The sequence below is a fragment of the Epinephelus fuscoguttatus genome, linkage group LG19 (genome assembly GCF_011397635.1).
Source record: "Epinephelus fuscoguttatus linkage group LG19, E.fuscoguttatus.final_Chr_v1".
In the NCBI taxonomy this organism is placed as follows: Eukaryota; Metazoa; Chordata; class Actinopteri; order Perciformes; family Serranidae; genus Epinephelus; species Epinephelus fuscoguttatus.
Window position 1 is genome coordinate 16,537,355 of NC_064770.1, and position 144,179 is coordinate 16,681,533.

Consider the following 144,179-nt stretch of genomic DNA (forward strand, 5'->3'; position numbering starts at 1 on the left):
TAAAGATGATACATGACAATAGTAATCTGGAGATAATTAAAGAAAGTTATTTATTTTATTGAATTGGTGGCATCACACATCAGGGTTTTAGGGCAGCATACACTGATTAAGAGGTGGTGAACATATGTAGGGAAATATGGCAAAATACGAGAGCTTGTAGAATATGATGTGAGAACTTATACATTTCAGTTTTCACTTGTGTAAATTACCAATTTCATTGACCAGTTGAAGAGCTTGGAATCCCCAGGTTTTGGTACTGGAAAATGGACTCAGGCAAAAAAATAATAATTAAGAAATGAAAATGAGTAAATGTTAGATTACAAGTTAGCAGCTTTCATTGTATTTATGTAAATAATGATCTGCACATTTGTAAATACTTCCCGTTCTGAACATGGATGTGTGAATGTTTTCTAAGGATGAAAATCAAATTCAGTTTCCATGTGTGTGAATATTTTGTGCAGGTGAAGCTTTAAACATTCAAGTTCTCACATCAAGTCTACAAGCTTGCAATGTTTTGCATATTTACCTGCATAGGTATGCTCAGCACCGGTCTATCACAGGAATAACACATAAAGACTGCTAATGGAAGCATCTGGAGAATACCCACACAGAGATGACATGCACACTGCACACAGAAAAGTCTCACTGCCATCCATTGAGCAACTGTGCTGCTTGCATTACAAACTAAAAACGTTTAAGACGCATTCGTTAAGCATCCAGATGGTGTAGATAGCGGTGGGAAAGCGTCTCACAGTTATGTGCTCAGTTTTAACTGGAGCTGCAATGAGCAAAATGGAGTGCAAATCAACTGTCATGTTCATTCATCTATTTTGACATGTTTGCCTGGTTGTTGTTGCTGTGACCTCCCTGCAATCTGGTTATTGACCTTTCTTTTCATATCGCATAAATACACTCACTACTGTAAATGTTATGAATCCCCAAAACATGGAGCTTTAGATAGCATTTCAACAGCTTCAAGAGTCACTACATGGGCTCAAATTAAGTCAAGTTTGGTTGGATGACCAGCTTTCTTTCAAAGTATATGTCGAAAATCTTAAGAAGCTGAAACTAAGGATTGGTTTCTATTACGGAAATAAGGCTCTTTTTTAACAGGATAGGGTTAGGGGTTAGGGTTCTTGCATTTATTGTTCACTTAATGATTTGGTAGACTGACCACTTCATATGTATATTTTGGTTTACGAGACCACACTGGATAAACTTCCCCCATATATATATCTATATATATAGATATATACATACAGTACAGGCCAAAAGTTTGGACACACCTTCTCATTCAATGCGTTTTCTTTATTTTCATGACTATTTACATTGTAGATTCTCACTGAAGGCATCAAAACTATGAATGAACACATGTGGAGTTATGTACTTAACTGAAAACATGTTTTATATTCTAGTTTCTTCAAAATAGCCACCCTTTGCTCTGATTACTGCTTTGCACACTCTTGGCATTCTCTCCATGAGCTTCAAGAGGTAGTCACCTGAAATGGTTTTCCAACAGTCTTGAAGGAGTTCCCAGAGGTGTTTAGCACTTGTTGGCCCCTTTGCCTTCACTCTGTGGTCCAGCTCACCCCAAACCATCTCAATTGGGTTCAGGTCTGGTGACTGTAGAGGCCAGGTCATCCGCCGCAGCACTCCATCACTCTCCTTCTTGGTCAAATAGCCCTTACACAGCCTGGAGGTGTGTTTGGGGTCATTGTCCTGTTGAAAAATAAATGACTGTCCAACTAAACGCAAACCGGATGGGATGGCATGTCGCTGCAGGATGCTGTGGTAGCCATGCTGGTTCAGTGTGCCTTCAATTTTGAATAAATCCCCAACAGTGTCACCAGCAAAACACCCCCACACCATCACACCTCCTCCTCCATGCTTCACAGTGGGAACCAGGCATGTGGAATCCATCTGTTCACCTTTTCTGCGTCTCACAAAGACACGGCGGTTGGAACCAAAGATCTCAAATTTGGACTCATCAGACCAAAGCACAGATTTCCACTGGTCTAATGTCCATTCCTTGTGTTTCTTGGCCCAAACAAATCTCTTCTGCTTGTTGCCTCTCCTTAGCAGTGGTTTCCTAGCAGCTATTTGACCATGAAGGCCTGATTTGCGCAGTCTCCTCTTAACAGTTGTTCTAGAGATGGGTCTGCTGCTAGAACTCTGTGTGGCATTCATCTGGTCTCTGATCTGAGCTGCTGTTAACTTGCAATTTCTGAGGCTGGTGACTCGGATGAACTTATCCTCAGAAGCAGAGGTGACTCTTGGTCTTCCTTTCCTGGCTCGGTCCTCATGTGTGCCAGTTTCGTTGTAGCGCTTGATGGTTTTTTGCGACTCCACTTGGGGACACATTTAAAGTTTTTGCAATTTTCCGGACTGACTGACCTTCATTTCTTAAAGTAATGATGGCCACTCGTTTTTCTTTAGTTAGCTGATTGGTTCTTGCCATAATATGAATTTTAACAGTTGTCCAATAGGGCTGTCGGCTGTGTATTAACCTGACTTTTGCTCAACACAACTGATGGTCCCAACCCCATTGATAAAGCAAGAAATTCCACTAATTAGCCCTGATAAGGCACACCTGTGAAGTGGAAACCATTTCAGGTGACTACCTCTTGAAGCTCATGGAGAGAATGCCAAGAGTGTGCAAAGCAGTAATCAGAGCAAAGGGTGGCTATTTTGAAGAAACTAGAATATAAAACATGTTTTCAGTTATTTCACCTTTTTTTTGTTAAGTACATAACTCCACATGTGTTCATTCATAGTTTTGATGCCTTCAGTGAGAATCTACAATGTAAATAGTCATGAAAATAAAGAAAACGCATTGAATGAGAAGGTGTGTCCAAACTTTTGGCCTGTACTGTATATATATATATATATTTCCTGACGCAGACCTCCCCTAGCTTTCAGATTCGTTCCACCAGGTGGCTTTCTTACCAGGTTGCAAGGGTTTGCATGGATCTGTGGGGGGGGGGGGAGTCTTGTCCTACTTGCTCTCTGGATTTGGGATAATCTGCAGAGCAAATTACATCTTGATAATATAATCCCTTAGAAAAATCAAAAGCCATGTTAAAAGTCCAGGTACCTGAGAATTGCAACTGTTCTATTTGAACTGATTTTATTCTCTTACTTGGGTGTTTGATGATTGTATTTTCCCATCTGCTGTGTTTTTTTATTTCTATTTAAGATGAAACTGGTGTGCTGTCATGGCCAGACTTCTAAGTCAAGGGACATCCTAGTTAAATAAAAGTTAAATCATCATAAATATCACATTATGACAGTCATAGTTCAAAAACAGATTGTGTTTGAACCTAAAACACAACTCCAATCAATTCCCAAACTAAGTTTTAGCTTTTCAAAACTTGCATCTTAGTGCTTTCAAATTATAACAGTGACAGCGCTTTGAACTTAGCATTATATTTGTAACTGTTGGCAGCCACAAGGTTTTAACCAAATATAGTAATTTATCACATTTCCATAATAATAAGTCAACTGTTAGCCTCATATCCGCCTCCAGGAGCTCAGTCAGCAGCTGCTTCACACAGTCAGAGGGCACTACAAGAACACTGGCTGGCAATTGTGACTTCAGAGTGCAATTTATCTTTTGGAAAAAGAACAATTATGAAGGTTTTGCATTAACACTTCAGTAAATGTCATCATAACCATTGTTATTTCTAACAGATTCTTTTTATTTAATACTCAAAGAAAGGGGAAAAAAACAGGTAGTCTGTCCTGCAGTTCAAATTTTACATGATCACTTGGAGCTGATATGTTTATGCACTGTGTATATTTGGCTGCAATTGCACATTTCATTTTTGATTTTTTTGGCAACAAGCTATTTGAAAACAATGTTTATTTAAAGAAAAAAGACTTGGATGGTGAAGATTGGATGGAATTGGAGTGCCTACCTTCTTGTTTTGCAGAGAAATTAAAATCTATGTTGGCAGAAATTTCAGTGGCCTATATGGAGAAATACATGTTGGACAATTTATCCATCTTTATGTCATTTAATTCATATTCAGTTCTCAACTGATTGACATCTGTGGGCGGTGAGCCTGTGATATGGTCATAAACTCCACAACAACCTAGTAAGTGGACCCTTAGTGGAGATTTTTTGAATACTTATCAATTATCTGGGCTCTTTACCTAACCTTCCACTAATTTCCACTAAAACCTGTTTAATTCTTGAGATATCCTGCAAACTAGACACCCCCTTACATTGTACAGTACTAAAATTTAATACAGTAGCACTGAGTCTACACACAACTAGAATAGCTGTGACAAACAAAACTCAACCTCTTATTCTCCAGGGTATTGCACTGCATTATACGACGCATCATCATACAATTGTTACCACTGCTACTACTTAACATAAACAAGAGTGTGCTGATGCTATCAAGCTCACCTTTACATCTCTAAAATCCGACATGGGTCCTTTATTAATAGTTGATTCTCCAAATATTGTTAAACACAACTCTGACTTTTGATTTCACACAGGACATAAACCCCAGTCCTCTGAGTAAAAGTCCTGTGTTAGTGTGACCAACTACCACCCCAGCCACCTCAGTAAGCAAACTTTGTTGCCCCCTAAACTACATCACTGACTTCTTCCTTTGCCCCTGACAGCCTTCAGCGCTTAAGTCACGTGATCACTGCCTCCTGATTCTAGGTGTAGGTACAAACAGTGAAAGAAACCAGACTGCAGCATATCATACAGGTGTTTCTATATTTCTGGTCACTCAGTATATTAAGTATAAAATATCATTGGACATAGCTGCACTAAGTTTCAACTTTGCTACAGTTTCAATAACGCAACTGTGTTTGACCTTGGTCGGACTAACCAAGCTGCATTAAAAGGTTTTACATGTAACTGCGGCCTTGGGGTGGGCTTACTGGTGACTGATCAACAGGAAGGACCACTGAGACCGGGAATGTTCCCTTAAATAGCTTTCACCTCCTTCCATCTGCCCACTTCCCTCAGGTTACTTTCTAAACAACTCTCGAATCCTCACCAACACCCTGGTTCTGCAATATGTTTCACACTGTTTGCTTAGTTCGGTGTCTTTGACTCATATTTTCTGAATGATCACTGTCAATGGCAGACTCTGATTAAAATATGTTGGGGAGCTATTTTCTTTGTTTTTTTATAATCAATACAGAGAAGTGCAGATTTTTCAGCATCTTTTTATAGCACATGCCTGTATATAGTTCTACTAGAAACCACAGGCTCAATTAGCTGTAGCAAATAATCTGGCCTTTGGCTGGAGCACTCTAGTCCTTGCCAAACTTTGCTGGCTGTCATGGCAACGGGTGACACTCTGACATTTTCAGTCGGGTGCGTTTATCACCTCACACCCTCCCTGCTATGTACGCCTCTGACATTTTGGAAGGGACGTAGCTGGCACTGGATACAGAAGCAGCTCTGCTGCTTGCTGCAGAGCCTCTGTTGGTGTCTTTATGTTTGTTATTGAATAGAATCTTCTGTATGTCTGTATGTTCGTGTATGTAGATCAGTGTTGACATGTGTTTGTTACCCTCAGGAGCTGATTTCTCACTTAAGCTGTTGCATCTCATAGCTGTGCATCTTCATGCCAGGTGTAGAATTTAAAAAAAATCCAAACAAGTAGTTGAACCATGTAAGTTATCCATTATGGAAACATTATGAATAAGTCAGCCGTGTTTGAATGATTCATCTTATCTCATTCTGGATGCATGTGTGAAAAAATATCTATTATATTCGTGTGTGTATGTGTTCAAAAGTGTGTGTACAGACCTTGTGCTTAAGCCTCTAGCCCAGTAATTGAAAATTGAATAGAACAGTGAAGTTGTGGGCTCATGGCCTAATTTGGCAGATGGCTCACTGAATCTCTCCGTGGAACCATTCCCTTAAGTGTGTGTGTGTGTGTGTGTGTGTGTGTGTGTGTGTGTGTGTGTGTGTGTGTGTGAGTGCGTGCGTGCGTGCGTGTGTGTGTTTCTGCTTGTGTAACTCCTGGGAGACAAAGACTCCTCAAAGCGTCCTCTTAACGATTCAAGTTTACATCAGGATCAGCACAGGAAGTTGGAAGCCAGAGACAGGTTAGGGGTATTATTGTTGGTTTAGTTTATCCCTCCTCCGTCCTCCCCTGCGGTCTCCTTCACCTTGCAGGGGCTCATTACCTCGTCTGTTTATTTGAAACGTTGTCTTATTCCCAGCCAATCACCGGGTTAATGTATTCAGTGAAGGAGATGTCATCTTGAACATTTATTGTTGCCTCTGCAATTGTACATGTGAATCCAGCCCAGTGGGACAGCAGCAGTCTTCTCGACAGATTAGCCCCAGTTAGCAAACAGTTAAACCTTGCCTACTTTTTACAGGTGGCTCTTGTCTTTCTTGTATTGTGAATTTGAGCTTTACATCACTGTGATGTCATGCTAACAGCGCTCACCTCCAGGTAGTCAACTGCCAATTGATTGTAGTTGCAGAGATATGTAAAATCGGCAAACTTGGCTATTTCTGTTGACATTTTCTGCTGTAGCTGTAACTGTAACGTTTAAAGATACATAGTTGATGATGATGGTCAAACCTATGTTCTTCTGTGTTTATTTTATGTACTGTGTTGTTTTCCTACCATCTTCGATAAACCAACTCTGCTGGCACAGGAGCTAAACAATGTACTGCCGTGTATGGGGGCTGCGATAAAGCTGTAGACTATAAAAGTAATGGGCATAGCTAGTGTGATGTCACCCATTGGTTTGTAGACTTCTGTTTTGAAGACTCAAGTCTGGCATTTTAGTCATTGCCGTCTTGGTTTTTTGAAGCCAGAAGTGACCATATTTAGGTGAGAAGCTGGAGCTGTGGGGTGGATCTGAGGAAGAAGGCGAAGACACTATCAGCAGACAGCCTGTCACTCAAAGCAGCCTGCCCTTAAAAATGTGTAACTTCAAGTCTTAATAAAAATGGAAATGGGTGAGTCATATTAAAATGCGCCCCCCCCCCCCCCGTGCAGTTGGCAAACTTGCATTTCTTAGGATAGTGAAAACATTATCTGCCTGACTTACTGACAGAGTAAGGCAAAGCTTCGCTATTGCTTTCCATACAGTTGCAATACTGTAAATGTTGAAATTAGCTATAAAGACCAAAACTGTTTTATGAACCAGGCTGTAAATATTTTATTTGGAGGTGAAACAGAGAGTAAATGAAATGTTGGTGAAAAATGGGTGTTTATCACAAACATTTTGGGTAATCATTTTAGCAAAATGAGGTTTGTCTAAAACCATATATGCTCATTGGACTGCTTGTTTTTTTTCTCTTCTTGTCGCTCAACACTCAGCAATTAACTTATTGAGAGAGGAAGAGAGAACTGTGTGTAATCAGAACATATGGTATAAGAAAAGAATAATGGAATTGTCGTTCCAAACCCCCAAACCATCTTAAATTGGCACATCTCCAGAGGTCCTTTCATGTCTGTAAATAACACTACAAACAATTCATTGTTACTGCTCATGCCAAAGGGAGGTGTGAGATGCATGCATGTGGCTCAGTGTGTGCGTATGTGAGTGAAGGTTTGTGCACATGCACCTGTGCAGACAGCTGCATGCCTTTGACTTCAGCCTGAAATGTACTTTTCAGTCACAGTATTAATTAATTTCCACTCATGTTGTGAAAACGCTCACGTTTCTATGTGAACATGTTGCTGGGCTCATCGCGGCCACCCCGCATTTTCTTCTTATTTTATCTGTGTCTTTATTTAGGCAAACTTCTGCTGTCAGGAGCAGGTTTTGTGTGAGCGTCTCCCAGCGCGCCTCCCAGCGAATGCTCCACACTGACACGTGTCTCTATGTGTTAATCACAGATGTCTATTTCTCCCCCTCTCTGGCGTCCTCCAGACCTCCCATGGCTCTCTCCCTGTCTCCCTGCCCGGAGCGAGCGCAGCACAGGTGACACAAGGCGGCATGACTAGCATGCCACACATCCATCAGACTGCAAGAAGCAGCAGGAGAGAGCAAACTGAGCTAAATTTGGGGAGCTATTACTCAGTACAAGCAGACTGCTCAAAGTTATGCAAGAATCTGGTGGCTTTTATATTTCATCAGAAGTTTGGCATGCATTCTTATTTCCTGGTTGCACTTCTTTTCCCTCAGACGTCTTAGAGTGGTTTTGTTTATTATTCACAATATCTTAATTTGCCAGCCAAGGTGACTACTTCTCTTGCTTGTCGATATCTATTTTATCTGCATGCTAATGTCTGAAATACACCGTGTAATAGCCTATCCTGGTTGAGTGGGAGTAATGTGGAGGGTAATATCTCCTCTTTGACATCTGCCCTCTGCAATTCTGACCTTATCCACCTCGCCGCAGTGCCGTAGGCCCTGTAGCTCTGTCTGATGTCCGCTCACGCAAACACCACTCTGCTCCGCACACACACTCACACACACAGATACAGATTCACTGCAATTAGAGTCATATGGTGTGAGTTTACTGCCTCCCACGATTCTAACCAATAAGGTCATTTTGTAGATAAAGAAAACAAATTTCTGCAAGTTGCCTGTTTCAAATGTACTCCACAACCCTGTGTTTTCCTTGAACCAAACAGTAAATTTAATCTATTTTATATTCTATTTTCTATCCACATTGCTAGTGTTTCTTTAGAATCCCAGCCTTTTATTTCCCATTTGTATGAGAAATGAAATGTGAAGCAGGTGAATGAAAAGTCATGGAATGTTGTTTTAGATGATGAAATAGACGTATGGTGTCAGAATTATAGAACAGTGAGTGACTGCAGCACATACTGCTGTACATAAAAAGCAAAACAGCATTTTTACATATATGCGGGCATCATTCTACACAAATTTTTACACATTCGGCGGCTGTTTGCCTACAAAGATGTTTGTTTGTCTTGGCTACATAATTGAATACCATTAATGTAGTACGCGCTGCCTCACAGCCAAGAAATGGTTTGATCTTTGTTTAAAGTGTGTCAGCTTTTTAGCCCTATTAGTAGTTTGTTCTTCTTTGGGGTGTGTGCAAAGCACTAGGGAGGCAGCACTTTAAAAGGTCACTAATGCACTCAGCCTGCTGAAGGGAAAAAAAGGCACGTTGGATGTTTGTTTGTGCTGTTTTATCTCTCTTTACAGTGAGTTCTCTGGAGATGCGGCACTACAACATGTGAAGATACCATGGTGTTTTCACTGTGAGAGAGGAGGAGATTGAGAATGTGAGAAACAGTAACTGCATTGCATCCTGTCTGTTTCTGCCCGCAGCGTGTAAGGGCCAACACAGGCCGTGATCAGACATTTACAAAGAACACAAGTACAAGGGGTGTAGAATGCAAGACAGCAGTTATGGCGAGTTTAAGTCAGAAAAAAGAATGAGGGTCAGAGGTGTCTGAAGTTCTTTGAGTTAACTTTAGTTCTGTTGTGGCCAGGAATATGTTGTTGCAGTGTTAAACAAGTGTATACAAGGCAGTGGAGCGGCAAGGTGGGGTCATGGTGTCACACAGTCTGAGGGTGAGCCTGCAGATAAGAGCCTGGGCGGCTCAGCTCGGCCGGCTCCCCCGGCGCAGGGAGTGACTGCAGAGTACACCTGGCCTGGCAGCTTCAGACCATCCATGGACAACTGGGAAAGGCTTCCTCTTCGGCGGCAACCCAAACTGACAAAGGGAATCATGTGCGATCGTAGGAGCAAACAGAGCAAGGCTGACAGTGTTAATGTGTGACTGCGCTATCATGCAGAGGTTCCTGTGTGTACGTTTATGTTTGTGAGTGTGCGTATGGGAGAGGCTCCAGGGCGGCTGGAGGAGGCCAGTCTACTAACAGCTGTCTGCTTTTTCTAACCTTTGTGTGTGTCATGCCAGGTTAAAGGCAGGGCACGGTAAGGAGAAAAGAAAATATGGGGGAAAAAATAAAGTGAAAGAAAAAGGTCAGGCTTGAACATAGAAAGAAGATGATGGTGCTAGAGTGTATGCCAGTTGGATTATAAAGTTATCGCTGGAGATGGAGGTCTTTTGTAAATCGCAACTGGCTGCCAAAGTGCTCTTGAACAAAGCCCCACCAACGTGATCTGCACACAGGGTGCTGCTGTGAAACGTTGCTGTTAAAAAGGCTTATAAAAATTAAATGATCGCATTAATGAACAACTTCATTTTATTTGCATAACAAATGAGAGACCACGATTAAGAGCACACAGAATGCACAGAATGCAGTATGTTCAGAAGATTCTAAATAAGTACTCTGTGTTGAGAAGTAGATTGGGATTTTGGACATATGAATCATCATCGTTTGCGTCATCAGAGGTGACACACCTGGGCTCAGTTTTCTCTCTTGAGGAAATGCAGGCGGCATAAAAGTCACCACAGTTGCTCCTTTCTTGAGTGACAAATATGCAAACGTTCAACATCTGCCAGGTGCATCCACAGATTAAACATTGAAAACACTGCCAAAATGTTAAGGAGCTTGTTGTGTCATCAACTGCAGATTCAGAGAGAAGTAAAGCATTGAGATTTGATAGACTGTGGAAGTTAAAGATGCGAGAGGCAAATGGATCACCTCATCTTAGTTAGACAATTCTGTCTTTTCATTACAGGAACTTGACAGGTTTGAGTGAAATATTCTTTTGGGAATACTTCAGCCTTTGTCTTGAGTGCCCTTCACCTCTTCTGTGGCTTTGTTGGGAAAGTTGTTTCTGGACACATTTGAACATCCTTACACCTCTGGCTGTCTGGTATGTCATATGGATCATTATCAGTTCAGGTGGCTTGGTTTTTGTTTTCTTCATTGCTTCCATTGTGAGTTTGTTTACCACACAGTGGAGGCAAGGGGGGTTGTGCTGCATGAAAAAGCTCATACACTTTGTGTATGACCAGTCTGGTGTCACTCCCAGGTTGTCAAATACTGACACTTTGCCACGCCCCTTTGGCTTCTGATGCTGACGCAGAAGGCACCCTAGTGTCTGTATGAGATGCACAGGGCTTTCAGCTATCTCCGATGCAAACCCAAATGTGGCGATAGAAGATGCACGGAGCACCTGCTGTAAAGAGCGACAATGACTGTGAGAGGAGGGATGGGTTGACACAGGATTTTGACCCAGGAGAGCGCTGTTTGTGTTCCATGTGAAACCAAATTACATTCATCGCATACTGACTTTCCATCCTGTCCGATAACCCTGTAACAAATGTGCTTATTTTACCACAGCCATGATTTTTTTTTCTAAACCTAACCAAGTAGTTTTGTGGCCTTAACCTAACCGTGACTGTTTCACAACATTAACCATATGTAACACGTTTCACCCAGGAGAATGTGGTGTGTCTCAGGCTGTTCTCATGCACTGTTCATATGTATGCCTAAGAAAAGTAATGCACCATAATTTATATTTATCTTAAATAATCATGAGCCACTAAATTGCGTATAAACCACAAAATCAGGAATGCTGCAATCCATGACCAATGCACTGATGGGAGTAAAGAACAAAGTAGTCCGCAGTGAGGAGGCAGGTGTTCCTAAGTCTATCATATATAACTTTATTTTAAGTATGTAACTTGAAGTTAAGTACGTAATGTCATTCGTTGGGGGCTGATTCATTAGATATCATACAAACCACTGTATGAGGATACAATGTATGTCTCATACAGACTCTAATGGGGGTCTTGTGTCGCGGGAGGAGCTGAGGAGGTGTGCCAAAGCATTGGTATTTGACAACCTGAAAATGAGAACAGGTTGGTAAGACTGGGTCAGTATTCAGTCCAGTAGAGATATCCCTATACTTTCTCTACACACACTCCAGTGTCATGGTTTCTGGTTTTTGGCACTGCTAAGACAACAGCATATTTTTCATATAGGCTACACACACACACACACACACACACACACACACACACACACACTATTATTTTTTATTCTAGGAGCCGAGCTGTGACAATGCAAGACCCACTTTTTCCATGAGCCATGTTGCTCCCTTTTGCAAAACGGATGCTTCTCTTCTTTTTTTGTCAAAAGCCAAAGATGTACAGGAAATCAATTTTCGTTTTGCCCCGTTACTTCTTTCACCATCTGTGTTTGCGAGAAGCTCTGACAGCTTCAAGTCCATTTGTGTTGAAGAGCAACCACTATCCCACTTTGTGCCGGATTGTGTAAAGCAGAACATTTCAAACAAAATATGACCTGGTGTCAAACACTAAAACGCAGCTGGTAGATGCTTCTTTTCAGCAATGGTCCTGTTTTTGGAGAATAATGTCTTTAAAATTACTTTGGAAATGATTTACAGATGTTAGTGCCATTAAACGAGATGGTCTCATTTCCACCAGCGTGCATTAGTTTGTTAGATGCTAGAGGGAAATGGATAAAATGATACAGAGAGGGGTGACTGGCTCTCTTAAGAGCAAAGTAGTGCGGACCAACGTAGCAGCCAGTGTCACATCCCATTCCTGCCAGCTCTGAGGAATGTCCAGTCCTTGACACTTGTCCAATCCAAGCTATCTCAAGCTTTCTCCTCCAGCTTCACGCCGGCTAATCTCTCCTGACACCTCACACAGCCCCGACAGGGAATCACTCTACCCTGAAAACAATCCAGCCCTCCTCCCCCTCCACCCTAAATCGGCACCAGCCCCCCTCTCCTTCTGTCTGTCTTCCTTATATTTCTCTTTACCCTCTCTCTCCCTATCTATCCCTTCCCCATTACTTCTCTCTGTGGCCTACTCTTTCTCTCGTGTCTCCATCTGTCTTTGTCAAACCATATTCCGCTCCTCTTCTATCTCGCTCAATCTTTCCTCCCCCTGTCTTTTCTCCTTGGTCCACACTTCCTCGCTGGGTATATCATGCCTCTGTTGATGAGAATCTGTGAAAAGACGCCGTGATTGCCGATTGAGGAATAGCCTGCATTTCCTTAAGGACTCATCAGCATTCAGGAACGGCATTTTACTCTACTGGTGGATGTTGCTAAAGTTGGAGGGTCTTTATCTCTGAGCGCACCTTTACAGATGGAGAGATTCAGACATTTCTCCCTCGACACCCATCTCCCTAAATATACTTTACTTTTTGGAGAGAAAAGAGAGATGAGGGGCTTGCTGATAAGATCTTTTTTTAATGTTTGCACCGACAGGCCATTGTTAAAATTCGCAGTTTAAACAGAACAAGAGGCACACATTTCCAGTCATGTTGTTTGCACTGTAGTTAGTTAGTCTCACAGAGTAAATGAGATCCTTTACAAATCATTTTCCCTAATTAGCGTATTTGGGATACAAGAATTCTCTTGAGACAAGTCACTCAAAAAATCCCATTTATTATTTAAATGTATTCAACAATTCCAAAAGATAAGATAGACAAACATGTCATAGATTTCATTTACAAGCTGTTTGTTCTTCTCATCATATCTATAGAGGCTGCCCACCCTACAGAGCACAATCTCATTGGCTGCTGAGGAAAATATCTGTCATTGGCTGTAGCACAGAATAACTCTGGAAAAAGAACAATGTAGCTATATGGCACGGCACATGCTAAAATGCAGACTCACCGGTATGCACAGACACATACATACTCACACGTGCAAACACACGCTCGCATACACACATACGTACAAACGTGCAGTCATGATTGACCACTCACCCAATCAATTTCATTCTCAAGCAAGCTGTCAGGCCGCCATGTTGAGTAAATATTACCATAATGCCTGTGTGTCAGTGAGTATGCAGCTAATGAATGGATGACATCCAGTGAAGCTCAGAGACACTGAAACAGAAAAATTGCCCACTCACTGTTGCTGTGCCTGAACGCCCCCTCCACCCCCCCACCATCTCACTCACTTCTGGCTCTTTCTGTCTCCATCTTTGTGACTTTCTTCCCCCTTGCCCTCCACTTCAGAAGCAACCTTTTTTTTTTACAGCGCGAGAAGGCTCAGAGGTCAGCGCAGCAAAGAAGAAGAAAGAACTCCTCAACTAGGTCACCTCTGAATCTGAAGATTTTGCTTCATCACATGGCTGGTGGTGCCGAGTAGAGCATCTACACAAAACTAGAACATCGAGGAGACGATTTGAACTCTACTTTTAATCCGTACAGCAGCAGGACATTGTGTGTGTGCGCGAAAATAGTGTGAGGTGGTTTCGTGGAAAGGATTTTTCTATATGAGATGTTTCCTTTTTCAGATACATTAGAAGGTACAGTGCAGAATGTATTGTTATTCTCCACATGAACAATATATAGTTACCTTGCTGTACCCAGCGATGACGAAAAACACCCACTGCCATGAAATACTGACAGTCTTAAAGATTTCTTTTCCAGCTGTTAGATGTCTGGGCTGCATCACAAATAACATCTCACAAAATCCGTTCTCTCAGTCAAACAGGATATCTTCACAAGGGACAAATATATTCTTCTTTTTTTTTTTTTTAAATCTCATCTGTGTAGAATAGTATGCATGTCTACAAAATAAAAACACACTCTAAGGAAAATTGCACGGAACAACACTACGAGTTTCAGTCAATCGAGTCCACTGACAGCACAGCCGACTGTTGCTGCTGTGGAGAGAAGAGGTGAGATCATCCACTTTTGCAGGGTTTTCATTTTTGTTGTTGATATTTCTGTGCAATGGAGCAGGGCTGAAGAGGAGAGACACTGAAAGCGAGGAGCTTCTGACACGTCGGCTTTGTGGTAAGGAGTGTGGAAATACCAGCCCACCTCCGCCCTACGTCCCACTCCTCCCACGCCTACCGCCCAGCCCCTCTCAGTGCATCCTCAGGAGCTTTGCATCCAGACTCGGCTACAGAGCCTGGATGTCTTGGCTGATGGATACGAAGCAGAGGTGTCCGTGATGATGGAGAGAATTAGGAAAACTAGAAAGCATTCCGGCTTTTAACACACACACACACACCCCCAACCCCCCAACTCTTTCTCTCAATCTCTTCCTGTCTGACTGTCTCTGTGTCTGTCTGTTCTCAGTCTGCGTAGAGGATGAAGCCAGAGAAGGTGCTGTACTTGTTGTTGTTTCCTCCATGGGCTTTGCCTCCGTCTAGTTTGATGTAAACCTCGTCACCTGCGTCCAGATGGAGGATGACGCTGTTGGAGGCGTAGTCATAGTTCTGGTCAGCATCTTGGGCAATGGCACTGGCACGAACCTGGAAGAACAGGGACAGATGTAGGAGAATGGGGAGGCTTGTTAGTTGCAGTACATATGAAGATATTGGCTTCATTCATGAAGTAAATCTCACAATTAGGTTTTTTTTATTTTAATGACATAAAATGAGCTCAGTTTTTCTCAGATGATGGTCTGCAGAAAATACACACAATGATCAAAATGTTTTACACATACAGTAAGTGGCTGATTTTTTTTTCTCCACTGATGTTGTTTTTCTCTTCAAGAAACATTAAAAAAATCAACCCATTCCCCAGAATAAATGTTGGCATTGTACATTTTTGAAAACCACAGATATGTAATATTTGTCTGTTATAATGTACAGTAGTGGACATACTGACTTAAATATTTCATAATGTTTTAACTATAGTGTGGCTGCAGTTAAAGCTACCATCACTATATCCAATAGTACGTAAGAGGGAAATCATGTTCATTTGCCTCCTCCTCTTAATACTTCTAATGGCATATGCTATTATCCACCACGCCTGAACAAACACAACCACTCAGAGCTGAGGAGTCTCTAACGCAGCTATCAATCATGTCAATCAGTGCTCGTGAACGTTGGTAAAACTAAGCAGTGTTGCTCAAAGGTGAATCAAGATTCTGTTACTGCATTGTCTATTTCTTGCCTCATATGTTTTCATACACATATCTTAGTGTAATGTTAAGCTGTAAAATGAGAAGGTTTACTCCAGCTGGTGGGCGATGCTTCATTTTGGCTCAACTGTTTGCCTGTAACATGGCAGCCAGGTCACAAAATGCTGCTGAGTGCACTACAAGGAGGCTGAGGAACAGGATTTGTTTCACAGATTATCTGTCTCATGCACTAATGCGTGGCTATAGTGAGTTTGAGCAAATATGACAAAAACTTATTGTTATAGAACTAATTTTTGAATATGTGGTTATGTTTAGGCACAAAAACCACTTGCTTAAGGTTAAAAAAAAAAATCATGTTTTGGCTTAAAACACCCATTTTAGTGGCACAATTGCAGCTGGAATTGCCAGCAGTGTCTCACTAAAACACAACAGGTTTTGTTGTTTATTGATCTTAAAAAGGGGCCTGCAGTGACCTGCAATGTCACAACCTACTCACCTATAGGTGTCACGCCGTACACCAGCCCCTCCACCTCCCGCTGACTAAGTCAGATCATATACATGTAATCACAACCACATCACTCTCAAAATGTTGATATGAAAATAATGAAACATACCCATGGTTTGCAGAAACATACAATTTCTTCTAGCAACTGTGCTTTCAAAATGCCTCATAAATCTCACAATGATTAAAAACTACACCCCTCCTTCTTCCATGATCTAAACATCATTACATTGTATTGGTATCTGTTGATAAGGTTATAAGATATTCTGCTAATTAACTAGCTAACAAACAACTGAGACAAAAAGTGTGAAAAAATAAACATGTCATAACTTCTGGCAGAAGTAACGAATGGGCAAACAAAAAAAAAACACTAAAACAACTGTCACTAGTCTGAAAAATCACTGTGCTGCCACACCACCACAGAGTAACATTTGTTGCATGGAGGGAAAATGTACCATGTACCAAAATGATTAAAAGAAAAGCTTAGTTTTTCAGTATATTTTCTGAAATAATGTCACAGAGTTTTTCATTTTGAAGTTAAATGAATTACTGGAGACAACAATGGCACAAATGGTTCTTCATATTGATATTAAACCTACAGGACCAACCAGAGGGTCAGTCAAACCTCAGGCCTTTCTGTCAAGCAGATTTATGGGTTCAATCAAGCCAGCAGTCTTCCACACAAGACCTAACATTCAACCTTGGAACAAAAGGTCCGCAGAAAGAGAAAGTCTCAAAAACTCAACAACAAGGCTGGCTCTGTGGGCTTCTTATTGTGGTGGAAGCTACTGAGAAATATAATAAACGGAGCATGGCAGACGCCTACTGAATATAAGCAGAATAACACAGAGTGAGGAGTGACAAGAATCTCTGGAATGAGTTTGCATATCATACACAAATTTTTATCACTATGTTTGCCTTTGTCTGAGTGTATTTCTGTGTGTGTGTGTGTGAGTGTATGTGTGTGTGTGTGTGTGTGTGTGTGTGTGTGTGTGTGTGTGTGTGTCTGAGTGTGTATCCTGCCAGTCTGGCCATAGGACATTTGGAGCGGATTCTAAATAACCTGTCCTGGCTAATTAAGACCTCCACCACAAACATGCTCTCTCTCTCTGGGGAGGAAAGTGTAGCTGCGGTGCCAAGTGGGCGCTGAAACAATAGCTGTGTTTTCAAGCGTGAGTGTGTGTGACTGTGTGTGTGACTCTGTGTGTGTGTGTGTGTGTGTGTGTGTGACAGAGACTAATTGTACATGTTATCAGCAGCAATGACTTACTCTAAAATGCTGCATCCCAAGTTGAATTTCTAAAGACATGTAACGGTTTGTAGCCTTCTCTTTGCCAAATAAAATTTAAGGAGGGTGAGCCGAAATAAGAAAAGGCAGTGGCATACAGTGAAGGTCACAGACAGGATGTTGCTTTTGCCTGCTGCAGCCTAATTAAATATGATCCTCCGCAAAAGTCAGACACGTATAACTTATTCAGTAAAGTGCAGTATTTGGACAGTGACATACAGTATTTTCTGTCACTTTGGCTCTGAAATCAAGCACATTAGATTTGGAACTAAGTGCATACTGAAGACAAAACTAGAGATATTGTTTTTTGTGTTTTATTTTTTATCTCATGCATTTTTCTTCCTCCCAAAACCTTGTGCCTAAATTACCTGCAATGCCACTCCACCATCCACAGTTCAGTCGGAGATTTGGGTGTGTAATGCTAGTGAAGGCCATTGTAGCCTTGAGCAGAAATGAGGAGCGGGCGGTAGAGGTCTGGTAACCTCGCTTCTTTCCCTCAACTGACCTCACTTTAGGCAGTTTGTCAGAAATTGTGCCGCTCCCTCTGGAGCATCAAAAGGCTTTTACAACTTTTTTTTTAACATATGTGGAAGTGCTCCCCAAGACATGTATAATCAGACTTTGATGTGGAAAATTGGTGCAGTCCCCCATTAAACAATTACTGTAAGCTGAAAGCTCTAAGAAGGTGTTCAGATTCACATCATCAACAATATAGGAGCCTTCCCAAATTGAAGACCATACTGCAGGATGGAAACTAAGGGCTCATTTATGCTTATTGTTAGATGTGTATATGAATAGAGACAGAGCCTTCTGCCCATACTCTACATTCATGTCTTCTGTTCATTGCTTTTGTCTGTATTTGTGCATATTTTCTGAAGGCTTACAGATACGGACAAAACAGAGTAGTACCAAAAAGGCAGTGTAGAGTAGGTTAAGCGAGAAAAAGATATTTTAAAAATGGCGGAACAGAACAAATCGGTAACATAGTCAAAGAATGGTCAGTCCACATGGTCAGGCCTCACAAATCATTGCAGTCCACAACGCTGTCTTTGTTAAAAGGTACATTATTACAGTGTCCTCCACCATCTCTATGTTTGTTATCTTTAGAAACATTTGACTCCACCCTCTCGTTTGGTCAGATGGATTTATGTGGCATAGATACATCCATTAGAGTGTGCAGTAACATCTAAATGTTTGAAATGAATGTCTATTTTTGTACATAAAGGGTGTATAAATGAGCCTTAAATGATTTTATTTGCAGTGTCCAAATTAGCATGTGTGTTATTTATTTGCCAAGGACCAAACTGAAGGCAAAAAGCCCCTGAAACAGGCAAGATGGAAATATGGCCACTGTACAGGCCCAGCAGAGCATCTCCATGACTGTGGCTCTGTGGGTCATAAACTGCAGCTAATAATGGACCACAAACGATGTAGAACTAAACACTGACTTAATTTACATTAGTGTCAGGTAACTTTGGTCACCTAAAACTGACTATAAAAATGATTACAATTCCTAAACTGTCGCACCTAGCATTAAAGTGTGTTTTGGGTGATGTGATTGCAGTTGGATAGTGCTGACCACATGACAGTACAGGTGGAAATGCACCCAAAACTGTGGATGGATTGTGATGCAATCAGCCAAACCACCCAAGTGGTGGTTTTTAATCCACATTGAACAACTATGTGGGCAGAAATACGTAATCATGCACGGCTGTTCCAAGCCAACGAGAGAGCAGCCATTAGCCAGTTAGCAAGTTAAGCTGCCAACAAGAAGGAAGTAAAAATGCTTATGGATATTCAAGACACTCATAGATTGAGTCAAGACAAGACCAAGTGCCTGCTTTCAATACAATCCAACAAAAGTGTTCAAGCAAAACTTTGCAATGTATTTTGCAACCAAGTCATTTACGAAGCAATGGCAAAGCAGCTGGTGAAGAACAGCTACAACTGATCAGTTGTTTGAGCTGGACAGAGTGCTTAGATCTCAATGTGGACACTGGAGACACATATTAATACCAGGTGTAAATGTAAAATGATATTTCCATACAATCTAGATGCAAGATGCAATTTAATACAAGGTGGTGTGAAGAGGCTCTGCGTTGGTACATCAACCTAATAGGCATTTTTTCAGAGCAGAACAAAACTTGTGCCACTCTCCAAATGCTTACAGTCTGCACAGTATTTCCGTGCTATTAAACAGTTAGTAACAAGGAGAACTGCATCGGTCGTAACTTAAATAGAATCGAACTAAAAGATCATTATTTTCTCTTGAGATAAAAAAGAAAGCGCTGTACATCCTTTAAAGTATCCATTGGTTAAATAAGCCAATTAGTCACTTAGTCTGGTCGTAAGGTTGGATCAAAATCAATAGTTTACGTGCATTTGAAGTATTTTCTTGTGGCTCATTATCAGGTCTCCAAAGTCCATTCTGGCCCTTACCTTGGCTCAGTGTTTGTCCACACAGCTTTAAATGGTGGCTTTTCGAGCGGGTGTTGTCAAGCTGGCCCAACAGGCGGCATAGAGGATGCCCAATAATTAGTTGGCCTATTTAAGGAGAGCACACAACAGGCATATTGACAAATGTTCGGAGAGGCCAGCTACTGACAGAGCTCTCCTGCACAAAGAGAATAACTGTTGCCAAACCTAACAGGGAGCCTGGAACAGGTTCTCCTGACATTTAGATATATTAAAGTAATAAATAATCCACAGTTAGCTTCTATTTTTGGTTTGTTTGTTAGTTTTTTATTAATGTCGTCTACAATTCCCAGATGTGACTCCTCGAACACTGTGTTCAACGGATTCTGTTCATGAAGCTAAGTTTGATAAAGACTTTCCATTATGCTCATGTCTATAATGCATTATAAACATATTTATAATGCCTTATAATCTACTTATAGCACCATATGATTATAGTTACAACTCAATAATATTCATAACACTTCATGGAAAAAGTCATAGCACATTATAAAGTGTTCGATAATGCCATATGACCAGATAATTTAGTGTTTAGAGTTTGTGAAGGAAACATTACACAAGTGAAATGTAAATGTTCATCGTAAATTCAAATTAGGGTATTGGTAGATGAAGATCCTGAAAGCCATACTTGAGTAAAAGTACAGATTTCTCACCAGAAAATGTCTTTGGCAGAAGTGAAAGTTATTTATTAGAATATTACTTGTGTAAAAGTATCTGATATTTACTGTACTTATGTATCAAAGTCATTTTATGATATTAAAGGTATTGAAGTATTGAAAGTAAAAGTACGTAAAAGTAAGTAAAAATAAATGCTGTTAATAGAACAAAGCAAGCGATCAGAATTTTACAATGATGGAGTTTATTTCTAAATGGAGCGTACAATGCACTTGAATTAAAAACAAGTTGTTCCTTCCCTTCCTCCTTTCCTTCCCTATTTTGTAGTTAGTAACTAAGATGCTCAGGGGAAATATATGGGGTAAAAGTATGTATATTGTTTAGGAAATGTAGTGGTATACAAATGAAAGCTGACAGAAATATAAAAACTCAAGTAAAGTACAGATACTCCCAGAGAACACAAAGTATTCATTACATTACAACACTGACTCTGAGTACCTTCCCAGTACTAGTTTAGCAGTTCATAGTCATACTCTTGATATACAGTTGCAGGTAAAGTAAAATGGTTGCAGGTATGGTCTATAATTTGAGTCAAGTGTGTCTTAAGAGTGAGTTTTTGGAGGAACCATTACATTAGTTAAAGGTAAATGTCCGTCATTTAGTTGTTCATCATTGAGAGGTTGTCCCAAAGGGCTCGATTTCTGTTATGATGAGTGAAGCAAACAAATTAATTTCATAATGTTTTGTGTGTTGTTCTTACATAGCATTGATATATTTTTGTTTACCTTACTAAAAGCAAACAGTGACCACTTATAGTGATGTCTAACTAGCCACACCTTAGGATTTTCATAACTTCACTTAAAGCATCCAATGACCACTAAAGGTAGCTCATAACAAAAGTATAATGCATTATAACAGTTATTAGAATGCATAATAAAATGATAATGTACAACAGCTGTGACCATTACAATACACTTAGATTATTGCAAAAAAAAAAGTGTCCAGCCATTATGAAGTATGATGATACTAGACCTCATAACTCATTATGAAATGCTTTGAAGCATGTAATGGTTATTGTTATAAAGTATTCTGAATATCTATGAGTGCCTTTAGCTATAATTATATGGTGCTAAAAGCAGATTAGAACACATAAATATGTTCATGATGCATTGAAGACATGGGCGTCATAGAAAGTGTAACAGGATGTTCTTCCTGTTGTCTTTTCTGCCATAATAGCTGTCACTGTTAATACTAAACCCTCCCATCATCTTCTATTACTTTTTTACTACCTGCTTTTGGAAACATCAAAGTGTGCAGAGGTGTGCAAAGTCTTTCACGAGTTGAATATTCAGTAGTTTGAATCACTGTTACAGTACGTGATAGACTCAAGAAACAGCAAATCACTCCTTACATTTATTTATTTTCAAGGTGTAGATGTTAAAGCCTGTGATAGAAACCAGAACATTTCGTAAGAGAAGCATGTAAGAGTCTTAAGTGCTTTTCTCCCGAGCAACACAATGACAAACAGACAGTTACACTTGAGGCTAGAGTGAGTCTTTCCTGCACCACTACTGTAAAAAGCATTTAAGGGGAAAGGTGCCATATCTGTGACACCTTATATTGAACCTGGCCAAACCAGGCTGTGTGTTACAGTATGTCGGTAGAATTAGATTAGAGAGCATCTTTTCACAGCACTTCGTCTTTGGTGGGACAACATTTCTGCTAATATCATAGCATAAATCAACACGGTGAGTGCTGACACAGTGTTTCTCTGTGTCACTGGATGAGAGGGAAAACTATTTATGACCATTATTAACACTGATTTTCTATGTTAAATACAGGAATCCAGCATGGACTGCAAAATTATTCTCATAAGTTTTAACATAATGTCAAATTTTAATTGCTTGCAGATAACTGTGCCTTCAGATCATTATGAAGCTTTTAGTCATAGACCAATATTTTTGCTGGATTTCTTGTGAAGTCTTCACGCAACCCATCAGACATTCTGCGAATAATTTTCAAAGACAGAGCTGTTTTTTTTCCATTGCCTTCAGCTCCCCGCATTGAGTTGTGAAGCAGAGAGGAGCAAGGTTGACACTTCTTCAGCCATCTCAACAGAGTTATTGTCAGTGATTTGAAATAAAAACTCAATTTTGTAGTGGTGGGTGAAATGAACAAGAAAAGGGAATATACAAAAAATCTTTATAGTGAGCCAGGTGAAATCAAAAGAACATCAAGCGTGGGCACAACACTTGAAGTAATCTTTGTTCAGAGAGTCATTTATGTTCAGCAACATTTCAGTCCTAATGACCTTCCTCGGGCTGCATTGAGAGAAACTTAACTACATCCTCCAAATCACCTTCTTTATGTTTAAAGATGGAGAAGCTCTGAAGGGTGTCTTGCTTTTTCACAACATGACATGGACAGTTGAAAGTCACGTTGGTATGAAACGTGCGAGTGCCGTAAAGGCTAATCTGGATAATTAAATTCTGAGGAGAGGTTTTAAGATGCAGGAGTAATATATGGAATGTTGTACTTTTTTATTGTTTATCCTCCTGATTAAATCTAGCACAGCTCATATCGATGTGCAAACAAACCCTCCTGTTCTGATTCTGAGATGCCAGCGTCCAGAGCATATTAATATGATATGATGTGCCCCGAGCGTGCAAAGTCAACACTATCCTATTAGAGGGTTAGCGCCTTGGGTTGGTGAGGGAGTGGGTGATGATGGCTCAGGAGGATTTGTCAGTTGGGATTTTAATGAAACTTTATCAAAATATTAGCTTTCCAGGTGCTCACACAGAACCTCTGGCAATGTCACAGATGTGTAATATATCTTAAATTATTCTCTTCACTTGCTCTTTAAGGAGTTAAATTTAAGCCGTTTTTATGTGCATGATTTATGCTTTTTTGTTTGTTTGTTTTTTGTGGGGAGGAGGGGCACAATACAAATACAGCATTTTTCCTTAGCAGAGACAGAGCGAGCAAAGCCCTGGTGAAAGCAAACTTTCCTGAAATCCTTCTTCCACAATGATATTTTTGTTTTGTTTTGTTTCTTTGCTCTAATGGTTTTTATCCCCTTCTGAGACGAACTGCCGCAGTCTAGACCTCCTTCGTTTGCTTTCAATGATAAGCACGCATGAATAAAGCCTCTCACTATTTTTGAAATAATGATCAGGGAGCTCCTATTGGAGCCATTTTTTCTGTTTTCTTCTTTTGTCTCCAGTGCACACAAGGAACTTGTTAGGGATATGAGGTTCAAATGCAGGGTATGGCAGATATATAGCAAGAGATGAGCAGGACAAACAGCCAACTGGCAGTGCGTGACCTTGACGCGGAATATGTAGAGGAACTTTGACAAGACAAACAAAGCATGAGGCTGTAAGCGCCGGATCCAGCGATGGTAAATGAGGTGTCAGGCGATGTTGTCTTCCTTGTGGCTGCTCGTGCGTGTTTGCATCCGTCATATCGTCAACGTGATGGCTTTGATTGAATAATACTCTGAGTGGAGACACAGAAAATCAAGGCTGTGCTTGGAGCTTAATAGATAATGTGTGCAAGGGAAAGTGAACTGGGGATTCTCTTAACTTGTGCACAGTATAACTGTGAATATGAACATCACAGTTATCAATAATAGAGCTGTTTATGTGAGGGATCTGAGATGAATTTGTGACACTTTTTAAAATACTGACTGTCACGGCTGCACAATAAAGTGGTATGGTTATTTTTCTTCTTACAGTGAGCCTCTATTGAAAAGGCAGTTTCCATTATTTTTATCCAGCAGCTGTAGTGTGTCCTTAATAGAGTGCTGTTTATGAAAATCTTGACAATTTGAAGTTTTATCTGTTGTGTCTGGTGCAGGAGGAGCTGGTAATGTCCCACTGGGACATCTTACAAGAGGCTTTGTCACTGTGACAAGGACATGTCTTGTGGCTTCCCTGACAGGGATTTGTTGACTTGATGTTGAGCCTCCATTTTGGATCAACGAGTCTATTGGTCCTCTTTAAATCAAAGTGTACTGCCGTCTAATTGTGTTTGAACATTCCAGCCGTGAACCGCATGCTTAATAGCAGCTTAGATATCTTGCCACCGCTATTGAGCCCGGTCCAACATTTCACTGCGCCGCACAAACAAATGCACACACAGAAAATGAAGGAGAGAAATGCACGTACATCCGTGTGCATTTTTGTGCATACGCATGAGATGCAATTTTACTGAAATAATGAGAACAGGAAACTACAACGGGTTGTGAGAGAATTGTGGTGTCAGAAAGCTCTGGGTCTCCCATGTGTTACAGGTTTATTTGTCGGAGGAACCTAAGTGAAAACATGATAAGAGGAATGAAATGGTAACAGGAGATTTGCCATCTGTCAGACGAGAGTAGGAAAAGGCTTCCTGAATTAATTTCACCAGCTGTTCTATTTGTACCTGCTCAGCCTCCTTTGAAACAGAATGACTTTGCTGCACAAACCTCTCGCTGTTTATGAAATTGCTTAAACTAATGCTAAAGGTGAGTCTGGAGTCGGGCATTAGTTCATTAGTTTATCACATGCACCACTGATGTGTAATCCAGATATTGAAGAAGCCTTTTGGAGGCCAGAATTACAGGATTGTAATGAAGGGCATAGGTTTTGTTTCATTGCTTTGGTACTGAGGGAGGGCACATATGAAAAAGAGGTTGAGGGGTCCTCTACCACGAAATTTTGAGCGTCAAACGTCGTCCTCTGCTACTTTAATGTTTTTATAGGGGCTGACGAATGCACCTGTTCTAAATATTGAAGGGGACACGTCTCCTGCATTCCCCCTAAAATCTAAGCCTATGATTGCAATTGTAGCAGTGGCAACAAAGAGGATGAAAGCAAGTCCAAGCCACTGAAAGAGGCTTGTCAGAGGAAACAGTGGTGGGGAAAAAGAGGCATCAACTTTGACCTGCAATCCAGCCACTCTTTTCTTTCCTGTGTCCGACTCATCACTCTCAGTTAATTACTGAGATACACAGCACTGTGTGCCTCTAGCCCCAACTGCAAACCCACAATCACTGCCCCCGGCATTGTCTGAAAAGAGACTTTTACTGCAAAATTTCCAACCTTTGTTCACACTAAGCCTGTTTTTCCAGTGTGCTTCCTAGTAACCCTGAGGCACTGAGATTTTCCCTTTTTTTTCCTTAAAATGAAAAAAGACTCCTCTAAAATGAGGCAAAGAGAGTTTCCGTGTGTATTGGACAAGAGACAGCTTTGCTATGACATGCATTTTTCATACAGTAGTCGATTAATCCTCTCTTACTGGGTGATTTTTGATGTCTTACCCATATTAATTTTATGGGGGTGGGGGGTGGCAGGAGGTGTTAAACACATTGATTTATGTACCAGACTGTGAGTCATTTGAAGCCATTGACTTGCTGCTTTCCTGTGAAGAGGGAAAGGATAATTGTGGGTATCACTGAAGACTGAATTCGGGGGACGGCTAAATGTCAGGGGCGTGGGGAGAGACAGAGAGAGATGTTTGCATAAGAGGGCCAGGGGCACTTGTCTATCTCCCATATGGCCCTCATTATAATGAAGACTTGTGAGTCAACACCATAGCATCCTTGAGTCAGCCAGCCACAGGAGACAATCCATAGCCTGTTTTAGACCGTATGTTTTTGCTCTCGCGAAAACACGAGACATTATAGCAGTTTTTCATGAGCTACTTAATCTGAGATGCCAGCACGGGGAGTGTGTGCACTGCTGGGTTCTAATAGCTCTCTATTTGAGGAGCTCAGTGTAAAATGTTTTAAAGTAATAGGATTATTAAAGACAAGTGGTGGGCAGTTTTCAAGCAAGTTTTGAAACTTCACCAATAAATGATAGATTTTCTTCCCTGTGCTTGCAGATGACAGCTCGATGTCATCTTGACATTTCCAATCTGTGTGGTATTTCCTAACAACATGGGCCAATCTTCATTTGATAGCCCTCGCACCTAATTAGACCAGCTCTAATGTTCCACTCGGCAGAGTGTCAAATCCAATGTCCAATTACACAGCAGATCAAGGCCAAAGGTCCGCCTCCACTACCTCTCGGGCTGATTATAGAGGATATGTCACGGTATACATCACACAGGAAGAAATGATTCTGTCAGAAGAAGGGAAGAGACGCGTACATGCACGCACAGGCATGCACGCATACACATAAGGGGATCAATACCGCAGGCAAAGAGGCTGAGGGACTGAGGGTGGCTCTCTCAAACCCAGTCTGTCTATTTCAGACAGAGTCTCTCTGTTACACCGGGCAGACACACAGAGGCCTCTCAGTGCTGAAGTCAGACCACGATGAAGAATAGCAGGTCTGAACATTACCAGAATGTTAAAATTAATCAAGTCTAAGTATTGCTGTATGTGTGTGCAGACACCTTGTGCGTTTAGTGCTTGCAGTCACACTTTTGCTTTCATTTTTGAACTGGAAAATACAAAATAATGTATCTTGTGAAAAATCAATAAAGACCACAGCCCATCTTGAGTGACAAGCTATTGAATGGAATCTCTTTTTGTTATTCACACCTTTCTTTGGAGCATATAACCTAATCAAACAGAGCAGGCCCTCATCCAGATGGCTCAGCTCCTGTATTTAATGTTGGGATTGACACCACGTGCTAAACACAATGCGTGGGATTCACCCGGATATACAGCAGCAGGATAAACAGTCTTGTGCTCATGTGCACCAGAGCTGAAGACCCCCCCTGGAGGTGTCTATGATAGACCGGGGCGAATAGTGTCAGAGGGAAATGACACAGGACTGAACCTGAGCAACACTTAAGGCAAAATAAAATAAAAGAATCTCTTTGAAGCAAGGTGAGCGTAAAACAAAATCTAAGAGAAGGATGGCACGCTCTAACTCATTCTGCTATAGTGCAATGCATCACTTGAGAGCAATGAAGAATATTGATGGCATTGTGTGTTAGCAAATCGATTCTGTGATACCGCAATCTGGATCCTGTTTTGCTGTTTTCTTAAAGAGAAGTTTTCCTTTTAAGATGAAAACTTTCTGCTCCTTTAGAAAAGTGAGCTCCTGTAGACCTGACATAGAGGAGAGATGGAGGGCAGTGCACAGTCGGGGTGGGTTGAGGCAGCAGTGGGTTAGGAGAGGGGGGGCAAACATGCACGTATGCGTGTGCGTGTGAGCATGTGTGAATGTGTGTGTATGTGAGGAGGAGACTGCAGCGGTAATTGCAAAGGAAGAGCCATGTGCACGAAGGACGTTGAAGCTTATTAAAGGAGGAGACAGAGTGATTATTCACTATGGTCCTCTTGAGAGACTGACGCTGAAGTCATTGCTTTTAATTAACTCTGAAACGGTTTTGCGGATTAATAACAATATTAAGAAGGGAATGGAGAGGGGAAGCGCAAACACATCCTGGATCTGGTTCAAGCTTTTTAATTACAATTAAATAGACTGGATGGCACAATAGCACAATAACTATGTCTTTTCTGTCCCCTTTTCTTTCTCCCCCTTCTACTGTGTCCGGTGAATTTGTCTTCATTGTCACTGCTGTGTCTCTCAGGATGTGTCCAAGACAGGTTATAGCAAAGTGTTGATTTACTGGAGAGAGTATAGGATTGGTTGGAATATTTGGCACGCGTGTAAAAGAACAGGCGACGAAGAAGCCAAAAGAGTGTGTGGAGAGGAACTTGGAAAGCGGATGAAATGCACTGTGCTGAAAATAGATTTCTTATTTGTTTGTTTACCAGGAAGCTCACTTTTTTGGTCGAGCTTGAAAAGTATCAAAGTTATGGGGACAGTGTTGGGATTCATGCATTGCAGTCTGGAAGTGGAAGAAGAAGAGGGGAAGAAATAACCCATGGATGCTGATGGTAGACACAGCTTGTAAGAACCCCCGGAGTGGGAGGAGCACATGCTGGATGAAACAACACTGCAGGGCCTGGAAGCCCGCTGCTTCACTAAAGCCAAAAGATGATAAAATACTAGTATTGTCTGCAATTCCCTGGCCTCCCCTGTCCCAGCTCACAGTGTAGCTTTTTGCAGCCTTAATGAGCTGAGGAAAGCACCAGTGTGACTGTCGGAGCTTCAGTTTGACTCTCAGCACTTCATCAATGATGTAGCATAAGTTGGCCCCAACATTTATAACCATTCACACTCATTTACACAGTCAAAGGCTCTGGGGCCTTCTCCATCAGCCAAACACAAAACCTAATAAACACCACAGCAAGGGGACAGCGTGTTTATGCATAAGCTGTGCACAGGACAGAGGAAGACAGAGGAAGAGACGCACTTTATAAACATTACGCGGGTCTCTGGAGATACACACTGTGTGCGTCTAACTTAAGTACCTCCACACCCTCCTCTAGGGAGCACAACGAAGCGGGAACAGAAGGCGTTTTATAGGAACATATGTTCTTCTTCCTCTATTATATATCAATGCTTTTACGCCCACCCATAAACATTACTGTTGAGTGAGACATTATATATAGAAGGCGATTGCTGTAACTCTCTTTTTTTTTTTTTGCTGGGTGTGAACTTGGCGAGGTGAAAGAAATTAACCTCTGGCTGCCTTGGTGAGACTGCAGGTTCACTCCACAGAGCCGATGCCAGCTGTTATTTTATCTCCATCGTGCACATATACACTCATACAATACTGTACTGTAACTGTGTGAGAGCTTTGAGCTTTAATCTAACTCTGTGTTTCTAAATAGATTCTTTTAATTCCACTGGCAAAACATTAATAACTTAAGAAAGTGAAATTATTGTGATGTGACACAGGCTGCTGGGCTGTTATGTGAAATGACAGTTGAAGGACCATATTTAGTGGATTTTAACTAATACTCTTTATTCACCTTATCTCATTGCAGAGCTCTGTGTTTCTGGCTGTAAAGCAAGCTGGTGATGGCGAATCAGAAACAAATAGACTACAAATGATGCATTTCCTGTCCCCTGTAAGTGTGATCTCACTTATACAGTAAGAAAAAATGTCTGTAACCATGTCAGCATATCTCATTACAGCACTGTGTGTCTCCATGTGTACAACACATTTTGAGCACAGAGACTTATGATGGGGAGAAATAAAGTGCAGCTGAGTGTGTGAAGCAGGCAGTTAAAACTGAACAAGCATGACAATGTGTGAGATGCAATGCAGGCAACCTCATAACTTCTGCTTTCTCATGATTTCTCATCAGTATAATGCACTTTAGGACAGATGTCTAGTATTGACTATTTTTTTTCTTTTTTGTGTTAGTTTTGTGGTATCAGATGTGAAAGTCTTTTTTTTAATGTAAGGTTGCTTCTTTGCTTCATAACATTAATAAATTTTATGTTTTTCATAATACTGTCAACAAACTATATGAAAGAGACGCAGTTGCAGCTTGAGCAAACAAATCAAAACAATATCTGCAATAACTGTAGCGTAACATCCATCTTTTTTACGGGCAAAACGTATTTCCGAGCCACTTTTGAAGATAAGAGATCTGACGGCTGATCGGAAGGCTGCAAACTACACTGGCACACATTAACCAACCTGAGAAGACCCTCCGGGGCGCAAAATAAAATTAGAGCCCCATTAAAATGATGCATCAAAGAAGCCGAGAATAGATCATGTAGACGTCCTAATGCATTTAACGCGACTGCAAAGACAGATGGGTGCAGCGGTGGACAGACAGCACGATCCGGTGGGCTTGCAAAGACAGGTGTCGTCCAAATATTGTCAGCGAAATTTCTTCGAAATTTCCCCATCCACTCTTTACGCTTATCCACATAATCTAGAAGTTATATGAGACATTTGTAATAAAAGAAACGCGAAGGTAATTAGGTATACACACTGGCTTTTTTATAATAATATTAAAAGAATGACTATGAACTCAAAATAGAGTATAAACACTCCAAAAAAGCACTTAACAATTCATGATAAAATAAAACTAAATGACAGGCGACTACATCAAACATTTCCAACTACAGCAAATTCTTTTTCATCATCACTTTAAAAGCCCCAGTAGATGCCAACACTCTGGCACAAGCTGCTATTAAATTGCTTTAGATATTAATCTTATTTCAGACAGAAAACGGAACAACGGATCGATTTCCAAATTTTACAGTGTAAAGGCAAAAAGATCGCTGCGCACTCCCTGTTCAGCCCAAACGGCGACCGTCCTTTGGATCGCGGGACGCGGCAATGTCAGGACGCATCATGCAAAGAGGGGACGCGGGTTGCAACCAGTCGACGCATCTTTATCTCCAGGCGCGCTGGGTGCCACAGCTGTGCGCTCTGGGCTTTGGAGGCGCACGGCAGATGCGCACGCTTGCTTTACAATGTCACTTTTTATTCACTGGCTTATGAAAAATCGGCTTCATACAGTGTGGATTTTTTTTTAAAAGAGGAGGCAGCGAGGGAGATGAAGAGAGTGAGCATCAGGGGAGTCAGCTATGCTCACACTGTGGAAAGGAAACTCAGAAAAAAGTTTCAAAGCACTAACCTGGCCATTCTTGCAGAGGTCTGCCCACATGCTGGTGCCGTCCCCTCCTCTCATCAGCACATGGTAGATGAAGAAGTATGTGCCCGGTATGCTGCAGATGAACTTGCCCGAAATGCCATCATAGTTGTTGCCTAGGTTGGTGACCACGTCGTCAAACTTGAGGATCTCGTAGCCTTCGTGGGGGTTCTTAAGCCCTGCATAGAAGGCCACCCGAGGCACTGTGCTGTAGGTGGCCGTGCTGATAGCTCCATTCCCCCCCAGACCCAAAATCCCAGTCCTTCCCTGATCCCCTCTGTCACCAGGAGGCCCCACAGGTCCTGGTGGCCCTGGTTCTCCCGGTGGTCCGGGTGGTCCGGGCTTGCCTGGCCTGCCAGGCTTCCCTTGTGGGCCTTGCAGTAAGGTGGAGGGTGGAAGCACGTTGCTGTGGTCGCTTAACGCTTCTGCTTCAGCTTGGAGACCAGTGGAGCTGGTGCTGCTGGCCGGAGTGCCCTTGTTTAAGTAGGGGTCGCACACCATACGACAGGTGCCCAGCATCTCATAGTGGCTGGCATCTGTACCCACAGAGCTGACGAGCACGGGGATGAGGACCACCAGCACCAGGACCAGCATAACCCCTACAGCAGCCGCCACCAGGGTCTTCCTCCCGATGCTGAGTCGGGGAAGGGGCTGCGCTGCCAGCGTGGGTCTCCCGGGGGCGGAAATGGTGACTGCTTGGTGTGGGGAGCCTGTCACCGTCGAAAGGGATCCAGAGATCCCGAGAAGACTTGCAAGAGGACCGGCGAGTGTGTGAGGGTGAGACAGAGACCCACATACACTTGATACTCCTCACTGCTCTGCTCAGTCACACTAAAGTAGGTAACCAGTCACTCACACATACAAAAAGACCCAAGCATACACAGGGAGACATTCAGCCCGTACTTACAAACACAATCTGACTTGTGAAAAGAAGCAAGAAGGATGCAGATCCCAGTGGAATGGAGTGAGAGACAGAGGGAGCGAGACAGAGAGAGAGAGAGAGAGAGAGAGAGAGAGAGAGAAAATGATGAGAGTGGGTGAGTGTGAGAGATACAGAGCAGCCACTGGATCTGTGTGTGCGTGTATGTGTGTGTGTGTGTATGTGTGGTGAGTTTGTGGTGCTGGATTCTCAGGCTTGGCTTTTTATACGGCGGTAGCAGCGGAGCCCCCCCTCCCCTCTGCTCCCCCATCGAGTGAGAGGTTGGTGTGGTAACGTCCCCTTCTCTCTCTCTCTCTCCGGCTCACTCAGAGGAAGGACTCTCATCACATTGCATTTCTTTCTAACACTCTCCTGAACCAGCGAGGAACCAGCACGACCCCCCCTGACCATCTTACTCCCCCTCTTTCATCCTTCTCTCTTCTTCGCCCCTTGCTCTCCTCCTTCTCCCCACTTTTGATGCCATTTCTCACTCCCTTGCTTTCTCCTCTCTCTCATCAGCATCCAGACTCTAAAAATAAAGATGGAGCTGTGGAAAGACAATCTTTTTTTTTTTCTTTTCCTGGAGGTGGGTTCTAGAGATTCATGCATATATGTGCACAGACACAAGACAACACTTAAATCTGCTTTGCCAGGAAATGCTAGCAGCTTCTCACTCAAATAAAAAAAAGGTGCTAATTATAAAACTTAATGCCAAGAATTCATGAGCCAACAGCTTGAACTGTATAATGCAAATTAAAAATGCAACCACACATGTAGGAGAACTGTTTGAAAACTTTTTTTAATGATCTTATCAGCACATTACATAGGGCCACTAAAGGGTAAAAGCAGCCAATCCATCCTTCTGCAAAGGGCCCCTGACATTGACTCTGCTCTGCTGTTATTTTATTCCCCCCTTTGCCTTTCCCCCGTGTCAATAACCCTGTTTCTCCACCTGAATGCGCTGACACCGTTTCTTATTGGTGTCTTTTTTTAGGTATTGATTTCATGGTTTTTATCAAATCAAGGGTCCTGGTTGGGAGAAAAAAAAATCTATATGCAGCAGTGATGTCATTTGTTTGACATTTTCATCCCTTAGAGTGATGAATGGTAAAGTAAGAAAGCAAATGACAAAGTCTGTAGATGGCAAACAAACATAGTCATCATGTGAAATATGTGTTTGCGGAGAGGTTGGTCTTCAGTGTCTCTGGTCCTAATACAGTTCAAAACACAAAATGGACAAATAAATCAAGCTGGATGGAGAGAATATGGCACGTCCATGTCAATATGAACCGCCAACTGGGGAAAAAAGTGTTCATGTCAGCCTCACAGAGGCAACGGTAGAAACAGCAGAGGCGGATTTGCACTGGTATCTCTGGCTTTGAATCACAAAACTGAAGCCAATACAGCTGGTAGCTCAAACACCACACACAATCCAATGAGCAGTTCAAGGTCACAGAGATCTAAATTATCGGTTTAAATATTCAGTATGTTAAAATCATGTCTGAAAAGTAACGCTCTGGAGCTGCTTGTTCATAGTGGATTTGAAATTCACTAGAAAACAGTGCACAACAATGCAGTGGTTAGCACTGTCGCCTCACAGCAAGAGAGCTCCTGGTTTAAACCCGCTGGCTCGCTCGGGCCCTTTTGTGTTTGTATGTTTTCCCTGTGTTAGCGTGGGTTTTCTGTAGGTTCTCCAGCTTCCTCTCACAGTCCAAAGAAATACACTTTAGGTTGATTGGTGACTTTAAATTGCCCGTAGGTGTGAATATGAGCATCAGTGGTCGTCTGTCTGTTGTTGTTTTTTTTGATCAGTGGGCCATAGTGCCTTCGAGGAATAAGAGTCTACTGTTTTTTTTACTGATCAGTTCCACCTCTCTGTTTAAACTTGTGCTAATCAGTGAAATCAGATGGTGCAGTCATTGGTTTGAATAAAAATCTGCAGATTCTTGGCTTTCCACATCACACGGTTGCCTATTCCTGGCTCAGATAGGAGTGTTTGTGCCTGAGCTGGACCAGGCTCTTGTGACGGATTGAGATGGATCAATGAGCAGGATGCCTGACTATTTGTCACCACTACACTTGACGTATCACCAGTTATTTTGCTGCATTTCTCTCTCTTCATCATCATTAAACTTCAGTAGCAAACTGATGGCATCACCAGTTGGTTGTCTAATTTATCACTGAGCAGAGTCTGTGAGACATACCCAAATAACTGGCACACCAGGTGTGCCTGCAATGCATATTTGCCTGTTTTGTTTTATTCCTCATAACAGACATGGAGTTTGCCTATATGAGGGAGCACACAAGCCCTAAATTGGTTTTGGGGTTTGTTTAGGGGGCCATTGTTTGTTCTGCACACCTGTCGGCTGTAACTGCCAGTGAGATCACTGTGCCCCAAATCTCTAAATCTCTGAACCACAGAGATCAATGCACACCAGAGAGGACAAACAGAGCGATAGCGATGAAAGAGAGATGAGAAAGATTGGGAGACAAGCAATAGCAAGGCAGAAGGGGGGCAGAAGGTGCAACATGGTGAGGGAGTTAACTGCCGTGACAGCTGAGCTTTATATCAGTGGAGCTGGTTTGTTTTGTTTGATTTGTTGGAGCATATAGGGAGAGAATCCATGAGTATCAGTGACAGTCATGGTAACGCGTTTTAATGGAATTGACATGTTATGAAACTGTGAATTACTGCATGTGGAGGAAAGATTTTCAAGATCTGAGTTGCAATTTTGTGATGTCTTAGAAATGTCAGATTTTTTAAACAGTTAAGGGGTCACATGAGTGGACTCTGATTCTGATGACGTGAGCTCAACATTCGCTTTTGCTCTCTGTATCAGTCCAGACTCGATGTCGCCCCAAACACTTTCCAAAATTTAGAATCCAATCGGGGCAAAAAAGGAATCGGGACCATAGTTGACAACATAAGCAGCCAATCAGGGACTGCATTGTAGTTAATGACATAAAGGCCTCTAGTTTCGCAGACCAGGTGAGGCAAAGGCGGAGGCGGAGGTGGAGGCGCAGCGCACCTGCACTTCACCAAATGGGTGTGGCCAGGCGTATTTTGCAAGTTTGGCACACCTGCGTGCTGACGCAGCTACTCCTTTATCCCATCTCCAAATATACGGAACTGCAAGCAGACCTCCACGGGCTGACAATGCAAAGGTAGCCTGGGAGGAGGTCACCACAATTGTAAATCAATTTTGCGTTTCTCTCCTGCGCGCGTGCTCTCTCTTTCTCTCTCACAGTCTCACTCTGTTTCTTTTCTTTTGGCTTTTCTAAGATGACAGATGATGAATATATTCTCCCTATCTGATGCTGTGGCTGTTTGTGGTTGACTGAGAGGGATGTGAACTCATTAGTTTGCAGCTGTGTTAATCAAATCAGGCTGGGTTTCCATTACGCGTGCCAAACGTGCCAAACGGTGCCAATCCCCTTTGATCTGACATAAGATGTGACGGGACAGCCGATATAGAGATACATGTGCTACAGGTGCTAATTGCAGATAGTTGCATTGAATAGTGGTTTTTGTGGGTATTTATTACATTGTTAATGTGCCTGACATTCTGGAAACCTGCCTGTGAGGTTTTGGTGATGTGTGCGCACTGTCCACCGGTCAGCGGAACTTCCGCTACACTGGCTGCGCTTTGCCTGTGCTGACAGTAGACCTGGTTTCAGCTGGCGAGCTTTTAGTGCACCTTTTGGCACAAAACTGTCACTGCGCCAAGCTGGATCTGTCGACACCTCCCCCTGCTGCGCCGCCACACCCATCTCAGCGCACCTTGGTCTGCCAAACTACCAAACTGAGCGAGCCTCGGGTTGCGCTGCTCAAAATTAGCTCTGCATGGGGTTTGCCACCCTGCACCACCCTGCACCACGCTGGGAAACTAGAGGCGATTATGTACGCTGCCACTTGCAGAACAGTAATGGCAGCTACCAAATCAACAATGGCTAACTCTAACATTAGTAAACACTGCAATAAGTGAAGTTATTGCAGAAATAGAGTCAACTCGAAAAGCACTCAGAGAGTGCCGACCTCCGCCACTCTAGGTGTAGGTGATATTTCCTCCCCCTCTGCATCAGATTTTGCAGCCTGCATCACATTTAGGTTATTTGCATCACTGTCATTATAATGTTTTGTATGCCTTAACGATGGAGACACTGTGGTGTATTTATTTCGTTTTTATTTTGTACCAACACAGAATATGTTTTTTTTTGTATTTTTCACTTTCTTTTTTTCCAACACAGAACATTAATTTCAACTTAATTAATTACAACAATATTTAGCAAGTAGAACAAGTGCTTTCCGGCCACCAGATGGCGCTATTTTCACTGTCTTTAGAAATTGGAATTACTGCTGAGGCTGTCAGACGATAGACTTTATTTATTATTTTATCCACTTTGCTTCAGCCGATCACCACCAAAATGTTATCGTCTGTTCCTTGTCCCATTATCCACCTTTCCTGAATTTCATCAAAATCTGCTCATAACTTTTTGAGTTATTTTGCAGACAAACAGACAAACAAACAAACCAACAGACAAACAGACCAATGCTGCCGAAAACATAACCTCCTTGGCAGAGGTAATAACACTTGCCAAGTTTCTCTGAGGAAAAGACGTTTTCGCTATTCTTACGACTGGCAATAACTGTGTTTATCAACCGGCTCCATGGCTAATGAAGAAGATGTTTTATAGTGTTTTGTTACGCTGATTGGCTGAAGATGTTTGTCGGTCAAGGCGAGTACTTCTGCCCAGTGAAAGTGTTTGGGGCAGCAGCAAGTCCAGACTGATACAGAAACAGATACAATACTGATACTGATACAAACAGAAAGTTGCGCTCACGTCTTCACGTCTTCAAGATGGTCTTACCAGGCTGTCACATGAGTGGTGCAGAGTTAAAGTTCCCGTCTACCGTGAGGTTTGATACCCAGTCATGGTACTTAGGGTGTGATACATTCCAGCCAAACCGGACAAAGATTCTCAACCTTGTTGTTGCACTGGTTGGTTGTGCCATCGCTCAACGGGGAGCAACTGTGAATAGTGAATAGAAACATTTTTAAATTCATAAATAATTTGTCTTTGTATGGTGTTAAATTCACAGGTGTGGTAATTGATCCGGTAACTGATCCTGATGAACACAACACTGACATATCATCATCTTTTAAACTTATTTGGTGAACAAAAAGTTCAACGAAAAGTTAATTTTGTACACATTCAACAGTCATGAAGCAACATGAAGTCATTTTTTTTGGCCACCTGATCAATCAAGGCCAAACAGTCATACTCCTTTTAGCTTCTTTTATGGTCTCCACCAACTCCTGAGGGGAATGTCTATCTCTTTAGCTGCTAAATGCTCTACTATATTCAACAACGAGTTGCTAACTGTGGGGACTTGCAGAGGTGGATGTCAGTTCTCTGTGGATTTGTCGCCATGAGCATCTCCTTAAGTCACTCATTTCGAATATTATCAGCCCATTAAATGGCCATTATCAGTTGTTATTAGTAGCGTTTAATGGAGGAGGAGGCGAACTGCACCTACCTGTAGGCCAGAACATGTACATTCAACATTTTGAAATAGTTGCTGTTTCATTAGGTTTCATTTTGCTTTAGTTTAGGCACCAAAGCTACTTAGTAAGGCTTAGGATAAGATCATGGTTTGGGTTAAAATAAGTGCATTTGTTACATTACTTAAAGAGGCAACATATAGGAATCGGGGTTTTTTTAGCTTGTCACCACCTAGCATCAGTGGTGTTGCGTCGCACTGTCGCAACAACCAAATTGACCATGGGGATCAGAGATCATAAATAAAATGTAGGCTGTAAAGCCACCGGTATACCTCTATATATATGTAGAATGAGACAGTGTGTGGACACTCTACTAAATAAATGAGTAAAGAGACCGAGCAACAATTATCAGATTTATCCGAAGAAAAAACAAATAGTAATGCAAATAATTATACCAGAATGCACAGTACCAGTACAAACAACTCACAGTAAATTATACCAATATGTACATGTAAACAGTATGGAAACGATGCGGCCGGTTGGAGCTGAAATTGAATGGGACTTAACCTAACTTAGCTTGGCGATGTCTGTAGCTGCCTCTGTGAGAAGAGAACCAGTCCTCTCTCGTCTAGCTAACATTTAGCCGTGTTACTTACTGATCCATGAGAAAGAAAGCTAGCTGGACATCGGTTTTGAAGCCTCTTCGGTCACAGAGCTCCCTCCATCTCTTTAACGCCTGACTGAGGTTTACTCTTGTTTTTCCTCTTCTTTTATCACTCTCCTTTTTTGCTCTCCTTTGCCTCCTCAGACAGAGGAGCTCATCTCCAAACTTTGTCCGTCTGCCATTGTGCTCCTGACTCAACTATCTCATGCCCAACTCCTCATAAGGACCGGCTCCAGTCCCTGATTGGCTGACCGACCAATTTTGCAATACATGACGCGTTTCCTGCCGTAAAGCAGATTTTTTCCGTGAAATTTTGGCACCAGTGGCAGAAGCTTATTGCAAAGCCACTAAGTAACCTATGTAAATGCTGATAGTCTGATTTTACTGTGGCCACTACACTGTCCCACATTATTTTCATAATGATATATTTACCTGGGTGAAAGTTGTTGTGTGATCCATCCATTCACCCCAACCTCTTCCCTACATGGTCTTTGTTACTCTTTATCCCAACTTGGATGTTGTCTCTCCTTATATCTTGTCACCTGACTTCCTCCTTTGCTCCTGTCATAATCACTATGTCAACTATATGTCGTCGCCTACAATAAATAAATATATGAGGTAGAATATGGCCAAACCTCAAATTTGTGCTCCCAATGCAACATACAACGGTTCATATGATACCTAACGAATTAACACCCCATAAATGATGTTATGTATTTAGAATAAAGTTGCATAGGTTAGGTTTAGGCAAGTTAAGTTACATAGGTTAGGGTTAGCAAAAGAAACATGGTGACGACTTAACTTGGTTTTACATGGTTCCTGAATGCTGGACTCCTGTGTTGTTTGACCCATCCACTGATGCAACCTGCCTCCTGATGCGGTCCCTCAGTCCTTATACTACCTCCAGTTTTCCTTCCATCTCAACACTGGTCATATAATCATATCCTTGACAGTTGCATGGGTTACATACAAATTGTGGTGCATTACTTTTCATAGGTATATGTCCAAACAGTGTATGAAAATAGCCTGCCCAATGACAACTGAAAATATCCATTTAATGGGCTGATGACATTCAAACCAGGTAGTCATTTGATCCATTGTTAGTGTCAAGGTATTGATTATACGGGAGCTCCTTTAAAGTATTTCCATATTTTAAATATTAACAAAGTCATCCTGAAATTCCAGCAAGTATTTTTTCTCAGACAGATATTCTTATTATTTTTTGAAACAAATAATTAAGAAGGTTTAACTCTCTTTGTTTACAAGAAGACCTTAGTGACCACATTCCCACTTACTGCATGCCCACTGCCTCAAAATAGACTTCACAACTCGCTTCTTTCTACCACCTCTAACCCTGTCTGAAATAATAATAAGAAAATCATTGTACATGCAAGGAAGAAGACTTCTCTGCTTCTTCTCAAACCCATTTTAATTAATTCTTCAGTCAAACTCAACCATTAACCTTAACACCTTATTTGAGTGCATGTCAGGCTCCAAAATTCATCTGCACACGTCTTGGTCAGAGTATGGTGAAGACACAAAATATATAATGACTTAAAATTTTTATTGTAGCCAGTAGAAATGCTAATGAAGTCAGTCCTACAAAATAAGACATATGTTGTAAAACAAGGGACATTTTTAGGCATTTACTGTTATTAAAGACAAGCTCAAATAGGTTTAATACAACACAGCTGATCGTACTGTGATGAAAGAGGAAGCTTTTGAAATGCAATAAATGAGCGGATGCGAGGACAAGGCAAGAACAGGAAACCACAACCTCAGTCACAGTGTGTCCAGGCATCAGCCACATCCAAACACACCTCAAACGCTTTTAATCACTTTGTTGTTCTCCCTGGTTACAAAGAGATGGAGAGGCAGAACAAATGTGTTTCCAAGTGTTTCAAAAGTACACAAGGGAAAACCACAAAACATGGAAGAGTGAAAAAAAAGACTTTCAAGGATTTGATTTTTTTTTCCAAGAGAAAAGTTTAACAGGTCAAAGAAACAAAACAACATCACAAACACACAAGCAAACACAGTAGATGCCTCATCTCTAGTTGAGTTTGTGTCTCTGATTGCTTCCCTTGTGTTGCTCCTGGCCGAGGCTTATCAAAGAGCTCCTTTCATAAGTGCCAGGATCAAGCCACTGCTGTGACTGCTTGGCACCCACTGAGGTAGTTTCGAGATGGGGAGGGGAGGAGGGGGGAGGCAAAACAAAGAAGGCAAGGCAGAGGAAGTCAAAAATTGAAGATGGTGAGCGAAGGGGAGATGGCGCATTTGTGCATTTAAAGGAAAATAGGAAAGGAAAAAGGCTGAGTTCGGAGGGGAATTGCCCACGGCTTCTGCAAAGTGTCTGTGGAATAAGGGTGTGCATGCGTGTGTGTGTGTGTGTGTGTGTGTGTGTGTGTGTGTGTGTGTTCATGACAGAGAGAGAATGGAGAGGAGGGCAATCTGTGAGTCTGGGGAGGAGTTGTTTTATATATGTGCGGAGAAAATTAATATGTATTTGCTTTAAGCCTTCTCTGCCTCAGTGATTTCTTGCTGACGCGCTCTATAATGCACAGAATATCCAGGTGAATGCAGAAACAGTGAAGGACATGACTCCAGAGAAAACCAGCAACACACACACACACACACACACACACACAGAATACCCTGAGGCCATGTGTTCCTCCTCACTACAGCAGCCATGGTTCTATCAAGCCTGACGTCTGCTCTGTTTACTAAAGCATGTGACAGCGTTGCATTTTTACAAGACATAATAACTCTGACTTTGCCAACCAGTGCTCATCCACTTAAAGGTGAGTCAGCCTGGTGTTCCTTGACGCTTAGGGGTTCATGTTTGCACGGCAGACCCTGATACCTAAGCAATTACCACACACTGTAACCACTTTGCACGTTATGTCACATGTGCAGTCAAATCAGCTTTATTGCATGCACTTTTCGGTACAATGAGCTGATTACAATAGCATGCTCTATATGAAAGATTATGAAATATTTATTAGCTGATTACACAGACATGCTATCAGCATCCGCCAAGACTAGGATACTGTACACCCAATTTAGTGAAGATGTTCAAGGTAGCTGAATTCTGTCACCCTTGAACATGGCTTGATCTTTACTCGCTGTTTACACATTGTCTTCTCTTTCCTTGACTGAGCAGCAGAGCTCCGGGGAAATTGCTGTTTAACTCTATGTCCTTCCAATCTGCAGAATGAAGAGAAGTGAGAAAGCACAGACTTGCTCTGTGACTGACCTGCTGCAGGGCTGGCTAATATATCCAGGTATCCTAATGAATGTGTATGTGTGATTCATGTGTGCGTTCCATCGGTCTGCCTTGCCTGCGGCAAGCTGGTTGTGGCTTCACTTGGTCTTGACTCCTCTCCCTCCAGGCTCCCAAATGATGGGATGACCTTTCCACCTCAGCCAGGACTGCAGCGTCACTCACAGCATGAACTGAAAACTCATCTCCTCGCTGAACACTTCGCATCGCTCTCCACTCCACCTTCCTCCTTCACTTGCATCTGATTTGAATCCTGCCTTACAAGAAAGGTCAGAATTCTATAGTCTTGGGATCCATCATATTTGCAATATTCATAGTACCATACCAGCTATTTCCAATTGTCATGTAGTATTGTAAGATATTCAGGAATTTTATTTTAGTCTCACAGTACTTAACACTTGACGACAGGACTCTACTCATTTTTTAAAGCTGTCATTGGTAAATTGTATTAAAAAAAAAAAAAAAAACAGCTAAACTTTTCTTACATTTACTGAAACTATCACTATATTGATATAGCCCTTAATGAGACGGATAATCTGTGAAAAAAATCATACTCATCTGTCTTGTCTACTGCCTCATAGTGTTTCTTATGGCCTTACCGCACATGAACCCAAACAACCAATGAGAACTGAGGAGTCTCTAACACAGCTGTCAGTCATGTCAATCATTGCTCATGAACTGCAGTCAGACTTTCAAACTAGGCAGCGCTGATCAAATATGAATCAAGATTCTGTTATTGCATTGCCTGCTTCCCACCTCAAATGTGTTCAGAAACATATTTTAGCTGTTAAGCTGTAACATGAGAAAGTTGGTTGAGCCGGGGAGCCGCGCTACATACAACAGTTGACCATTTCCAACATGGCGGCCAGGTCATGGTTTCGGAAACATATTTTAGTTTACTGTTCATTTATAAAATGAGGAAGTTTGTGACTTGGCTGCCATGTTATGCAGACCAACTTCTCATTATACAGCTAAACGGTACAATAAAATATGTTTCTGAAAACTTTTGAACTGAGAAATAGACAATGCAGTGACAGCATCTGGATTCATATTTGATCAGTGCTGCCTAGATTGACAGTTCGACGGAGGTTAACATGTTTTGACTGTTTTTAATATGTTTGACAGCTGTGTCAGATACTCCTCGGCTCTGATTGGTTGTTTCTGCCACTGCAGTTGATTCTAGCAAATGCCATTAGTAGCAGTAGGTAGAGGAAGAGGAGGATTTTTTACATAGACTATCTCGGGAGACATGATGACACCTTTACTTTAGGATTTTTCAGTGAAACATTTTTGTTGCTTTCATCAGAGTAAAACAAAGAGTTGCTCTATGTCAGTTGCTTAGAATAAGTAGTAATAAATGTATTTTGATTCTCACCTTTCCCTTGCTTCTCTGACCAGATCCTCCATATTGCTTCAAGGTCATGAAATTCAGTTTGTGCATATTTTTATGTGTGTGTCGTCCGTGGATGAGTGATGACTTTGGGTCGTATGTCGACCTGGGTGGTCCAAAATCTGTCAGTGGTAACATCTGTCAGGTGTTACTCGTGCTTTGATTTTAGTTGTGAAAGTAAATCATTTTAATTAGCTAATGTGTAAAATGTGTTAAACAAACAAAAAAAAACACTATGGAATTGTGATTTTAACCCTGAGAGTGTGAAAGCTATCTCTGTGCTAGTGTTTCTTGGAACTCCACACTCACAGTGTTAATTGAACATTTTATGATCCCTCTGATAAGCCATTAATACACAACAACCTGGTACAATAATTGGTACAATAAACAGCTTGTTAAATAACTATTACTGAACAAACACAGCACTGTAGAGTCTGTATGTTAATATTTCTATGTTTGAGTGATATTCAGTATAGATAAGTGAAGGTTTTTTGTATTACTCTGTTTGTGTTTTTTCTTTTTCTTGTTTGACCCAGGGGAAGTCCCAGGGTGGTTTCCTTCATCCAGGCATTGAGGACAAGAGCTTGTCAAAACCTCAGCAGGAGTCCAGTGAAGGCTCTCTGTGGCCTGCTCTTGCTCCCAGCATGGCACGGCTGCAGCACAGAAACCACAGAGGAATATTCTGTCCTCAGGAGAAGAGGATCAAGCTTCTGTGAAAGAGACAACTTCAGAGGTGAGGTGCAGAGTGTTCAGAGTTAGGAGTTAAGTCTCCATTGTTCTATGCAGTTATTACATAAAACACATACTTGTGTCTTTTGTTTGTAGTGTGCGTGTAGGAAGGTGTACTAGCTCAATAATATGATTGTCTTAACATTAAAGAGACAGTTCACCTCAAAATCAAAACTATATATTTTTCCTCTTACCTGTAACACTATGTATCAATCTAGATCGTTATGGTCCGAGTTGCAGAATGTTGGAGATATTGCCTTTTCTTTCTTTTTTTTTTCTTTTTTTTTAAGATATTTTTGGGGGCATTTTTAGCCTTTAATGGATAGGACAGACAAGTGTGAAAGGGGGAGAGAGAGAGAGGGAGTGACATGCAGCAAAGGGCCACAGGCTGGAGTCGAACCCGGGCCACTGCGACAACAGCCTTGTACATGGGGCGCCTGCTCTAAGCCACCGACGCCCTGATATTGCCTTTTCTTGAATAAAACTACAGTGCGCTTGGCTGATGGTGCTCAAAGCAACATCCATCCATTCATTCATTTATTCATTCATTCATTCATTCATTTACTATAACTGTTTATCCTGTTAGGGGTCATGGGGGAGGGGGCTGGAGCCTATCCCAGCTGACATTGGGCGAGAGGCAGGGAACACCCTGGACAGGTCGTTAGGGTATTGCAGGGCTGACATCTACGGCCAACTTAGGTCCCATTTATACGACAATGATTTCAACTGAAAATGGTAAACTTTAGTTGCGTTTTGGCCGATCGTTTACATGACAGCGGCGTTTTGGGTGCCTGAAAATGCAACATTTGAAAACGGGTTCCAGAGCGCAATTTTTTGGAAACGGCACCGTCTCCGTTGTCATGTAAACTTGCAATATGCAGTTCCTCTGAAAACGGAGACTTTTCGCATATGCGCGTTGCCCTTCCAGTCACTAGGCATGCGCGAGAAAGTCGACCATCACAACAACAATGGCGGACTCCCGAACTCTGCTTGTGCTGCTCTCCCTATTGAATTTATCAACACTTCCCATCATAGTGTAGATTTACTGTAGCAACTCCACCTCGTCATCCATCCAGACAAACGTTCATGCGGTTGCCATTTTGTTTGTTTATACATCGCCGCGCTGTAGAAGGAAGCATAAGCGTCACACCGCCAACTACTGGCCTGGCATGTATACTGCAGCGTATTTGTCATTTTTGCAGATCTGTATGCACGGCGATTGTTATCAAAATGTTATCGTCTGAACGCAGAACTTTTTTCAAAACAAAACTGAGAAACGATTCTGTTTTCAGTGGATCGTTTTTGTGTAAACATGGCCTTAGAGTCACCAATTTACCTGCATGTCTTTTGATGGTGGAAGGAAGCCGGAGAACCCGCAGAAAACCCACACTGACACGGGAAGAACATGCAAATGCTCCCCCACCCCAGGTTTGAACCAGGAAACCTCTTGCTTACCACTGTAACACTGTGCTGCCACTCAAAACCCTCAGCAGTAATGTCTCTCTCTAGAAATCATCAACCGGTTACTCAAGAAACTCGCAGACTTTGTTGTGAGCAGTTTCTAGTGGGAACTATTTGCTCTCTACCGAACCACACTGGTCAGCCATATCACTGCACAGACAGAAATGTGCATCTTTTTATGGAGGACAAGCTTGTGCTCATGACAGGGTGAGATGCAAACATTAACGGCATCCTCCCCTGTAACATTAGCTAGCTCAGTGGCGCTAGGTGAGCTAATCCACCTTATTTTTCACGGAAACACGGAGGCAAGACAGAGTGCAGCCAGCTTCCGTTTTTTTGTGCGACACTTCCGGTCCAGCACTCGTACCACTGTGTAAATGGGAATCGCCTTGTTGTTTACCTTGCTGAGTTTAGCTATATATATGTATATATCACATTTTTCACGTCACTATATAACTAATCTAATCTGATGTTTGTAAAGGCTATAAACACAATGACTGAACAAACATTAGTATTAGTATTTTCTCTGTGTAATTAATAACGTGGTTATCGTAGATTAGCTGGGCTAACCGTTAGCTGTTAGCCGTTAGCCGTGTCTGTAATAACTCACTAAACTCACAAAGTGGCCCGTGAAAAAAATATTTTCTCCAGCGGATGTCTTAGTTACAGCATGACTGAGCTAACTGGAGTAGTTTCATGTCATATCCGACAACGGGAGGCTTTTAACGGATGACGATCCTGATGTTAGCTTTGCTGCTAGTGTTAACGTTAGCTGTCCCTGTCAGCTGCAGCCACTGATGCTTTCTAGACATCGTCATTTCCCAAAACTGAATAAATACCACACATAGCAACACAAAACTGCTTTGCTAGCTCAATCATGTTGTAACGGCTGGATGGTTGATGCGTACATGCTGATTCAGGTGCTATCAGAGCCGATCCGCGCATCACTGTGGCTTAATGATCAACTCAGTCAATTAAAACAACCCGTCCTGTGTTAGGAGTGTAAGTCGCTGACAGAAATAAAGAAAGAAAAGGGGAAAAAAAGATAGAAAAGCAGCGTGCACCTCACATATTTATTTCTCACAGTTGCGCACACGTTTGGCTGGCATGCAGAAGCACCGTCTGTGTGTCGAGGGTGCGAGCCGCAGCTTCAGCTGCTCAGGTAGAGAGGCTTAGCCCGGTGTGTTTTTTCGCTGATTCGGTTCTGCAGGTTCTCTGCTGGTACACTGGAGACGGGGATCAAGCACTTTGTCTCACTCGGGATAGATTGTGCTTTTTTGGTTCATAGTTTATGATTGACGTGCGATTCATTCGCGTTTAGAGGGAATAAATTTCCGTTATAACGGAAACGTGGGCACAGTTATCTATACAAAATACACAGACTAATAACTAACTGATTGATTAACATAAACAACTGAAAATTGAAAAAAAAAAAAAAATAGCTTGCACCGTTAGCTCTGGTAAGGGAAAGCATGAGGGAAAGCGGCTGGCCGGAAGTCACGCACAAAAAAACGGAAGTTGATCACTATTTACTTCCGTGTTTGAAAATAAGGTGGATAATAGATGCACGCTTCCTTTTGCATGGTGACGCAGTTGGCGGATGTACTTTGGTAAAAAGAAAAAAAGTTATTAATAGAATTATCTTGAGTAACCAGGTCATGATTTCTGGAAAGAGACATTGCTGTTAATTTTTTCAATTTTTTGGTGCTTTGAGTACCACAAGCCGAGTGCCATCTAGTTCCATAATATTCGAGGGAAAGCAGACAGCTCTACGGCCGATATCTCCCAACAACACACACAAAAACAATCTAGACTGATGAATACGAAAAAAATGTGTATTTTTGTTTGAACTGTCCCTTTAAAGAAATGACATTTGCTAAATCTCTCTCTTGGTGAGAGTTAGGTTACATAAATTAATATCTGTTATCTCGTTTGTTTAATACGTACAAAAATTATGGGTAAAAATGACGACTGTCCATTTCACTAGGGATTGTGTAGCAGACCTTTTCTTAGCCAGGACCAGTCGCCGGGCAACCAGTGTTTAATTGAATTTACGCTTTGGTTTTTGTATGGATTAAAATGACATACATGTTAATTACTGACCTTTGAGGTGCTGGTAGGTGGGTCTTTTTTTACCTTTGGACAGATGTGGGCTAGCTGTTTCCCCTTATTTCCAGTCGTAACGCTAAGCCAAAGTGCTGGAGGTGTAGCTTCACACACATATATGAGTGGTATCAATCTTCTGATTCATCTGATGCCGAAAGGCAATTTTATGTAGCTTATTAGCATATTAATTTTAACCCAATTTTAACCAGGTAAGTCCTGTTGAGATCAACAGTCTCTTTTGTAAAGGAGGCCTGGCCAAGACAGCAATATGCAAAAAAGTTACAGTCAATCAGCAACACAATAAAACATAAACAATAAGCAGTAATATGTTGAAGTATTAGAACGCCTGCAATGACAAGAGCTACCGATTCTTTCATCCTTGTACTTATAAGAGCTTTAAAATCAGACAGAGAGATCATATCATATATCCATACCAAATCATATATGGATCTTTTCTAGAGCTTAGATTCTCTGCCCGTCATATCTGATGGGCCCAGGCCGGGCCTGGTCAGATATGATGTTTTTTTTTTTGTTGTTGTTTTTAAAGCTATGAGTTAATGTGAGTTAATGGCATGTTTGGGATTGAATGAGGTGCAGGGTGCGAGTATGATGGGGATGAGGGCTGTGTGAGTGCGCCTGCTGGTGTGTGTATGAGCAAGCTGGAGGAGAGAGCAGGAGTGCACAGTTGGAGTTACAGCTAAGTTGTTGTTTGTTGGTTGTTTTGGTGTGGTTACGGCCAACAGTAACCTGTACTGTTCAGTAATAAACAGTGGTTTAATTGCCGAATAACTTAGCCTGAGTGTCAGACTGAAGCTCCCAGAACCTTCAGTCATTGCCTCCATTGAAGGCGATTTACAAGGGGGAGGGAATTTGATTTTTCCCTAACCAATCAGTAGAGATCAACAACTCACCCACAATCTGACGTCATTAGTATCCATGCCTCGGGGGTGCCAAAAACAAGCGAGCATTGCCCATTTAAAATGTCTCTGTCGTCGTGCACGCCCAGCTGCATTGCCGTTAAATCCAGTTTAGCAGCTTCCTTAATTTGGTCCTCCATTAATGTGAGGAGTGGCGAAATACCTCGATAGCATCGTTAATGTGGTCTGTAGGATCTGCAGTGGTCACCATTAGTGTGGCGCTGATTGGCTAATCGCTAGACCCGCCCCCACCCCCGGCGTTCATTGGTCCGTCCATCGTTTGGACGAGATAAATCGCAAATTCATTGCAGTATGCCAGACCAGAGATGCAAGCCTACTCAGTCGAGTGGGTGGGGTCTATGGTCTGGAACCAGGCTACGTCATCCTTTCCACACGTCCTGGCGGACGCTACAGTATTGTAAAAAATAAAATTAAACCACACTTTGTATGACACATAGCCTAAAGTTACAACAAACTTAGGGCCGAATTCACAAAGAATGAACTGCGGCCGCTGATAGCACCTTGAATTGCACTTCACTTGCACCAGCAGTTTGCTCCGTCTTAACGTCCTATTCACAAAGGATATTGCGCTAATGATATGCCAGCGCAAATACGCCCACAAAGTTTGGCAGCTGAGTGCAGTTTGCCCCTGATTTCCCCCTGGTTGCAATAAGCCACACATGGCAAAGTATAAATGCTGGCTTTGCGCTAAGAACACCGTGGCAGAACAATGGCAGACTTTGTTTGGTACTGAATACTGTATATCCTCATGTAGTGATGTCAGCTGGTGAGTCAGTCTAACAGTGTCGGGTGGGTTGAGGCTGTGGATTTGACCAAGTTTGACCACTTTATCACTACTCCATCTCACTTGGAGCTGTTTTCGTTATCTTTTGAATTTAATATGAATTATGGAACCGTTTTTGTTCACGTTTGTTTCCCCCGTTTCGTAAAATAAATTATTGAAAGTTGCTTTTGAAGTGCGTGACAGAAGTGCGTTTTGAGAACGACCACAGACTGTCACATGTTCAACGCATCAGTATCTTCGGATGCCATTAAAGTAATAATGATTATAATAATAACGTCAAAATAATATTTACAGACTGATTTAACAGACGATCGCTGCCGCCACAATCACTGCAAAGTCTGGGCGAGAGGCTTCCACAGAGGAGCGCCCAGTTTGCACCAGCTTTCTAAAGACGTTATTTACTTCATTCAAACTGCGTGTGGCTATTAGCGCTGGTGTTAGTGAATTAGACGTTGTTTATCAATGAGGCTCATTTGCATAGAAAGGGGCAATTTTTGCGCCAAATATATGCATATTACCTCATTTAAATACGTGCAAATAACACCGGAGCACCGAGACACAATCTGCTTGGCAGCGCAGTTACTGGAGCATTTCACCCTCTGCGCGTGCTTTGTAAATTAGACAGTATGTGTTTGCTCCATTTTTACCGGTTTAGCGTCCGCAAAAGCCACGCAATCCTTTTGTGAATTCGGCCTTCAGTTACAATGTTGCAACATTGTGCGTGCACAGCCCTCCACCACCTGGATCCTAAAATAAACACCTGTTTTATTACATAATCATGCTTCCATGTTGCGCCATTCATTAAGATCCTATGTTTCTGTCATTCAAATAACAAGACTTGTGGTTTAATACTCTTAATTATAACAGCCAACTTATTGAAAAATGTTGGGTTTAAATCGGGCTCGGGCCCATAATTACAGTTAATTGGACGGGCTAGGCCGGTCCTGGACATAACGTGCACGGGCTCACGCCAGGTCGAGCTGGATTTTTTGGGCCCGATCTAAGCTCTAATCTTTTCCTCTAAAATAATTGTCAGTATTGATTCATGCATTTTCCCTTTATCTTATATGACCAGCACACCACTTGATTTGATGTTATGATGGAGACAGTGCTGCTCTTACAATGTATTCAGATTTTATTGGCTCATTTGATCATAACATTTATTTACATATTTATTGCTTTGTTTTGTCCTGCTATCTTGCCCCTGTCCTTAAATAGCATCCTTAAGTAAAACACAGTGAACCCGTGATTACTGTAACTTATGCAAAATGATGAATGTATTGCCTTGTAGTGATATTAATATTAAAATCACTAAGATATAAGGTAATAATTGCATTCCTCTTTTAGCTCTGCAGCAACAAAATTGCACAAGTACACAAAAGGTCAAGGCTCTGTATACGGGGAAACAGATGCATAATGAAATCACCACATATTTCACTGCAAGCCTGCAGGAGGAAATCAGGAGGTGTGTGTGTGTGTGTGTGTTGGTGCAGTATGTGTGTTTCAGAGGTAGAAGCAATAAAGCTGCTGGGAAAGCATCTTCTCATCAGCATAGAGGGATTAATACAGCAAAAGTAAATGTTGACTCTATCTACATATCTATCTAAAATAAACTAAAAATAAGATCGATATGAATCTGTATTCACAGCACTAAGATGTCATTTAAAGCTCTCTGTGGGTTTTACAGTGCGATGTCATATGGAGTCATCCTCACTCCTCACCCCGCCATCCGCCCTCTTGCTGCCAGGCACCCCCTGACCTCCGACCTGCGACCCCCTGCCAGCTAACTGCCCCACCCTGCAGGCTCTATCGCACGGCACAGAGCCATCCATGCAAAATTAAGTATGATGCAATAAGTATGTATTTATGTGTATGATGAAACACAATGAATCAAGTGCAGCGTGGAGGGAATTTCTGATGAACTCTGATGAAGTTCCTGTCCCTTAAGCTCACGTGTCACACCGCAGGCCTGACTACCAGCTTAGTTATATATCATAAAGCCATCAGGGAGCAGAGAGTACAGTACAAAACATCATTAATATGAAAATCATTAATATGGATCTGGGAGCAGGGAGAGCACATCCTGAAATAATGAGAAACCCATGATTAGTAATGCTGTATCCCCACATTTGGGCACACATTTATTATTAATCATTCAAAAACAAGTGTGGGAAACAGTGTGTTAATCATATTTACATTAAAAGATGCACACTTTTAGGCTTTTAATGCAGTCTCTGTGCAGCTGTTATCAGGAGTATTATGCTGGTCCATACGACACAGCACCCTCTGCAGAGTAACCGCTGACCTTGACCTTGTATGTCTTTTTATGATTCAGATTTTCTGCTTAATTTTTTTCCTCCACGAAAAAAAAAATGTTTTCATTTGGCCTGGCTGAGCATATTTTCCAGTGAAATCTTCCGAGATCCATGACTGAGCTGACCACCTGACAACACACCTGGATCCAAAAAACGTTCCAAATTTCTCCCGTGAGAGAGAGAGACAGACAGAGAGAGTGAGAGAGGAAGACAGGGAGAGTGCAAGGTGGAGTGCAAAGGGGAGCAACCCAAAAAGCAGTGGTACCCTCTCTCCCCCCTCCATACAGCATGGCAGTTAATTTAAATTCTGCAAGGAGACAACCCATAAATCACCTCCATTCTGACTAATGGCTTCTGCACTGAGGGAAAACTCTTGCCTCTCTACCTGGAGACATTCTGCACTGCAAAAAATATAGGCTACACTTAGTTTGTGTGTATTGAGTGTGTGTATATATACAGTATATACACTGTATATATGAGTGCCTCACTCAGACAGACAGTTTTTGAAAGAGTCAGCAGCACGACTAACCCCTCCACACGAGCAGCTTTCACTGGAGGCAGAAATCCCCCTGTGATGGTCCATAATTAGCCCCCATAACTGCAACCATCTGACGTCAGAAGTGTGTGACACAAAACTAACCTTGGACTGGATTCCAAAAAATCACCCTGGGTTAGCGCACAAGCACAGCTCACCCAGATTTGTGAGTCATGTGAGTCATAAAAGCTTCTGTGTATTTGTTTTCTTATACTCAAAGTGGAAGGACCTCAGGGAGTTTTCAAAGTTTTTTTCCGATTTTTTCACAGCAAATGTTTCCTTTGTGTGTGAGTTTTTGCAGTAATATTCAAAACATTCTTTTTTTCTCTTCTTTTTTTCAAAGAAAGTAAAACTGTGGAATTATTTAAAGTCTAGCAGTGAGTAAAAATGGCAACCACTTTCAATATTAACATGGATTATGTATTTGTATTTGACTATGAGAAAGCCTTACAGCTACAGTAAGATTTTGACTCTTAACAGAATGTAGCTGGACGTCTATTTTTTTTTTACTTTACTTTATTTCTTCCATTATCACTCAAGTCATTATTATTTACCTGTTCATTTCACCAAACAGACCATGAACAACAGTATGAACAATATATTAAACCCAAAAGTATATTTAAGGTTTAAAAGCACTGAAACATGTTTTTTCAATCAGCTTCTTGTAATGAGTGATGAGTGAAAACATTATTTTCTGCCAAAGTTGAAACAGTTTCAGGTTATTTCACGGAAGACATTACTCTATTTCTAGTTTTCTCTGTGCTCTTCTTGATGGTTTGAAGTGGGCGGGGCTCAGTTGGGAAACAGTGATGTCACAGACCTCAGTGCAACAATCAGAACATTTTAATCAGAATTTGATCATGGTTGGTTGATCACTGTCAGCTAAGACAGTGTTTGGACTTTTTGAACATTAACAATTTTAATTTTGGCAGCTGTTTCAATTCAGTCTTGGTCTTAGCCTTTAGATTAAAATCTACGTTAGTTTTAGCGACAGTCTAGTCAATTTTATCCTTCCTAGTTTTAGTCTTTATTCAACAACAACTCAAAATGCTTATTCCAACTTTAGGCAATGAAAAATGGTGACATTTCAGGCAACTTTATATCCTTAGTTAACATTAGGACTTTAACGTTACAGTTACAGTTCTTGACGTTATGAAATTGGGCAGTGACTTCCAGTGTCAGACAGTGACGATAACAACTGTCCTATAATGTCAGCATGATACACATGGCAGGACAAGAAGGAAAGTTAAAGTGGTGAAAAATCAAGTTTGGTGGCTTGAAAGGGTAGTGGACTTTCCCATGGGAGAGCGGTCTTTGTGTCCTGTAAGATTGTTCTTTTTTTCCTAAACCCAACTATGTGCTTCTGGTGCCTAAACCCAACCACGTGCGTTAGTTGTTAATGGGGAAATAAAATGCCAATTTGCGGCGTTGTACTGGAGAAGTGCATTTATTTTGACAGAGATTGTATAAAAATGGTAAATCTTGTGAAAAAAGAAGTGTAGTATGAAAGGAGACAATGCATGTAACAGGCAGAACTTTACATGGCGTCCCAGAACGTCAACAACCACACACCCAGGGTACATTGCATGTTGTATCTGGATGTGGAAAGTCCATGACCAAGCATCAGTATGTGACAAGGTCGAAGTGAGAATGTGTTGCATAGATAATTTCAGAGAAATACTTAAGATCTGAAGCCTTTTCAGAAGCTTTTAGTGCTGGTCTTTAACAAGTGGTGCATTCATGGGGCACCAGATTAACATAATGAGACCACCTATTTTTTAAAAACACATTCATAGTTTCGCATGCAAGTGTAGTTCATGAAGTAGAATAGTGGTTTTCACAGTCCCCCTTGTGAGCCCCTTTTTTGGTGATATTTGTTTACATTGCAGCAAAATAAAAGTATGAAGAATTAACTATTAGCCCTCCCTGTTTGAAATATAGCAATGGATATTCAGAAAGCTATCACTGCTTTACTTTGATACTCAAGAGAACTCAAACACATGATGATTTTCATGCAACTTCTAGAGTTATAAGGAATGTCTTTTTTCCATAATTTCAAGGTGAATTTATGGATGTTTACTCATGATGGACATAGATACTTATATCCTCAGAAAGACTTAGTCACAATGAATCAAAAAATATGTGTTTCATTTCTGTGGGTTTGGATTTTATTGAGTTAGGACTCCAAGACACATTTTCAAATTGTCGCTCAAGCCACACTGGGGAGGTACGCTTCATTTGAAAACCCGAAACCTGAAGTAGCCTGAGCATTTCTGTGTGTGTGTGTGTGTGTGTGTGTGTGTGTGTGTAAAAGCGTGTTCTCCACACAGTAATATCCCCCAGTAATGTCGGGGGTATCCTGGCCAGGCTGTAGCAGACAGGGTAGGATGGGGACAGTGGGTGACTCCTTGCTGAGGGCACCCGGGCGCTTGTTTGCTTTTTTAGTTGGTTCATGGTTTCCTGTCAGCGACGCCCTTTGCTCTGGGATGAGACGTGTTACCTCAGGGCCCTGTTTGTTTCTTCATTGCCCCCTCATGACCTGTCACTACTGATTTCAGTACAGTGGTATGATACGAAACATGCACCGAAGTCTTGCCAAATAAATTCGTCCTATAATCTGTCTAAATATCTCATGCACATAAATAGAAAACAATCTTGCCTTGTGGAGATACAGTACTACAGTGTGTGTGGGGCGGAATATGTTTGTGTAGTGTGTTTTCCACTTTTACAACACATATTAAATATTAACCAAATATACAAACTTTGGATTTTGATTTATTTATGACCTTGCTATAACAAATGTTAGCTCCTATTTTCTATGTATAAACAGCTTCATTTCCATCCATTGTTCAGTGATACCTTCCTAGTTGTAACAAGCAGCTGCTGTGTTCATGAAAAACAAAGCAAATACCATATACAGAGATACACACGCCATTTTGTTAGACTGATAGATCCACTGAGAGACCAGGGAAAGATTAAAGAGCGTGCTTTCCTCTCTGTAATCTGTCACACTCTGTAGGCATTTAGTCTATACACTCCAGATGAAATGGGGCTATCACTTGTGCGATGACCTGGAGTAACCGGCTTCAGCCAGCTTCGCCTTTTATTCCATCCCTGTAACACGGATGACCTCCAGCTGTGATTGGGGCCTCTGATCCCCCCCCCTGTGGGTCATACATGTGCTTTAAAACTCAACGACACGCTTTCTTTCCTCTACCTTCCCCCCAGTCCATCTACCACTCTCCACTGCAGCTTTAGAGGAGGTTTGAAGCTGTGGGGCATGACTCAGATAACCCATCTGAGAGGGAGTTCCAGTCCTTTGGACCACAAGAGTCATGGCTTGCCCTCTTGCTTCCATGTCCAGCTGTGGAGGACAGATATGAGCCTCTGAGGCCCCACCCACTGTCACCAAACCCCCTCACCGCCCCATCTCCTTCCAGCCTTCAACAGCTGGGCTATGTGGGACACCCAGATGACTGTAGCGGCTGCAGTGGCTCGCTGCAATGATCCCTTGCACCGCTCACCCGTCCCACTGACTAATAATGACTATGATCAATCATATGTGAGACTTCACTGCGAGAATATCACACAAGTTAAGCGCTGAGGTATGAACCCCCACCAACCAAGCAGGTGTTGAGTTTTTCAGTCCCAGTCCAGAAAAACAGCAAGAAGGGTCACTAGGACGGCACACTAGGAGAGGTCATTCTTTGCATGTGACTCTTAGCGCCAAGATGTTTCTCATCATAAAACCACTTTTCTTTTGTCCTGACTTACATCCCATTGGACGTGTGTTTCTTCGCATGAGTTTTCCCTCTCCTCTCTGAAGCCCCGGTCCTGTAATCCAATCTCATTAGCCCTGTGAATGGAAGGCTCTCTGTGTGAATCCATTAAGAAGGCTTCTCTGTGGCTCCCTCTCTGTAATCTCTCTAACCCTGTGGGATTAATCACCCACAGAGAACAGAAATCGATCCATTTAATCACTAAAAGATGTGACAAAAACGCTGTAACTGGGGGATATGGTGGAAAATTATTGGCCAATTGAAATTCATTGGAGAGAGAGAGTGAAGAGAAAGAGAGAGAGGGGGAGTAAAACAGTACTCTGTAGCACCTTAATGAGGCAATCATTCCAGTTATTTGTGCTATGTATTTGTGTGTATAGAGGAGGCTTTTTATTTGTTCAGGAAACTGGCAGTGTAGAAAGTGATACACTAAACAAATCAATGATTAGGAGTAAAAGAAAAGCCCAGACAATGAGTTTGACCAAGACAATCCTGTCATGTATTACAAACAAACACAGCTTTCCTGTGTAAGGATATCGTGTTTAGTGCCACTCACTCACTACCTGCATGTTCAGCAGCGGTGTGTATTTGAGAAATGAGGCCAGGGTCCTTTGAGAAGTGTTGTAACGTTTAAGGTTTGATGGTGCTTCCATGAGCCAATAATGAGAAGGAATGAGGGTCGCCCGGTGACGTTAACCCACTAATAAAATCTGCTTCCCTTTAAAGGGTGTTAGAAAACCACAATTACCCCCCTGACATTTTTTTACTGCATGATTTATGAACTGAATATTGCATCTCCCTCTCTAACCCCTATTCTGGCTGCGGAGTAATAACGGGAAGTTAAGGGGCAGTATTGATCGGCTAAAAAGTAGTCTTTGATTTGCCACAGACCTGCGGAAGAATGGAGAGGAGAGGAAAGGAGAGGAGAAGGAAGGAGAAGAGGAGAGCTAAGCTATTGATGAGTTTTTCTCTCCCACGGCCCTCCACCATGCAGCCCCTGGCCGTCTGGACACCCGCCACGTGTGAACAAGCTTTCAGCTCACATCATCTTCTCCACTTCCACCTATAATTGGCCATATGTGTCACCAGCACCCTGCTGCTGCCGCCGCTGCTGCTGCTGGAGGGAAGGAAAGGGAGATCACAGCTTTGACAAGGTGATTGTTGGATGGCTCTTGCTTTGACATGTCAGGTAAGCCTTATCTTGGCACACTTCTGAATTCTCGAGCCCTCCTACCACTTAAATTAGAGGTAACCTGTTGTGTAATGGTTATGGTTGCTGTAATCAGTCTGCCTGATTTTAACTGCTCTGGCGGTAAAGTTGTTGTTAGAACACATAAGAAAAAAACATTCTTAACTTTAAGCGCTTGTCCTTCACATGTAGTCCGGACATAATGAGATATTTATACCGTCTCGAGAGGATTTTTCTAGCAGCTCTGCTGTGGACAGAAAATGTACAGTAGATCATCAGTAGGCCAACTACTGAATAAGCTGAATACATAATGCCCCAAAGCGGCCCATGGCATGTGGCATTCAATGAGCATTCATTAACCTTTACTGCTGCTGCAGCAGTTACCTGCATTAAGTAAGGCAGTTAGGTACAGTGTTCAGACAGGTTATCAGGTAAATATCATTGGGTGGAGAAACTCTGCTCGAACAAACCCAAAACACAAGCACCTTACATACATTACATGCAATCAAGTTATTTATCTTGAATTTTATTTTTAGTCTCAGGGATTCATTGTCAGTGAAATTGGCAGTGAATGCGTCAGTGACGCCAGAGAGGGAGAGAGGGGAAAAGGTCAGAGATTGGATAAGGGTTTGTCCCTCTTCCCTCGTCTAAATGGCAAATGTCACAGCAGCCAGCAGAGTGCGTGAGAAGGGTGAGTGGAGGGGCGGCTGGAGTGAGCAGGGAGAGCAAAGGGGCGGCGGGGAGGGGATGAGAAGGTGGATAAGTGGGGAAGATGTGAAATTTCTGCAGAGATGCTACTGGGCAGATGCTAAGTGGCGAGTGGTGATAGTGATCTTGCCAAGCAGAATAGCAGAGCAGTGAGGCAGCTGGGGGTTTTGCCATGGGGGAGTTGGGAGGCAAAATACATGTGAGCAATGACATGCACATACAGCAGGTTTAATGTGCTCTGCCAGGGGAGGACCACTGGTGTCAATTATCCAAAGTGCATGATACACAACTTTCAGGGTTTTAAGTTGTTACATTTTTTCTTTTACAGTGTCCACATTAGTGATTTTCCATAATTATCTTTTGTACTGAAGTAAGATAAAGCTATCACTACTCAGGAGTATGGATTGTGAAGATATGCACTTTTTGCTTGTGTTATTTTGTTTTACTTTCTTTATTAAAGGTATAATTCAAAACAATGTAGAGACGCATACAGAGGTATTCTCTCCCCATGATCACTGACAAACCACTAGAAGTGAGTGGCAGCGCAGAGATCATGCCCTCTGCCTGGCGGAAACGCCGCACCTCAGCAACACTGTACTACATGCCATTTCTCACCATGTATTTTATCACCTTTCTTTTTCTCTTGTGGTTGTGTTAACCAATAGCTCCATGGCCATGGAGTGCATGAATGTGTTATAAGAACAGGGCTGTTTTGGCTGCTAAGGTTAGCTGAGATGCTAGCTGAGATTTTTATTCCTAGGATGGCGAAGGCATGACTTGCCCTACTCTGCCTCAGATTGGCCTATTCTAATCAGGGGGGTTGAGAAGTAGGAGGGCAGCCACCAGATTCAATTAGGATTTTCTCATTTTCTTCTCATTTAGCTATATTAGGGAAGTTTATGGGCTGCAACATTTGGGTAGTGGTGTGTAGTCCCCACCCAAAAAGAGTCCACAGGTGAGGTCAAGACTTTTTTGAAAAGGTCGCGACCAGGTGCCAGGTTGTAAGCAGCACACACCCAAGAGGAAGCAACGAAAACTGTAAAAACAGCACAGAAAAAATGCAAAAGCAGACAGCTTGTTCCAAAACAAGAGTGACTATAAGGTTGGCTTTCACTGGCTGGCGAGCACTGATAGCAAAGTTGGCTTGTTTTCTGTTGGACAGGTAGGTGCCAGCGGTTAGCTTAGTTAGCTTGCTAAAGTGCCGCCTTTTCTATCACAACAAATGTAGCAGTCCTACAATAGTAGCTTGCACTCGTGACATCACTCATCACTTTGTTGTGAAGCCTCAAGTTTGGCATTTTGGCCATCGCCATCTTGGTTTCTTTAGAGCCTGAGGTGACTGTATTTGGAGGGTGAGGGGTGGAGATAACGCTAATACTAACTGCTAGCTTTGGACATTTAATTTACAGCTATGGTTAACTGTGACAATGCTAATTCTAATGCTAATTTTTGCTAACGAGAAACAGGCTTAAAACCATAAGATGTCCGATGTACAACCAAACACCAAACAAGACTTTTATTAGGCAACCAAAACTATACAACTAACTTTCACAAACTAAAAGAACACACTAAAGAGCAACAGCTGTGGCTGCACCCTCACTTTGTCAATCTGAGGTTACATCATGGTTACGTTACCTATCCAACGGTGTTACCTTGTCAGTGAGTTGTCAATGTACGGCATCCACCTCTCACTCAAGGGGCTATGCAGGTGGGGAATATAAAAATTCACCCCTGTACAGTTGTCCCAAACAGGGAAATTTGCTATAGAGACCAAAACATTTGTATCAGGTGGTAAACAGGTTTACTAATGCGGCAAAGCTGAGCATTTTGACATTGGGGATCTACAGTATGAGGCTTGACCTGCTCTTGGAGCCAGCCTCAAGTGGCCATTTTGAAGTAGTGCAGTTGTTAACACTTTGGCATTGGCTTCTTTTTTCTTTTTTTTTTTTTTTTTTAACCCCAGAGGTTGTTGTTTGCTTGCAGTGTAGCCTATGTACCTATAGAAGCATTGGGAGGAGGGAACTTGAATGTTGTGTTTACAAACTGAAAATTCCTGCATAGGGTGCCTTTAATAGGTGTATTAGTGATTGGATAAGAGTCAGTGTAGATTTCCAAAAATTATGTTGTCTTCACTCCCTTCCTCCTTCTCACACAGATAATATCACATACAAATAACTGTGATTGTGCCTAACAATTTAGGATAACACTATCCATTTGAAACACTGCTTTCAAAAGTGGTGACAAAATCACATAGACCCGGGTTATTTGCCTGCTTATTTAGTACTTCCACAAACATCTGGCAGCAATCTTAAATTCAAATGACTTTAATTTTCAGAAGATCAGGAGAAAAAAAAAAGCAAAAGCCATGGGGGCAAGATTACAGGTTCTACATGACAAACTACAATGAGCGTAGAAAACAGTCAGTCAAGTGGGGTGATTTTGCGGTTTGACGCTGTTCATTTGTGCCATCAATGTCATATAATAACACAGTGCACAAAAAGTCTTGTCAGGATGATGAGGTGCTCTTTGTGCCATAGCAACACATGTCTCCTCATCCAACATATCAGTAAGTCCTGTGTTATGAGGGTTGTTGTGATGTCGTGTTTGCTGTGTCCCTTGCTGCTGCTAATCTCGACATTATCTAACAGGCTGGTGCCAAGCGTCGTGACTACCACATAAGTTAACAATGTTAATGAGACATTTCGCAGAAGGATATGAAGATCGTATCTTCATCTTCTGACACAGGATGTGAACAGCTCAGTACGTGATGAGCTGTTGTGTTTAGTGTGTAATTGTGGATGACGGCATCTCAATGGTTTGTCTATTTAAAGAATATAACACACACTCGTGTTCCAGTTTGTGCACTGCCATTTTATATTTTCCTCTCCTAACTTTTATGTTGTTTCTTTAAACTTAAATAATACTATGCTTTTTAAAAAGTTTATACGGTTTTAGTTGCATTCATTCAGCACCAGAAGTCCCAAATGATAGTAAGTATTAAAAATAAAATAAACTAAAGCACCCTCAGTTTTTACCTTTCTGATCACAAAATATTTGGAACAAAATGCCACAACCTGTCTTTGTCACTCTAGCACCTTTAGATAGCATGTTTACTGCATGGCTTAGGGCTTTTGCAAGTTTTTGCAAGTTATTATCCTGATTTTAGTGGTTTGTGAGTACGTTTTATTTTTAGGCTATCATCAGGTTTATTGTTGTTGAATAAAATACATGGTGAGAGCAATGAGACACCAGCGTTTTTTCAGCTGAGACACTTTGGTTGCGCCTGGTTGACATGATACAATTAATCTGCGCAAGTGAAAATGTACCCATTTGCCCTGGATGAAGGCAAGGCTGAAGTACGTGGGGAGCAAACATGGACCTGTTATTCATATGTTATGTGATTTCTTTACCATTGTTGTAGTTTGTCAGCGATGTGACGGTTGGGCTTTGTGGCATTTGTCCTGCCCCTCCTTCACTGTGATTGGACGGCTAGGTCAAAAGTGACAAGGGTGAGCTACAGTTAAATAGTTTTTAACTCGATGACCAGAAAAAAAGGACAGAAGAGTAGTAGATACTCAATGTCTCACCACACTTTTTTTTAGGACTGTTATTGACAGAAGCCCTTTGACCAGGAATGCAAAGTTAGTAACAGCAAAACTTCATGCAGAGGTCCTGGGCTATTGGGCCCCTGGGTCTGGGCCCGATAGGCCAGTTCAGTAATACACACATGGTGGCTGTTTGTCATCCCATGTAGCGCAGTATTGCAGCACTGAGGTTATTGCGACAGTCTCAGTGGGGTTGAGAACAAACCGTACCTTACAAAAATGTCTTCTTTTAATCAAATGTCTTAGGTCTCTGTTGGTGATGAAGTAACTCCAGAAGCCAACATGTTCACACATTAATTAAATTGTTCATAAATTCAGATGTAATATATACCTATCCCCGAATAATCAATAGAAAGTACATAAACACTGAACAGGGATCAGTGGAAATGTTTTTGTCTTACATTGTGTGTTTCTCCCACTTGCTTAAATGATGAGTCAGTGTCTGGTCTGCAAGGCCAGATTCACTGTGCAACCCTTGAACATGATGAATTAAAGCTATTGTGTTTCTTCTTCTGACATGAAGATGGACGATTTGAGGGAGTTACAGCTATGTTTTTTTATAATGATGAACATGAACTGATGTATTGTTATTGAGAGTTGCAAATTTGCCTCTTTTCACCGCCTCTCAGTTTCTCCACTAGCCTACAGCACCTGAGTGTCCAGCAGCGTCAGGAGTGGAACCAGGCTGAGGCACTGGGGAGGCCGAATGAGGTGGCTTCATCCCCTTCTAAAGGAATGGAAGAGGAGGGCACTGGCACAGTGTCTGGCCTCATGACTTAGTGAGACACATGGGACCTCTAGAGACGGGCCACCATCTGGTGTCTGTCATTGAACTAGCTTGACACCATGACGAGAAACACAGAGGCTTTTACAATGTATGTCTGCCTCTCTTTCTGTCCTTTTGCGTCAATGACTTGGACTTACAAAGACTGACAACAGCCAGCAACCCTCCCTCCTCGTCTGCTCTCCAACCCCACCCCCCCATACTCACTCCTCATCTCTCTCTATATATCTCAGTCTGGTCTGAAGATAGACGAGAATCTGCTGTGGGATTATGTACTGTGAGCTGCTAATAATGTTGAAGAGCCTCCTGGGCTCCCACTCCCGAAGCAACGGTGCAATAAAGCCAGGAGCTGAGAAATACATGGCTATTTAATGGAAACCGAAGCTTCTGAGCTGCTGTGCTATATTTACAGGTAGCCTCTCTGCCTCAGCTTTTTGCATCCTGTGCTTGTCTGCCTTGCCTGCCCGCCCGTCAGCCACCTTGGAGGAGACCTGGCATCTGCTGTTCCCTGTGACTCCCCTACAGCCTCCCACGCCACTGCCACACACTCTGCTTGTACAGGCAATAAAGCAAGAACTGGTGCGGGCGCAGTCATTCTGATTGCTGTTAAAAGTGACACTTGGTCATGCAGCACAAAACAGGTGAGAAAGAAAGAAAATTATGATGTTATTCACAAAATGTGGAGATAGGAAGAAGAATTGAATTCCCTCTTCATCACAGTTTGTTGTTTGTTGTGCTTAGTGCTTCTGCCCAGTTTCCCAACTATTCAAATCTTGCCATTTAGTTTGTACCATCTGTCTCACACCGAAGTCAGAATGGGTATGACACAACAGGGCCACTGTTTTGTTGTCTTGTTCTATTTATTCCTCGATAATGAGAAATCAGCAGAGGGACTGGCATGGTGCTTGCTGCTGCACATATTCACCCATGAAACTCTTCCTAGGCCATATGGCTTGTCTACAGGGGGCTACTTGACTCTTCTGACTCGGTGGCACCAGAAGCACAGATCTTGATCTCTCTTCTTCAGAGGGTTGTCATGAATCCACAGCTCCATGCATCCTGGTTGAAACAGAATTACTTTTTTTGCAGTGTCTCTACTGGATACTCTGTCATCTCCCTGCAAGTGTTTTTACAGTAATTGACAGGTGGCTTGATTGTTGCAAAAAAAAAAAAGCAGCAGTACCAAAATCGGTGAGAAAATGTCTTGGATAAGTGATGGCGACCATGGGGACATGCTGTGGGATTTAAGATGTCATAATTGTCCTTCCTCTTTGTGGGACACTTTGTCCATATGCGTTAATCCTGACTTTAGCCTTGTGTGTGTTCAGCGTGTCACGTTTCCAAAAGAGAAGACAGCACCGTGTGACTAATTACACTCTCTTGGATTGTTTGAAGGGGCGCAGATTGAGGATGGCATGCATGCAATGTTTAATTCAGCATCCCGGCATGAAGACTTTTAAATCTAGTGTCGGCCTGGCTCTGCAGCAGCAGGCTCTGGCACAGACAAGACTTCCTTGTAATCCCCAGTGTCGCAAACAATAATGCACGCTCTCTCCCACAGTGCAGTACAGTAGTTTGAAAGTGTTGAACATGAAGCAATGCACACTCCAGTATACTGTAGCAAACACACATTTCATTTAATTAAAAATTCAACAAACAAATGTCGATAACACAGTTAGCAGCTCAGCAGCAGTGAAATCAGCCCAGTTCACTGATGCATCTCTCTGATTGATCTTGACTCTTTTTGTTCATGGTGAAAACTCGTCCGTGACACCCAAGGGTGACAGGGGTTAGTAATTGAGAATGACATCATTACACAAAGCTTTTGTCATGCTTGCTGCATCCATTCCCTGCATGCTCTTTCTCAGGTCTCCATCTCTCAGTGTACTGTCTCGAGCAGAGCTCCCATTTCAATAAACCAGTCAACTCATTTCCCAATTTCTTTGTCTTCATCACAGCCAGGAGACGTTTAACAGCCCCTCCAGGATTCAATTATCTTACAGTTGAATTATTTGATATATAATCTGAATATTTGTAAGTTTGCAATCCAACAAATATTTCGACTAAACAATGCATTAGTGGGTAGATGCGTTTTTATTGCATGCTTCATGTGTTCATATTTCTGTAAGTTAATGGATGATATTCCTCTGAAACTTTTGCTTCTTTTGAATAATTATGATTACATAAAAGTTCTTACTTTTTTTTTTTTTTTTCAAAAAAACCCACAAAACTTTTTTTTCTTTTTTCTTTTTAAAGCCTCTGCAAATAAAGTCACATTAAGGACACAATAATTACAGACAGAAACCACCACAAGTATCTGGTGGACTGATCTAACAATTCAGAATAAACTAAACTCGTCCAGAAAACAGGCTGTGGTGATTTTGAAAGCGCTGATTGACACTGTAAGGGTCATGTGTTGCAGCAGTCTAAACTGTGCCAACTTTACTCAAAGCAGAGCCAGAATCAAATGGTAGCTGTCACAATCAAACAACTTTGGTTTTTGCAACCCTGAGCCAATAGAGCACAGCTGAGAGGAAAATGAAGGATTATTGAACAAGAGGAGAGATGCCAAAACATGTATTGCTCCAAATCTGTGGAAAACATCAGGCAAATGGTCCTACTGCCAGGAACCACCCAGTTCAAATGGTAAATGGACTTGCATTTGTAAAGCGTCTTTCTAGTCTCCCAACCTCTCAAAGTGCTTTAACACTACATGCTGCCTTTACCCATTCACACACACACACACACACACACACACACACACACACACACTAGTGACTGAGGCTCTCAGGTGCCACCTGCTACTCAGTTAAACATTCATATGCACTCTCACACACTGATAGTACAGCCATTAGGAGCAATTTGGGGTTCAGTATCATGCCCAAGGACACTTCAACATGTGGAGCATAGGAACTGGGGATTTCATCCAGCCATCTTCAGATTAGTGGATGTCCTGCTCTCCCTCCTGAGTCACAGCCACCCTGCTTGAGTGTTATCACTCGATTAAAATGGTGTTGATAGTGATTATCAGTGACATAGATATTGGTTAGAAGGCTCCTCTTACACCAACTAGTAGGTTCCGAACGCCGTTATTAGTGCATTAAACGGCCATGTTTGATGTTACGTGGTGGCAGAGGATGTCGGTTACGCAATGTTAGTATGCAGAGAGATAAAGTCCGCATACATAAGTGGATGAGGTGGGTCAAACAAATACAGAACTTTTGCCCAGGAGACCAGGGGTTGACTGTACATGCTATACATACTATTTTAAGCCAAACCATAATGTCTTTTCTAAACGTAACCACGTTGTATTAGTGCCCAAACCTAACGAAAGAGAAAGTGAAACTTGCTCCCAATGCCAACAGGCTTTTAGTGCACTGGTAACAGTGTTTTGAACCCACTAGTTTGTGTAGCAGGACCCTTCTAAGCAATATCTATGCGCTAATAACCACTAATAGCTTTCTAAATACCCAGGCAGGCTAATAGTCAGTATTAGATGTACATGATGCTTTCTACATGTATTATCAGCTTTTTTTAAAGTAAGAAACAAAAATGGCTTTGTCCACTGAATTGTGTTTTATGCAGGAAATATGGCAATTGTATCTCTGATCCCCACTTAACACTGATTTCAAGATACAGTCATGAGCCAGACCCTATTTATACATACTCCATGCAAACATATGCATTCATGCACATAGCTAAATCATAATTTAAATTCAACAGCATCACGCGAATGTGGCTAGACATGCAAAGGAACAAAACAGTTTAATATGCATAGATAATCTCATCTTTCAGTGCTCAACCATTGGTGGAATATGAAGAAGAGAAAAGGGGAGTTGTTTTTAGCCTAATGAACATTCACTTCACTCCCTCACATCTGGGAGAGTCCAAATCCCAGCGGGTAGCCACTTCAGGCACAGACACGCTGAGCAGCACGCCCCAGCAAGACCAATACCATCACAAACAATGAGTGAGGCCCCATGGAGCACACATGTGGAGAGAAGGTCACAGAGCGTGCTGAACCAGCTGAACACAAACAGCATCATCCAGCCTGTCTGAGACCACATCTTGTAGAGCTGCCCTTGGTTCAGATTCTGGACGTCCACTGGTCGCTCCGTGCCTGTCTGGGTATATTACTGTCATCCTAGCACTGTGTGGCCTTACACTCACTCTAATGAAAATGTATGGAGACATTTAAGTCACATGAAATCTATTATTTGTACAAGCCTTGAGAGCATGCATCCATATCGCATCCATGCTCATCAGCAGTGTTACGCCTGAATTTGATATGTTACTCTTGATTATCTCAGATGTACTTCAGCGAAGCTGCATGGATTACAGCCCCACTCAGACACATCACAAGGCTTAATGACTTCAAGTATGGCTCAGTATCCAAGCCTTGAGCTGTTGACATTGAGTCATTAAAGCTTTGAGCCCTATTGAAACCTTGAATTTTCATTCTTGTCATACAATAAACATGTCTGTTGTAGTAGCTATAGGATCTGTTTTCTTTGAATCATATCTTCACATCTTCTGGTTATGGCAGATGGCTATAAACATACACCACAACCTATATAATAACATCACCTCACTTTCTCCTTTGCTGTCATTATCAACACTACGGTCTCTAGACTTCTCTGTCATTTGAACATGTACATATTCATTATTTAGGAAATAAATATACTGTAGCCTATATATTAAGAGTGGGAAACTGGGCGCCTTATGATTCAAGTCAGATTCAGGGGGCTACGTTGCAATTATAAAATAATTATTGATCAAACTTGATGCATCAACATTTACTTTCATTTCTTGAACTTCACAAAAGCCACAATACTACTCAAAACATAGCCCAGCTTAGAAAATAAACACACTGTGCATGTTTATGCCGGTTACATTTCACCATCCAACTGGTACAGCTGTAAGGAACTTAAAGATGATGTAGTGACACATGTTTTATATTCTGAACTTTCACAATCTAATTCACCCTTGAGGAACATATACTGCTTGGTCTTACAAAGTTGTTGCAGGCAATCATGTCAAGAATTAATAATGATAATTACAAAGTGTTTTATATAGTTGAACTGGGATTCAGGACTCAGGCAAATAAAATCAGGCAATGTAAATATTACAGAAAGAAAACAAAGAAGCAATGTTGGCAATTAATTGTCCTGAAGACTACACTGAGACAAATAAAATCAAACTATTTAATACAAAAATTAAAAAAAATAACAATGGCAATATAAGATTAATAATAATACTACCACTACTACTAATGATAATAATAAGAAACGTGTTAAAATAACGCAGCATGCCAAAATTAACAAAAGACTGTGATTTCAAAGACGTCATTGATTCTGCATGCCTCAGACCCTCAGGCAGGAAGTTTCAGAGCTGAGATGCCTCGACCACAAAAGCCCAATCAGTACAAAAAATGGAAGTACTTAATTATTCGATTTTTTAAAAAAAAACATTTAAGTGAGTGTTAAATATCCAGTTATTGACTTTTCTGCTTTGAGACATAATCCTTTAAGAGAAAATCATGGTGCATCTAAGAATTGTTTTTTCTCTCCACTCCTAACATGTATGTATATGATTCTGCCCACCACCAATATAACACAACAGAATGTTAAGCTCTGTGTTGTTGTCCTTTGGAAGTCATTGACTTCACTTCTTACGTCAACATGTACGCACACATTTACCTTTATCTTTTTCTCAAAGAATCAAGACCTTTGGAGATCCCGGATGCAGCGGAGGAGTGCGGACGTGTATTCGTGAGCTCTCGGTGGTAGGCTCTAGCATCTGCCTTTATCCTGATTTAACCTCTCATAAACTTGGACTGTATGCAAGAGGCGAAGCTATTAAGAACGCTTTTGTATGGCAAGCTACAATTTTCGACAGACAAAACGAAAGAAAACTACTCAAACTTCACGGCACTTGCAGGCGGTAACCACAAGAAACATGGCGGACGGGGAAAAGGAAACATCATTCAGCAAGCTTCTGGACGCTATTCAAGAAACTAAAGAGGACCTCACAAAACATATTGACAAAAAAACAGCTGACATACAAACAACACTAACGAAAATTGAATCCTCACTCTCCACCCTTTCGGAACAGGTCGAGGAGATAGAGACACGAGTGAGTGCAAACGAAGACGATATTAAAGATGCACGCGACCGGGTTGATAAAATGGAGAAACTGATAAAGCACCTCAAAGACAAAACTGACGACCTAGAAAACCGCAGCAGGAGGTCTAACATCAGGATACTGAATGTGCCGGAACAGGCAGAAGGTCAAGATGCTGTCGGATTTTTGGAAAAGTTTATACCACACATCCTGGGTAATGCTAACTTCACCTCACCCGTCACCCTGGAAAGAGCACACCGCATCGGGAAGAAGTCGGACAGACCGCGGCCCCTCATCGCCAAGTTCCTGAACTTCAGAGATAAAGAGAAAGTCCTTCGGCTGGCCAGAAGTAAAGGAGAGATGACATACGAGAATAAAAAGATATCATTCTATCCGGATTACAGCGCAGACCTGCAGCGGAGGAGAGACGAGTTCCTTGGCGTGAAGCGGGTGCTACGAGAGAAGGAGGTGGAATATGCGCTGATCTACCCAGCTCAGCTTCGCATTAAACATCTGGGATCCGTCAAGTTTTCTCAACTCCAGCAGAAGCGCAACGTTTCTTGAAAGAACTGTCGAGTGAGTAGCTTAAAGCTGACCAAAATGACTACAGTATACAGTCCACTGTTATAGACACTGATGAGAAGGATTGTGATTCCCACTGTTCACTTGAAAGGGAGAAAAGTGACATTAAGAAGATAAGGCTATATGATCAAGCTGTAATAATCCTGTTATCCTCACATGTTCAGAATAACTGGGACCATGACTGATGATAAACCTGCATCTGATTACAGATACATGGACAACTGTTCATTAGTCAATTATGACTGTACATCCAGATATATAACACTGTAGATCCTGCATGCAGGCTTATTAGCATGATGCTACATTTCATACCCCCGTGGTAGAATGGGATCACATTTTACTTAACTAACTTCTCTGTCCTTTATATATTTTTGTTTTATTTTTAACATCTTAAAATTTAAAACTTCGCCATATACAAACTGTTATGAGTGGCTAGTTTTAATTACAGCAGTTGCTGGAGCCACCACTGTTGGTTAAGAGTGTTACTTACCTACCTAATGTGGTTTTGTTACAGGGGTTTTACTAGGCAGGTTTTTACTTTAACGTTTTGGGGTTATGTATGGTCTCTCACTAAAACTCTAACTTCTACCTACACATATGTTCAGATTATTCTTTGGTCCATTATACCCATGGTCATTGTTTTACCACCTCTAAACTCAGTGCAGGACTACAACCAGACATCCTTAAAGATGAATACCATGACACTTATCCTGCTGAGACATCTATATGAAAAACTCATATTATGGGACAATTAACATGTATATCTTGGAATATTAGAGGGGTCAACTCACCAATTAAGAGGAAGAAAATGTTGACATATTTAAAGAGGCAGAATGTAGATATTGCCTTTATTCAGGAGAGCCACCTCACCGACACTGAACATTTAAAACTGCGTAGGGACTGGGTGGGTAATGTTTTCTACTCTTCCTACTCCTCAAAAGCAAGAGGTGTTGTCCTGCTCATTAATAAACATCTAAACTTTAAATTAAATTCAGTCGAAAAGGATAAAAATGGGAGATTTTTGCTTGTAGACTGTGAAATAAATAGGAACAAGATATCTTTGGTGAATATATATGGGCCTAACTCGATGACCCGTTGTTCTTTAACAACCTGATTATGAAATTGGCCACAATTGGGGTCAATGTGTTGTGGTGGAGACTTTAATTTGGTCTTAAACCCTTTTTTGGATCGATCATCACCCAAAACAACTTCATTATCAAAGGCAGCAACAGCACTAAATCAAGGTATGAAAGACATAGGCATAGTTGACGTGTGGCGAAATCTTTATCCAAACGGAAGAGATTTTTCTTTCTTTTCACCATCACATAATACACACTCTAGAATTGACATGTTCCTGGTGACACAAGATATGATGTCCACGGTGACAGAATGCTCCTATTTAGCAGCCACCTTCTCGGATCATAATCCTATCAAACTCTCCTGGATTATTAATACTCCACAGCCTATAACCCGCAGGTGGAGATTTAAAAATTACATGTTAAAAGACCCTGAATTTATCTCGTATATGACCACTAATATTGAAATATTTCTTGATGCCAACTCAAATTCCTCCTCGCATGCCAACATTTGGGAGGCTCTTAAAGCCTATATGAGAGGTCAGGTATTATCATACAGTGCCTATAAGGTAAAAAAAATAGAGAGACACTAACTAAATTGGAAAATGATATTAAAACGCTAGAACAGGACTACATTGCCACCAAAAAAGAGGAACTCCTTAACACACTAACAAAAACAAGGATGCAATATAATAATTTATGTACCAACAAAGAGGAAGCAGCTATGGCCAGAACTAGGTATCATTATTATGAATTTGGGAACAAAACAAGTAAACTCTTGGCCTGGCAAATTAGAAAGGAAACATCTGATAAATATATACACTCGATATTAACAGAGGATGGCAGACTCCTCGGATTCAGCATCCATAAATGCAGAATTCAAACAATTTTATGAAGATTTATATAAAACTGGGCAAGATGTTGACAATATTGGAGCAAAAGGTTTATGGATGGAATAACCCTTCCCAAATTACATGATGAGGATAAAGAACTGCTTGATGCAGATATATCAGAAATGGAGGTTCTCCAAGCCATTAATTCTTTACAAAATAATAAGACTCCCGGGCCAGACGGCTTCCCTGCCGAGTATTATAAGGCCTTTTCGAAAAAATTACTGATCCCCCTCACGAACATGATTAAAGAAGCATTTGAAAATAAAAAATTACCAGAATCATTGGAAATTGCAACAATTACACTGCTTCCAAAACCAGGTAAGGACAAACAGAAATGTAACTCATACAGACCGCTCAGTCTCTTAAATGCAGATTATAAGATACTATCCAAACTAATTGCTCTCAGACTGGAAGATGTTATACCAAAGATAATACATGCTGACCAAACAGGCTTTGTTAAAAATAGACATGGAGCAGATAATGCGCGACTGCTCCATATACTGAACGCTGCTCAGAAAATTCGAAATCCTATGCTAATAATATCTATGGATGCAAACAAAGCATTTGACAGGATTGAACCAAGCTTTCTTTTTCGGACACTAGAGGCTATGGGCTTTGGAGAGAAATTTACTCAGTATGTTAAAACACTTTTAACGCTCCTAAAGCTAATATTTTAACAAATGACGTACTGTCTAACACTTTCTCCTTATCCAGAGGCTGCAGGCAAGGCTGTCCAAGCTCCCCCCTGTTCTTCGCACTTGCGATTGAACCATTAGCCATCGCTATCCGCTCCAACACCTCCATAACCGGAATCAAATTTGGTACAAGTGAACATAAACTTTCCTTGTAAGATGATCTCTTATTATATATAACCAATCCACAGACATCAGTCCCCCCTCTATTGAAATGTTTCAAAGAATATAGTGCAGTTTCAGGATACAAATTAAATTATAATAAGCGAAATTCTACCACTAAACATACAGGACAACAATATTAGAGCTCTCACTGACCCATTGAAATGGTGCAACAATGGTTTTAAATATTTGGGTATACAAATTGGAAAATCAGATGGGCATATATTTAAACAGAACTATATAAAATTATTGGAACAATCCAAACTTAACCTTCAAAGGTGGATGGATCTCCCACTGTCTCTCATAGGCAGGATTAATACTATTAAAATGAATATTTTGCCTAAGTTTATTTACCTATTTCAATGTCTCTCTATAAATGTCCCCAAGAGTTTCTTCAAAGAGCTTAACAAAATTATAACTCCTTTCATATGGCAAAAGAAAAGCCCCAGGGTCAAACTCATTTCTCTGCAGGCTCCATATTCAAGGGGAGGACTTAACCTGCCAAACTTTAGGAATTATTATCTTGCTTCTCAGTACCCGTTCAATTTGGATCTGGCTGCATGCAGAGAACAGTGAGGTTAGATGGGTCCCAATAGAACAACATGAGATGAAGTCTATGCCTTTAAAGGATGTTCCATTTATAGGTACAAAAATGTTTAGCCACACTCACAAATAACCCAATAATACTGAACACATTTGCTGCCTGGCAAGAATCTCACTTACTTCTGGATACAAATATTTCTTTTCTTAGAAGGACACCTTTGTGGGGTAATCCCAATCTCTCACACCACATCTCTGACTCTGTGTTACGGGGGTGGAGGGATAGAAAAATTCAAACAGTTGCTGATCTATACATTAATGACACATTTGCTAACTTTCAGCAACTAAACGAAAAATTCAATCTTCCTAAATATAGTTTTTCAAATTCCTACAAATAAGAGACTGGGTTAAGGAGAAATCCAAGGAAACATTCCCAGAGATACCAAAAGAAACTCCTCTCAAACCCATTTATGTAATAAACTAGGCGGTCAACAAAAGGAATAATATCTTCTATATATGGTATCATTAATGGAAAGTTACCTGTTTATGATAAAACGTCTACAAAAGGAAAATGGGAAACAGACCTGGGCTGTGTTTATGAGGAGGTGGATTGGCATTACCTATTGGAACAGGCACAGACTGTGTTAATCTCCACACACATAGGCAAATTCAATTTAATATATTTCATAGGACATACTACACCCCTTATAGGTTACACAAAATTGACAGCAATATTTCCTCCAGATGTCAGAGATGTAAAGTGACCGATGGTGATCTTCTACACATGCTATGGAGTTGCCCAATGATAGAAGACTTTTGGAAACGTGCCATTGAACTAACCTCAAGGACAATAGGAATTCAAATTGAACAGGACCCAAAACTATGGATTCTGGGGGACACAACCTCTGTTAATGTGAACTACTATAAGAAATATTTTATTTTACTTGCAAGCACTGCAGTGAAAAAATGTATTCTGATTAACTGGAAATCTGAAAATTCACCAACAGTGAGACACTGGATTAACGAGCTCGTGTCTTACTGCACACCTGAAAAGATATTATATAATGTGAGAGGAAGCATGCAGCCTTTGGAAAAATCTGGGCCCCCTTCATAGACATTCTGCCTTCTCTGGACTTGGTTGACCATGGTGGTGTGAGCCTTCCTGGACCGGCTTCAAATTAGCCCTCTGTAGATTCTTCTTGTATAACTTCCTTACTGATGTATTTGTTGCAAGTAGTATGTTGATTCATATACATATGAAGATGTACAGATGGGTGGATGTATAAACTGTGTAGGTATACTATAAATGAAAGGAAATCGAGAGCCATACAAGGGAGGAGGGTGGGGGGTGGGAGGGGAAAAGTTCCTTTTTTTTTTTTTTTTTTTTTCTTTCTTTCACCTTCTTCTTTTTTGTTTCTCATTTTCTCTTCTGATGCTCAAAAATTATCCTTGTATGGTGTGTCTGTAAGGTTATGCATTTATGTATGTTTCCTCTGTAAATGCGGTTTAACCTATGGTAACAAACTGTACTGTGCACCATGAATATCCTATAAGAGCATCTGTTAATAAAAACAAATCTTTAAAAAAAAAAAAAGAATCAAGACCTTTCATCTTTCAGCTGATGAGTCAGCTGGGAGTTTCAAGCCTATCCAGGCCTTGGAGGTTCATCTAACAGTGTCCATGCATAACATGAACAGTCCAGAAATCCGGACCACGAAAGAAGTCATCCCACTTTGCAACACTGTTATGCACATTTCACTTCTATACCTCATTCATGTGATATTCGTTACCCATACTGAAAGAAACTGCTGCGTGAGTGAGTCAGCATGTGAGCAAACACGGTGTGTGTTTGCAGCACTGAGCACATCTAAGCAGGTGTTAAGGAAACATCAAAGGTGTTGTGGGTATGCTCAACCCACATGCACTCCTCAACAGATTTGTCTTGCAGGCAAAGCACAGACTTGACCAGTTGCCAGTTTGTTTGTTTTTTGTTTTTGTTTTTAATATCAAAAGAGGTTAAACTTTAAGGTCAGTTGTATTCTTTTTTATTGTATGCAAATGTAAAAAAAAAAACCCTCTCTTTCTAAAGTGCAGGTGTTTAACAAAGTGTCAGGATCCTGCAGCCTGACAGCAAAGAGAAGAATATCCCACTCGAACACAAACCGTGCTGATGTGTGGATGTTATACACCCAATCAACCGTCCCTCCTTTTTTCCTCTGCCACGTGAGACAGGTGCTGCTACGTGCGGTGTAGTGGGACTGAGTGGCATTTTAAACTGAACTCACCATTCTTACCTGCACCTGCATTGTGTCTCCAGAGCAACTGCTTTCCCATTTAGCGGCTGACAATATCCAAGCTTTCTATTCATTTCCCGTCTTTCAGGCGAGAGGAAATGAATCACAGGGCTGTCAAGGAGAGGCACAGGAGCAATAACAGGAGTGTGAGAGAAAAGAAACTTTGATATGTGAGGTTTACTCACTCTTTATTCCTTACGGACCCTTGGGGTATGTTATGGGACACCACACTGCTAGACTCCGGCTGCTAAAGCTAACAGACCTGCAGGTGTAATTTCATCTGCCCATCTTTTTTTCCTTCTCTGCCTCCGCCTGCCTCCCGCTCTCTCTCTCACTTTTTCTATTTGCCACCCTCTGCCTCTCTTTTTCTTTCACACAGGCTGCCTGGCTGTCTGTCCTGTGTCACTTTCATTTAAATCACGAGCATCATGCTACTGATTCTCAGTTCAGGCTGTTTAAGAAAATACATTATTTACCTCGATAATCAAAGCATCATTACCTCTGCACACCTAACTCACACATACATCCTATGCACACATCAGGAGCACTAAATAATAATCATTAGTTGATAGATTCACTAACACAAGAACAGTATTGGGCTCATTACACACACAAAAAATAATTTATTACTCATTACACATGGTGCTTCTTAAAAGTAATATTATCACTTATTACTCCCTGTCAAGAGAAATTCATTACACTACTTGTTATATTACTTTTACAACACCCCACAAAACTGCTTTCTCCTTCAAATTCACACTTTGTATGTGCACCTCTGTGTGAATGTCAGGTTGATTACGGGTAAGCACAGCTAAGGCTAATAGCTTGCAAATGATTTTTTTTAACGGGGGGGAGGGGGGGCGGGAATCTTCTTTTGCCTTTGACCAGTATTTTCCCAACAATCTGTCTGAAATACTGAGTCAGTTGTGGAGATAGGCAAAATTTTATCCACCACATATTCTGCAACAAGCTTCATTTGGTCTCTGTTGCTTGTACTGTAGCCTGCAGCTGTCCAGACCATCCTCTGCAGCTGCAGGGGGCTCACCTTTGGTGGGGTGTATTTCCACGAGCTTCACGTTGTTGTGTTGTCAGTTGTAGAAAATGTTTTAGGAAGTTTGAAGTCATGTTTTTCGCAGTGGAAAGAGTTTTAGTACTACTAACATTAGCTGGAACAATAATGTTGTTGTCATCTTATCTCCTGACAAAATCAAAGTAATGGGAATACTTCCAGCCACTGAATTCATGGTAAGCGTTTCCATCTTCCAGGGACGCTGCTTTGTGATGTGCATGTGCAGTGATTACAAAAATAAGCCCAGGGATGAGGCTGATTGCTGGATTTCAAATCATTGAAGGGGCTGGCACCAACACAACATTTGTTTTGGGGGTAAATGTAATATTATTTCTAAAATTTGTATTAAAAATTTGTTACTCCTAGTTGTTACTAGAAAAAGTGATATAGTTACTATTTAGTACTTGGGCAGCAGTGTTGAGCAATACCGCATTACAGTAATAATATTACTTTTTCCAGTGACAAATAGTGTAACTAATTACTAATAAAGTTTCAGTAATAATGTTACAGTTCTGCCAAAGACCAAACAACTCGTTAGAACACTACTTTTGTAATCACATCACTACTGACTTGAAATCCAACAATCACATCAGTGGACTCATTTTTGTAACTGTGGTGCTGCACAGGCATGCCAAAAAGCAGCAAGCTAGTTTGGAAGATGGAAATGCTTACCTTAGCAGCTGGAAATATTCTCATTACTTTGATTTTGTCAGGAGGAAAGATGACAAGAACACTGTTGCTGCAGGTAGTAGAACAAAAGCTCTTTCCACTGCGAAAAACACATCCTCATACCTCCAGTCTGAAACAACTTGACTACTATGACTGACAGCACAACAACTTGAAGCTCCAGGAAGGTGTGTCCTCCTTGGCTGCAGAGGTTGGCTGTAGCTCTACACTGGCTAAACAACCAAAATTGGATTTTAATTGTGGGCAGCTGCAAGCTACAAAGAAGTAATGAAACTTGTGGCTGGATATGTTGTGGATGAAGGCAGAGCCATGAGAAAATACCGGTCACAGGCAACTTAAAGGAGAAGTCCAGTATTTTGCCCCATTTCTGGGTTGTTTATGATGAAATAGAGCGGTTAAGACCAAAATTGTGACGATTGCTCTTTTTCAGAGAATGTGGCTTTCCCCTGCCTGGTTTAACACTGCTGCCTATGGCCATTGGGGGAAATTGTCCTAAAACCACCCTAAACGTTTGTTTTCGAAGCCATGAAACTCACCGAGTGGTCAGTGGTGTTTGTTGATGTTTTGACATAAATATCGTTGCAAACTGTGGTTTCCATCCGTGTTTTCACTATTCATCTCAATTGTGGAACTATTTTTTCAGCTGCCTCACACCTGTGTGTGTAAACTTCCGCTTGATCGTTCACTTGACCCTGAAGCGTTATACACTCCAGCCCACTTGATGGCAATACTGCTCCTTTACATGGGTGTCGCCAACCGGCAGGAAAACATTGCGATGTAGTGGGACACAGAAAAGAAGCAGAAAAAGAAGGCTGGCGTCATGTTCAAAGGCATCATACTGCAAAGGTTGTTTACAAGCGAGTAATCCATTGTGCACTTGTTTAAACTTATTACAAAACGTTTTCGTTCGTTCTTGTTCTTACTCAAGGAGTGCACACAGCACTGTCAAGCCAGCACTTTCGCTGAGCTAAAAGACTACAATGATACAACCTTGTCGCAAACAACCCCCTTTCCGTTTCTGGTGGCGGATTACTACCAATGGACAATAAGGCTTCCATAGAAAACCAGTGGATTAAACAAAATGTCAAATAAATCATCACGGAAACCACAGTTTGCAATGATTTTTATGTCAGAACATCAACGAACGCCACTGACCACTCGTGGTTTTAGGGACAGATTCACACATGGCCATAGGCAGCAGTGTTAAGCCAAGCAGGGGAAAGCTAAAAGGAGCAATTGTCACAATTTTTCTTAACCACTCTATTTCATCATAAACAACCCAGAAATGGGGCTCAAAGTGTGAAATACCGGACTTCTACTTTAAGACCCTCAGGTAAAAATAATAATAATAATAATTTGCAAGCTACACTTACTGGCGATTATCCAGACATTCACACAGAGGCACACAAGTAATATAATGAGATGTGTAATGAAAGAGTAAGGAGTAATGAGTAACATATTACACTTACTTTACATTTAGACTAATGAGCCCAACACTGCACAAGAATGTGTAATGGAAAATGAAAATAGGAAGCAGTGTATCTTCAAAGGAATTAGGTGAAAATAAGTGTAAACTTTGACTTGTTGGTGGCACTATAACAAATCAGAGGATTCCCAAAACTAATAGAATTCTTCCACTGAGAATCGCAAAAACTGCACCAAATTGAATGGCATTTTATCAAATAGTTATCGAGATATTTCACTCTGTGCCAAAGTGTTGGACTGAGCGACTGGCAGAGCGACATTGCCATCCCCAGAGTTACCTCACTTTTATGACTAAAAAGACAAAACGTGGACAAAGAGGTGGAAGGTGGAAGAAGTTAAAAAAAAACGGCACTGCACAATTGTGATTAATTAGCTGCCCATCACAAAGGTGAAGATAGTCAGGACAGACATATTGCCTATTAGACCTGAATAGGAAAGATGGAGTGGGAGCCAAGTGAGGTGTCTGAGGCTGATGGCAGAGGACAATTCACACCAATGTATCTCCGATGTCAAACACAGGCCAGATTGTGCTGCACCGCCCCCTCTGACAACACTACCACACAGCTTAAGAAAGGGCAATGTATATCTGTGCGCCACATTATAATGCTGCCTTTGATAAATGTGATGAAGACTTTTTTTTTCTGGACATAATTTTCTGAGCGATGCTTTATTTGTATCTTTTATAGAGGTTAGTTCAGTGTTTGACTGACTTAGTAACTAAGATGGATGATATAGGGATGATCCATTGTTAATTCAGTTTTCATGTTGCAGTACATAGTTAGATTTTATATCCTCTACACATTTCTGAATAACCCAATCATCACCCTTGTGTCTCTCTTTACATAAATATTGCAACAAACTGCTTTGAATGTTTCTTTTATGGTAGCTTTAACATCGTAAAGCTTTTCCAGTTGATGTATGTATGATGTATGATAAAAACAATGAAATACACAGAATTAAACATACTGTAAATATACAGGATATAAAATTATTATTTTCTCCAACTATTCTACATGATGAGTCTGTTTATACTTGTTCTGCACAAGCAAAAATCCCCAACAATGTCATGCCTACAGTTCCTGGGCATCGCACTGCACATTGTTCTCGCTCTCCCTTGACAATGTGTTGGTGTGAGTTTTATGATGGAGCCTGGTGCTTCACTTTCTCGAGCTCTCACCTCTGTGACGATACTGATATTTTAAGGTCTGCCATCTGCACAGGTGCCAAAACAGCCCGGGAGTTCTATACTGGATGTCTATGGATCGGTTTGAGATTATTCCCCAGGTTCCCTTGGCTGAAAAGATGGCCCGTCCACTCACACACACACTCACGCACACACACAAACACTTAATGATTTTCTCTGAAGTGAACAAAACAATTAAGTAAAGCCTGCAGCATCAAAGTCCTTCAGTTAAAGCTCAGAAGCCTGTAGGGAGGTGTAGTGGAGACTGCAAGACAATCAAAGAAATCAAACGGCAAGTGAGTAAAAAAAGGCACTGCGTATTTATTCTCTAGCCTCAGGCATTTATGAAGAGGTTACCTCTGAGGGATCTCTTTGCGTTCTTTGTTGAACACCTTTGTTCTCCAGCATAAGCACAAGCTTTGAATAGAGGCTAAAGACTTGTGAAACTTCGCAATCTCAGTCATCAGCTAGAAATGTTGCACATAGTTTATGTGTCCCAAAAACACTCAAGTTTCTGGATCCTTTTTTGTTTCCCTTTTTCTAAAAAGGAGTTCGTAGTTCCGTTTTTATTTCATTAGAGGTTTTTCTGTAAAAGGGCTCTGTAAATATGTTGTTGTGTAAAGGCATAAAGGTACATTTGATAAGACGCTAAGAAAAAAAATGTGCAGTTATTTGGAAGATGGAAGAGAATTCACAGAAGTCCATGGACGTTTTTATTCATTATTTAGTAACAGCTTTTTATGGACTCTACTTGCATTTCCCTTTTCATGTGTATTTAATATTCAGTTGTATCTTATTATGAGGAAGTCGAATCCATCAGGAAGTATTCATTGACACTTTTTGTCACTTTCTAAAATTATTTCATAATGGCAGACTCTCTTCAAGCAAAAATATATTGTTATAAGAAGAACTCATTTAGTAGGAGACCATGAGATTGTGAGTTTTTACCTTATGGCAATTGTAGTCCTATGGCAGTTGTTTTCCTAGTGCCAATCCCACAGTCACATTCACTCCCAGAAAGACAGGTTTGTTGTGCTGGACTTGTCTAGATTCAAACAGCTCCCCTCACCATGCCTGCATCAGCTTTATCCTGCAGATCTCAGGGAGAGACACACACAAACAAAAATGAGCTGAACGCCATAACAAGCAGCCTATTTGTTGGTTGATGGTTATAAATACTAAAATAACACATATCCAGTTCAAACCCACCAATTAATATGTATGACTTTTGCACAACCATGATTTTTCTGGCCCAGCCATCTGTCTACTTGCTAAGTTGACTCTGGGGTCTGCCTGGCAGTTGAAGTCATTTGTCGATGACTAAGTAGGTGATTACACTATCAAGGAGATCAAGCATGCAGGAATACATGCAGAAATAATCCCTCTATTATCATTGTGATACATGTGGTTTTGGTATTAGTATTTTTGGTGCAATAACAACAAAGTTAGAATAGATGTAAGTGCCTAAAATGATACACACACTCACATACGTCCACATTCATACTAAATAATAAAAAAAAAACATGAAAAGCAAGCAGCTGACACAAAATAAATATTGTGCATGTTGTCCCAAAGTTATTGCACATTATAAGAATAAGGGAATATGAGTATTGTTGCAGAAGTTCCTATTTAAGGTTGTGAACTGGCAGAAAGTGAAGAGTCCCCCACTGACGTTTCATTCTGCAGAGAATAAAGATGTGAACGCACACTGAAGATGAGGAAGGTCTGTTTTGTTTGTTTATTTGTTTGTTTTTCGACATTACTCTTTAACTGACTGGAACTGACCAGATTCATTAGACTCGAAATCACCTTGGGAAATAAAAGTTTAGGTACTGTATATTGATTAGACTTGTGATGAGTCCCAGGACCAACACTGGCCCAAACGTAGCCTGAGTGCTGCAGCTGAAAGAGACCGAAGTCTGCAACACCAAATCCTGCCAGCAATATGGCCAGAGTGAAATGATGACATGATGATGGCACTAAAAGACTGTTGCATGTCCATGCTTGCATTCTTGGACTGATCCGATCGCTCTGTGTGTGTGTGTGTGTGTGTGTGTGTGTGTGTGTGTGTGTGTGTGTGTGTGTGTGCGTGTGCGTGTGTGTGTGTGTGTGTGTGCACTCCCACCCTCCCACCATGTTGCACCATTCCAAGATCTTTTTATAAAAAGAAGAATTTGTTTTGCATTTGTGTTTACATTTGCTTATACAGATAAAAATGTTTGCTTAGGAAAACAGGGAACCATCAAATCACACACATACCTGCAAGATTAAAGATGACCTGCGAGGTCAAGGGTTGAACATGCTGCATAGAGAATGTTGGGAGCAAGCATTAGCAAATAGTATTGTATGGTTGGTTATTATGACTATAATAGTGACACTTAATATTAAAGGAACTTCAGCTGACAAAATACATAAATATCTATATACATTTAGATACATCCAGCTTGGAATCGGAAGAAAGACAAGTTGTGGAAGGAGGAGGTAATGGAATCACTCTAGAAGGCCAAGTTAACATTAGCTAGCATTAGCCCTGCAGCTGGAGCCCTGCCACTGTCATTGGTTTATGGGGGACCAGGTGTGACTGTCAGTGGACAACAACTTCAACCTCCAGATGATCTTGGAATTATCTATTCTCTAGTATTGAGGAACGTTTTCACTGACCTCTGTCGGTCCATGTGCCATGCATGTAAGGGAGATTCTGCACTGAGACACGTCACTGCAGCTCCTCTAACAGTGAGTCCAAAGGTGTAGCCGCTAAGAAACAGCTGCAGATATACATAACTCACTGAAAGTCTGTTGCCCCCTGTTCAGTTTCTACTTGCTATGGGCTGTCCCCATTGTGCCTGTTTGACCTGAGATATGTAATTGCATGGGGAAAAAAAGAAAGATAAAAAGGCTTATGTTTGCTTACAAAATGAACTACTAAAACAGACAAACACTGAAAGACAGAAATGTATAAAAAATGGAATCATTCCCACACATCAACATACCAATATGTCATACTTGTAATAGCGGAAAAATGATTATATCTGAGACAGCACAATAAAACAGCAACAAAGGAAGGTTACAGCTGGCTCAACCCCCATAATAATGAAATATCCAATTGACGCTCTGATTTAGTAGAAAATCTGTTTATTACATTTTTTTGGCTCCTGCTGTGAGATAATCTTTTCTGGACAACTTACAGGTTTAGCTAAAGTCTAGTCATATTCAAAACAAACAAAACACATGTTTGATAAACCTCTCACATTAAATGATAATTTGTTGTTGTTCTAATTGTGCGATAATAGTACTGCACATTTGTTTGATGAGTCAGGTTTGCTTGTTGCCAGCACTTCTTGGATCGATCTACTATATTTTCAACCTTTGCCTCTGTTAAAAGATATTTTTCTGCTATTCTCTGCCCATATGGAAATTAATTTCTGTTACCCTCAGAATGTGGGACAATGTGTTGGGATCTGGAGCTTGATATGCTTGGAGCTTGAGAGCCACCTTATAATTGCTGACTGGGAACATTGGTAAATCAATGGTCCTTACTGGTCGTGTTAGTGGCTGATTGATGGTTTGGGATTTGTCCATTCATTTAACTGACAAAAAATATTCTTGCATGCAGCTTACAATCTGCATATGTCACTGGTATACCAAAGGAGATTGTTTTCATCTCTGCCTAATTGTGAACCAAAAAGCTTCTTCTTGCCTATTGTGAGTCAGGTCATGGGTCAAACTGGAAATAACAGCTCTCTGTGTGTTCACAGCACGCATCTTGGACCACAGCTAACCCCATTTTAGAGCAGAATGAGACCCGCTGATCTCTGTGTATGCAGCATGTTTGGCATCTTTGTGACATTTCCAGAAGCAGTGAGGAGTAGTGGGAAGAGTTGGGCTGAATGTGTGGATGTATTGGTGTTGAGGACATGTTTAGAACAAGAATGCACACTTTACATGCTTGCTCAGTGCCACTCTTAAAATACCAGTGCAGCTGATTATATTCTAGTCAAGCAGAGGTATAGAGAGGTGTTCAGATATACGTAAGAACAAAGCGTCTCTCATGTAGCTTGTAGCTGACTGAGTTTCACTGATGTTTTCAAGCAGCACTGTGTACACACCTGTTTCACATTGTTACTGCATTTGAACTCTGATTAGTTTTGGATTAAAGAATCCAGAGATGGAGAGTTTTCATGTGGACACACACTCTGTTAGGGACCTCTGTCAAAAGAGTTTAAGATGTCAGTATTGACGCCACCTTTTAACTGTACAGTTTGTTTCGTGGGTCATTAGCAAGAATGAGCCTTTGGCCTTAAGGCCTCTGTTGGTTCTGTGGACTGTTCCAATCAATACTGTGGGCGTGTCTATGAATCTGCCGACATCTGAGTATAGATCAGTGTTACTGGCCTGCACTTTTTTCCCCCTGCAGATTTGTGGGTGTCCAAATAATAAAAAGAAACTTTCCATACTGTTTATCAAGATAGGCCTAGTATGTTTACAGTACCATTGTTTGACCACTGCTGTTAACACGACTCTATGTATTGTATACAGTATACCGACAGTATGATGAATGAAGTATTCAGATCTTATACTTACTTAAAAGTAGTAATACTACAGTGTGTAAATACTTTGTTACAAGTAAGTCCTGCATTTAAATTCTTAAGTCGAAGTACAAAAGTATCAGAATCAAAATATACTTGAAGAGGACCAGGTTTTCTCGTTTTTCTCATTTCGGTCAACTTTTATATGATGCACCCGTTTACATTTAATTGAGGCTTAATGTTATGCATAATTAAAAGCTGTGCCACTTCACTGACAGGCCATGTGTGAGGCGTCAGCACAGTCTGAGTAAGAGCCACCTCTCGCTTCTCCACAACTCCACCCTCTCGTAAAATCGTCAAAAAAGCAAAGTGGCGACAGGTGAAATGCCAAACTCAAGGCTTCAAAGCAGCAGTCCACAACCCAGTGAGTGGCATGGCATCATAGTAGCTAGGTCGATTTCTCATAAAGTCAATGGTAGCTTCATATAGTAGTGTATAGATGTAAACAGTTGCAGTAGTGTGCATGGAGAACAGACAACGCTGTCGTCTCACAGCAAGAGGGTTGCCGGTTCGATCCCAGGTGTGGGAGCCCCTCTGTGCGGCATTTGCATGTTCTCCCCGTGTCAGCCGTGTCAATGTCCTTCCTCCCACAGTCCAAAGACATGCAGGTTAATTTATAACTCCAAATTGTCCGTAGGTGTGAGCGTGAATGGTTGTTTGTCTCTATGTGTCAGCCCTGCGATAGTCTGGCAACCTGTCCAGGGTGTACCCTGCCTCTCGCCCGATGTAGCTGGGATAGGCTCCAGCCCCCCGCGACCCTCAAGAGGATGAAGCGGTTAGAAGATGAATGAGATATTTAAAAGTTTGGCTGGCCACATTTTATATGAACATCTTTCATTGTACCACTCTATATAAAACACAAAATAAGTCCCCTTTAAAGAATGAAATATAAAAGTTCTCATTATGCAGAATGGCCCATGTCACAATAATATTTGGATTACAATGGTTGATGTGTGAATATGTTCATTACTTCAATGTTGCAGCTGGTAAAGATGGGATATACTTTATCTGCTGGATAGCTTGTGAACCTTACCAAGGGATCCATAAAGGTATTTCTTAAGTAACTGGTAATATTAGCTACATAATCATTTATTTGTTGATTATATTTTGTTTAATTAATCTGAATCTGCAAATTAAATTTTTGATTTATTGTAGTTAAGTAAAAACTATGACATCTGTTTTGTAGTTGAAGTATAAAGTAGTGGAAAATGGAAATACTCAAGTAAATACAGTACTTGAGTGAATTTACTTAGTTTCCAGCACTGCAGTATGCATGTATTTTTTTTTCACCCATGGTTGTAACATCATTTTAAGGTTAACAAGGTGTTTGTCTAATGCTTCTTTAGTGACGAAAAAATGACAGCACTTTTTGACTATGCATAAATTCATTGTTAATGCACAGTTAGTATTCAATTAATAGTGCGAGTTCTGGGAATTTTCAGAGTATGATTCACTTGGATGTCAGCCTTCTCCTCCAGCATTTTATGTTCATTCCTGTGTGTTTCCGTTCCTTTTTTTATTTACTTCGATAATGCAAATGGCACTCCTAAGCACCTTCTGAAGCTAGAAATGCTCTAGATCAATAGCCTGACCACAAAAAGCCATTACTGCATAGGTGTCCCCCACCTGTGGCTAAAGACGGTCTAGGTTAACCCAAGTTCAGTTTAGATGAAAGAGGTAAATCCTGTGCTGAAGCACGGAGGGACTGAAATAACATTCCTGACTGTACGAAAATTGTATACGTTCAAAAACAGTCCTAATTTTGCACCTCTCACACATCAGCTGGTGAAAAAGCCTCCACCTGGCTAAAGAGTCTGTACCTCACCCGTTCAGTGACAAATGACCTTGACACACAGAAGCCGCGTAAGTACAGATAGACCCACTCACTTAATCAAAGGCACAAAAGAGAAAAAGGGTTAAGAGAAAGAAAATAACCATGGAAACACAGAGAAAAAAGCCATCCATTGCATTGTGCCCTTTTAAACTGTCAAGTAATGATTTAGGATGAGGTGGTGTGTGGGGCACACTCCCTTACAGCTAGGCCCCATCACCTCCGTAAGAGGCAAAATAAGACAGCAGGGAAGGTAGAAGGAGGGCGCAGAGGAGGGGTTGTGGGGAGAGTGTGGGAACATAAGGGAAAAAAATAAATCCATAACCGTGCCTGGATGCGTCTGTCCGGCCCGTCACTCCGAATTCATCGTCAGTCAAAAGCAAAATGTCACACCTTTCATCTGTTCACTCTGAGCCGCGGACTTTTAATTGCATGGGTAGAACATAGTTTGATCGAAGTGAGGCTGTGGCAGGGATGGGAGCGAGGTTTACCGGGAGCAGGAGGGCCAGGTGAGGGGCGATGGCAGCCAGAAACAAGACAAGAAAGCAATAAAACTGATAAATGATGCCAAGACACACAGATACAAGACCCCACCACCACCCTCTCTCCTCTCACAGCAACCCTTTTCCCAAGCACACCTCTCCAGCACCAACTGCAGCTAGAACACCCCCACCCCCCACAACACCCACCATCCCTCCATCTCTTCTCTGGAGGACTGGACAGCTCTTATTGAGCACTCGTCTGTTTACAGATCAACGCTTCCCATCGGGTTTTGGATCAATGGGATTATATTTCTTATAAAGCAGGACGGAGCAGAGGAAGGTGGGGGCGGCAGGAAGGGCGGCACAGGGTTGTGGGTGTGTGAGTGAAAGGCAGAGGCTCGAGCTGTCAGAGAGGTTGCACGAGGAAGCTGTTGGAGGATGTGATGACAGTGCGACGATTTGAGGAAAGAGAGGGGGCTGGGTGAGTGGGGGGGGGTTGAACAGAAGAAAAGCCAATGCCTAAAGATGGGATGGAGGGTGGGGAGCTTATTGATCTCCTGTCCGTCTTCTCTTCAGAAGATCAGTGGCAAACAGAGGCCCTGGTGTTTATCATTTAGTCAATGCGAGTATGAGGACGTTCTGTCTGGGGATATGGAAATGTATGGCAAACTTTGCAATACAGCGTGTTTGCATGATGCAGATATTGTCCCAAAATGTCTTCGAAAGAAAACATGGCTGTAAAGGGCAAAAGTCACAGTGTTCTCCAGAAAACACAGCGTGCTGCTAGAGGACAGAAAATGCATTAAAAATTCACATTTGTTAATTAGCAGATTTGTGGCAGAATGAGCCCACAATGAGGCTAACAGATTTGTTTTCATTTCAGTCCTTTGACATGCTGTTGAGAAAATAAAAAAAGCACACACACTGGGTTTCTCCCAGTGGAATTTTAGTTTGTGTTTGAAATCGCTTTGTGTTGCACATGAAGTGTATGTTTTCTGTGTATGTGCAAACTGCTCTCCAACAGCGGCTTGTGTTTACAGGCATCCGTGTGTGTTTATGTACATTAAGTATGCTCTCAATAAATTATTATAAATAGAGCAAAATAGTCTGCCTGCCATTTAAACAGATCACTGATACATGGGTCGAATGTAAGGGATTGCATGACAAAAATGAGATGGAAAGTGCTTACTTGAACAATGAATGATGAATATGGTGCATATATTTGCATATTTTGAGTGATCAAATGCTGAGGCTTCAAAAGTTAAAGATTATACAAGTGCTATTTTGGAAAAAAAGTATTTAATTCACGTGGAGCTGTGAGATGGACAGAGATACTGAGAGACGAAGAGAGAGAGAGAATCCTTAATTACTGGCTGCTCTCCAGAATGAGCCTTCTAACCAGTTTAGGTGTTGGCTGGCTTTTAGTCATTTTGATGTGTATTGTCTAAACCTTCTGAGCTGTGTTTTCACTCCCCTGTCCCCACGAGGTGACACAAATGTATTCCTATTGCACACAGCGGTATTGATTTTTCTTAGGTGGGAGAATTAATCCGCTGTGAACACAAATCATCTTTGAAGCAAGCATTTATTCCCACTCTCACCTCCAGTGCAACACCCCGGATGCGTTTTATCGTGTGGTAATTTGAGCGGGTGGATGCACTGGCATGCTCTGTCAACTTAAAGCCCCCCATCTTCAGTCCTTGCCCTCTTGAAAACACACACCAGCCTACATAAACATACACACTTGCACGCATGCATGCACAGACACTTGGGGACACACAGATTAATGTCAAGGACTTTCCTATTTAGAATTCTAAAACATTATACATGCAGATTAAAGCCACATTTCTCCGTGCACCTACTCTGCTGTGGGATATTCTGCGGGCTTGTCCCTTTTATTTCCTCCCCTCTTCAAAGTGGCACCAAATGTAATCCTCCTTAATGGATGTGTAATATTTACACTTATACCATAATCGCTTAAACATTCATTTACAGAGCCATATTTGGTTGTTCGTGTCCCTGACAGCCTATTCATCAAAAAGTAAATGTGCAGAACCTCGCGCCCCCTGCAGCAATCAATCAATATGCTCCTCTCCCGGCTACCATCAGTGGAGATACGTCTCAGGCCAAAATTAATCACTGTGAAGTTTGCATAATCCCCACCCATTACCCCACGTTTGAGAACCTTTACCTTTGAAGACCATTTTGATGACTGAAGGGATTAATCAGAATCTCCCATTCTCAAGGCTGATGAAATTGTAAGAGTATATGCGGCGGTAATATGATGTATAAAAAAAAGAGGTATTTATATTCAGTGATTGGATCTAGCTTAACTGATTGTCTGGAATTTTTACATTTCTACTTTTGATAAAACTGTACATGGCTCTACATCATAAAATCCTGAGCAATTCTGCCTTGAACCATAAAAGACTGCCTAAGCATGCAGGGTTTCATCAGACAATGTGAAGTGGCCATCTTGTGTATGTAGGAAATAAATGAAAGTATTCAATTGAATGAAATTAATTTCTCTTCTTCTGATTATTATTATCTGTTCAAACTCAAAAGAACCTGCTGAAATTGAATGTTCACATGGAAAAATGTGCAGCTGTTAAATGTGCAATAGCTCTTAATGTTCAAGTTCTCTTGGTTTGTTTGCGTGCTTGTGTGTTGATAGCAGTACTGGCAGCGTAAATGAGACTGTGATGAAAGTGTGATTGAAATTGCAGACATACTCTCCTGCACTGGGAGCCAAATAGTGCTCTGTGGGCCAAATCCTGGCCCCAAGCAACAAACTGTGATGCCCAGGAGGGAACTGACTTCCTCTTTTCCAAAGTTTTCAATAAACCCTTTACTTTGTTTCATAAATCCACCATATATCTAACTGCAAAGCTCCAGTACATCACAATAAATACAGCCTTGTATCATCTAATATGGCCTCCACATATAGAGAGAGGCAGGCAAACAGAAGCTTCTTTGCCTCATTCTATGATAGGCTATAAAAACAGAGCATGGTGCTAAAATGAAGTCTAATTAACTCACCAGATGAATAACATAAGTAAAACACGTGAGGAATAATGTACAGCGAGCAGGGTATTATTGCAGAGGGGTCGAGAATCACCCTGAAGGGGTTCATTTTGCAACAATAACCTGAGCTTATTACATGTCTGCTTCCTAAAATAAAATCCATAATTTGACACAAAATAATGGTTGAAAAATTATTTTATTTATTTAAAAATGATTTTATGGCAACTGTATGCTTTTCAGAAGTAAGAGACCGTAGAATGTCATATTTGACCAGTGGGAATCGAGTATTCAACAAAGTTGTGTAATACAGTAAAATATAATGGACTTTATTGAAATGAAACAAGCCCCCTATGAATTCTACCACAGTTTAATTCCAGGGCGTTATCCTATCTGAGCAAAAAAGCAAACACAGTAGATAGTAACAGATCACATCAACAGTACTGTTATTTAACCATAAACGAAGCACGCCATTGTTTATTGTGCTTAGGTAACCTGTTTGAGATTTACAGTCTTGAAGTGTAACACAAAACATATATTCAAGTATATGAGTCATTTATTTGCCAAATTAGTGTTTGAATAATTTTAACTGGGCCTGTACAATCTTGGCCTCCCCACTTAATAGCTTCAAGTCTCCCTTTAGCGATGGTTTATAACACACCATAATGCAGGTGTAAGCAGATTTAACTCTTCTTGCTGGTGTTAGAACAGATAGTGAATGACAATAGCAAGACATGTACTTGAAATATGTCTTCTGTTGACAAATGCTGCACATTAATAAATACTTAAATATCCTTATAGTTGCATACAGCTACGTTATAGTGTGTTGCAACACATCTAATTAATGTTTACATGCTCTCTGTAAATGCTTAAAATAGGTGGAGTGTATTCAGTCAAGATAAATATCTCTCATCACAGAATATTACATATTCTAATAATGACTGAGTGTATTCTCAGACCTTTGAAACACAAATAGATTGTAATATGGCATTCTGGAAACAAACAAACCACAGTGACTTGCCCTTTTCATCAGGTACTATGTTCTTATCATACCATTATGCAAATGGTATGAAAATAACTCCAAATCAGTAAACAGCATTCTGAACAAGACCATAATGACAGGCAGAATAGTTTTGTGTTTTTATGCATTATTGTTATTTACATACATCGTGATGAGGGTTTTTTTTTATGTTGCTACTGTGACCACTGGTGGAGTGAGTCTTAAGAGGAGAACATTTTTACACATTTTACCTCATGAATGAAATGCAGTATATATCATGGCATTTTGGGATTGGCAGTTTATACAGTGATTGGTGTAAAAAGTGGCAGTTAAAAAGCACTGCCTCAGGAAAACTGTTATCAGGTATAACAAAAAAATAAAGACATTAAGACAGAGCCAGAGAGAGAGGTGTCACTAATGTTACACATTATTAGAGCTGCAAAGTGGTTGACGTTCAGAGCAGAAAAAAGGTTTGAATGGAGTGGAACCTGTACGTGTCCATAAATCATACGGTGCCAAGTACAAAACTCACTTTACGATTACTGGATTTTTAAGAAAGCATTTTAAATCTCTCATGAATGGCCGCTGTGTAAACCTTATGCAGTGCTTTGTCTCCACACATTCAAACAGCAGCAAAAATGTAATGAGCATTACAAGCTGTAGTACAAAGTCATATCAATCTAAAATCGGTCTGGCACATCTGCCTAAGCTAGCGCCGGAGGAGCAATTTACGATCACGGTTGTTTTCGCATGTCCTAAGTGGCCAATTCTGCATCCCAGAGCTCCATAATGTCGATATCACATTTGGTCGTGGAATAGTGTTTCTGGGAAAAGGTCAAAAAAAAAAAGTATCATACATCAAGCTTTGGATGACAGTGCTTCACTGTGTGTCTGATAATGGACCTAGAAGCTGGAAGGCATCCACATGAAAAACCACACACACACACACACACACACACATACAACAATACTAAATTCAAAGTGTCATTTCAGTAAACTGTGAAATTGTTTGTGAAACATCAGACTTCTTAATTATACTGCCTCTTATCAAGACTAAGCAGGGCATTCCTGCAGATCTGTGCATTTGTGGTATTTGTGCTTGTGTGTGTTTTATTGTCTGATATGCTGTAAAAAATTAATGCTCTGATATGCGCTACAGGGTCAAGTTGTAACCATGTAAATTGAAAATTGAGGATGATAAAATAATTCAGTGAAGCTGAGTTAATCTCCTGCTACGAATCAGTGTGGGTGCACATTATTACCTCTGGGTATTAAAATAGTGATTTTCTAAAATCCAACATTTTTCAGTGGTATATGAGGTTCATATAGTATTTGACTTCCTCAATATAAATGAGTGGAGGAGGCATTCCTCCTGGTTTCTTCTTTGTGCTATGAATCAGACAATTTCTGACAATTGCGTCTGATCTGAGGACAAATATCATGAACCAGATTAGAAAGCCTGTGACAGTCTCATATTTCTACTCATATTATTACATGCAATTGAAATCATTTGTGAATGATTTACTGGTGTTGTCATAGCAACAGCTGCTCCATCCTCCTCATCCCTGCTCCTCTTCATCTGATTCTGCTTAGTGATTCATTTTGCTGTTTACCAACATCTCCCGCTGTTTCAGACATGCTATTGCACACCTGCCCACCAGGTGTCCCCAGTCTGTCACCTGAGGCATCACATGCATGCACACCTGCTTCTCATTAGTCTCAACATATAATCAGTTAGTCAAAAAATACTGATCACACAGGGCTGCAGTCACACACATTTTTGTTTGTTTGTTTGATTCGTTTGTTTGTTTTGCTTGGAAAGGTTCCTAACTGAGTAAAATGATCCAAAAGTATCTAAGTGACAGCCATGATAAGAGCTGGTCAGACTCTCTAAATGCTGAGGAAAGGTGCTTCAGTGCTTCCTTTGTTATCTTGTTTACCATAGTGTACACTGGACCATCCTTTACAATTCCTTGCAGCACAAACATTTAAAGCAACCAACATTTGGCCATGCCCAAAAACCAAACAATATGCCTACCTTGTATAAATTTTAACTCTTTTCATACAGTCATATGAGACACATGGGGATTCAAGTCGGTAAATATTGTCTCAATGTGACAACCCAACCCATTCTCATTCACAGGTCATTAAATACCGTACTTTGTCACGCCCCTTGGCATCTCATAACAATGCACAGGGCCTCCTTAACCATATCTATGTGATACACAGCTGAAACACATTGTCACATGTGGTTAATGTTGTGAAATGGCCACAGCTTGGTTCAGGTAACAAAACTATCTGGTTTAGATGAAAAGATTGTGATTTGGCACATATAGCAGTGGCGCCGAGCATAACTTGCAGAACATTATATCAGAACCACATTGGCTTTTGATTTCACGTGTCATCGACAGGAGTCAATAACACTGTACAAATACACCTTTTGAATAAACAGCATCAGCTCATCCTGTTAGCGACTAAGTAAGCTAACAAGTTTGCTATCTGACAATTCACGTGGATGAGCAAATGTCACTTTGTGGTGTGACTGTGGCTGATTCTTAATGTTTCATCCTTCCTGTTAATGACCCATTTGCTGCCACTAAACGTCTTGCTACCTTTAGGCTTGCAAGTCTGTTTTCACCCTGCCAGACATGGGTTCAAGCCTTGTCTTTGTTTGTGACAGTAGTGCATTGTATTTATCACACATGGGGACTATAAAGCAAACAAAAACATAATGCTATCAAGGTGTTGATTACAATGCAATCTTGACTGTCGTGCAAATGAACTTGCAGTGGCTCAGCTATTTTCAGAGCAGTAAAATGATCACCGATGACAACATGCTGACACAACGTTTCACTTTAAAGTTTAATCCAGGCTAAACAGACAAAACAGTAAATAAGCAGTCGAGTGGAAACAGAGTGCGCAGTAATATTGAAATCATATTTGTTCAGCTTTAACTCAGATTTGGGGTTAATGATAGCTGCTGCAATCTATATACAATAATCTACATGATTTTGACAAAACATTTTCATAGTGTTTATAAAAAACAAAACATTAAACTGACACTTTCCTCATATAACACAGACTGAGAGAGGGATGTAAGTAAAGGTGTCCAGCAGGCTAAAAAAGCAACATGAGTGACATGAGGTTGAGGTACTGTTAGCGCAGCCACTATAATTAAATATGGTTTCATCTGTAGCATACATTTATCTTTGTCACCATAACACTTTAAAAACCTCAGTAACCTACGAATAGAGATTACTGACATTCTGTCTTTTTGTCACCTTCTTAATTGCCTCTTACCAACTGTTCTCAGAAACTGCAAAGATAACTGTACAGCGTGATTAAACTTAACACACCTGCTTATAAAATAAGGAGGAAATTTGAATCTATTCTGACATAAAGTAGCTGATAGAGTGTGTAATTGAATAGGTGACTATGTGTAACAGGACAATGGGTGCCCATTTCTTGTAGTAAATACAAAGTGTAGTTTTTTGTTTTTTGCATTTCTTTTTTTTTCAGTGGATGAAAAATTGTCACCAGCTGTTTCTATATTTTACCTCTAATAGTGCAAAGAAAAAAATTAAACATTAGCGTACTAAATCATCCTTGACCAACTACTATGTGTCCATTTATATCAACTATCTAATTCTTTTCCCGTACACTTATAAAACTCTTGATATATAGTGCTGTGCCTATGACTGTTTGAATGCAGCTATGCCCTTTTCACAGAACATAATGAAGGGCATGCTGAATATGTAATGTTTGTCAGAGATTTTCTGCCATGGTCACTGGCTAACCATCAGAAAGCAAACATTAACTGACAAAGTCTGTGTAGTGCAAATGTATTTTTGCAAATGCATGTTTGGTGCCATCTGGTGACTTCAAGCATTGGAGTTGAAGGATTTATATCAAGTTCCAGGCGCCTGATGTATGGAATAGAACAGCTGCTATAATATTACTTGAATTGGTTGGTGGTATAATGAACACATCTCGAAACACACTAAGTTTGCAAAACAAACTTAATTGGGAAGACCCTCAGGCACTGTAATCTTATGGATAAATATAACACTGCAGTGTACTATGCTGTGTTACATAATACATTGTTTTTGTAAGTTGCTCCTGCATGGAAATAGAGAGTGTCTCCTCTTCGACTCCGCGCTCCAGCGGGAGCAGTGTTGGCAGTGAAAGAATTAGTGATATAAGAGTCAGACAGTGTGTTGAAATTTGTGACCGCTGTAGGGAGGTTCCCACAGGAATCTGTCCCTAGCCATCACCTGCAACTACAACAATAATCAGTTGAGCAGTGCCGGGAGGATTAAAGTTACATTCCAGGCTAGTCAGAACATGAAATGTTCCATAAGGATCTTTACTAAACTGAGCTGCAAAGGGTCCCGTAAGAACAAGTTAATTGAAAAATGAAATGAGATCAGTTAAACTGTTAAAATAACTTAAGAATAGTTGAAATACAGTTTAAACTACAGAATAGATCATCTGATATGATTCCACCACATTGTGTTGCATTAAATTACACTTTTGTGAGATTAAAAACATTTTATCTAAATCACCTTAAAGGTCCAGTGTGTAGTATTTCGGGGGGTATATTGGCAGAAATGGTAGATAGTGTTAATTACTATGTTTTAACTAGTTTATAATCACCTGAATCATCTGTTATCACTACCTTAGAATGAGCCACTTCTATTTACATACAAAGCGGATCCTCTCGCACGGAGTCTGCCATGTTACTTCTGCAGTAGTCTAGAACAGAAAACTCAAACACTGGCTTCAGATGGGGCCACTCCCTATTTTGTGTTTTCTTGTTGGCCACCATAGTTCTTCACGCTTGGCACACAGAAGTTTCTGCTCTTCAACCTCACTGCTAGATGATACTAAATCCTACACACTGGACCTTTAAGTCTTTAATCCTTCAACATACAGAGGTGATATCAATACCACCCATGTCTGATGTGAAGGCAAATATGCTGACACAGAGATGTTGTCTCATTAAAGCATAAATTAGTTTGATGATTCACCTAATTAGAATTATTGATAATGCTTACTATGTATGTTGATTGTAGGATATTAACATTCATCCTACCGTCATATTTAACATACAAGGTCTGCCAACTGGGGTCCCTGTATCCCAAGAATAAACTATAACAAACAACCCTTATAGCAAAGTGTTGTTGTTCTTTTTTCTCAAAACAATTCATTTCAGTTATGTGACTAATGTCACCTGACAAAAATTGAAAGTTCATTTGCATATTGTATAAAATGATGATTTTTAAATACAAATTTCAGCTTTTATCTCAAGTACAGTCTATATCAGCACTTAAAAGGTTATTCGCCATCCTTTAATTCTAGTAACATTTAGTTTTCAAGAATTGAAAGTAAACAAGATTTGTATTTTATTTATATGGTAAAACTTTTAGCTTTGTTTAACAGGAGGAAATTTTGGCACATCCAATCACAGCTAAACAAAAGACGCCCGAGGCTAGTGCCTTGGGTAACTCCATATGTCATTTATGTTCGCTCTGATGTATGTTCTGTTCAGATGAGTTTAGGGCTGTGACAGGAAGTCAACAATTTTCCAGACTAGCTGGATAGTGTGGTCTGTAAAAATAGTTTTGTGGTCGTAAGATACCTCTTGGATATCCCACTTCTGCTTTGCTTTGTTTTTCAAAGCACTTTGTAAGCTCTGTTTTTCAAGCATGGGTGTACCCAGCACGACTCAAAAATATGTAAAGGAGGTAAAATCAGCACAACCGTACACACCTACAGCAGTAAATTGCAATATACACATTAATGCAGTAATAATGTTAATCCAGAAACATCATATATTGTAAAACACTGACAGGGAACATTTTATTGCACAAAGCATACTTGTACTTTTTATACTTAAAGCTCATTTTGCTGATAACATACTTTTACATAAGGTTTTGAATGCAGAACTTTGACTTGTAGTGGAGTATTTTCACAGTATGATATCAGTACTTTTACTTAAGTAAAGGATCTAAATACTTCTTCCTCCACTGAGCAAATGTCTAAAATAAGAGAATGTTGTAGGAGCTAAAGGGAAGTTCATCATGCCTTATTGTGCATAAACCTACTCATGTTGGCAGGACACAAGTTAATAAAAAAACCAATGACGCGTTAGCTAGCTTCAAATTTGATGGGATCAAGTTTTAAATTTTTGAGATAAAACTTTCCACAAGAGATGGTGTGTGCTCACTTCACTGTGGACACGCCCATGCTTTTGTTGGAACAAGCACTGTGGAGGTGTAATCACACAAGGGAGACTCTCCACCTCTGTGCAGGATCTGAGAAAAAAAGGAAACCTGAGGCTGCCGTCTAGCACAACTTGCGTGTTTAACTCCAAAAGGTGAATATAATTACTCCTACTATTATATCTTAACTGTGATCTATGTCTTTAATTATCCTGAACAAGAGTTCTCATATAAACTATATTCACATTTTATATACACATACTGTAGAACATATATTAAAAAATTCTTTTCACAATTGAGAGGAGGAAAATCAGCTTGGTTTGGCTACTGGCAATTTGCCTTTATTTTTCTTTTGAAGCAATATGACGTAGAACCTAAATACTTCACATCTTTTTTATCCATTTTCTGCAAAATGCCTGCTGAATGGTGACCTGTTTGCCGATACACTGTTCTAAGCATTCAGTCCTGTTTCTCTTGCAGCCAAGATGCCAGAAACTGCAGAAGCTGTGTCAGCCACTCTCCCCACCAACAGAAACTGTACCATAGAAATAACCAACGTCAGCAGTGGCTACTGCCTCGTCAACACAAAGTAAGTCTGTAAATGTATTTACATGTAAAAGTGGTTAAATGAACATAACATTTGAGATTTAACTGCATCAGATGAAGACATGAAAATATTCACTGAAAAAAGTACAAATTAATGAACAACCTAAAAAAATAATGCCATGAAAATTGCAATTTATGAAAAACTGTCTTGAAAATTCCATTTGCTTTTATTCTTTTGTATAAAACACTTCCCTAAATTGGAGTTTAGTGTAAGTTAGCTCAGTCTATTAGTCTGCATCAACATTTTTTTCTGCACTTAGAGAGACTAAGCCTCTGCATAGTATCATGGCCTGTGCGTATACTTAAGTTTGATTGGTTCCAGGGAGAAATATTCATTTTCAAAAGCCTTAATGTGTTGCTTTGATGTGCTTTGAGATTGCAATGCCTGATTACAGCTCTAATCAGCATCTTGATAATATTAGTGTGCAGTCCTTTCAGGAAAAATGACAACTTATTTTTTCTCTCTAATAGTCATAGAAAAAAAGAACATATTTCCAGCATAAAAAGTCGATATTAATTCAGTGTGGCTATACTGTAGTCACTTTTAAGTGAAGGTCAATGATATTGCAAGTGGAATCTCAGTGTACTATCTATCCAACATAAATAAGTTATTAGATTGGGTTCCCTATTTCTCCATAATGCAATCTGCCAGTTTCATCCACTTCCGCTAGTAAAACTAAACAGTAAAATACATAAGAATGACCCACGTCTATTGGAATTTCCACCACGCTTCCACATTTATCTAGCTGTGGCAGGACAGACCATATCTTGGATGGGTGGTTTTCATGTGTGACATCACTTTGCTGAGAACATCCACCTATCCATCATGCAGTGACACACACTGCCTCATTGCACATCGCATGCAGGAACACTCACTGTTGCTTAGAAGTCCACAGCAGTACTTGCACAGTCACACTCCATCCATCAGCATAAGGTGGTTCAGGTACCCTGGAAAGCCCAACACTTGAAAACTACACTGACAATCTCCAACAAAACTTGCAAAACTTGTTCTTTCATCAAAAGTCTAGGAAGTGTGACATAAAAGTTGATTGGTGATGATGGTATGGGTTTGTCTCCTGCTCTCTTGTACAGGGTGTACATGTCAAGTGGCTTCTGTCACCACCCGCCCCAGCCTACTGTTCGTCCCAACATGACTGAAGTGTGCTCCTTCATCAAGGACGACAACACTGCCACGGGTGCTGTTGGCCTACTGACCTATGACCTCTTCCATATGCAGAGCCGGGTTTGCTCCGAGCGCATGGCCATCATGTTCTCTGTGCCCTATGACCACAACCTGTACAAGAACCGGCTGGCCGTGGGTGTGTTCGAGCATTCCCATGCCTGTGACAAACATCTGTATGACCAGATGTATGATGGGAAAGATCTAACTGGCTTCACCCGCTCCGAGACACATGGCTGCGGGCTGGAATATAAAGCTAAATATGTCGACGTGAGGGCTACCATGTCTTCCATTGGCAAAGCCATTGTTAAAGTGGAGCTCTATGATAAAATGGGTCGTTAGTATAGAGGAGTCTACTGGTGTTCTGCCTTTTTGTACTGTGTTGCTTTTGTACCCAACAGAATAAACAAACTTCATTTGATCTGACTTCTGCTGTCATCCAGAGAAACATCCAGAGGAGAGGAAGACTGATTTTGCTGTCATCTGTGTTTTGTGTCCACTGAAAGATATCAATATCTGACAGCCAGCTCATTGATTCTCCATTAGCTTATTTCTTGGGCTTATGTATATTGTACACTCCCTTTGTCTTTGATTATGGTAATAAAGCATTCAGACCCAATGCCTGTGTTGTGTGGGATATGTTTTCACTCAGTATGCTTTCATTATTACTGATGAACAGTAATCATTTTTTAATCTCTTAGCTGGATCCATCCAATTCTAATGAGTAGCAACAGATGGAATATCTGCTAGATGTTTTTTTAATCGGTATGATAACAATATTGTTCTTTACTGGCTGTGAGGCTCTCCATCTTGCACTAAAGTGTGTGGTTCTTTTGTGGTATCTGGAATGCAAGCATTTCAACAAAACCAAAGAGTACAGTTGCCCCAGAGATGTCTGTCTCAACTTGTTTGGCTTGCTTTTTTCTCTGTTGCACAACACCTTAAGATTGAAATTCCCAGACCACCTCAGTCAGTCTGACAATGACTACATTTACATCCACACTAATATTCCAGTATTACTCCAAATATGACGATGTTCTGAATTTGATATGGCACATGTAAACAGCATAGTCTGTTCGGATTTTCCAAATTAAGCCTTTTCCTGAATGAGGCAATTTCTTTCTGCTGTTATCAGTTATGTTTTGGGAGCATTCTTTGGATATGTGTACAGCGCATTCAGAATGTGCGGCTCAGTCAAACTTTCAAAAACACATCCTATTTTAAAGCAAAGAAGTAAAATGGTACAAGCTGCTCCAGCTGTTCCACTTTTCTTTATTTTGGCATGATAAATGACATGTTGTCTGTAATCATGTAATCTGAGTATGCGCTGCTGAATGTAAACAGGAATATTAATGGAATATTCATTTTCATTAGTCATGTAAACAACTTAGGAGGACAGTTGTCTCTCGAATTAAGGGCAAAAACAGATATTTTGTGCATGTAAATGTTGTCATTCATGTAATTGTGATTCTTGAGAAAATGTGTGTGCTGAATGATCCTGGCTTGCCTAACAGGTTGGGATCCAATAGGATACTGCTGGAAACTGTTCAACTCTGTCACAGGGTGTGGCAGTTTGATCCCACAGGGAAAAACACAGGAACATTTGTTGTCATAGCCTTTTTGTGTGGTGTAATAACTGTGTGTTGAAAGAGGGTGTGTGCTTTCCAACAGGGGTTGTGTTGCAAGTGGGAGGGTTTCCTGGGTGATGGCATGCATCCTTGTTAAAAAAAAAAAAAACCTACGGCGCCTCCCTTTCAGGTAACTTTTTCCATTTTGAGACTTGTGAGTATCAACAGAGCTTCTCAGCAGGTAAGTCACTTTAAACATTTATGAAAAAAGACTTTATTAAAAGGACTTCATAAGAGGCAGAGAATGGCTCATTAGCTGAAGAAAATAGCTATTTATAGAGGCATATAGAAGCCCGATGAGGCATTTGTTTGATTTGTATCTTATATCTGTTGATAAAAGGGGCAATCATTTTCTTTACTGTTTTCACTCTAACTTCATTACTGCATGCTACTAAGTGCTGTAATTAAAGAAGTACACTCTCTAATGAGAGAAAGAGAGTCTGCAGCTTTTCTGTGATTGTTCACAACTGTTTTGAAATCAAATTAGCTTCTGAAATGCATCATTCATACCCACTGCCAGTTTATGCGCACTTTAAGAGATCAATGGAATGCCATTACAGCATGTCAGCAGAGCAGAGGTCAGGATGATATTTTTGTCATGTAGTAAGTGTGATCCTCGTGATTCCCAGTGTCTTTACTGTAGGAGTGCAGGGAAGTGATAGTTGCACCTGTGATGTCAATAAATTCACACGGTTAACACTTACTGTACCATTGTTTTTCAAGGAAATCTCACACCCATTCCAACATCATGGAGTCAGCTGAAGCCGTGGCAGCTGATGTAGACAGGAAGAGAAGTGTAGTCATTGAAATCTCAAATTTGACAAATAACTACTGTCTCATGAACCCAAGGTAAGCCCTGACTGTGTTGGTGTCTTGCAGGCATGTTTGAATGTTAATGTATAGATCTAAAAGACTGTGTAATACATGTGCTTATTTGTGTGTTTGGACAGGGTGTACCTTGAGAATGGGGAGACATACAACCCACCTCAGCCCACAGTGCGCCCTCTAAAGACAGAGGTCTGCACTTTCTCCAAGTCCAAGGGTAAAGCAACTGGCAGCATTGGCGTGATGACCTATGACCTTTTTGAAAGGTCACAGAATGACTACATTGAGTCTGTGGCCATCATGTTCTCAGTTCCCTGGGACTACAACCTCTACAAGAATTGGTTTGCAGTGGGCATCTACAAAAAGGGCCGCAATTGTGACAAGGATTTGTACAAAGAAATGTACTATGAGAAGAAGCAGAGGGAGCATGGGTTTGTCAGGGAGGAAGCCACTGGATCAGGAATCAATTATGTGGGCAACTATCTAGATATCAAGGCCACCATGAGTCCCCTGGAGAATGCCATCATGAAGGTGGAGGTGTGGGATAAGCTTTTCACACCCATGGGCCAGCAGTCATACTAGACTCCCCGCCTAACTGGTATTTTTGTCATAAGTCCCAGCAGCAGAATTCATACCTCCACCTCAAGCATTTACCTGTCAGACTGTTTCAAATACAGTCAACACACATGATTCAACAGATGTATTGTTGCTGACATGTGCCTGTATACCTGGGTATTACCCTTTGCTAAGTCTCCTTAAGATCAGAGTTTAGTTTGTTTATAAATCCAGGCGGCAAAACCCCCCTTTAGAGCCGAAGCCTCTGTCTGTTTCTATAGCATCTGGTTTTAAAATGGCATCTTTAGAAATGAAAATCAAAGGATGACTCACTGGAGGACGAGGGCACATAGCTTAATAAAACACACTGGGTGCTCGTCTGTATTTACCTTGACACTGTAGTCTGAGGAATAAAATAAACCTTTTTGCTGGAGCTATTTGTGTATATGTGTGTTTTGATTGAGTTCAGAGAAGTGCTTAAAAAGAAATCAGATTTAATTTTTTAATACAAAATTATGGCTTTCTCGGTGCATGCATACAATCCAAAGCATGCTCTGTGTATTTGCAATGGATTCACGAGGATTGTTTTGAAGTGAAATTAAGATTTGAACAGAGACAAGGGATGCTGTCTCTTTTTCACAGAGCAGCAAAGGGACACACCCTGTCTCGTGATGCTGAACATCAAAGCATACCTATTATTGCCAATACTGTATTTACAAAACACCAAACAACAAAACAATTTAAGACAAAGCACATTTTATAGAAGTTGGTTAAACATGCATCATATTAAGATTGCATTTGTGATGCAAAAAGTTAATAACATGGTTGACATTTTGTTAAAAGTACTTATATAAATATAATTTAAATACATGTTGGGGGGCATACACCTCAGTATTAAGATACACTTAAACTCCCCCCCTTACATTAATAAAAGATATATAAAGGAAAAACATTGCTATGCTACGAAAGGCAACCACGCACCATCCACCCACCAACAAATTGCCATTTGTTGCTGTGGGTAGGTACAATCAGTGTCAAACACAATACTGTGTCTTCATTTTACCACTTTTAAATATATTACAAAGTGGGAAACTAGAATTTGATATGAGTGTTACCTAGTCTATATCACTGTCGACTGTGATAGGTTTTGTATAGTGTTAGTATTCATAAAAAAGTCAAATGTGTGCACTTTTCCTGTGCCGCCCTCAATCATATGATGGCTCCCTTAAAGGGCATTCAGCCATCAAAACTTAGAGAAACCCTGATCTAACATTTTTGTTTCAAAATGCTCCAAAATGGTCAGTTTTGCTGTTAAGTGTCTAAATAATTTATCCTGTGGAGAATTCCCACTCCCCCGGAGGGTTGGGTTGCAGAGGTTCTAGGTTGAAAATGGTCCCCCCCCCAATGTTAAATAGCTGATTACGACCCTGAGATATTCCACTGATTTCTTTAATTTTCTTAAAGTAGCCTGCAGCTAATTTTCTAAAAAGATCAGAGGAGCTAATGTACAACATCACAGTGAGATGCAGAGACTAAACAGACTGATCTCTATATAATCTATTTTAATAATAATGATAATAATAAATATATTCTAAATAATGTCTAAACATGCATGAAAAAACAGTGAATTCTTGGCTAAAGAAAACCTTGTGTCATTGAAATCTGTTTTTAAGAGACTCAGTAGAACAGTATTTGTACCCAGATTTCTGAGATAAAGAGGGTTTTAATTGCCTGCTATGCCATCCAAGCAGAACCAGAGGGAACAATAAAACTTCTACAGTTATGTGGTTATTGTTCAAAAATGCCTGTTTTTTTATGAACCAGTAAACTCAAGGAGAAAATGAATAGATACATTTGCTTTTTTTGCAATTATGATCCTGGCAGGGACTATGAGGTAATAGTAGTGAACGAGACAGGAATGGATTTAGGTGAAGACCCCATTATTATGACTGCTCAGCAACTCATTACTAAATGCTCTGTAATTCGTTAATTTGGGAGAAATGACAATCTTGGCGTGTTATCTCATCATCTAACAACTAGTTTTGCAGTAATGGCAGAGCCAATTCCGTATAGATACAGTCATTAACCTCAGGGGGATATGGGGTTCTGAGGCGGGAGTCAGTATCAGCTCTTAATTTACATCGCAGGCGAAGTTATCAGGTTCCCTCGTTTCTATTTAGAATCTCAACACTGCACTCCCGATTCTGTTTTCCCATTAGATTCATGATGCTTTTGCTGCATTAACTGTTCCAGCCACAAAGACGCCCAGATCAAAGGTTTTCGCTCACTGTCACCGTTGCATTTGCATAAAAGCCATACATAATATAGAGGCATAAACTAGGCCTGTTTAGGCTCAATCCCTGAAGCACTGTTGAGTAGTGTATTGGAAAAAATGACACATGGCCCCTATAAACAGATGAGGGACACTAAGCAGCAACTTTTGTTTGTCACAGCATTAAAATGGGGATAAGTTCCCACACATCCCTTTCATATTTTTTCCTTTCAGTCCCTCATCTGTGTTTACTATACCTGCACATAAGTCTGCTTTCATGTTTTGTGTTGTATTGTTCACTGTGTGTGTGTTTGTGCGTGAGTGTTTTGGTGTTTGTGTCTCAGTTGTATGTACAGTAAATTTGTTTGTGCTCTTTTGTGATGAGCATCTCTGAGTGTAGCTACACCTGCACGTGCAGCGATGGATATTTCATATCAAATGCATTCTTTTGTGCATTATGTGATTTGTATTTTGCAAGTCTGAAAAAATCTTTCAAGAGTGGATTAGACTTCTTAAACAGGAAACAAAAGATATGTGGAAAAATGTATTTTCCTGTGTAGATAAACTTAAGAAGCTCAGCATTTGTGAATTAAAACTGATGCTATTTACCCCTGAACAGGAGTAAATCTAGCTGTTTGTCATGGTAAAAAGCTTCTGTCAAAATCCTGCTAGGATGTTCAGAGGAAAGGGAGGTGGATGAGTGCAGGTGCACCATCAAAGTTATTTCTTTTCATGAGACAAAAATCAGCTGATCACACAAAAACAACAGACTTCAGCTAAAGCTAGTGCAAGAAGATGAGCTGAGGTGAATGAGAAAAATACTGAAAACCTTGATTTCACCACAGCAAATAATCTTGTACAGCCTGTTACAGCACACACACGCATACACTCACACACACACACTGTTGAACTGATACTGTAGTTTTCACGCTATGAATAGAAACAGGCTGAAGAGCGGAGTAAACACAGCAGCATGCATCTCCTCTCTCTTTGTACTTGAAGTCTCTATTTACTCCCCCTGTTATCATCACCACCTGTTATCAGGACCGCACGGTGGCTGTGTCTCTTCGGCACATGAAAAAATTACAAGAACATTTGAATTTTTCAGACTCTCAACAAAGCAGGGCTGATCAACACAGAGCTTGCAGCGCATTAAGTGGGTGACACTGATCATAATCTTTCTGCATTAAAGCTTCATCTGCCAAGTTTGTTTGAGTTTCATTCTGCTTGAGTTTCTATTTGCTTTGAAGCTAAACCTAAAGAACATGAGAGCTGTATATTGACCCAAACTGGGAGTGTCCAAACAGAAGCATTAAATAATTGAATGTCAATGACCGGAGGTTTGGGTGTGAACTGTAGCCCTTTCAACAGCCTAAACCTCTGCATGCCCAAAGATAGCAGCAGTATAATACATAATCTTCCCTCATCAAAGTGAATAGAAGTACTCTTCAATAAAAGGTGCAATTTTTGAGTACCTTCAACTACTAAAAATGCTCTCAAAGACTGCCATCTAGAGGCCACCTCTGATATCAAATGTATTCACACAGCTTACAGTTTAAATTTTCTAAGCACTTGAGGCAAATCTTGAAAAAACACTCTACAGGGATTCTGCGGTGACAGTAATATATCATGCATGCATTCAGAGTGCTCAAGAATCTGGAAAGGACTGACCCTCTTGACCCTCTGTTTGTTATTAGAAACCTCATTAACAGCAAAGATGGGCAGTATTTCAGTTAAATGTATTTAAAAATGTATTTGATTTCTTTTGATTTTGGGTAATTTGTATTTCTCTGGACATTAAAAATGACATGTCATTTTTAACAAAACACTTTAAAGCTACAGTTGGTAACTTTTATTAAAATATTCATATAGTCATATTTGCTGACATTGTCACTATATTCTGAGAGAAGTACCTGGGACAGTCTGTAAAAAATCATGTCACGCCTCCCCTCCTACTGCCTCTAATGGCATTCACTAAAATCAGTGCAGCCCAACAGTCTCTAAAGCAGCTGTCAATCATATCAGTTGCTTTACGAATTGTGGTCAAACTCTCAAATGAGATCGCACTGATCAAATATGAATCAAGATTCTGTAACTGCATTGCCTATTTCTCGCCTCAAATGTTTTCAGAAACATATTTTAGCTTTTTAGCTGTAAAATGCGAAAGCTGGTCCAGCTGGTGGGCGGGGCTTGCTACTGTGTTTAACTGTATCCAACAAATTTCTCATTTAACAGCTACACAGTGCACTAAAATATGTTTCTGAAAACATTTAACATTAAAAATAGCAAAGCAATAACAGTAAAAGAATCTTGCTTCATATTGCCGCCTGGTTTAAGTTTTACCACAGTTCATTAGAAGTGATTAACAACTGCTTTAGAGACTCCTCAGCTCTGATTGGTTGTTTTCACATGTGGTAAGGCCATTAGAAATGCTACAAGGCAACAGAGGCAGGGGAGTATCATTTTTTCACAGATTATCTGTCTCATATTGTGCTGTTTGAATATAGTGACAGTAGGTTTTCATAAAAGTTACCAACTGTAGCTTTTATTTGTGTATTTTAAATACTTAACATTATTAAAAAAATCATTTTTATTCTTTAATAAGATTTTTAAGATAACCTTGAAACCGTAGAAAAACACTGCACAGCACTAAGCCAAATCGCTGTCTTTGGCTACATATAAGTGAATTTCCTGTCGGGTCCAACAATGTTCTCATTGTGAATGACCATATTTCATTTGTGTTCCCTTTGACTGCAATGTTAGGAGGTACACAAAAGAAAATACTTTCCCTTTCTTTAAGTTGTTGTTGATATTTTCTATTTTGTACTGTGCTGTAATGGTACTGTTTTGTTTTTGTTCAATTGGTTGCTAATAAAGTTAGATATCTTAGGAATGTAACCTACTTCTTCTACTGCACTTTGCTCTTGAAAACAGCATCTCCTAAACACCCAGTCTTGTTGTCATCTGAAAGAACTAGTGTTGTTCAGTTCCCCCAGTTGAATTTCAGTTGGCCGTTCACTCAGTCAGTCACTTTGACTGACAGAAACCACCCAGCATCCACCCCTGAATTCACAGCCTCCCACCTTCAACATATCCTGACTGGCCACTTCAAATGTATGATGTAGGAAATAAGCAGAGCTCGCCTTTTCATTGTAAGGGCAGTTCAGGTCAGACCCAGACTGAGGCTACTAAATACCTAAAAATAAATACTAAATACCTTTTTCATAACAATGTTTTATATTTGATTTTGATGCATTTACTGAGCAAGTATTTGTAATTTTTTTACGAGATCCTTTTTGATGTATTTGTGCCCATCTCTTATTAGCAGACAGTGAAATTAATGTGGCTCACCCTCTTCTCCTGCTATTCCTGGCTCCAAACAGGTCCTGACATCCAGCAGTTCCTGGCACTCTCAAACAGTTCACTCTGTGTCTACCCCGATGTGTGTCAGGCTGGCAACAGGCGCCTGCAGCCACGTCATCAGAGCTCAATTACAGGCCTCAGTCTCAGTCAGGTTCTCCTCCAGAGAGTCTACAAGGGTAAAACAATAAAGTCAAATATTTTTTAAGCTAAGCTGGAGTTGTACTGTTATGCATGTTTGTTTTGTTTTTCAAACATTTCTTAGGGTCATATTTCACTGACTGTTTGTAATTCCTGTGGATGAGATGTGAGGGTTGAAGGTCATGTTATTCCTAGCAGGCTTTGGAGATTGTCTCATCATGTTAGTTTGTTATTATGGAACTTCTTGCATCATGCAGAAGTGTATCGTGTAACAATACAGATAACCTGACAGAGGACACTCAGTGCTCTCTACAGTACTTTTGCTTCTTTTTAATGCCTCTAAGGCTGTTAAGTAGGCAAATCCTGAAATAAATATTATGTAAAATGTCAGTTTGTGACATGACACAAACATAATACAATTCCATTTCCTAACCCATACTAAAGCATCAAAAAATGTCGTTCTATAAACAGATTAATGTTGAGCCTTACAGAAACTTTATCCAATGCTAACCTTACATTTTTGTCATGCTTTGTGTCTGTATTATTTTTACCAGAGCACATACCTAGTTTAAGTACAAGATGTAAACTACAGTATATGCCCTGATCGTCAGTTATATTTTATGGAAATTTTGCCTTAAGCTTTTTTTTCTGTCTTTTTTCCTTTAGAGGATACAAGATAATAATGCAAACACCCACACAATGTTACTACTTAAAGCATCTATAATCAATATTTTTGTGTTAGTTATGAATCACACATGCCTGCAGTGATGACCCACAGAGAATTATCACCTGACCCTGTTGTTCTCACACGCTACAGAGCTTTACAGCAACTTTCACCTCATTGTTTCCATACTCTGACTCACAACTTAGCTGTTTTGGTTCACTCTTGTGTTTTCAGCAAAAAGAAGCACTAAAATCCTGCTGTATGCTCCATGCAAATTACAGCAGGCAGACTAAACGAAGGGGTAGCTGGTGAACATAGTGCAGCATTTAGCAGCTAAAGAGTGAGACATTTCCCTCAAGAGTTAGCAGAGACAAAAAATAAAGAAAGAGCTAAATGAGAGTGACTATTGGATTTACATTCATCAGGTGGCCCGGAAACACAACTCTAACTGAATGCTAATGTGATTTGTATGTGGAGGATGTGTCAATAGATAACAACAAGTTTGCCCTATAAACTTCAAAAAGGATGGTGTGTTCACAGCTTGTTTCTGTACACCCAAGTAGTGACAAAAATTAGTTATTGAATGTTTGAATGATCACTAAGTAAATTACGTTAGAGACTTACAAAATACAGAGTGTCTAGCTCTTGGAGTCTGTAGCTTATCTGTCTGTGTGAATGTGTAAGACAGAGAGATACTGTAGAGGGAGCATGTGTGTGCGCCAGTAAATGCAATTCTCAGTTATACACTGCTGTGTGTGTTTCAGTGTCACAAGTGTTGGTCTTTTGCAAGGGGATGCGGACATTAAACTATAGTGGGGCAAACTGATTGTATTGACCTGTGGCTGTGTTTGAAACATTAATAGTAAACCTTGTGTTTATTATGTCAGTTTCCTTTCCACTCTCTCCTCACATACTCACACTGAAAAAACATCCCTAAATCCACTCAGTATTCAAATTAATGGTATAAAAACTCTTATACACTTATGCATGCTGTCATGATTTGCCACACAGATTTTTGAGCGCATACTGCATTGGAATAGATCCTGAAGTTAGAATCCATATTGTATGTAATAAATTGAGAATTGATTTTTGAACTGGGAGTCGTTTCAACCGAGAATTGATTTTAAATTGAATCTTGACCCCAAGAATCAAATCGTTAGATACTGTAAAATTCACACTCCTAAAATTCATACAGTATGTACTTATTTTCCCTTTTGTCACTAATGGCAGCTTTTAGGTAAATACGCAGAGCCAACAATACCATCAATGCATTGTTTTAATTTTCTGATTCTGTTCCTCTAGTTGCTCTCAGGTAGCTCTTGTTTCATGTAGTCCAGCTGCAGCTCCAGATCTTGTTTTTGTTTCCATAGATAAATCTCTTAGGATCTCCATCGAGCCAATCATGGTAACTGGGTGCAGGCCCTGCTCCTTTTCCATCATCACTGAAGAACTGAAAAATATTTCTTGTCGCTCAGAATTCAGCTGGCAGTGGAACACGGCTGATCGTGGCATGTATTTCTTTGAGTTTATTCTGACTGATCGAGCAGCAGTTTTGATGTCAGACCTACTTGAATGTACAGTCATGTGCTGCCAGCTCGGTGTCATCCAGCTGTAAGGTCAGCTCTGACACAGCAGTGCCAGCTGCCTGGATCTCGCACAACAAAGTAATTACTCATGTCACACTGAATGACTCGCATCAATGGGTGCAATTTTTTAATTTTCATCAAATCTGGCAAAACTCCAGTCTGTCAGTATTCCAGTAAACTAGTTGCTGAGAAAAACATGTAATGCAAACAGATTTTTAAAAATAAAGTCATCTGTAAATCTGATGAGATGTCAATAACTCACCAATAATCTGGCATAGGCTCCAGGAAGCTGACTTTCTCTGGCCACCTGTGGAGGTTGACCAGCTGTCACTGATGCTGCTGAATGCTCCGTGAAGCAGTGAAGCTGACACTGTGAGCCACCTCTTGCTATTTCCACAGCCAAAGTCCCAAGTCACACTATAAAGTCTGCCAAAGGAACCAGCAGTGGATGTACAGATGCCCTTACCTGCTGTCCTTCCAACCACTCTGCCAGATCTCTGGGACAGAGCAGTCATCGGCTCCCATGGTGATAAGACCCAGACGCCCTGACAGAGGCTCCAGAGCCAAAACCTGCAACTGGAGACGCAGCTGCGGCTCTCGGGTGTGATCACTGCAGAGACAGGAAGGTCTCTGGTATCTTCTGAAAACAGAATCTCTGTCTCAGTTCTAGAAATATAAATCCATGTATCCATGGGTGTGTCAAACATGTTTTCCTATATAAGCTAACTAAACATAATGGAACCTTTCCATTGTGGCATTGGTAGTTTTTTTTATTTTTTATTTTTTGAATCAACATAACCAAAAAGTAAAGCTGAAACACTATTTAGCCTGGGTTGTACCTTTACTTTTATTGTCATCATCATCATCATCATCATTATTCCATCAAGCTATAATAAAATAGGTGTATGATTAATGCTTTGTGCAATAGACAATAAACTTTCTACAGAAGAACAAAATACATTTTCATTTTAATTAGTTTTGTTTATGTTGTGTTAATGTTTCTTTGTTTTTGGCATAGTTTAAATGTGTTTTATAGCAATTAACTTCACCAATTACACATACTTGCCTATATCTAATATTTAAAACTCCTGAATTAATTTGGTGTGAATAAAGTTCAAAAGTGTTAAGTTATCGAAACTATCTACTACTTTGTCAGATTTTACTGTTCCAACCCCACAGCATCAAGTCATCCCATTTCAGTGTCAGCACAGATCATTGAAACTGAGACTTATGAAATTGTGTTCAGATCAGATAATTTATATACAAGTTGAGGCATCTCAAAATGTGATGTAATTGTGCTGTGGCATTGCTAAAGGACTAGAGAATAACCTGCTGACCTCATGTACTCCCTTCAAGGATTCCTAGCATTAGTGAACTTCACAGTCCTGCTGCAAAGAGATGCCCAAGAACACAAATTCTGTACTGTACGCTTTTACAGTAACTGACATTATTGTGCTGTTGTTTGTATGTCCATGGGTCCGTTGCAAACAGAAACTGCTAATAGCTAATTTGGCATGCCAGTTAGCCAAAATGTAACATATATAGGCTAAAAAGTTGTGACCCAGTTGTCTCAACGTTCTCTGAAAGGGGCCACAGTGTCCACCATTGAAAACCCCTGGTCTGTTTTGATACACAATATATGGGCCAAGAATGATTTGATATACTGCAGAACATACAGTTCCTAAGTTGGTTCTCAACTTTGCTCTGTAGTTTTCAGTTCTTTCTTGACAGCCAAACCATGCTGAATGCAAGGTATCATTTTTAGTATCTATAGACTATACATTTACACTAATGACTGTGATTTACTCATATGCACATAAGTTATTTGACTGTGTCTTGAGATACAGCTGACCTCTGTGTAATAAACACAAGTATAGCCACTAGTACCTTATCTGTCCATTACCTGCTATTCCAATTTGCAAGAATGTGGCCACGGCTTCCAAGTTTTTGTGTTTCCTCCTTGTGAACAGATGTATTTTTTGGCACAATCTTTTCCGAGTTTTAATACTTATTCCCACACTCTGTTTATGCATTAAAGGTCCTTTTCACTGAAACTGATTCTGGAGTACAGTTATACCAATTCATCTGCAAACGCATTTTGTGGAGGCAACCATATGTGCCAGCGCTAGTTGTAATTATTCTCAACTCTATTCTTGAAATGTCAAGTTTATTTTTGAGATTTTGACTTTACTCCTAAAATAGAAGAGGAAGATTTTTGAATAAAAATCCTTCTCCTCAGATTCATTTTTTTCCTAAAGCCTGGCACTGACACTGAAAGTTTGACTTTATTCTTGACATCTTGACTTTATATTGGCAAAGCAAAATAAAACTGAAAAATCTTCTTCCTCCTCTCATATTTTTCCCCTTATGCCTGGCACTAATGCTTCTTTGTGGTTACAGTGATACCATTGTTGCTTAAAAAAAAAAAAAAGAAATTATGAGTTAACCTTTAACTTTGTTTAGAGATGACTGTCATACTATTAAGTGCTGGTACAAAAACTTCCATCTCTGTCACAAAACAGTCTCACTGTATCACATAAAACCACCAGAGGGCAGGGTTTCCTGGATGAACACAAACTCATGTACTGTAAATTGACCATGGTTATTTGACTTGTGCACTGAACGTACAAACATATTGTTTGCTATAACAGTTGCAGTAATGCGACTAATAAAAATATGATTAATATAGTTTTCACAATCACATTTTGCATAATGGCATCAGAAAATAGTTTCTGGCTTGCTGTAATAATAAGGAGTGACACAGAATTGGATGAGATCAGAAGGGGGTGGGGACGAGGATGACCCGACATCGAGAGAGGAAGAAGGTCACCGAACACACTTTCCCACCCAGACGCACGCGCGCACACACACACACACACACACACACACACACACACACAAACGCAGGCCCACCCTGCAGTGTTATGTTTGCCAGATGAGGGTGTGATACATGACTGCTGTCACTGCTTCCTTCACTACATCAGCACTTGCGCAGCATAGCAACTGCACCGCAATATACTGCTCACTGAAGATACAGTGAAACACTACCTGAGGCACAAACTAATGCCATCTGCACTGCACTCAAGGGAAAGGGGTGTTTAATCAAAAGCTGACTGAGGTTAAAGGGTACTTTTGCCGGAACGATGCCACAACCCTGCTAATGTATCCTTGTGAACATGAGCTGAACTGCAGTCTGCTGCTTCCATGCAATGATTGGCTAAAAAAAGAACCATTTTACATGGTTGTCATTTATCCAACAGCCAAAATGAGTAAAAATAAGCAACAGCCAACAACTGAACTGTAGATTTAATTGAATAAAATATAGAAAAGTATATTAAAATACATACAGTAAATGGTGTGAGAGTGGACAGAATGTGCGCTCTCATATGGTACAGTAAGTCCTGACAATGGCAGAAATTTAACAGTATATAAATACACATTTTTTTCTAAATCTGAAAGCAATCAACCATGGCTTTCTCGTCATTCAAGAGTGAACAATACATAGCTACAAAATCATGATTCAGGTGAAAGATAACACTTTTATCTTTGTGTCGTCGCTCAGTGTTTATCACTATGCTGCACAGACTATTGTTCATCTGTCTGTCTGTCTTTTTCTCTGAATTGGATTTAAATGTTGGATTAACTTTGCTTTAATTAGCTCATCATGTGATCATGAGGATTGTCGTTGTTTGGACGGGGGGAAAGTGCTTAAGGATTTCTTGCTATTCAGAAAAAGACAATACCAGGAAAGAAATCTCCTTTTTCTGGGCGCACCCGCTCATTGTGTCCCATCTGTAACCTCTGACCTCAAACTTTACATGCACTATGGCTCACATAACCAGATCCATGCATCACACTATACTCATTTTCCTGTCCTTTCTTTACACATAAAGAGGACCCTTTTCAGAGATCAAACATGGAAATATACCTGCATCCAATTAAAAACAGTTTAGGGTTCCTCTGCAAACATACTGTACATTGTGGCTCAAAGCAGAGTAATGTTTGAGTGGCAGCAAGAAGAGAAGTTACATAAGAAGAGTTCAGGGGTTCAGTAAAAAAAATTACATTGTCTTTTATCAATGCAACTGCTGTCTGACATCATGAGGAGAGTCAACACAAATACATTTCAACTTCACTTCTGCAAGCTCCAGAGCTTTTGTCATCATAACCCTGAATACTGGGTTCTCCAGTAAAAAGAAAAAAAAACAAGCTCTGTTTTCTGAATAATGTGTGCAAACTGAATGTGACATAATAAAGTGGGGTGGTTGAAAACAAAACTTTTGTCACAGTACGGTACAGGAATTTATAATAACCTAGATTTTGTCACAGTGTCATCTTCTTGATAGGTTTCCCCTGTGCCTGATATCTCAGAATTCCTCTGAATTGTGAAGGTAAACTTGTCAGAAAAATTCAGTCCTCTGCAAGGTCACTGGTGAGATGAAAGCGCAGCTGCGGTGTATATGTAAACAAGCTGTAGTCCTCAGGTTGGGATAAGAGGGAGAGCGCAGGTCAAAAACACGATATTGTAAGCAGAGCAGAGATTCAGGATTTTCAGGAACTGCCATCCCCATTCTTGGTCTTGAGCACCACGAGGCTTACCATGACAGGGATTAGACAGATGGGGGTTATCACCAGGGCAAAGATGATGACTGGCGGTGGGTCACTTAGCTCCTCTGAGGGACAATCCTTGAAAAATCTGGAGTGAATGTCCAAAAAGGTCTGTTCCACCAGAGGGTTGGGCCATGGGATTACTAGACAGTCCGATATCTCCTCTGTGCATTGGCTTAGGTTACTGTACAAACTGCAGTGTAGAGACAGGGAGTGTCAAGAACAGGATTCAGACATCAGCAAATATTTAACAATATTTTTAATGTTAAGGATGAGGTACTGCAAATATAAACACACACACACTACTTACCCACTCACATTACTCCAAATGCACCAGTCATTGCTGTTTAGTGATGCCATTGCATTCTCATAATTGGAGAGACATAGATGGTTTAACAGAGTGGAAAGGCAATCCATTGTTGGTCCACCATAATACGAATGACATAGGTCGCAATACTCCATGCACCTGTTAGTAGTATTCCCACAAGCTGCATGAATGAAAGAGTCAGGAAAAAAAGAGACATTGAGACAGATTTAAAAAATGGCAATAAAGATGTTTTGGACATTTTTAAAAGATCTCTGTTCTTTCTTACAGAAGGTTGTATGTCTATGTATTAGGTTATAAAGTTATGTAACCTACCAAATGACAAAGCTGATTCTCCATGAGTGGCATCTAAAACAGAGAAAAATCAGATTTTTAGATTTAAATGTTTTTACATCAAACAGTAGACTATAAAAAGCTTACATAAACCCTCTTTAAATCTTCCATGTGATGTCTTTCTGATTTAGTTAATGACATAAGTTCTATAAAGACATACATCCTAGCAAAATTCAATGCAAAGACTATTTTTGTCTATTGTAGCTCATGAGTTACTTCACGTCTTATACTGAGGCAGGCATTTGCAGCTGTAGAAGGGAGACCACACACTCACCGCAGAGAAAGGAGAGGAATACCCCAATGAAACCAAGTGCTCCCTTCATGTCAGAAAAAACGAATAAAGGTGCGTTTTCCCCAACCGGTGACCATGTATAATAAACCTAAACTTCTCAGACTGTGTACAGCGAGGCATAACAGGAAACCCGACAGGAAGCAAGAGACGCAGTGTAACCTTCGGTTACCAGATGTCCAAACAGTGTTACCCGCGGTTACCAGATGTTCTTCGAAGATCTGTCTGACGGCCCTGCACCTTGGCAGCAGCTCTTCCCCTCTCCAACACACGTTTCTTTAGGATTTTCTTCCTTTTTTAAAGGGGTGGAGGCAACAAAGATTGTCCTCTCCATTCTCCCAAATAAAAAGGAGCACACCCAAGCTGGGCTGGACTCACATCTGAAAACCCTTTACTCTTTAACTCTTGTTCTGCTTTTTAGTCTCAGTTTCTCACAGTCGAAGGCCTGGCCAGCTCACAGCATGTGATTTATTTGCCTTTTGGGCTGCCTCTGCCAAATAGGAAACATAAGTAAACATTTAGGGCTTAGCGTTTTGGGGTGGATGTAATCATGACTCTGCAGGGTGTGCTGTGTAGACAGCCATGATTTCATATTTAGGTTAATTCAACTAAACCTGGAAGAAGTTATTAGTCAGAGCTGACCAGCTGTTTAAAAGGCCAACTAACTGGTATTTTCACCACAAGTGTGGGAAACTTTAGTTTTTTTTATGTCATAAGGAGCTCATGAGTGATCTACATCTGTAAGGTAGTTTCTCACTGTCACCACTCACCACTTGAAAGAGCATTGTGAGAGAGGTGGTTTCATTGATTGAATGAAAAATGGAATGTATGGTTCACGTTTTCTCACGACTAACTTGTTAATTTATGTCACTGAATCCACATGTTGGGCCTCTCGCAACATCTGTTTGCCGAGCAGCATTTTGATTTAGTAATGACATCAGGAAATGTGTCTTTTCAGCAGAGGAGGAGCTCAGAGTTGGGGGGAGTTGGCAGGGGAAGGAGGGGGGGGACAGTCAGGGGAAAGAGGAAAAAAAAAGGGAAGGCACAGGAGGAGGAACAGTGAAAGGGGCGCTGCTCCAAAGTTCCAGTTGTTTCACAACCCAGAGTTCATGCGTTGATCACAGACGTTGCATGGGGTGGATGACGAACAAATTCAGGAAGTTGCGCCAGGTGGGGGCTGCTCATAATGAGGTTTAAGTTAACCTTTAGCCCCAAACCACTATGGGCCATGTGTCTACTGCTGTTGACCCCTCACTGGTAGAGACCTCCCCAGGAGTTTGTCTTGGATTCTCATGATAGTACACACAAGGAGATCTTGGCAGAAACCAGGATCTCTGTGCTCTGCTTTCTGTGTTTGTCAATTCCAGGCCAAGCAATTGAGTTAAAGGAACTGATCCAAAGCAACCCCTCAGCGGACACAAATACATAATCACTATTTGTGCCTATAAACTATAGAACGTGTAAATAAGATTAATGCACTGATTAAATCAAAACCTGACCATTAGCAGATTTAGTTAGTTAGGGAGACACAGACATGTAGTAAACACTCTACAGTAATTGAAAAAAGTTGTAAACTTACTAGCAATCATCATCTCTGTTGAATGATATCCTGTGAAAAGAGGTCATGTTAGTCCAAGTATTTGTGGTCATGTATTCATTTTCTTTTGTTCTCTTTAAAATACACATACCTATTGTTGTGGGTGGTTGTGCCGCTAACTTTTCATCAACCAGACAAACCACTGATGTGCATCCTGTTATAAGAGAAATTAAAGTATGGGAGAAAAGGATGTAAAAATGATAACACCTCAGTTTGTAACAGAAATAATTAAACTGGATTATACTACACAGTCCTGCATATAGTATACAAGTAACAGAGGTAAAGGAAATAACAACGAGTAAGCTACTGGGAACAGGTCAATGCATCCTCTCTTTGTCTACCATTCCATTGAGGAAATCCTAACTTGAGGATATTTAAACTTACAATACATTACCCTCTTAGGAGAATGAAATATCTTATTTAATAAATAATAATATGTATTGCATAAACCATTGAAATAAACTGTAATAACATTCTCAACAACTTGTAACATAAAATTCTTCTTTAAAAAGTGAATTTGTTGTCAAGGTATGACCCTTAAACCAAACTGTTTAAGTATAAAACTCAATCATGAGACTCGCTAAGCTCCTTTCTAAAAGCCACTCAATCACTGAAAGCCCCTAAAGCATTCCACTTGAGAGGTGAGATGGAGGGCAAGTAAAGAAGTTATATCATAAGAGTGAAGAAATGGACTGTATAAATCCTCTACTTACCCCAGATGAGAAGAGTCACAAAACACCCAGAAAACACAAGTGAGGAACTAGTGGCTGTCATTTTGCCTGACAATGCTCTGTCTGTCTTCCCTGGTGGGTAGGGATTACATATCTCAACCTTTTTGCAGGAAGGCTCTATAAAACAACAGGAAGCCCTCATTTCCTAGGATGGGCGGATTCACACAATGGGACAGAGAGCCTCTGATAAGGTTAGAACTGCAGAGATCCACTGGTGCACCATCATTACTCTCTCTCTCTCTCTCTCTCTCTCTCTCTCTCTCTTTATCTATCTCTCATCCCACCCTCTGTTTTCAAAGAGAAAGAGAGAAGTTGGGGAGAGCCCCACCCTCTCTTTTCCTCTCTCCCTTGCTTTGTCTCTACCTTTGATTCTTTAACAATAAAAGCAATATTTGGATGTCAATAATGGGTTCACACACCAAATGGACTAATAGCGTATGAGCTGTCTTGGACTGAAAAGATTCATGCTGCTATTTGAATATCAGACAACTTGTTTTTTTAATTTTCTGCATGTTTCACTTGAATGGTAACTTGAAACAGTAATTTTGTGCTGAATAAATTTTTAGCACCAGGAGCCATGAAGCCAGTTCGCAGCAAAAGAGACATGCATGGCTAACTCAAACAATTAATCCTTACCACTATTAAGAGATATTTTGGTTCTTTATCCAAAAGTACCATTTAATGAAAGTAGGAACAAATGTTGTATGACTTTGTATGTCATTTTAAGAGTAATCAATAAAAAAATAAAGAGACAGAACCAGAGACATTGTCTTTTTTGTATTTCACACATTTTCTTCCTTGTCAAAATATGGTGCCTGCATTACCCACAATGCAACTTGACCACAGACAGTTCCATTGGAGAGTTGAAAATGTTAGCTAGAAGCAGCTAATGTAGTCCAGAGTTTGTTTGATCAATGCACTCCATAGAGACGTTCTCGCTTTTTCTCGGTATCAAAAAGAGCTGCCAGCCGGTTTCATAACCTGTGCCTTTGTGCGTCAGTGTCTGATGCAGATGTCCGCTTCCGCAGCGGTGGCATTTAACAATTTAGGTCATTGCCTGCCGCCACCCACAGCGGATCATATTACCGCAGAAGGTGCATCTGTGCGTCAGTATTTCACACCAAGATAATTGACAAAGCTGCAGTATTTAAAGAGCTGGGAATGACACATAACAGCTTATAGACTGAACATTACATAGGAGAAGCCATATGTCAGAGATCATGTCACAAATGTCTGATATCGCACTGAAAAGATTTTACAGATGTTAGCTAGTTGTCAATATTTGAATATTGACATTTTTTAACATTGGAAATTGGGTTTTTAATTGGGTTTGGGTCTGAAACTGCTGCCCTGGTTCGGGTTCAGGTCAGGCTTGGTCAGAAAGTTTGCAGGTGAAAGTAGGGTTGGGCCTAATTTTTTGGGCCCGATCATAGCTCTAGACTACATATCTGGTAAGCTAATTTCTTTTTAAGTCCAGAGATTTTTAAACTTGTGGTCTTCTGCCCCAATAGTTGCTGACTCAGGTGACATCACTCGAGGCACCTTATCAGATTTTGCGGGGTTCCCTGTGGAGCCACAAAAGCTTTACAGCTTTAATCACATATGCAGCAGGATTATCCAAGAGCTGTAAACAGACTTTTATGGGTTTCTGTTTTGTTGCTGTAGGCCAGCAGTACAAGATTTACTATACTGCTGTTGACTGAGAAATTTGTTTTTTGTATCTGTGCTGTGTGTTACACCATCAGTGCTGACGAGAAGCACCCCCTCCCACCACCTCTGGATCTGACGTCACACTGTTCCTCTGTGGTGAAGAGAGGCGGCAGGGATCTCCAGTATGAAACTGATGCACTCATCCACGTCACTGAAGGATGAGTGCTCTTTCTCAGCTGCTGGACTTGGAAGGGAGCCAGCAAGCTCGGGGCCAAAATTGCTTCCACATTTCATTTCAGAAAAAGGAGGCCACTCTTTTTTTTATGTAACAGAGTGAATTTAAAAAAAAAAAAACGCATATATCTGCATCAAACTTTCACTGTGAGTGAAGTTTAATAGCTGAATGGATTTGACTACAAGCAGGAGCTTAACATGTTTCAAATGTTCTGAGGGAAGAAAGAATAAGTGGAAGTTTACATCTCTTTGATTAATAAATGTTTCTTACATATAGTAAAAGTCTAATATTTTCAATGACTAGAGGTAGGTATTTCATCAGCTACTTTGTAAATCTCTTCATCTTCAAGCCTTTGTCACAGAAGATAAAAGCTGCACCATATCTGAAGGCATGACTCCGACAGTGACAGGTGCCAAAACCAACATGCACTGTTTACATTATACAGAATTAAAAACTTCCTGCTGATAACGGCCATGCTGCTCCCCAAGATTATCTTCCTGTGTGTGTTTGCTTTTGTTTGACAGGATGGTATCAACACAGCACGGGCTACTTCAAATACCACTCTAGACACGGCACACATGCTGTATCATCTGAGATACTTTTGCTCACTGAATGCATAATTAGTGACAAGGAATGCACGACATAAACTGCAGAACCAGAGAGCAGAAAGGATCCACAGCAGCATGCTGATCAGAGAGAAACACATGGGGTCAGTCATGCTGGTGTGTTAGCATGATATAAGACCAAACCATATCAAGTTAGGTTTCTTTATCCCAATTACATAGAAGTATATACTGTATATGTGAGCATATGATGTGTCATGGGAAGAAAAGTAGCTAAACAGTGCCATCTTGTGTGCCTGAGGAGAAGCATTTCTGTGGTTTACTTTTCCATTAAGGGTATATTTTTTTAATAAAGTGGTTCCAAACCCCTTTCCTCAAGGGGCCCCTTTTCTATCATTGAGTCAAATGAAAACTCCTGACTAAGTGACACAATGCATGGATATTTCATATTATGTTTAATGTTAACATAACAGTGCAGAACAACTGATAAACTGTACAATTAAACCAATTAGTGCACAGAATAACTGCAGGAAGTTTGTGTGAAACAAGTGATATTGATGAATTTTGAGGGTTTTTTTGTTGTTGTTTGTTTGTTTGTTTTTAATTTGCTATTTTTAACAATCATACGTAATGGACATGCTTGGCTGTTGTTCTATTAGCTCTTCAGTTTCTTGTGAATATTTTTTAAACGTAGGGTGAGGCGAGCAGAGAGTGCAGAGAGCAGAGTTTTGTCAATACAGCTCCTGTTCAGGTCTTCACCATGCCCTTATCCTGTGAGATTCTGTGAGAAGTTTATATCTTGAATAATAATCTTAACTTTGAAAGGCTGAGATATAGGCCAACTATACACACACACACACACACACACACACACACACACACACACATATGTGTATATATATATATATGTATATATATATGTATATGTGTATAAACATTTTCTTAAACCCCTTAAAATCAAGAAGGCATTGTGACCCCCCGTGAAGCCTTGGCAACCCTTCAGGGGGTCAGGGCCCCGAGTTGGGAACCAGTGAATCAGAAAATTTAACTGAGATTTGATTTTTATTTGCATCTCTTTTAGGTCATTGGCTAATCTTCCAGACTCCACATTAAAAACAATTAATCATATAATATCTCATGAACATCTCAACACGTAACCGTTTACACACAAACACATCATGTACATGATTGCATACACACATACAACCTACAAACATTAGCACATATACTAGATTTGTTCACATATCCATCTACATGTGCTCACTTCAACATCAATACTATACAAACCTTACTGACGATGTATTACAATTGTGCATTAACCACACTTAAATCAAAGAATCTTGCAATCAACACTCTAGCTGCTGAGATATTCTAGGGTGAACTATTGTAGTGAATTCAGTAATTTAACAGTTCTGAAAATAAAATTGTGTCTTCACATTTCAGTTCTTATTTTTTGGTTGTGTTTTTATAGCAGTGTTATTCTTATGTTAACTTCATGTTTATCACATACCAATAACAGTTTATCCTTAATACTAAGTGGTCACATTGTTTGTTTATTGTTTATTTAGGATCCCCATTAGTTGTTACCACAGCAACAGCTATTCTTCCTGGGGTCCACACAAAAGACAAACATTCAACATCACATTACAAACAATTAACAATATCACAATATCAAAAACAAATGAATTAAAGAAGATGGAATAAGTAGTCCTCTCCCATTCATGTCAACTAAACAATACATTGTGAAAACAGATCATAATTAGTAGGCTGATGTGTACAGTATAACTGCCCAAAAGTACAATGCACAGTGAACTTAAGTATAATACTTCACTGTAATACAATGCAATACAAATACAGGTACAGACATTTCAATAATAATAAAATACCAATATAATCAACCTTCACATACAAATCATCACATGTTACCTAAGTTGACTTCTTTCTGAATAATTGCTGTTCTTAATTTCTTTTTAAAACAGGTTCTACTTCTAATCTGGGTTAAATGTATCGGTAGTTTGTTCCAGTTTGACATAGCCCTATATACTACAGTTTTCTTTAAAGCATTGCTTTTAGGTAAAGTTAATGAAAAGCGTCCCATGAGGGCATGTCTGGTGTCATAATCATGTATGTCATTGGTGTGTGTTAGCTGTGAGTATAAGTAGCTAGGTTTTTTAAGGCACAAATATTTCTCACATATTGGATCAGGCTGTATGCCAGTCTCTCTTCCACCTGCATCCATGACAGTCTGGCATGCATCCCGTCCACACTGTCTCTCATTGAGCAGTGAAGAGCAAGGTGGGCAGCTCTGTTTGGACCAGCTGGATCTTATTAAGCTCTTGTTTTGAGGCACTGGACCAGATTGCTGGACAGTAATCAATTTGGGATAAAACTAAAGATTGAATTACTTGTTTAATTGTTATTTCTGTTAAAAAAAAAAAAAATAAGCGTTTCTTCTGATTATTGATATACTTCTACTCATTTTGGCAACTATATTATTAATGCGAGTTGACCAGGAGAGTGTTCCCTCTAGTGCCACACCCAACAATTTGGCCTCTTTAACCTGCTCAATGGTTTCTCCTTGCGGGAGATGGACAGCTCTTGGTCTGTCACATGTACGTGGAGAAGAGCAGGAGCCATCAACATAGAAGACTGAAAAAAAGGTTTCAATATGTATTAAAAAAGAAGGTTCCCCTTACTAGGTCTATCTACCTCAGCAGAGATAAGTTCAGTATAAGGTGTTTGGGGTATACCCTTTTGAGTAGATACAGGCAATGACCCCAAAAATATTGTCAAGTCATATTTCAGACACCCTTTAAATAGACTGTTTTTCTCCTTGGGTTAAAAAAATCATATGAATAATAAATAAATATGGGATGTTTTTCCTAATATCCTGAGTTAACCTCTTTCAAGTGTTCATGGCCATTTTTATGCATTCTCACATGCATCATTTTGGTGTATGTTGCCTCCTGGACTTAAGAAAATATATGTATTTACTGTTTACACTGTCGCTTTAAAACATGCAAATTATTTACTCATCATGTTTGTTATTTCCGTAACCTCAGCAAGAAAAAACGTGCTTTTGTCATGTTTTCAACACAAGTTGTGTAAATTAAGATTTTACGTGGAGTACTTGAAGGCATCAGTGACTCCTCTCTTTAAAAACGGAGAATAAATGCGTCGGGCTCTCCCTGGAGGAGGAGTGCAGAAAAACAACTGAACTGTTTTCCATCCGATACAACTCCACTGCAGGAGTTTTCAACTAATGGTCATTTTTTTAAATTCTTAATATTTTCGGACAGTTTATTTTATCTACACAATCTGCACAATTGGGGTAATTAGTCTTATTATATGAATATATTTTCCGTTCATGTGAGCAGTATATTTGCTATATTTGCTATTTCAAAAATATTCCAGTTTGATTCATTTATTTATTTTAAACATTGCATTAATATGCCGATCGAGAGCCACAGAGCGTCATGCCCTCACGCATTTAGATGGCGATCTAGCACTCTGGACAGTTGCATCAGTTCCTGTGTGTGCGTGTAAATGGCTGTGCTGTGGCTGCTGCTCCACGCTACTTTTTATTCCCAGGACGCAGAATAGTAATAAATCCTCCTCTGCTTGGAAAGGCTGTGATCATAATAAAGACGTCACCCTCCTGCTCGGGTTGGCTCGACCAAACCAAGTGCGCAGCTATTTGTAAGCTACAACAACAACAACCTCCAGCACCATGCCCATGGATAACGTAGGGATTTCTCTGAGATCCCCACGCCGTGCGGAGACGATATCTGCGTCAGATCCATAGCAAAGACAGCCTTTAATTACTCCGGATCTCTCTGCTGTAGCTAAAAAACACAGACAGGGACTTGATCGCGTTGCGGTCTCTTCGCAACAAATAGGACGCAAGCCGTGGATTTGAAGGTATTTAATAACTGCGACACTGGATGTAGATAGAGGTAGACGTGTACACGCGTCCGCTGGAAATAACGTGCTGTCATTGTGGTGCTGTGTGCGCACGTCTTTAAAGTGTTACACGTTTAAATGGATACTGTGTGTCTGTGTCTCAACGGGGCTGCAGCTACAGGACGTAGCGCACTTCATAGCTGTGGCTGAAACGTGTGCACGACTCATAGCCCCGGAAAAAAATGCACTGTAGCAGTTTCCCAAGCTCAGTTTTGTCTTTGTACCTATTTGTGATTATGTTTTGGCTCAGTCGTGGAACTTGATGTTCACTAAGGTGATTATGAAACACAGGAAAACTGTACTACGCACTTTTCTACTCCGCTTCATATTGCTTTTCTGAAGAGGCACGCCCACTCCCGAGCAATGTGGATGCCCCGTGCTGCTAAATTAATGGAGACTTTACTTATTTGAGTGCACGCGATGACTCTGTTTGTTCACTATTTGGTCAGTTGCCATCCATGATTTAAAAAGAAGCAACGGCAGTCTTGCCCTGGGCAGTTTAAAGCACCAGTGTGGAAGACATTTTTTACATGAAATGACAGTTTTGTTTTGCCAACAGAGGGGGGCACTCTTTCAGATAGACTTCAGTGAGGCTGACTGGGGAAGTTTTAGGTCTGAGAGGCAGACCAAGAGAGTGTGTCGTTCTTGCTGCAGGCCATGTAGTAATAAAGACATAATTAGTAATTTAGCATAAATTGCAGAAAGGAAATGATGGCTTTCTACACTAAAATTATAAATTATGAGCAGGTACCTATTAGTTGTCAGTGTTGGGAAGGTTACTTTTGCAATGTAATGGGTTACAGATAGTTACCCTGTCGAAAAAGTAATTATTAATGCAACTACTTAAATTACTTAATCAAAGAAATTCAACTTATTACATATGATTACTGTTTAATTAAATGTTTATAACTGGGCAATAAAACTGAAAAACAGAAAGGCATTTCTGCACAGTGAAAAGATGCAAAGCAGCAGATTGAATGCTATATTCTACATACAGATGAACATTTGACTAGCAACTGTAATTTAATTACATTTTTTACGGTTACATTTACTTTGTAATTTAATTTCATGCAACTAGTTACATGTAACTTGTTACTCCCAAAAACTGATGGTTGTATTTTTGAGGATTATTGTGATAGAATAGCTGGTGAAAGCCGATAAATTCATCATTCACTTAATACTGAGTCCCATACACACTTGTAGGAATATTATTGAAAATTGTAACAATTCTTCTGACTGTGTTTCTTGCACATTTTTTGAATCTAAAGGCTTAAATTGACAACAGAATCTTTTAGTGGTCTTGATGCATTGTGTACCCTAGTACTGAACTTGTTTGCCACATAGTATCTCTGTCTTTTTAAAGAGTCATGGAGGAAACAGCTGCTGCAGCTCCAGCCCCTGGCACTGGTGCTGCCCCACCAACCCCAAGACCTCATCCTTCCTCCTTTGTGCCCACCCGCAGCCTGCTAGAGTGGAGACGGAGGGTCAAGTCTGAGTATATGCGCCTTCGCCAATTAAAACGCCTTAAAAAAGTAGAGGAGGTAAAGGTGGGTCAACTCAAATATTAGCAGTTCTGCTTGCAAAAAGATGTTCAATTCATACTCGTATACTGTATGCATGGCGTGGGGGACTTGCAGTGTTTGTTTTTTGTAACACTCACTGTGTATTTTTTATAATTTTTTACATGTATGTGTGACATGCTCTCTGTTTTGTTTGATTCCAGACCCTGTTCATGTCCAACAGGCAAAAGATTGAGCAGCAGACAAATCTCCTGAATGCAGAGTGGTCCAGGCTCAGGATTCAGTCCATCCCTCTGTCAACGTCTGGTGGAGCGCTGGCCAACAAAAAGGTGTGTGTGTGTGTGTGTGTGTGTGTGTCATAGGCAGATTATGAGACAATGGACTCCTGGACATAGATGTGCAAAAGGCCCTGCCACCTTTCCTACATTTTGTGTCTGTGGTTGTTTTGCACTCTTTTGAAGTTATTTTGTGACTCTTTGCAGTTCCTTTGCATCTCTGTGTGGCCTTCTTGTGACTCCTTGTGGTCATTTTGAGTCACTTCCTGGTCAGTATATGTTAATTTGGCATGTGAAAGCCAAAGGGTCCCTCTGACACTTTGGGCCCCTTTGGCCTTCACTTGTCACTGGGCCAGTGCCCAGTAAGTAATTCATCCATGATTTGTGTGTGTGTGTGTGTGTGTGTGTGTGTGTGTGCGTGCGTGTGTGTGTGTGTATGCTAAAGAGAGCACAATAATATCCATTGCAACACATAAATTCACATACCATCCTCCCGGCACTGTCCAGCTCTTTGTTTGTATTCCTGCCCAGGCTGTTCTGGCTTAACTAGTAATCCAGTTTATTATTACTGTGTGAATGTTTCGAGAGAAAACTCCTCACCTCCATCATGTAGCGTCCTCTTCACCAGCACCAGTGTTCTGCTCCGATTCTCACCTGGCTGTCAGGTGTTACAAAAATATCTCAAGCTGTGTATAGAAATGGATCATATGGCAGCCTAAAAGTGGTCTCTGGCCCTGTGGGAACTCATGATACACACAGCCTGAGGGCATAACAGCATCTTTCTCTTCCCACGTGCTGGCAGGGTCCACTTTACTGTATTTACTGGGTTTATTTTCCTTGTTGGGGGTCGAGCAGCATGTGTATTCAATTATAGGTATGAAATTGTCCAGTTGTGCTGAGGACTTTTCTATTGTCTGGTCAACTCCAACCTACCTCTGGTTCTCTTACAGATGTGCACAGTGGAGTTTGGCTTTCCAGGATTCAAAGCTCAAGCTATTGCCATGAGACCACTGTCAACAGTGGCAGGGATCCCCTTTATGTACTCTTGGTCGCCTCTGCAGCACAACTTCATGGTATGACATATCCCACATTGAGTTGTAATGCATTTACAGTGTTATTACAGGTGCAGAGCACAGAACATATTATTTTACTGATTCACCTGATTGTAATCACTGATTTTCATGCGTTTAACAAAAATTGACATGATCCTTTGTGAGCTGATTAAATAGATGGAACATCTAAACCAGTCGGAGAAACTCAAGAACACATGTCATCAAGTTAAAAGCACGCTTTGTTCCCTAACGTTTCTATTTTGAAAATACATAGTTTTTACTGGCAAAGAGTGACATGTTCACAGAGCATAAACACACGCTGTTCTTGCAACACAACTTGGTTTGCATTTCTTTTATTTGCAGTCCATGTGTGTACCTTTGTTGGACTGTGAAATGTCCAGAGGCAGAACCATAAGAACATTCTGTGAACTGTTACTTGTTTGTTGATATTTTCAGCCGTACCTTTCCAAACGCATCACAGGTGGTGATTCAGTTCCATTCCATTCAGTTTTATTTATAAAGCCCAATATCACAAATCATAATTTGCCTCAGAGGGCTTTATAGCATACAACATCCCTCTGTCCCAGGACCCTCACTGTGGATAAGGAAAAACTCCCCAAATTAAACTTTTTAATGCGGAAAAAATGGTAGAAACCCTAGGAAGAGTAACTGAGGAGGGATCCCTTTTCCAGGACGGACAGATATGCATTAGAAGTCATGTGTACACAACAGATGATGGTTGTATGACATGCTGCATTAGCTGGTCACATGCCTGTCTTGACAAGAGGTATATTTTTCTCAGGTGGAGGATGAGACATTCCTTCACAACATCCCATACATGGGTGATGAGGTACTGGAACAGGACGAGGCCTTCCTGGAGGAACTCATCGACAACTACGATGGTGTCCACGGTGACAGAGGTGTGTGTGTTGAATGCTCTGTTCCATTAAAGGAATACGTCACCCCCTAAATGATCATTTGTATATCAGTTACTCACTCAGTGAAGAAAACATTTTTCTTACAAGCCTCCATGATGAATGAAGAATCCAAAAACTAAGAATTGGAGTTAAAGGGGACTGCATTTAACAATAGCAAGACTGTATCAAAACATGTATTTACTCACACAATCCATGCAGTATAATACAAGTCTTGTTTATCCAATTGTATGCTCAGAACTTCCCAAACACATGCATTGTAAACAATGTGCCTGACACTGTTTTTTTATTAATTAGTATACAGATGGTCGTTTGGGGAGATGAAGTAGTCCTTTAAGTTGTCTGCACAGATCCCATATTCTAACACCTTTCACACTGCGTATCACTGCAGCATTCACTTGGGACTTCGGCTTATTATATGCTGATGATGCAGCTGATGTCATCTTTTCTTAAAATGTGTGGAAAACAATTATGTAAGGGATTTGCACTTGTTAGATTCTGACATGTTAATTGTGTCCCAGAGGGTGGGTTTATCAGTGACGAAGTCTTTAAAGAGCTGGTGGAGGCCTTGAGCCAGTACTCTGACCACGAGGAAGAGGACGAGGAGGAAGCAGCAGCGGTGACAGTAACAGCGGCGGCGGCAGCAGAGGTGACGGGAAAGAAAGAGGAAGAGAGGGTGATGAGGAGGAGCTCAGTGGAGGGTTCAGAAGAGACCAAACCTGGTACTGCGGCATTCATCAGGAGGAAGAGGAGGAGCACTACTGAGGGTGAGCGAGTCTTCAGCTGTGCATTTGTGCGTTCAGACTTTGCCCAGTGAGAGAACAAGCGGGCTGCAGCACAAACAAGGCTGGTACTGTTCCTCTCATTACACTGTACAGCTGCCACAAGGTCGCCCTGCCACAGCAGCCCTTGCATGGGCATTGTTTACTTTAAAGCTGCCCCTGTGTCCCTGCATGGGTACTGTGTGTGAGGGAACCTGTTTGTCCATGACACTGATATGGCCCAGCTCTAATTACAGAACTTAATGACCTCTTGTACCAAGCTTTATGGGAAACTAGGCTGTATATACTTAGTGATAGTGAAATGGAAGCACACCTGGCTACACAGTCATTCAGGCACTGGTGCACAAACACATCCTTGAATGGAAGATACTGAAAAAAAAAAACTACTCTGTATTACATCATGAATTTCACTGTTTTAAGAACATGTTATTGCTAACTGGCCCTGAGCGTTAGGAAAACTGCTGTTCCATTACAAAATGTTTAAAAGAACATATTGCATATTGCATAAGGTTTATTTGTGAATCTGTATCAAAACCTGATTTGTGGAAAAAGCTGTGTGTGTAACCAACTCTCTTTCTGTCTCCCAAAGTGAGGGACATGTCGAGCAGCAAGAAGGTCCCCAACGATAACATATTTACAGCCATCGCCTCAATGTTTCCTTACAAGGGCACCACAGAGGAGCTGAAGGAAAAGTAAGAGAAGTGCAGTGAAACTGGGGATCTATGTGCACAATGCTGAACAGGCCGTTGCTTAGTGTTCACCATGGAGACGCAAGCTGTCAGGGAGGAAAGTAATAATGGTGGCTCCCTCTCAGGCTCTCTGACTCAAAGGAGCGGTTGCATCAGCATCTGAAAGAGCTTTACTTAGAAAGAAACACCTACAGTACCAAATGAGCATACTAATACTGTGGTAAAAGAACCGTACACAGGTGATATGTCACAAATAAAACTCTTCCTTGTCACCTCTACAGGTACAAGGACCTCCTGGAGCCCCCCAGCCCGGTGAAGCTGCCCCCTCTCTGCACCCCCAACCTGGACGGACCCTTTGCTAAGTCTGTACAGCGGGAGCAGTCGTTACACTCCTTCCACACACTCTTCTGCAGACGATGCTTCAAATACGACTGTTTCCTCCACCGTAGGACTTTATTCATGTTCATTATTATTATTTCACCTTCAGTTTGTTGATTCATTGAGATTGTGATAATTGTGATTATGATATGACTTTCGATCTCTCTTTCTGTGTACCTTGGGTATTTTATTTACCTAATTGTGTACAGTTGTTACCAATTACCTGATATTACAATAGAGATTCAACATGTCTCTCTGTTCATAAAGCTTTCCATGCTACACCCAATGTTTACAAGAGGAAGAGTAAGGAGATCCGTATAGAGACTGAACCATGTGGCGTCGACTGCTTCCTGTTACAGGTATGCAAGCTCACAATTATTTAACCTATTCATGCATTCTGTTTCAGTGTTGTTAGTTTACACTGTGTTGTTTTTCCCATCCCTTGTCCCCAGAAAGGGGCAAAAGAGTTTGTGGATCAGAATATGTTACGGTCACAGAGGTCTCGGAGGCACCGAAGGCAGCAGCGTCCCACCAGTTCCAGCTGTCCTGGACCGTCTGTGTCCGCTGAGGAAGGAAAAGAGGGCTACAGTGACCATGAAACCACCTCCTCCTCAGGTAGGTCCATGATCTCACAGGAACTGGGTTTGGAGCTGCTTTTGAAACCACCAGATGCTATGTCTATTCAAGGCACGATGACTCAGGGAGTTACAAAAAAGGTTCAGTTTAAGTTTCGTGTTTCGTAGTTTTTATTTTTACTCTGACTTATTGCCTTTTGTTTTGAGATTTCCATTTTCTCAGTTACTCTTTGAGGCCTCATGCAGTACAGACACAGTTATTTGAATGTGTCTCTGAGTCACTGTATGACTGAGTGGATGCATCATTTACCATAACCTCTCCCCAATTCTCTCCCTTTCTGGAAAGCTATCTGCCTTGAGTGACTACAGCCCTTCAGAAAAGTGAAATCTGGCCCAAGATGATAGCTTACAAGTCAGACCCTGCTCTCTCCCCTGTCTCCCTCCTTCCCTCTCCTCTCAAAATCAATCTCTCTTGCCAAGCAAAATAAACCAGCCATTAGTTTTGCATGCTTCAGCCCCAACATAAACACTTTGTTCCCTGTCTCCCTCCTCCTACTGTGGTTTTTTTTAGTTTTGTTCTTTGGTTTCTGTTGACATCTTCATGTTGAGAGCAGCAGGAGGGAAATAAGAGCAATCTCCTCTGGCTCTTTATCGTCCTCTCCTCCCCTGGAGCTCTCAGGTTGTTGTTCATCGCCATCAGTGCCTCACTGGAAGTCTCTGTTAGTTTTGGAAACCGCTCGTGCTCAGCCAGTGACTCAGCAGACTCTCTCACACGTGTTGAGATAATGTGGAAAAAACAGATTGTTGAGCAGATTAATAAAGATACTCAGTGCTGGAGCATGTGGCCACAGCAATGCTGCATTCAGCCTGTTGCCAAGCAACATTCGGCTCCCTGCCTTGAGCTGTGGGTGTGCGAGCATCAGTCTTGAATATCCGAAAAGCTAAATCAAAGCTGTGGTCCCCAGTGTGTGTGTGTGTGTGTGTGTGTGTGTGTGTGTGTATGTGTGTGTATGTGTATGGGGTGTCTTTGTGTGTGTGTGCAGTGCACACATGCAGATGCACAAAAATGGCACCCAGAAATAGCTGTAAGTGTGTAAGTCTAGGGTTAAATTAGCACGACTGATGTGTGTGTGGGCAGACATCAAAAAAAAGCTGACACAAAGCTTTTGCCAAGACAAAGTAATAGAAAAGTGTGCGTGTGCATGTGCATACATGTGTGTATTCAAAAAATATGAAACAAACTTCCTGCCAAGAGTAGTTGGTCAGTGATTTGTGTGTGTGTGTGTGTGTGTGTGTGTGTGTGTGTGTGTGTGTGTGTGTCTGTGTGTGTGTAACAGAGGGGAATTCACGATGCCAGACTCCCACCAAGCTGCGTCCAGGGGATGATGACGGGGAGCAGCAGGCGTGCTGTGTGGTCCAGTGGAGCGGGGCGGAGGAGTCACTGTTCAGGGTGCTACACGGCACATACTTTAACAACTTCTGCGCCATCGCCCGCCTCATTGGCACAAAGAACTGCAAGGAGGTAAAAATGTCCGCACACTTAACGGTTTTACCATCTTAGCATGTTTCCTCTGGCACTGTACGCAGATGATACTGTACAAACTTTGCTGTATTCATTTACAATTTAAAATTGTAATGTGTTCTTTCTAGCTAATAATATCACATAACAAATAATGGCTTGGGCGGCACGGTGGTGTGGTGGTTAGCACTCTCGCCTCACAGCAAGAGGGTTGCCGGTTCGATCCCGGGCGGAGTGTGCATGTTCTCCCCGTGTCAGCGTCCATAAATTGTCCATAGGTGTGAATGTGAGCGTGAATGGTTGTTTGTCTCTATGTGTCAGCCCTGTGATAGTCTGGCGACCTGTCCAGGGTGTACCCTGCCTCTCGCCCGATGTCAGCTGGGATAGGCTCCAGCCCCCCCGCGACCCTCAAGAGGATGAAGCGGTTAGAAGATGAATGAATGAATGAAATAATGGCTTCGATCGAAACAAATTTTGTTACAAATATGATCAAAATACATTTTTAAAAGAGAAAACTGATTTCGAACTGCACTCCTACAACATTGTCAGACTCACGATGGACAGTTTCAAGACAGAACCAGAGATATTGTCTTTTTTATGTGAAGATTTATAATAATAAGATACCAGATTTCAAGATGGCGGCTATTCATTCCGCTGGAGTTGTTCACCTGGCCCATACGCCAAAAAAGTCTCCAGTCTCTGAGTTTAATTACAGGTTCTGCGACCCACTGAATATATGCAATAGTGTTTCTAAATCATTTTTCTCAGCTTGAGGAAAGTTTCACAAATATATACATCCATGGTTCAAAAATTATCAATAGAAAGTCATCCTTTATCTTGTTTGTAGTTTGAGGTGTCCTGTCAACAGTTTTACAGACGTCTCTTTTATTGTGGTGGTCAATGGAGAAAATGCTTTTTGGGCCACAGGAGATTTTTTTCACTGCAATACCACGAGTGGCCACTGGGAAAATTGGCTGCAACACTGAGCATCTTTCCTGGGAGTTGGCTTTTTTATTCCACACATTCTTCTTTCTTGTCATTACCCACAATGCAACTGAGGTGCTCACACTTCAGTCTGAGTATGTTATGCAAGTACTGGCTAATGTAGCTATGAGCCGTTAGTCCTAAACTGAGATGAGGAGGGGGCTACAGAGGTGTAGAAAGCTCAGTTCTTTCTAACTCCACACACCCAGATATTTTTTATCATCAACCTTGTAGGCTTCAGACAAAGAATGTTGCCTCTGGAGCTTTAGAGGGTTTCATACAACCTCTTTCCAAAATATTTGCAAACAACAGTTCGTATGATATCTTACGAAAACGCACAGACAACGGTTCATATGATATCTAAAAAAAATAAGCACCCCATGAATGGTGTCATCATGTTATGTACTCAGCATAATGTTACATAGGTGTAGTTTAGGAAAAGAAACATGATGACTCAACCTTACAATAACTAAGTGTTCTTGGTTTCACATAGTCTCCTGGCGGGAAAGTCCTGTGTTTGTGTGACCCATCCACCACCCCAACCTACCTGCATATGCAGACTTTCACTCTTTATACTACTTTCCTCTTTATTTCCGTCAGCACATCGATCATGTGTTTACAGCCTTCCTGATTGCATGGGTTATACACAAATTACTGGCCCATGAATACATGGGTTATATACTAATTATGCTACATTATTTTCCATGGGTGTCCGCATGAACAGTGCATAAGAGCAGCCTGCTTCTTTCACGTGTGCCGAAATACTACCCAAGACCTGTAAACAGATTTTGATGTACAAAATCAGTTGAGGTCCCTTTTGAAATGCCAGATGCCAAAGTGAGATAAAGGCTAGAAGTAAATGTAACAGTTCTAAAGACTTCAGTAGAGCAGAAAATGAACACATAAAACAAGTCCATGGAAAAGGGATGTTGACAAAGCAGGAGGATTTATTAGAAATGAGGTCTTAATTTTAGAGACAACAGTTAAGTACAGGAATTATGAGTGATCAGCTGTCTCATCCGTTGTTTACTAGCTGTAGTAGCTATTAAATTTACTATGTGATGTTAATAGATTAACTTTGACCAAGAGTTTCTGTAAGTGATGCGTAGTTGTTCTGAAATGAAGCAGACAACATGGTTAATTTAGCTGATTTCTGTTGCGTTTGCGTCAACGCGAGTTCAATAACACATGCATCCTGTTCCTGTGGTTTTATGGCGTGGATAATTGGGCTGACTACAGAGAGAATGGCATGTGGCACCATAAACACGGATGCTTACCAGATGTGACGTCTCTCACGTTTTCTCGTGATGCAGTCGTTCAGCCTTAGACACTCCCAGACATATGTTAATGGAGTCTCATGTGGGCTGCAAGCCTTGGAGAGAAAATATCACAACTTCTAATTTAGATTTTAAAACTTTTTACTTTTGAGCACAATACACAAAATAAAGACCAGTTAAAACAAATGCTGACATGTTTAAGAAGAAGCAGATTTGTCGATTACATCCTACCCTTGTAGTGCCTCTTGTCTTGTCCGTGACTGTCTGTCACGGCCTTGCTGCTATCCAGAGGGCCCGCCCACTGCTTAACCAAGTGGAAATGCTGAAACCAGCTGCATTATTATGTATGTCTGTGTCCTGGGGAAGAAGCCAAATCTGGGTTTTGGCAGCCAGAAGTGGTTGAGTCTGTGTGTGCGAACAGATGCATTTGTATGTTTGGCCTCTGCAGTAGAGTTTTGATAACAGAGGATGGAGAGGGCAGGATGTTCTGTGGCGTAATCACGACGATGTGCTTTTCAGTCTGAGCGGGCATAACGTTATGCAACATAATAATTACGATGAAGACAACAGAATTTCTTCAAAATAGTGTACATTGTGGTGAATTAGCAGGATGTGTTGTTGTTCATGTCATTTTGGTTTCTCACAGGTGTACGAGTTTGCAGTGAGGGAGGTCCTGATCCATCGTGTTCCTTTGGGTGATGGAGGCATTGCACCCCAAAAGAAGAAACGGAAACACAGGTATCACCAGTTGTTCTCTCTCTCTTGCTCGCCCTTAGCTAAATGATGAAAACATGATTGTAACATGATCTCTTGGAAAAGGGAGTTTGACCCTCGGTGAAAACGTTAAAGTAAATAATTATCAAGTCATGCAGATATAAATGTATCCTGCACTGTTGTATTAGTGTTAAAACTGCATTTGATCTTCCTGTCTCATTTCAATTTTTGTGACTTAAAGCAAATGACCATTGTATATCAGTGACTCGCCCCATGGTATGTTGAATTCAGGAGGAAAACTTTGTTTTTCTGGCATGCCTCTAGTGAACGAAGAATCCAAAAAAGAAGAAGAAGAAGAAAATCATTGATAAATTGCAGTAAAAAGGAGGCTGCATTTAAAAACAGCAAAACTATATCAGAACATCTGTTTACAAACTTTCACTCAACTTGTGCAGTACAATCCAAGTCTCGTTTATCCAGTCATATGCTTAGTACTTCCCAAACAGACAGCTGTTTAAGACTGAACTAAAAGTGAAACTGATATGCTCTCTTCAGGGCTAGACTCCATGAACTAAACAATAATTTTACGAAGCTGAAAACAGGTGCTGCTGGGCTCGATCAGTTAGCTTGTTTGTGTTATTATGCGACTTAGATCATTTAAGGGGTTAGTTCGGATTCAGCAAAGTCATAATAACACAGAAATACTGCAGATCAAGACAGTAGTAGAATTGAAATTATTGTTTTTGTCAGTGGAGTCTTTTTTGGAAAGAGAGCATAGATAAATTTTACTTTCCGTTCAGTTCATGGTTGTAAAGGGCTGTCTTTCCCTTTCACTCAGATTCATCAAGAATTTGTATTCTTTGTTTACTGAAGGCATGCGAGAAAAACAACGTTTCTTAGCGAGATCAACATTATACAGGGTGAGTGATAAATGGTCATGCGAGAGGAGAAGTGTTCCTTTAATAAGCCAGAAAAGGATAACTAATTGAGTAAGTGTGGAACAGGCTAGAGGAGTTTTCTGTAACCCTGTCATTGTGTTTGTTTAATGTGGCAGGTTATGGGCAAAGATTCAGCTAAAGAAAGGTACGTAAAAGTAAAACGTCACAACTTGACTATTATTACACTATGCCCTCTGAAATACAATGCAGCCTATGTGCCAGTCTGAGGGCTTTGTCCTCTGTTGCTCCAGATAACTCATCCAATCAGGTGTACAACTACCAGCCATGTGATCACCCCGACCATCCATGCGACAGCTCCTGCCCATGTGTGATGACCCAGAATTTCTGTGAGAAGTTCTGCCAGTGCGAGCACGAGTGTGAGTGTCACCTTTCTACGTAATGCACATGCGTGACAATGTATTGTGTTTATTCTTTATTTCACAAACAAAAAGAAATAAGCAGTTTTGCTCTGCCTTGTAATGCTAAAAGGAAATTGTTTGTCATAACCACATTTTCCTCTGAAAGCTCTGTGTAGCTTTAAAGCCCTTTTTCCAGACCACAATAGAGCAGGGCAGCAGAATGTAAAATGATTCTGCAGCATTCTGGCAGTGGTCAGAGGAGAAACTGTCCTCTGGCGGGGATAGGTGGGTGTCTGTTTAATACAGAGCTGTGTTCACAATGAGGCATTTGCTGCAGCAGCAATGACCCAGAACTGTGTTTTCCAAAATGGCCACATGGTGGAGGAATGCATTTTGTATTTTGCCCTCTGGAGAGTTACAACAGGCAAAGAGGATAAGACGAAGTAAATGTTTTGCTATGGTTTAGAAAAGATGGTTTTGCCTCATTTCTTCATCTGTTGTGGTTCGGTCACCTTCTCTCCCCCCTCCTCCCTCCCCCCCTAACCAGACGGTTACCTCGCCCTTTCCCGTAGCAGAGGAGAGCTGGGGCCAAACAGGAAGCAGCCCCCAGTTGCACATGTGTGTGCTCAAAAGACTTGGAGTGAAATCAAAGGGATGTGACAGGCTCTGTGCCTGATATTCAACATCATCTCCAACATCAGTATGAGTCAGACAGCTCCAGCTAAACAATGCTTGATGATACAGACACATAAAACCCACACAGGCTGGGAATGGGAGGTTAAAACGGCATGACAGAGAAGACAAATGCTGCTTGGAGCTCTTGCTATGGACAGTTTCCCCAAGCAGAGGCTGCTGGAAAGACATTTCGGTTATTCTTGCCTGATCCTTCCGTTCATCTGCCCGGAGGGTGTTGTGTTTCACTCTGCAAAATTGTATTTCAGCATATCTGCCAGCAGAGGTCTCTTGAGTGATGGGTTTCTCAGCATTACTCAGCCATTGAGCTTCTGTGCTGCAACTGCATTTTCAGATGGAATTTTTATCATAAGCATATTATGTTCTGCCAAGTCATATAATGTATTATCTTTCTGTGTTGCATGCAGTTTGCACATAAACCCTCTCAGCATGTCCCCTTTTAGAGCAGCTGCGGGTCTAAATGTTTTCCAGGCCAGAACCGCTTCCCAGGTTGCAGGTGTAAGACACAGTGCAACACCAAACAGTGTCCCTGCTACCTGGCCGTGAGGGAATGTGACCCAGATCTGTGCATGACCTGTGGTGCTGCAGACCACTGGGACAGCAAAGCAATCTCCTGCAAGAACTGCAGCATCCAGAGAGGCCTAAAAAAGGTACACAGAGACACTTGGCAATCTAAATGGTTAAAGGGACAGTTCACCCCAAAACCAAAAAACATATTTTTCCTCCAACCTGTCCTGCTGTTTATCAATCTGTGTTGTTTTGGTGTGAGTTGCAGAGTGTTGGGAGATATCGGTTGTAGAGATGTCTGCCTTCTTTCAAATATTACGGAACTAGATGGCCCTCAGCTTGTGGTGATCAAAGCACTAAAAAAACAAAAAACATTTGAACTCAACAGCAATGTCTCTTTCCAGAGGTGATGCGGCTACTCAAGATAATCCACAGACCTTGTTGTGGGCAGTTTCATGTAGGAACTATTTTCTTTCTACCAAACTACACCCACCAACCATGAAATTGCACAGAAGGAAGCATGCATCTACTGCAAGCTAACGTAGTTCCACTGAACTAGCTAATTTTACACCTCAGCCAAGGAGGACGCCATTTATATTCACATCTCACACTGTCACAAACGCAAGCCTCTCGTCCATGAGCAGATGAACAGTTACTTCAGCATGATGATACAGTTGGCACGTGTAATCCAACTGAAAAAAAAAAGTTGCAACATAAAATTGCTCACAAGGTCTGTGGATTATGTTGACTAACCGGGTCGTGATTTCTGGAAAGAGACATTGCTGTTGAGTTTTTCAAATGTATTTTTTTTTTCTTTTTCTTTGGTGTTTTGATCACCATCTAGTTCCATTTCATTCAAGGCAGACATCTCTACGGCCAATATCTCCAGCAATCAACTCATACCAAAACAATTTTGATTGATAAATAGCACTACAGGTAAGGGTGAAAATACCTACTGTCAATTTTGGGGTTACCTATCCCTTTAAATATCTCAAACCTGATATTCTTTTACTGTCATGGTGTTCTAACCTACATCTGACTTCTCTCAGCACCTACTTTTGGCTCCATCAGATGTCGCTGGGTGGGGCACCTTCATTAAAGAGTCAGTTCAGAAGAATGAGTTCATCTCTGAATACTGCGGAGAGGCATGCCCATGCAGTTTTGTCATATTTTTTTTTAAATAATCATAAGCTTAGTGAAGTTTTGTACTTAACGTGTTTATTATTCCTGTGTGTGTGCATGAGCAGCTGATCTCCCAGGATGAGGCAGACCGGCGTGGAAGGATCTATGACAAATACATGTCTAGCTTCCTTTTCAACTTGAACAATGGCAAGTGTTCCCTATTTCTCCACTGATCATAGGCATACCACTGTTATAGTATATTAAGTAATCCTTAATACATTCTGTGTCTCCCAGTAGACTTTGTTGTGGATGCCACGCGAAAGGGGAACAAAATCCGCTTTGCAAATCATTCAGTTAATCCCAACTGCTACGCAAAAGGTATGACTGAGTCTGTTTGTTTTTGCCATGGCGTCAAATACGAGGATGAAAGCAATTTGTTGGGTCAAAGCAGTCTTTGGTTGTCTGATGTTCTGTTTGCTGTTGTTGCAGTGGTGATGGTGAATGGTGACCACCGCATTGGAATCTTTGCCAAACGGGCTATCCTGCAAGGAGAGGAGCTCTTCTTTGACTACAGGTAGAGTCACGGGCCTTTTAGTGACTCTCCATCAGCTTCAAAGTAAAATGAAAAAAAACAAGGCTGCTGTACATTGTGACCAAACTGCAAGATTCTGCAGCTCCTGTACACTAACTTAGACTCTTCCCTTTATCTTCTTTCCACAGATACAGCCAAGCGGATGCCCTCAAATACGTAGGCATAGAGAGGGAGGCAGACATGTCTTAGCTACACCTGCTGCCTATCTCCATAACCTGCTCCTAGCTCCTCAGCCACCCACTAATGCTTCTGTCCCTCTCTGTAGCATCACATCTAGCTGACGAGTCTCTATGAACATTCGCTGTCTCTGCCCTCTCTGCTGCACTTCTAAAAATAGAGAGTCCCTCCCTGCTGTTTGCAGGTGCTCCTCCTGCCCTGCAAACTCCACACCACCTCCTTCAGTGACAGCAGTCAGCTCTCCCTCTCATCTGCCCAAACCCACCCACCTACCTGCAAGACTGTATCGCCAAGCTTATGAAACTAAACTATTTAAAGTGGAAATACTATTAATCCGTATCGCTTACTGCACCAAGAGGATCACGTGGTTATTTTGGGTTTTTTTCTTTGTTCCATCCTGTCAGAGCAAAGAGGTCATGGTTACCCATCATACAGTGTTTTACTCTCTCAGCAGTTATTGTTTTACTGTACTTATAGACCGGCTTTCTTTTGACCTCTCAATACGTAATGCAAGCTTTTACATCGTACCTAATGATGATCAGTGAAATGCATGTGCTGTCTCTTGGATAAACAAACCATTAAAACATGTTAGCCACGGCATTAGCTTCAGTCAGATGCTGCACTGTGCAGTCTCTCAGTGTCGTAGTGTGATGTTACCCACTGCCTGTTTTTCAGAAGACCCAATTTGACAGCTTTGTTTGTCCTTCTGTGAACCCGTTCAGCGGCTAGCATCACTACAACATCTTTATGGTGAAATAAGTTATTGTGCATTTATATCATTGTTCTGCAAAAATAGGCAACCAGACAAGAAACCGACTGACTGAATGTAACCTGTCAATGATGGTGAAGAGATCTCATCCCTCTTTTCATTTTACACATTAACCCATTCTGTTGGTACTCTGAGCAACGTGCATGCACATCAAACAGTTATCATCATGTTTACATGACCTTGAGGCCTTCACACTTTGTGAGGGAAACGATTAATAAAGTCACACAGTAAATGTCTTCCTTTAAAAATCTTTCAAGTGCCAAATGATTCCACACAGGAAAAGGCTGAAACAGTGTGGATGTGTTGCATAATTAACAGCGGTGTATTTTAAAGGTAACCTTTGCAAGGTAATGACCATGGGAAAAGCAAAATTATCAGTGTTTGACCAAATATTAAAGTCCCCCACATGTGAATGTAAAATATACTTTCTCATCTTTTCTTTATTCTTTTTTATATGTCCAGATTTGTTACTCACCCTGTTTTTCATTTATAAAACATTAAAGGCCACCTTTAAATGAGATCTTTCTCAATAGGGATGAACAAAATGGAGTTTACTGCTATGTACAGTGTATGCCTATAAAAAATTAAAGTTTAACTTTATACATTAAAATGTGCTGTTGTTGTCCTTGAGTGTTAAAAGTGAACTTTGCAGGATTTTCTTAAAAACTATACAGAAGTGATCCGTCTCTGTCCTCATTTATGACCCACTATAACTGTGTGGCAATGTATTTTTCTGCAGAGACTCTGCTCTCTGCTTGTATTTTCTCATTTAATTCTCTTTTTCAGTTTATATATATATTTATTTTTCTTATTATTTTCTATGTTCAGGACGTTTATGGGTGGCCAGGTGCCAGACCACAGGCAGCATGCATCCAAGGGACACAAGGCCAAAAAAATGCAAATACAGTGAGGCAAAATGCAAAACATGAGTGAATCTGGGGTTGGCTTTTACTTTACTTTCACTGGCAAGCATGTTTCCAAACAGTAACTGACAATCCTGCATAGTACACCTTCAACTGTCTGTGTGCACATAGCATCTCACCCAAAATAATACACTGACAATTTCCTTCAAGCTTCTTTTATTGAGGTGACAGTTTGGCTTTGCTTTGATTTACACAGTAATGGTCATTTACAGTGAAAGTATTACAAAACAAAATTGAGCGGACTGAAGAGCAGAAAAGTTCCTAAATCTCAGTGTGATCACAAACACAACTGTAATGATCATTTCTGTTACCTGTTGTTGCAGAAGGATTCGGTTTGATGGTGCAGAGAAGTGGTCTAACCCGCCTACTGCTCACTCTGGTGCTTTATCGTCTGATATCGTACATGACATCACTGTTGACAGGGTATCTGCAGATTCATATTAAGTATGAAAAAGTCTTAAGGCCTTTGTAAGTAGTAAAATCTCTATAATACATGTTCACAGAACTCTAGAATTTCATGCAAATAACATCCCTAATTTAACTTTATGCCCCTTTAAATATGTTTTGTTTTGCATTTTAATTTTGATGTTAATCTTAGGTTTAACTCCAGGAAGCATTAAACAGAAATCAGCAGATACCCTGTCTGAGCTAACAACATCCTCCTTATGTACTCCCTCTACTGGCCATTTTATCTTAATCCCTTTTACTCACACCTGCCTCCATTATTAAGATGCAGGAGGGACACTTCAGGATAAGTCCAGCACAGACACCTGATACCTGAATATGGATGAGCCGCTCTGAGCTACATCCAGGCCTTGCTTCTGTCTCCCTGTCCTACTGTTGGTGCACTACAATAAGTGAATTGGTTAGTTGGCATCAGTGCACATTTGTTTTTTAATGAGAGTCATTATTCAACATCTGTATGTTGTATCGTGGTGGGCAAACTATGAATACATCTAAACATCTAAACATCCAGTCAGTCACACATACACACGCTCCAGGGACCACGCATGATTGACTAGTGAGTGGCAATTAAGTGACAATGTTAGGCCAAATGTTTATAGTCCATTTACCAGTGAATACAGTGAGGTGTATACATCTATATAATACATGAGTCGACTCTTTCCTAATAGGCAACAAAGCATATTTGACCCAAGGTTGCTGGCCTGCATCAAATATGACCTTTGAGTGATGATTGTCCATTTAACAAAAACACAAACTACTCTTTTACAAACCAACAGTTCCACTGTGTTTGCTCACTTTTCAGTATCATTCATCTCATCACAGCATTCTTAAAAATATAGCCAGTTTTGTCCGAATCTATACATTTTCATACATTGTTAGCAAGTCATGCCTTTACAGTAATTGCATTTTTTTTTACATCTACTGTACATCCTGTTTGTACAATTTCGCACAGTGCTGCCCATCTGTAACGGAAGAAACCAACAACAATGCTGATTTTTGGAGGAGTATTAGTGCTACAGAGAACAAGTACTATACTTTCTTTATCCTGAGCAATCAAAAGCTATCATGGTTAAGTTTACTTTCAGTGCTAAGCAGCCTACAATGGAGACATCCTGTAGTATCTGCTCATACAATACAGAGTCAGAGAATTTACATTCAAAGAAATCCATCCAACTGTTTTTGACTTGTTTTGTAGAAACCATAGGAATAAAAAAATCGCCTAACACATGGTTCATATATTCACATATACACTCATTACATCCTACCTGCTATTATTGTGCATCTGCAAATTAAACATTAACCTCACTGGTGGCTGGAAGAAGCTCATATTATTGCATGTTACTGCAAAGTGCGCTCATGCTCTACAAATGCATAGCTAATATGTTACAAATGCTTTTTCCCCTCATTTTATTGACATACACGACAGTGCTTTAGTATCAAGGAGAGCTGCAGTGAGTGATGATAGTCTCAAGCTTTGGTTGCACCACACATCAAACAAAATTTCATCTTGCCAGAGAAGATGATTTCATTGGACTATATAGGTAGAATTTTTAACTTTCCACTGAAAGCAGCTAAACAAGCAGCAGCAATGACAGCGTGGCCACTGTCCTACAGCAAAGATATTCAAGCAGTATGAAGTAAAAGATACTGTAAGCATTTACACTCTTGTGGTCCTCTGTACATATCTTATTGTGTGTGTGCATGTGTGTTTACATGTATGCTTCCCCATGTGGCCACAGGGAGCAGCTGTTTCCTGAAAGATGCTTATTACTGTAGATGAAAGCTTTGTGAGAAGACTGTTTTATTTGACATTAGAGATGTCAGCCGAGTCAAACTCTCTGTAGCACCGAGCTGTTGGCAGCTTGACCATACTATAAGCAACCAGAAGTAAGACAGAAGGAATGGGGACTTGGATATTTAGGTCACCCTGTCCCTAGCGAGCTTCATCACCTCAACTTTGTTTTGATTCTGCAGTACACCAACAGCCTGTCAGCTCTCACACCTAGAGGAGTATCTTCATATCATCACACTCTCATTTCCGAAGCCCCATAATGTGTTAGGATCTGAGCATACTGTGATCGGCAAAGCTGCCATCTACTGACACTATGGCAATTCTGAACCACTTACATGTGCCATTCTGTATAGGTAATGCACTGTTATAGACTGCAATACAACAAATATAAGCGTATACACCTTTTACAATCTTAATATGTATCATCTCAAAGCTCCATGCTTGTCAGTGTGTTCTCTCTTCGGTTGGTTGTTTTTAATCATGAACACCAGTTTCAGTGATTTTTGAGGGGGGATTTCTCTTTCACTGGTTTAGTTCACTAGTTCTCAGATGTGTTCACTGATCAAATCGAAGACGGATTATAAGCTATGATGTCATAATGATGTCCATGAGAGATTGTCATCAAAAGGTATATCTTAGATGGCAATATATCTATACAGTAAGATACTGGTAGCTTTAATCGGTCTCAAAAGTGGCTCAGGAAAAAAAAAATCAATAAAATGGTTAGAATACTTTAAGGGAATATTTCACCTACAAAATGGCCGCTTGTTTATTAATTACTCACCACGTGTTGCATCAAATTCGTGAAGTAAAAGTTGTTTGTCTTGCTTGCCTCCACAATGAGCAGCATTGGGGTTTCAGATCACTCATTGGCCTGGTTCTCTCACTATCTCTCCCATCGGATGCAACACGTAAGGTTTGACAACTCACTCTCTTACCCCCTCCCAGTCACCAAGGGTGTCCCTCAAGGTTCTATACTTGGTCCTTCACTGTTTTCCATCTATATCAATAATATTCCCCTAGTTGCTGGCAACTCATTCATTCACCTTTATGCTGATGACACAATTCTCTATGCCGCTGGTCCATCTCCTTCCTTTGTCCAAGCCACGCTCCAGGATAGCTTTCTCCAGGTACAACACGCCTTCTTACTATTGAAACTGTCACTCAACACATCCAAGACAAAAGCCATGTGGTTTCACCGGAAGGGCGCTCCCTCTCCATCTCCACTAAACATCTCTACCTATGAGGGAGCTATCCTAGAGCACGTTTCCGCCTACAAATACCTTGGCATTTGGTTAGACTCTATGTTTTGTTTTTCACACCACATCTCTCAGTTACAGGCTAAGGTCCGGGCCAAACTCGGTTTCCTTTATAGACATCGTCATGCCTTCACCTCTTCTGCTAAACTGACTCTCATCAAACTGACCATTCTCCCCACATTTGATTTCGGTGACACCATCTATCGTGCCGCATGTAAGGGCACTCTCGCTAAACTGGACACACTCTATCACTCTGCCATCCGCTTTGCCACTAATGCCTCTTACAATACCCACCACTGTACTCTTTACTCTCTGGTAAGTTGGCCATCACTTCACACCCGCTGCCAGATTCACTGGCTAACTCTGATTTACAAGACCCTCCTTCAACGGACACCCCCCTACCTGTCTCGCTTGCTGCACCGACTCCCTGTCACATACAACACTCGGTCCTCTCTCCATATTCTGCTAACAACCCCCAAAACCAGATCCACATTTGGCCTTGCATCATTCCAGTCAGCTGCCATTTCTGACTGGAACGCATTACAGAAACACCTCAAACTAGATAAATTAATTTCAATCCCGGCCTTCAAAGAGGCCATCTCACATCTTTTTTTTTTTTTTTCTACCTGTCTGCATTGGTCTTCGTAGCTTAGCGCCACGAAAGGGTGTAAGCTTCTTATGAAGACTGATGCACTGTTAATCTTGCAGTCAAGTATTTTATACCCATACTGTGCATGGTTGTGACCGCCACCCAACCTCCCTGGAGACTAGCCTATCAGCCTTTATTGGAAAAACTTCCTATGAGCCAGAGAGGGCCGTGATACACCAAAGTGTGTCAAGGGGAAAGTAAGGAACAAGCAGGGGGGATTGAGGGGCAGGTGCTTAAGTCCTGAGTTATATAGCGACAGTGCATGCGGAGAAGAAGGAGGAAAAAACAAACAAACAAGCAAACAAACAAACAAGAAAAAACAGAGGAGAAACAGGCTGTGTAGCTGAAGTATTATGGCCTTGAGGTGGTTGTGCTCCATACAGATTATCAAAAATAAACATATACACGTCTACTATACTGTACTGAAAAACAAAAACAAAAGAGAA

At 40.8% G+C, this 144,179-nt stretch overlaps 5 protein-coding genes and 1 long non-coding RNA gene across 12 annotated transcripts; 4 read left to right on the top strand and 2 right to left on the bottom strand.

Annotated features, from left to right (window-relative positions):
- Positions 1-12,837: 12,837 nt before the first annotated feature.
- LOC125879365 (C1q-related factor) lies at positions 12,838-31,763 on the bottom strand. The gene is made up of 2 exons (XM_049561206.1): positions 31,040-31,763; positions 12,838-15,089 (listed from the first exon to the last, which is right to left on the bottom strand). The coding sequence occupies exons 1-2, from the start codon at positions 31,646-31,648 to the stop codon at positions 14,910-14,912; spliced, it is 789 nt and encodes a 262-aa protein (XP_049417163.1). The 5' UTR covers positions 31,649-31,763; the 3' UTR covers positions 12,838-14,909.
- LOC125879366 (uncharacterized) lies at positions 31,756-61,938 on the top strand. Its single transcript, XR_007447859.1, has 6 exons — positions 31,756-31,831; positions 41,355-41,425; positions 41,534-41,693; positions 43,351-43,547; positions 56,351-56,615; positions 61,593-61,938. It is a non-coding gene; the product is annotated as an uncharacterized LOC125879366 (long non-coding RNA).
- A 33,733-nt stretch (positions 61,939-95,671) lies between these two features.
- Positions 95,672-98,082, top strand: LOC125879364 (uncharacterized). Its single transcript, XM_049561205.1, has 3 exons — positions 95,672-95,832; positions 96,158-96,266; positions 97,376-98,082. The coding sequence occupies exons 2-3, from the start codon at positions 96,163-96,165 to the stop codon at positions 97,803-97,805; spliced, it is 534 nt and encodes a 177-aa protein (XP_049417162.1). The 5' UTR covers positions 95,672-95,832; positions 96,158-96,162; the 3' UTR covers positions 97,806-98,082.
- Positions 98,083-99,122: 1,040 nt separating this feature from the next.
- Positions 99,123-100,904, top strand: apnl (actinoporin-like protein). The gene is made up of 3 exons (XM_049561204.1): positions 99,123-99,272; positions 99,815-99,940; positions 100,042-100,904. Exons 2-3 carry the CDS (start codon positions 99,840-99,842, stop codon positions 100,496-100,498), a joined length of 558 nt encoding a protein of 185 aa, XP_049417161.1. The 5' UTR covers positions 99,123-99,272; positions 99,815-99,839; the 3' UTR covers positions 100,499-100,904.
- A 10,881-nt stretch (positions 100,905-111,785) lies between these two features.
- Positions 111,786-116,487, bottom strand: ramp2 (receptor (G protein-coupled) activity modifying protein 2). 2 transcript variants are annotated; one of them, XM_049562002.1, is made up of 6 exons: positions 116,360-116,487; positions 115,738-115,800; positions 115,629-115,658; positions 113,743-113,775; positions 113,413-113,590; positions 111,786-113,295 (listed from the first exon to the last, which is right to left on the bottom strand). In XM_049562002.1, the coding sequence occupies exons 1-6, from the start codon at positions 116,418-116,420 to the stop codon at positions 113,046-113,048; spliced, it is 615 nt and encodes a 204-aa protein (XP_049417959.1). In that variant the 5' UTR covers positions 116,421-116,487; the 3' UTR covers positions 111,786-113,045. The 2 variants fall into 2 exon arrangements, with proteins under 2 accessions (XP_049417959.1, XP_049417960.1); XM_049562003.1 differs by lacking the exons at positions 115,629-115,658; positions 115,738-115,800; positions 116,360-116,487 and adding an exon at positions 114,035-115,587.
- Positions 116,488-121,995: 5,508 nt separating this feature from the next.
- Positions 121,996-139,255, top strand: ezh1 (enhancer of zeste 1 polycomb repressive complex 2 subunit). 6 transcript variants are annotated; one of them, XM_049562395.1, is made up of 20 exons: positions 121,996-122,156; positions 124,152-124,335; positions 124,512-124,637; positions 125,534-125,656; positions 126,438-126,555; positions 127,092-127,337; positions 127,942-128,044; positions 128,323-128,486; positions 128,687-128,778; positions 128,872-129,034; positions 130,332-130,516; positions 133,421-133,512; positions 134,543-134,571; positions 134,678-134,803; positions 135,950-136,128; positions 137,035-137,130; positions 137,233-137,314; positions 137,402-137,485; positions 137,597-137,681; positions 137,828-139,255. In XM_049562395.1, exons 2-20 carry the CDS (start codon positions 124,156-124,158, stop codon positions 137,886-137,888), a joined length of 2,334 nt encoding a protein of 777 aa, XP_049418352.1. In that variant the 5' UTR covers positions 121,996-122,156; positions 124,152-124,155; the 3' UTR covers positions 137,889-139,255. The 6 variants fall into 6 exon arrangements, with proteins under 6 accessions (XP_049418352.1, XP_049418356.1, XP_049418353.1 ...); XM_049562399.1 differs by lacking the exon at positions 121,996-122,156 and adding an exon at positions 122,303-122,746 and having other exon boundaries at positions 137,597-137,723; XM_049562396.1 differs by lacking the exon at positions 121,996-122,156 and adding an exon at positions 122,303-122,524.
- The last annotated feature ends 4,924 nt before the right edge of the window (positions 139,256-144,179 follow it).

Coding starts and splice junctions, on each gene's coding strand:
- LOC125879365 (XM_049561206.1), bottom strand. CDS start 31,648: ATGCTGGTCCTGGTGCTGGTGGTCCTCATCCCCGTGCTCGTCAGCTCT. Junction 15,090..31,039: donor ACCTCTGCAAGAATGGCCAG/GTTAGTGCTTTG, acceptor CTGTTCTTCCAG/GTTCGTGCCAGTGCCATTGC.
- LOC125879364 (XM_049561205.1), top strand. CDS start 96,163: ATGCCAGAAACTGCAGAAGCTGTGTCAGCCACTCTCCCCACCAACAGA. Junction 96,267..97,375: donor TACTGCCTCGTCAACACAAA/GTAAGTCTGTAA, acceptor TCTCTTGTACAG/GGTGTACATGTCAAGTGGCT.
- apnl (XM_049561204.1), top strand. CDS start 99,840: ATGGAGTCAGCTGAAGCCGTGGCAGCTGATGTAGACAGGAAGAGAAGT. Junction 99,941..100,041: donor TACTGTCTCATGAACCCAAG/GTAAGCCCTGAC, acceptor GTGTTTGGACAG/GGTGTACCTTGAGAATGGGG.
- ramp2 (XM_049562002.1), bottom strand. CDS start 116,420: ATGACAGCCACTAGTTCCTCACTTGTGTTTTCTGGGTGTTTTGTGACT. Junction 115,801..116,359: donor TGTGACTCTTCTCATCTGGG/GTAAGTAGAGGA, acceptor CTCTTATAACAG/GATGCACATCAGTGGTTTGT. Junction 115,659..115,737: donor ACAACCACCCACAACAATAG/GTATGTGTATTT, acceptor CTCTTTTCACAG/GATATCATTCAACAGAGATG.
- ezh1 (XM_049562395.1), top strand. CDS start 124,156: ATGGAGGAAACAGCTGCTGCAGCTCCAGCCCCTGGCACTGGTGCTGCC. Junction 128,045..128,322: donor ACAGAGGAGCTGAAGGAAAA/GTAAGAGAAGTG, acceptor TCACCTCTACAG/GTACAAGGACCTCCTGGAGC. Junction 130,517..133,420: donor GCACAAAGAACTGCAAGGAG/GTAAAAATGTCC, acceptor GGTTTCTCACAG/GTGTACGAGTTTGCAGTGAG.